Source organism: Mixophyes fleayi, chromosome 2 (genome assembly GCF_038048845.1).
Source record: "Mixophyes fleayi isolate aMixFle1 chromosome 2, aMixFle1.hap1, whole genome shotgun sequence".
Classification (NCBI taxonomy): Eukaryota; Metazoa; Chordata; class Amphibia; order Anura; family Limnodynastidae; genus Mixophyes; species Mixophyes fleayi.
In genome coordinates, this window is record NC_134403.1 from 259,485,501 (window position 1) to 259,629,679 (window position 144,179).

The 144,179-nt window shown below is 41.0% G+C and overlaps 4 protein-coding genes and 1 long non-coding RNA gene across 7 annotated transcripts; 2 read left to right on the forward strand and 3 right to left on the reverse strand.

The window, feature by feature from the left end:
- Nucleotides 1-3,728: 3,728 nt before the first annotated feature.
- On the reverse strand, nucleotides 3,729-45,194 carry USP49 (ubiquitin specific peptidase 49). 3 transcript variants are annotated; one of them, XM_075196008.1, is made up of 8 exons: nucleotides 45,073-45,194; nucleotides 33,653-33,803; nucleotides 24,634-24,777; nucleotides 21,020-22,358; nucleotides 20,629-20,833; nucleotides 20,082-20,190; nucleotides 8,098-8,300; nucleotides 3,729-7,027 (listed from the first exon to the last, which is right to left on the reverse strand). In XM_075196008.1, exons 4-8 carry the CDS (start codon nucleotides 22,340-22,342, stop codon nucleotides 6,807-6,809), a joined length of 2,061 nt encoding a protein of 686 aa, XP_075052109.1. In that variant the 5' UTR covers nucleotides 22,343-22,358; nucleotides 24,634-24,777; nucleotides 33,653-33,803; nucleotides 45,073-45,194; the 3' UTR covers nucleotides 3,729-6,806. The 3 variants fall into 3 exon arrangements, with proteins under 3 accessions (XP_075052109.1, XP_075052108.1, XP_075052110.1); XM_075196007.1 differs by lacking the exon at nucleotides 33,653-33,803; XM_075196009.1 differs by lacking the exons at nucleotides 33,653-33,803; nucleotides 45,073-45,194 and adding an exon at nucleotides 44,833-44,917.
- A 4,063-nt stretch (nucleotides 45,195-49,257) lies between these two features.
- MED20 (mediator complex subunit 20) lies at nucleotides 49,258-55,103 on the reverse strand. The gene is made up of 4 exons (XM_075196018.1): nucleotides 55,020-55,103; nucleotides 53,347-53,501; nucleotides 51,803-52,056; nucleotides 49,258-50,777 (listed from the first exon to the last, which is right to left on the reverse strand). Exons 1-4 carry the CDS (start codon nucleotides 55,079-55,081, stop codon nucleotides 50,559-50,561), a joined length of 690 nt encoding a protein of 229 aa, XP_075052119.1. The 5' UTR covers nucleotides 55,082-55,103; the 3' UTR covers nucleotides 49,258-50,558.
- Nucleotides 55,104-55,323: 220 nt separating this feature from the next.
- BYSL (bystin like) lies at nucleotides 55,324-66,889 on the forward strand. Its single transcript, XM_075196017.1, has 7 exons — nucleotides 55,324-55,642; nucleotides 55,960-56,122; nucleotides 57,959-58,097; nucleotides 58,930-59,063; nucleotides 59,169-59,329; nucleotides 62,220-62,322; nucleotides 66,129-66,889. The coding sequence occupies exons 1-7, from the start codon at nucleotides 55,384-55,386 to the stop codon at nucleotides 66,475-66,477; spliced, it is 1,308 nt and encodes a 435-aa protein (XP_075052118.1). The 5' UTR covers nucleotides 55,324-55,383; the 3' UTR covers nucleotides 66,478-66,889.
- Nucleotides 66,890-69,305: 2,416 nt separating this feature from the next.
- Nucleotides 69,306-77,956, reverse strand: CCND3 (cyclin D3). Its single transcript, XM_075198137.1, has 5 exons — nucleotides 77,652-77,956; nucleotides 76,918-77,133; nucleotides 75,214-75,373; nucleotides 70,147-70,283; nucleotides 69,306-69,394 (listed from the first exon to the last, which is right to left on the reverse strand). The coding sequence occupies exons 1-5, from the start codon at nucleotides 77,853-77,855 to the stop codon at nucleotides 69,338-69,340; spliced, it is 774 nt and encodes a 257-aa protein (XP_075054238.1). The 5' UTR covers nucleotides 77,856-77,956; the 3' UTR covers nucleotides 69,306-69,337.
- A 51,858-nt stretch (nucleotides 77,957-129,814) lies between these two features.
- LOC142140361 (uncharacterized) lies at nucleotides 129,815-132,869 on the forward strand. Its single transcript, XR_012688431.1, has 3 exons — nucleotides 129,815-129,887; nucleotides 131,354-131,481; nucleotides 132,811-132,869. It is a non-coding gene; the product is annotated as an uncharacterized LOC142140361 (long non-coding RNA).
- The last annotated feature ends 11,310 nt before the right edge of the window (nucleotides 132,870-144,179 follow it).

Sequence of the window (144,179 nt, forward strand, 5' to 3'; positions counted from 1 at the left end):
TGATGTAAAGGACATTCACTATTAAACCAATGCAAACTCAACATTAGCTATTGAAATTTAGGAGACGCAGAGCAGAGATGCATTTTAAATTTTACCTATTGGTTTGGAACTTTAAGACCTGTATTTAGTCCAGATACTGGATGGATGTTAGAGATGGGTGAGGCCGTGCTTCCTTATAAGTGTATACACAGCCACGTACTAGAACCTATATAGTAGAAGAGGAGAGTCCCCCACCCTCCAGGGATGATTGTAGAATAGAAAGCGTAGGTTCTGGGCGCATTGATCGAGGTGTAAATGTAACAATTGAAAGAATTGGTGATATTTATTGAGATGTAGTTTTTATAAACAAACGAGTTCTGGCCAGAACAAATATACAACATTAATAAAGCACAATTCATAAACTGGTGGTGGATAGTAATATCAATGGTAAAATGGCTTATAGTAGAGATGGAAGATCATGCATTGCATAAAAACATATAAGAAGCAGCCCAGATATGGTATAGGATCTAATTAAGACAATGTCTAATTATATACACATATATACACACACACACACACACACACACAATAATTGTAATAAATACTGGCGCTCAAACACGAAATAGGTGAGTCAATAATATGAATAACCAATTTTGGTATACACTTTTCTTCATAAGAGAAGGCAGCCTCCCTCTCAATTTTCGCATGGTACTCCGATCAAGGAATAAACAATGTTAACATAGAAAGAGGGAAGATGGCGCCAAATACGGTAGTGTTAGCTGGTGCAAATTGTCCAGACAGTCAATATTACTGTATATAGAGATGCAAGTGCAGAGTGTTCATCATGTCAGGCTGGTGAAAGCAGTATCAACCAATTTTCATAATTTCTGAACATATGCCGAAATACAGACAGAAGGGAGCAGAAAACAACGTTTCACATGTATCCGTGACAATCAGTAGCAGGTGATAGGTGGCAACTTCATACTCCTCCTGATGAAGTCTATTTGACGAAACGCGTTGAGACTGTTTTCCACTAACTACTCCTGGTATGCGTAAGGCTGTACTGTCTACCTGGTCCCTGAAAAGTTACCCCATTGAGAACTTCTGTGCGGAGCCCATTGGTGTCTACTTCCTATATATCCCAGTGATCTACAATGTGTAGCAGTACCCTATGTCCACAGGATTACAGATAAGCTTTTATACCTTTTTTACATTGAGTGTTTTTTTTTATGATACATGCTGAATAAATTATTGTACATAAGTACTACACTATATGGCTTTTTCCTCTCTCAATACACCGAATGAGTGGAGTTTGTGAGCAGTGACTGTGCTGTGGCTGACGATCCAGTTATTATATATCTACATAAGATATCTACACGCCTGTTCCTGACTTCTTAAAGCTGACTGGAGCCTACTTCCAAGCACCTCTGATACAGATAAGCTGTTTATTTATATATTTTTGGTACGTTGCCACCTATCACTTGCTACTGACTGTCACGGATACATCTGAAACGTTGTTTTCTGCTTCCTTCTGTCTGTATTTCGGCATGTGTTTAGAAATTATGAAAATTGGTTGATACTGCTTTCACCAGCCTGACATGATGAACACTCTGCACTTGAATCTCTATATACAGTAATATTGACTGTCTGGACAACTTGCACCAGCTAACACTACCGTATTTGGCGCCATCTTCCGATATAGGATGGAATAGTACGTATTGCTCGCAGGGGTTTCTAAGTCCAGAAAATTGAAAATAGATGGGGTGTGTGTATAAAACTCACGTATTGATGTTTATGCGGCTCAGCCGCTTATGGTGTCGTCCTCCTGTCCAGGTGTTTCTTTCCTCCCCTCGCTGCGGATGGGTTGTTTCATTTGTAGCCCCGTAGTCTGTGTACAGTAACGGAGGTGGCGCATGCACACTCCATTTAAGTAAATGCCGGCTGTTCTGATTTATAAACTTGCGGTTGCTGTAGATAAAGCTGGTACCAGTACAGGTGTATATGGAACCGTGAGGGGTCCAATATGGCTTGAAGGCTTTCAGAAGCAATGAAGATGTATAAATGTTGAGTTATAACCAACGCGTTTCGCCCCTCATGAAGGAGAATGGACTTTCTCAGGGATTTTATGATAAAATCTTCTGAAAGCCTTGATCATAAAATCCCTGAGGAAGTCCATTCTCCTTCATGAGGGGCGAAACGCGTTGGTTATAACTCAACATTTATACATCTTCATTGCTTCTGAAAGCCTTCAAGCCATATTGGACCCCTCACGGTTCCATATACACCTGTACTGGTACCAGCTTTATCTACAGCAACCGCAAGTTTATAAATCAGAACAGCCGGCATTTACTTAAATGGAGTGCGCATGCGCCACCTCCGTTACTGTACACAGACTACGGGGCTACAAATGAAACAACCCATCCGCAGCGAGGGGAGGAAAGAAACACCTGGACAGGAGGATGACACCACAGCCAGCTGAGCCACATAAACATCAATACGTGAGTTTTATACACACCCCCCATCTATTTTCAATTTTCTGGACTTAGAAACCCCTGCGAGCAATACGTACTATTCCATCCTATATCTGCAATTCCACAGTTACAAAGTTCATTTTAGAGGGAACAGACTTTATGTATGGACATCGTCTTAATTAGATCTTATACCGTATCTGGACTGCTTCTTATATATTTTTATGCAATGCATGATCTTCCATCTCTACTTAAAGCCATTTTACCATTGATATTACTATCCACCACCAGTTTATGAATTGTGCTTTATTAATGTTGTATATTTGTTCTGGCCAGAACTCGTTTGTTTTTAAAAACTACATGTCAATAAATATCACCAATTCTTTCAATTGTTACATTTACACCTCGATCAATGCGCCCAGAACCTACACTTTCTATTCTGCATTTGTTTCCTTCACTTTTTTAGGTCTGGCGTTAGACAGAGAGGGAGACAGACAGATATGTTCAGTCTGTGTGTACCTATATTAGGGAATTTAGACTGTAAGCTCCAATGGGGCAGGGACTGATGTGAATGAGTTCTTTGTACAGCGCTGCGGAATTAGTGGCGCTATATAAATAAATGATGATGATGAATAGTAGAAAAAGCTTTTCATATATTCTAACAAACAACAAAAACACCACACAAATAGTGTTCAAACCTGTAGAGACTTTTTTTTACCCCAATTTGCAAAGCAACTGTTGTCACATAGATGATACACCTCCACATTGTTGTGGATATTGGTTCTGCCATCAGTAATTTAGCAGCATTCTGAAAGTACAAACAAAAAAATAAATATCCCAAATATCCACTTTTTAAAGTAGCAGCATAACTAAAAAGGTACCGAGTAAACTATATATTTAAAAAAAAAAAACAAAAAAAAAAAACCATAACCTTTAATATTTTTGTGCCCAACAAAACAGTGACAGATGTTAATCTAAAATACTGTTAGTCTTCCAGAAAAACAACATCTTTGCAATTTACAGACAAGACAAAGCAAGACAGCTATTATTTCTTAGTGTGGCTTGTTGTCTTTCTGGGTCTGGATACCAGTCACTTATTCCATCACTATGTTCTAAAGATCAGCAAAAAAACTGTAGGAAGTGCTGGATAGCGGAACATACACAGCAGAGCAGGGAAACCGAAATCAAGCTGCCCCATTATCAGTATCTGGACAAAGGAAGAAGGAGTTTCACTGAAAATCACTGCATTTAACCTTCATAAAAAAAATCCCCACCCCCAATGTTTGAAAAGTCTTCCCCATAACCTCCTGGAATAGAGGGGAGAGTATGTCTTTTAAATGTACATCTGGGAGTGTAACACTGTCTCCAGCAGCACCATTAGTTCCCATTTACAGTGCACAAAGGAAGGATATACTCTCTCAAATAATTTGTTGGGGCTTCCCAGCTAGCTACATGTTTTTCATAATAGACACAAATTAAACTGGAAATAGCTTGAAAGCACTAAAGGATGTAGTAGTTAAGGCAATGTGAAGCCCGAAAATAGGGCAACCCTTTCTCTCCCCCATCCCAGAAAAAAAATTTTTTTTTTACAAAGCCATCACATTTGCATCATTTCACATATCGTTTTGAACACTTAGGCTAAAACATTTACGGTTAATGTGATGTGTACCGGATTCTAAACAAAATTTAAAAAAAAAATAGATTAAAGGAAAAAAAAAAAAATGAAGGAAGCCATATCCATTGAAGGACCACAACATAAGTCAAGAAAGTTTGCCTATATAGTATTAAGTCACTCTTTTAGCGACAAAAATAATGTTTTGTTTAAAAATATAATAAAAGCTTAACAGCTTTAGGACTTACACAAACAAGCATCAATATTTTTTTTTTCCTTCTCACACAGGTGAGTAGAAACAGATATGCTGGGGCAGTGCACACTGGCATCTTACCCAATCAGATAATAGAAAAGAGATGAGAAAAATAGACAAAACATTGCATGTTCTGCTTTTCGCTTTCACTGCTTTGGCAAGATGGTCATCTCTCCATTTAAAGTGATTATTTCTAAGAGTACTTCCATCTCACCTGTCAAAATGAATGGAGAAGAGACCCACAATGTGCATTTAGCCTTAAAAAAGCCTTTGTTAGCAAATTAAGTTGGAAACAAAAAAAAAAAAATCACACCAGTTGAATAGTCTTAAAAATGCCAAATAATCTGTACCAGACTGAGAAGTTTTTGAAGACGGGTCAATATCATACAAAATAAAAATGAATACAATTTTGTGCCAGCACGTATGGTACCTGGGTTTGGATAGACTCCTGAGTTTGGCAGGTGAGGAGACCAGCAATAAGAACATAAAGCTCCTTTGGAGTACTACTGCTCAAAAAGGGATTTGGTGTTAGAAATAAATCTAAAACACTGTATATTAAACAACATTTTGCCATCAAGAAGCACAGGAAATAAAGGCTTTGAAAAGATGGCTGTTGCCCCTGATTTCAATTGCTTCTCCAGCTCAAGGAGATGTAAAGAAAACCATAAAAAAAAAAACAAAAAACACAAACAAAAAACACCAGATACATACAAAATATACCATTATATTGCTTCCAAAAAAAGCAAATACAGAGACCAGTGTTAGACAAGGAAGATTCAAACTTCTGGCTGCAAATTGCTGTGATGCACAACACTATCTTGCACCAGAGACAGACAAATAACAAACCTACTTGTTCATACAGTCCTTGGGAGAAAGGAGTATGATGTGTGTTTAGCTCAGCGGTCAAGAATCTTAACAAGGCATCTGTCAGTTTTAAATAGGGAGGCAGCCGTTACTAAAAAGAACAAAGGCAACATGCAAACACCCACACTAGTACTCAAAAACCAGTTAAAAAGGTTCTCAATCTAAAATCTGTTCTTCGATATCAAAAGGTTTGTGGAAATGGATCAAAAAGTTTATCAAATGAATATACTAGCTGCCTGACCATTTCTGGCTCCCCAGACTGGATGAATGTTTGTGCTGCTATGCAGAAGTGTGCATTGCAATCCAACTGAGCCTGAAATTGCCAGTATTGAACTTACTTGTTGCAATGTTATTTCTTTTACTCTTCATGTGGTTCAGTGTGGTTATAATACCAACATGCATGCATAAGCCAGAGATCGCATGCTGGACAGTATACTTGAATGATCTGTTTTTCCTGCAGAGCAAGGAAACAGCACCTGTAAATGCAACAGCAACCGGCCACTATTTGCGGTTAGTGGCAAGACCACAATTGCAAAAAGTTGACACTATTTTTTTTGTTACCAAGCAACCCTTTATGTATGTTACAGTTATGGCATCTAAATATCTGGGACCTCTGGGATAGTATCTATTATCTGGGACCTCTGGGTTTTCAAGATAATTTTTTTTACATAATTTAGAACACCATGGCTAAAAATATAGTATACAATTACATATCCTTTATTAAATGGTAGCAAAGCTCCTTGCTGTGATTGCAGGAGACGACACTTTGTGATCATGATTTTATATCCGAGCTGGACAGGCTTTGGAACTTATTTGATACCTAGTATCCAAATAAGAAACCCCATATCTGCAAAATTGTTTATTGGTTAAAAAAAAAAATAAACATTTTTTTTTAAAAAGTGGAGGAGGTAAACCCTTTTAAAATCTACCATGCATATGCTTGCAGAGAAATGCTGGCGTCAGAAAATAGGCACTACTATACAGGCCAGCCATCTGTATAAATGCTTGGAGGCCTCACACCACACTTTCACTCCTATTTGCAGTAAAGTCAAGAGACAGCGAAATGAATGTGTGGGGCCAAACTTAAGCATTTAACAGAATGGGGAGGTGTCCCCTTTGAGAAAATCTAATCCCCTATTACACAGCAGTCACTGATGAGAGAGCACTAGATGCTACTTCACATGATCACTATAGATGCTTACAGAAAAAAAAGAAAAAAAGCCAACACCTTTTGTCTTGATGATTTATAAGAGGCTCCCTTCACTCTTTTGCTCATTCTAGGAATAAAGCAATTTTACATAAGATTTTACATAGATTACCAGATACCCAAGGCTAGATCTTTAAGAGTAAACAACTTGTTAATGGAAATTTGTAGAACAGTGCTTTCCCCACACATTTTCTCCATGTAGACACACGTGAACCCTTTTATGCCCACTTGTCGAGTTCATATTATGAGGGCTGACTCATCACACTGCAAATCTTCTGGTGCTACTCAGACAAGATGATAAAACACAGCTAAGAATCAGTCTACAGATTTAAAAAAAAACGCCCCCACCCCAAAATAAAATAAAAAAAAACAAAAAAAAACAAAACTATAAAATAGACCGGATTTGCACCGGCACTAGTGGTGTCAGGGTATGGATATCCGGCTGCTGTGCTCCTGGGGACTGGATGGAGCCTGAGGTGAGAAGAGAAGGTCAGGGATTCCTGTGTCATTCTGTGTGTTGCTGCTTTGTACGCCACTCTGTGGGTTACTCCGCTGGGTGTAGAAAAGGATGTAGGCCTGTGTCCTGCACACTTCATCAACAGAGCACATGTTCAGTTTGGAATCATTGCAATGAACCCAGAATCCTAAAAATAAAAAATGATATCATGACCTTCCCAGTAACAGTCCGTGTAAACACACCTGTGCAGACAAAGGAAATGGGAATATACAATGTGAATACTACATGAGGGAACCAATATCCATTTCTTGGCAAGTGATCCCCGTGAACTGGTTTTGGATCTGGATTAGCTTTGTGTTTTGGCAAAACCACCCTCGTGTGTTTTAGATTTGTTTTTTTTTTTTTAGAAACAAATACCTAAAATATGCTAAAATCACAATTTTGCTTTTTTTGTTCCTACATTATTATTAACCTCAATAACACTAATTTCAAGTCATTTGCAGGTCACAATATTATTTTCATACACTTTTGGACAAATACTGCAGCAAACCTGGTTGGATGGCAAGCGACAAAGCAATGACACAAACACACATCAATTCCTAACACATCTAAGACACATTGGCACACAGCAGTGGCAGAAAAGAAAAAGGGGGGTCCGCTCTCCCTCCCACCCCTCGCTATGTTGGATCTTAAAAAGGAATTCAAAACTCGCGAGATCCGACGACGTCTTGCCTCGTTTTCAATTCCAAGGACACGCGAGAGTACCGAGCAGACTCCGCTCTGTACTTGGATACCCTAATTTTCGGTGTGTACAGTTCTCGAGGAACAGAGCCTGAGCATCTCTAGTTTAAGGTCTACGGTTAGTGGGTGTCTCACATAAAATAAAGTTGTAGTGTATTATAACGTACGGCTGAACCAGGATAAAAATCATATTAGTAAAATTTGTGTGCATTTCAAATTTCTCAGTTGGATCCTAATTTTATATAATATTTAGTGTCATGAGAATATGGTTGGCTAATACACAAAACATTACCCCCCCCCCCCCCCCCAAAAAAAAACAAAAAAAAAAAAAACATCTACATACACAGTACACATACATTATTTATATCATGTAGCACCACAGTTTGCTAATCCAGATATACACAATGCTATTGAGCATTCCAAAACACATACATATACACATTATACACATAAATAATAAAATTACGGCTGCATATAAGAGTCTGTGCCAGATACACAACAGTGAATTGCACCTACCACCCTCTGTGTTGTAGCAGTATGCCGTGTAGTGTCCGGAACCAAATCCTTTACCATGATGCATCACCACTGCAGAGAGGTCATAAAGAAAGGTCCCGTTGTCTGAGGGAGATAATGCACCTCTACAGTATGGCTCCATGTTCAAAACTTGGTCAAAAAACACATGCACTCCAATTTTCTCACGGTGATTACGTCCAGACCACCTGTACATTTAAACAATACTATTTATTAATATTTCGTATAAAAGGCAAAATATATATTTTTATTTATTTTAGAGACCTTAGCCATTTAGACGGCTCTTGCAAGAACACATTCCCTCCAATAAAATTCATCACTACTGTCCCTTTCCCCTCAATTCTTTCAGTCTACACTAACTCTTGGTCTCTCTTTATGCGTAAAATAATGAAACTGTAGTCACAGGACACATGAATTAGTGAGCAGAGGCGCTCTGGAACAATCCTGCCATGCTTGTTCAAAGCACCCCCCTCCTCACCCCCATTCCATCAGGAGGGAGGGAGGGCTCTACCTCATATGACCCTCTGATGAGTGCTGAAAACCAATGCATTACAGTTGAGTCTTTACACCAGACCTGGACAAGCTGTGGCTTTCCAGGTGTTGCGAAACTATGCAAGTCCCAGCAGAGCCTGTCAGCTATTGGATGGAAAAACCATGCTGGGACAACTTGTAGTTTCACAACAATTGGAGAACCACAGGTTATCCAGTCCTGTTCTACACCAATAGACACCTCCCAACAGAAATATTTTGCAGAGGGAAAACTGAGAAACAGAGTTAAGAGTATATTCTAGAAAAATGGAAAACAAAACAAAAAAAAAAACCCAAACACCACACACAACAAAAACCATACATAAGTGGGATTTCAGCTTTAATGCCCCAACGTATCTGTAGACTGCACATTCTATCTACATTTATCCTAATATATGCAGTTGCTGCTTATTAGACATGAAAATAGAAGTACAAAATAGCAATTAGAAACCCCTATTTTTAAGGCCTTCCTTTGCAGACAAGGTTTTAGTGCATGCGGTTTATTTAATTAACGTAGCCATTTCGTACTACACTAGGTGAGCGCCCAGCTTTTCTTTACCATGTCTTATTATCCAGCAGCTTTGCATAACACTGTACAAACTGTGCATGTGAAAGCAGGGTGGCTAGTGTGAATAATTGGTCAATTTCTGGGCTGTGGTGCTCTTAGAATCCTTCTCAAGGAAGGTTTGCATTGAGGGCCCTGGCAAAATTACAGCGGTTTGTCTCCAAACAAGAAAAATAAAAGGCTGGCATGCAGAAGCCTAAACAGAACAGTTTGCTATTAACGAATATATCACCTGGATGGGTAATGAAATTGACCAAGAAGTGAATTGGCAAGTCACAATTTAGATACATTTGCTGTTGATCACTTGGGTTTTCAAACTTGTAAAAGAAAAAAAAAAAAAAAGAAAAAAATATTTTAAATAATATCTATTCAATCTGCTCTGGAGTCTCTGATGGGTGTAAAAATCGCTCTATTTTGGCGTTTTGACTTGTCACTATCAGATCCATCTGTGGGGCACCAATTTTTCCCACAAACTATTTAAACACCTCGTTGTATAATGGCCACTCTCCTAGGTGGATCAGATACAGAATGAGATAGTTTGCCACTCTTTGTTGTCCTTACCTTCAGCAGGAAGGTAGACCTCAGATTGTTAACCGTCACCATGGCTTTGCTCTTGGTGCCTCCTCGTTTCCAAACACTACTGTCCAGTTATTAGAAAAGATCTTGAGAAGTTTGTAAGAATAAGACGCATATCAGCATTATAAGTCTAACTAAGGAGACTGGACTGCCATCTGATTGGAACAAGCAGAGAGGATCTGAAGGGAGTGATGTACACACTGGGAAACCTTGCCATTAATGGAGGCTAAACAGTGCACTGATAATTTAGAAGTGGCCACTTCAAAGAACTGGATACTATTGGATGCCATACTATTTCTGCCTAACTAACACTAAATGTTTACTGTGCAAATGGGCCTCAATTCAATATCCAAAAGGCTGGGAATATACTGCTCCTAATTACTTGGGCCAGAGTGACTGAATGAGTCTTTCAGTAAACAACTATTCTGACAATGCTACACTTCGTTTACAGGCTTTGCTACTGTATACAAATCTGCTGCTATGGGAATGGTCATATTTGAAGGTCCTTAAAAAAAAAAAAAAACAACCACCACATCTGTGTGCTCTCTTATGGTAATACCTTTGTAATCTGGTTTTGTTTATTTCGAAAAGTTGTTCTAAAAAATATCAATTATTTATCAGCGACGTCTATTATATTTGATCAAATTCAATTGCTAATTCTAGTTTAAATGGTGAATTAATTCTGCCTTTTTTTGACAATACCCTAGCAGTTTTTTTCTGGAGAAGGTTTGTGTTGCAACAGAGGTAGAAAGTGATATATTGCACACCACACTGCCCTTGCTTCCAGAATGTTTGCATTCAGTTTCTTTTCATTTTGAAGCCATGCAGCTTGTACTACTTCTGTGTGCAGGGCCATCTTTCCCATTGGGCACAATGGGCAGGTGCCCGCGGGCCCGTTGGAGGCAGAAAAAAAAAAAAAAACAAAAAAAACCGACAATACTTACCTTGCAATCCGGCTCCCTCCATGGTCTCCTCCTCCGTGCGGCGCTCGCAGTGCATTTCAGGCGTGACGTCATCACGCCCGCCCGACATCCATTGCGGAGCGCGACGGAGGAGACGACCATGAAGGGAGCCGGATCGCCAGCTGTAAGTATTTTTATTTTTTTTCTGCCTCGGACGGGCCCCCCTGGGCCCATATATATATATATATATATATATATATATCATTTTTTATTTATTTTGTATACATAGGGGCCCCGGTGCACTGCTGTGCCCGGGGGCCCAAGATGTTCTTAAGAGGGCCCTGTCTGTGTGCAGTTGTATACCCCAGCCTTTGGCACCTGAATTTTTGTATCGGCTTACTATGGAGTAGGACGCGTGGCTCCTTAGCTCCCACATTATCCTGCTCATTTATCCCTCAGTTAGTGACCCCAAGCTTGCTGGCAGACCAGTCTAATATGTCCTTCATATAATTATCGCCATTTAGTTTACTTTAAGCCTGGGACCGTGTAATACTTGCTTCTGGCCCTGTACGGGGCGTGGAGGTGCTGCCCCAGCCGCCACCATTAAAGTGCCGTGGACGAAGGAGCTGCTCACCATCCCTCTTGCCGGCTTCCTTGGTCTGCTACCCAGCAGCGTGTCTGCTGCTCACCCAGTCCGCTTCAGGGGCTCTTGCAGTGCGCTGGAGAGTGGGTACCATCACGGAACCGCTGAAGGACGCAGACTTATGCTCTGCGTTCGGTGCAAATCAGTGCCGGCTTCCTTGATTTGCACCTGTTCTGCTTCCCTCCCATACAACGGAAGACCACAGTGGTGCTGCGAGGGTGTTTGGAGGGTAAGAGGGACCTGCTCATGTTGGACAGGATTTCTTCTGCAGTCGCCTCTATAACGTTGACTGTCGCAGTGAATACCCCAGTTTGACCTTGATTGAGAGTGGATAAACCAGTGGAGACTTAATTACTAAGTTTGGAACACTTGAACTGCAATATTTCTCCCTTTGTCCCTATTGAGAGGGGTGACTCCCCATTGTTATTGCATTAAGGTAAAACATCTACCTTCACTTTGAAAAGTACTGGACTGCTGGCACTTATCTTTATAAGGTTGAGACTTTGGGATGTAGCAGCTGTGAATCTACAATAGGGGTGCTGACTCAATCTGCAGTATATACCTGTCCTATTGGCACCTTTTTCGTTTGTGGCCCACCAAACCAGCAATTGAGTGCATCTATTGTACAGTGCCACGGGGAGCTATGTCTGTAGACTCATCCTGGGGCCCATCTCTAACTTTGTACTTACAGCACTGGGGTCTAATTTGGGATATCTTCTTGTACACCACAAGAGGGAGCTTGTAATACAGCGGTGGGAAGGTGGTGGAAATCGCTACATTTACCATTTAATATCTGTATCTATGGGCAAGTCAGGACACGCTGCTGCGGCCAAATTGGAGAAGTATGCCTGCCAACCAAGTCTTGGGCATCGCTCCCAGGCCGACACCTCGCAGCCTCTGGATTCCCAGCCCTCTCCTACCCCTGCAAATACAGACCCTCCAGTACAGGCGGACCCGCTCTCTTTGCAACAAGTCCTGTCGGTCATTACGTCCTCTGAGAAGAGGGTGATGGACAAGACTGGGGAGGTGCAGGCCGACCTCTCGCTCATACGCCATGATTTGCAGAAGATGAGGGAGAGGGTGGGTGACGTTGAGCACAGATTCTCCAATCATGAGGACTCCACAGCCCCGCTGTGGGGGGAGATTGCGGGCCTAGCTGCACAGGTTAACCAATGCTGCCTGAAGATGACGGATATGGAAGGCAGGCTTCGTCGGAACAAACTCCAATTTGTCAGGCTGCCCAAGCAGGAGAAAGTCCTGAATTGTTTCTGGAGAAAAGGCAGATAAAAGAATTTGGCAGGGAGGCCTTCTCCCCACAATATGTTATGGAGTGAGCTCATAGATTGCCACCTGAACCACTGCAGCCGGGTGCACCGGCTCGCACTTTTAATCGCCAAGTTGCTACACTTCCTAGATAGAGATGTGGTCCTGCAGATGACCAGACAGCAGGGTACTCTACAATTTAACAATTACACGACCATGGTGTTTCTGGACTTTGCGGTGAAAGTTCAGAAGGCTCGCTCCCAATTGGCTTAGACAAAGAAGCTCCGGGAGCAACAGCTCCCCTATACTATGTTGTTTCCGTCTAGGCTTTGGGTGACGGCGGATGGTAGATCACACTTCAATACCCTGCAGGATGTGGCTGACTGGCTCCAGAGATGACCGATTGCCAGGCGTGGAGATCCTTGAATTATAGTTATCATTAGGTCTAGTGCTGAGGGATAAAGCAAATGGTTTTGTTCTTTCATAATATGTGGAAAAAAAATCTATGCAGAAGAAGTCAGGTACTATAGTCTGGTTTCCTCTTTCTTTTAGGGAAATAGGGTATACCTTAGTTAGAATAGGTGTACAGATTCTTTTTTTCCTCAGGGCCTCGTTTAACCACACCCCTCTGACAGTGCTGGTTATTTACATCCCACCCCTGTATAGTAGTGATGTCCTGCGTAAGGGTGCTGTATTTATGGCCTTAGCTCCAGATACCCCTGTGCTTTACTTGGGAGACTTCTGTAACCTTATTGATGTGGACGTGAATAGGTGGGTGTGAGGACTCGGTGGATGTTCATAGTGGACCAAATACATTTGGCAAACTCAGAGAACCAGGGGTTGATGGATGTCTGGAGATTTAGGAACCCGAGTGTTAGACACTTCTCATGCCACTCCCATTCTCTCTATTCCTTCTCAAGGATAGATTTGGTCTTGGCATGTCACAATCTGGTTCCCTTGGTTTCAGTGGTGGAATACCTTCCCCGCAGCATCTCGGCCCACTACCAAATCCTGGCTGATTTTGATTTCAGGCCTGAAAGGGGCTTGCGGTTCTGGAAATTGAATCCTCACTGGCTGTCTAGGTTTGGCAGGGGAACTGATCTGGCATGTCTTTGGGAGGGGTACTTCAACGATCACTTTGGCGAGATAGCTGTGGCTGTAATTTGGGATTCGTCCAAAGCCTTAATGAGGGGTACCTTGATAGAAGAAATAGCAGGGATAAAGAGGCTTAGTAGAGAAAGGAAGGTGAGCTGGAGTAGAGATCCTGGAACTTAGAGGTGTCATATCAGTTCTCACTGTCACAACAGGCTGGGCTGGCTACAAGCAGTCTGACTGGTCCAATTTTCTGCATCATAACAGTCAGAAGCTTCTCTTCTCCGGACACAATTATTATTTCCAAGGAGACATTGGAGGTAGTTATCTGGCGTGTCTATAGTAAAGGAGGAAGAGCTATCATCTAGATCAATTCCAGTCATTTTAGAGAAGTATAATATTAAACAGTTTACAGGAGCTAAAACTACAGAAGTGCTTCTTGACTATTATAGTGATCTTTGCTCTTCACAAATTCAGTATACACCCACCCAACTCACTGCCTATATGAATTGTGTTAATATTCCACAATTCTCACAGGAGTCGATGGACTTTTTGGACTACCATATCACTGAACAATAAGGCCCCGGGGTTGGATGGTATTCCAATTGAGGTATAAGCAATATAGAAAGTTCCTTACTCACAAATTACTTGAATATTACTCCCAATTTCTGGAGGGTGGTCAGAAGACATTATTATCCTTATACCTAGTGTCACGAGCCACGGCGGTACTCACAGCCGCCGCTGCCCGCCCCGGCCGTCACCATGACGACCGGGACGTCACTTCCCTCCAACTCCGAGGCAACGGCCGGACGCCCTGCAGTGTAGCGCCGCGTCCCGGCAACAGGGGACAGCCGGGCGCCTGCGCAGAGACACCTAATAGCCTGCTGGCTATTAGGCTGTAATTATTTTATTAGTCAGCTCCTGGGAGTAAGTTGCAGAGCTAGGCTCTGATTGGCTCACCTGTACATTTAAGGCAGTGAGGTCTGCAGCCTCACTGCCGGTTATAGCTTCTGCTCTCCAGTCTGCTGACCGGCTTGTTCCCGTTCCTGTCTACTGAACTTCTGCTGATCTCCCGTGTATGACCCTTGGCTTGGAATTGGACTTCGCTTATGTATCCTGTGACCCTGACCTCTGGCCTGTTTACCGTTTCTGCTATTTGCTTGTGACCCCTGACCCCGGCTTGTTAAGTGGAATTGCTACCTGCTGTCGGCCCTTGACCTCTGCGTGGACCTCACTCCGCTTGCCTGGGTTCTCCCCGGCCGGTACACACTTGACGACCCTCTGTCAGTCTGCAGCCCAGTCTGTCCCCACCACCAGGGGCTCCAGTGAACACTTGTCAGGGCTGTCCACCATCACCAGCTCTGTTTGCATTGGTGATCGAACCTTTGGCATGTATGATCCGATCCCACGCCAACATCATAGGTATTGGGATGGGAGAGATCACGGACCACATAGCAACGCATGTGGACGACATGTAATTTAGATTACAGCCTAGGCGGCCGATTATGTAGAACTTAATTTTGACCCGATTACCTTAAAAGTAAATCCCATACTTGGCAGAAACTCCCTCTCATGGTTACTGGTAGGATTAACCTTAGAAATATTTTGGCTGTACAAAACATTTTTATATCCCCTGCAACATTCCCCTATATATTTACCGTTTCATGTGTTTAAATGCTTATTAATTATTTTTTTAATTCGTTGATATAGAGGGTTAAGAGGGCAAGGGAGTCTTAGAATCTATTACCTGGCTTCCAGCTTACACACCTGCTTCTGTGGCTTTATGCATCCCGGGATACTGCTCTTGGGTACCTTCTGGGCGAGCAGATGGACCCTTCCCTTGGACAAATACAGGTTATACTAATTAGGCACGGTCCCGGCCGGGTCACTCCTATAATACGGCAGGCCTCTATGATTTGGTTGGTTGCACATGGTCTACTGGTGGGTGAGGGGCTGGACCCAGATACTCCGCTGTGGCACAATCCTAACATTGGGGCACTGAAGTTGGAGGGTAATGTGATTTGGAAAAGGGCTGTAATACATGCCATTGGTCAATTATATACAGATTGTCATTTACAATCATTCGAACAGTTGAACGCCGTTTTTTCAGTTGTTTAACTCAGCATTCTTCCGTTACTTGCAATTACGTCATGCGCCGAACGCGCAGTTACCATCAAGATTGCACCAACTTTTAGATTATCCTGTTAAAAATGTATTGCGCTCTGTTGGTTCCTGTAGGACAGTATCTGTTCTGTATGCATTGTTGTTACCCCAGGTGTCCCCGGGGGGCCTGGACTTACTAAGAGGTCAATGGGAGGCTGATCTGGGTGTAATCACGGACGAGGAGTGGAGTATGGTAATAAGGGATACCACAGATGCTACTTCCTGTCCCCATTTCCAGCAAATACACTTCTACATGATGCATAGAATATATATGACCCCATCCAGGCTGTGCAGGATGGATCGACACGATAGTCCTGAGAGTCATAAATGCAGGGTCGCCCCTGGCACTTTCTGACATTTGTTATGGACGTGCCCTGTTGTCCAGTCTTTTTGGTTTAAGATATGGGACTGCATCTCTTCCACAATTCCTGTGTCCCTTCCACTTTATCTCAAGGTCTGTCTATTTGACACCACACTCGAAGAGCCTAGGCAACCAGCTGTTTAAATATATATTTATTCTGACTGCTCTTGCAAAGGTGGTTATAGCTATGAGTTGGATGGGTTCGGACCCCCCCAAATATCCTCCATTGGACCAATTTGGTGAAGGAAGTATAGAGACATGAGCAGGTTATGTATGAAAGCCGAAAAGCCATGCATAAATACCACAAGGTTTGGCATCACTGGTACGAGTCACAATATGTTTTTCATCCTCACGAGGATGATCTGTTTGGGTTAAGAAGTCATTAAGGTTACATTTACCTTCCAGACCTGCGTAGCTATATGTGCAGATTTGTTTAAGAGATCTTAATTTGTTGACAACCTGTTGAGCGTTGCAGATTACAATTTGATAAGTTACAATACATTATACTAGCTGTGTACTTTGTTTATCTACTTGCTTATAATAGTTTTCATGATCTTGTCTTGTATGGGCACATTTCATATGATTAGATATTTGGGGTAATTAGTTAGGATGTAGTTACTTGCTTGTTCTGAAAATCTCAATAAAAATACTTTATTAAAAAAAATAATTAAAAGATTGTTTTGAGTTTTGGTTTGGGACAGGGTTACGATTTCTCTGAAATATTGTACTGATAAGCCCAAACTGCAACTCCCTGCTTCCCAAGAGCAGCCATGAGAACCAGGTTCTGGGAGATGTTGAGAGCAATTTGCAGATAGATGCCATAGGCTGAAGAATCTGCAGTGCAATTGGTATGTATAAATAGGCATCCTGTAAATCTATTGATTTAAAGAAATGTCCTTTTTCTATTGCATGGATAATGGTTTACTACCAGAAAAAGTCTGGAGTAGAAGCAGATGCCTCCTGAGAGGTAGGTACTATAGAATTCACCAGTTTCTCTAGCAGAGTCTGCTGGAGAAACTGCTGCATAATGCCATCCTTTTCACAGGGTATGACAGTTTTGGGTGGTAACCAGGAAGAGTACTCTATCTTGTATGCTTTGTTTTATAATATTCTGAACTCAGCAATCTTGCATAGGGCCACCTTGATGCATTTACCATGTACTGTATGGCACACAGTTTGCCAGGAAAATAGGTTTGTGCCCAGATATTTTCTTGAAGAAGCAGAAAACTGTCTTCTACAACCCAGTAGCAAATTATGCAATTTAACTTCTGAGTCATAGCATCCAGTTTGTTGCTAAAACAAAAATCTCTTAACTGTACTTCCCTTTGAAGGTGTTTTTTTGACTGCTGATGCTTCACATAGTCGGTGAGGAATGAGACATCAATTTAACAGTCAGGGCTGGTTGGAGGGTGGCCTAATTATTAAATGTGGGTGCTACTGATTTAATTCTGGGGGTGGATAGAGCTTTCTAAATTTTATGTACATGTCTAAACAAATAGGGCACCAACATTCAAGGGTATAGACAAGCAGAAACTGAGTTTAAGACACCAGCATCTGCAGGTAGTGAAAGCTGCAAGAACCGGTAGGAGAGAGCAGGACATTCTGCTAGCTGTCCTGTATCCTGTAAGGACTGCACATTTCGACTTTGCCCACACCTTAAAGTTTTTAGGCATAGCATTTCAGGAATGATAGGTAAATCGCTCATGCCCCATAGCTAAATTAATCAGGACCACCCAGCTACCTAATCAGGCTGGTTGGGTACTATATAATGACGCTCTAAATGCCGAAAGTACATACCCCAACATGCTTACACTGAAGAGCTCATATCTGACAGAGTGGTAACACAGACTGCTTCAAAGAGTCTTAAAGAAATTGCGACCACTGAAAATTCCGGCACACTGATGACGTCACTAGGTAGACACACCTGGGCCAGATAGTCATGCAACTGAGGCACAGAATAGTCTGCTCTTGAGGTGTACAAATATGAGTAGTAGGCACGGAATACCATAGCAATATATTCAGTCTGAAAGTGGATAGTGTCTGACCAGTCAGTAATGGCAGATTGTGTTCTTTTAATGCAGTCCTGGCTAAATATGCCATAAGGCCACCCCTCTTATTCCCCTGTGCATACATAGCATGCCTGTAGCAGAGAAGCCAGCAGTTAGATTTATCAAATAAATTATCGGCCCATGCCTTCTGCACATGCAACCAAGTCAGCTGATCAGCAGGCAAGCATGATGACAAATAAGCCTTCTCCAAATCCTGACAAAATCTGTTCTAATCTTCATGCCTCCGCCCTGGAAATCAAGGTGTCTCCGCAGCACGAGACAGTTGTACTCATCAAAAGCAGGCGACACTGTGTCAGGAAGGGGCCTCAAAGGGTGAACAGCCGGAGCTCCAAAGCAGCCGCAGGTCTTGTCGCGTAGAAAGCTCCAATACAGGCATCAGCTAGTGCAGTGAAATATATGCAAAGAAAATACAGCGTTTCCAGTGTGCGAGACAGGATTTTGTCAGGAGAGCAAGCACCATGAGTCTTACCCTGTGTCCAGTCAAGCCACTCCCCAAATACAGGATATATTTAATCAGTACATCAACCACTTCTAGATTAAATGTCCTGAGCTCTTCTTTAGTCTCTCCTTCATCAATTAGATAAGCCTTCCCCAAAAAATACATAGATACATCTGAAGAAAGCTTTGCTATACACATATACATCCGAGACCTGGTCCTTTAGCGGCTTGACATGCTTGAAGCGCTTATTTTGATACAAAATATTACATTATCCATTTAATCAATCAGCTATACTGTCCTGGGGGTTGCACTGAATGTTGTCTATAAAGGAACACAGTCCACACATAAAGCCTCTTTATAATCATTAGGTAGGTCCTTATCACATGCTCCAGAAATACAATTATGAGTTTTGTAGCCTTCTTCCCTACTACAGGCTCCGAGAGGGAAAGTTGAATAAGAAACTAAATCTAACCTCTAGGCAAAAAAACAAAACAAGAAAAACCCACCCTTAGCTAGGGGCTAACCTAGAACAGGACAGACATGCAGGCTGCAAGTACCTCCAGATCTACGATTCTACATGCGAGTGCTGATCCAGATGTGGCGTCAGCCACTCATGTCACGCTACCTTATGTGGAGGCTGTGCATGGTTTATTGAATTTCCTGCCCCTATACAGAGTACTGCATTAGCCCACATTTTCAACTGAGTGCTAGTAAAGAGCAGCCCATGAACCACCCTCGTTAAAGTGGGAATAGACTATGGAAGCAACATACTGTAGGTAAATTAAAGTACCTTACTAACTGAGCTTTGAAGAGACAGGGAAAATGACAAAGGAAGGAGGAGTCCCACTATATACCATCATCTTTTTCCTGTCTCTCCTCAGTTCACGAACGGTTAAATCATTAGTTAGGGCTGTCATGGAGTTTGAGAAGGAACTTGGAATATTCCATTTTGCTGGGGAAGAAAGACTGTTCAAAACCGCAATCCACTTATTTCCATTTGAAAGCATAAACATTACTGGGGGAGGGGGGCTTTTTCCACAATAATACAGGCTCTCAATTGATATAAATAAGAGTAATTACATATGGGAGACATACTTGCAGTCTACATATAAGTACTCTAAGTGACTTTGCAATTCACATATAGGATCATAAGAGCATGGTAGGTCATTATTGATTAGATAAAAAACAGAATTAGATACATTGTGTATAAACTCATCTGGTTGCTCAAAATACCTAAATTCAGTGCATCGGAAAAGCACAAATGGCAAGAACACTAATCGGATTGTAATATAATATAGTTTTAGTATTCAAACAAAATCATCAACAAGAACCACCCAACCCCCCCTCCAGAACAGCAATACAATTTACCTGAACCGCTTAAGATGCAGCCGCAGGACCTGAGGTAGTCTGAATATCATAAGCTGCTTCTTAGCCTCACTGAGTACAAGGGGCTTTGGGGACGACTTTCGCCTCCGGCCTTATCAAGAGAGGAAACAGTTTTACTGGTTATCATTAATCCTGTACAGTTAGTCAGAAAACCATGTGTACACTATCCTTAAGCTCTTTTAGATTTTTGTTTTTCCTACAACATTAACTATTTATTCAGAGCAAAAGGTTGTTGCACAGATGGAAAAATGGTCTGCAAGATGAAAGCTAAAGGCATAAAAAAAGAAAGCATTAAGGCACCCCCGAGTCACTCTGCCTTGAACTTTAAAAGGAAGAGATGTCATGCAAATAATAAATCATAAAAAAAAAAAAAAAAAAAAAAAAAGATTATAAAACCAGGGGACTAGAAAATAAATAAATCTAAGACTAGTTTCTGATTGCAAGATTAAATTAAGTCGCAAAATCAGATTTATGCAGAATTCAATCATGGTGCTAGTTACAATCAGGATGAAGGTTAAATGCAACTCACTGTTACATTGGTCACAAGCATATATTCTTCCTTCCAAAGCCTCCGTCTCTGTAAACTTGGCCAACATTTCTGTAAGAGTGCACTCAGTAGTGGTGACCGGAGTAATCCCCTTTTCTAGGCTATGATAACGCTCTGGAAACTCTAGAGACAGGTCCCAGAAAGGTTCCACTGTGTCAGACTTATAACTGCAAGTCAAACATGTAACCTAAGAGAAAACGGAAATATTAACCACAATCAATAGTCTTAGTCGAATATTTCCTTGACAAAGAAAATTTAGGACAGATGAAATAAGCAAGCCACTTTACTAACCTAATCACACCTGTAAACAAAGAGACAGATTGGAAAGAGGTGCGGCTATGCAGCACAATATTGGAGAGTATAAGGTTCTCACCTGGCTGAGAAGTTGTCCATGGAATATCGTATTCACTACCTTCAGCACCTGTTTGGTAAGCTTCCGCTGGGAAATAGGGATAAGGATCCTGTGTTTGTTTCCCTCAGACTCCAGTTCCTGCTGCACCTTGTCCAGCAGTTCACACAGGAACTCCTGGGCATCCTGTTGGTCATAACCTCTAAAGGCTGGTATAAGGTTCCATACAGAGTGCAACATGGCAAAGGGCGAAACCAGCGCCCACTTTCCAGACCACATTACTCGGAAGAGGGTGTGGAGCTCATGGCAGAGAGACAGTTGCTTGGTGCTGGGTTCCTTGGCTTGAATTAGCTCCAGGCTCTTTTTAATTGATGATCCCCCATTTAAACCAAGGCCACCTGATGGGTACCCTGAACCACTGTTATCCATATGGTGCTTGCCATTGGTGCCTGTGTTTGCCAATAATTCCTCTTTCTCACAGGGGTCCAGGGTAAGGAAGCATTCCCTGAACTTCTGCAGGTGACTCAGCACTTGCAGTATGGAGTTCATATAGCAGGTATTTCCAAGGTTGCGAAGCCCTGTCACTCCTGGGGTCACAGTGGGCCTGATGGAGTACAGCTGGTTAAAACGTCTGTGAGCCTCCTTCCTTGAAGATGGGCTGCTGGTTGTCATGTCCCTGAATTTGCGGGGAATAAGGCTGTCCCTGTGCATATGTGACAGTAGACGGGCACTTTTCCTTGGGGGAGTGTTTGCAAGTTCTTCAAGAAGACGCCGTTTTACTTCTTGTCTCCTTAGCCTGGCTTCTTCTTTCCTCCTCTCCAGCTCTGCCTGTTGTTTCCTCTCCTCCAACTTAAGCTGCCCTCTCGAACTTCTTTCAAACCACCGTCTTAGCGCCTTTGCCAGCAAAGTTTGGCGCCGATGACGCAGTGCCGTAAGCATCATTGGTTGACCTTGTGGCGACTTATGGCATCCAGACCCCTCACTTGCTGTGGTTTGTAACCGCAAACTTCTGCGGCTTGACGCTTCCTGTTTTTGACTCCTTACAGCAGAGAGAGCACTCCTCAGAAGCTTTAAGTCACCCTCTGGGTTATCATTTAATACATAGTCCTGGCACAGGTAACAGAATACATAGAGCTCATGCACCTCCATAACCAAGGGGTGTCTACTCTCTTGAAAATGGCGCAAAGAATGCTCTTCAATGTAGCGTCCACAGGCAACATGAGAACACTTAAGACATGCCCACACAGATTCTCTAGTGTCACAGTCCACACAACGCCATTTCTGTGGATTTAGTATAGAGTGGTCTTGTGCCAAGCGCAGGCGTCCAACGTGCTTACATCGATCCATGTCTCACAGGAAGGTCCTATTGAACAATCAAGAGGATAAAAATGAAACAGCAACCTTTATAAATACATTAAAATTAAGTAGTTTCAACTTGGAAAAATAGACATAACTGAAAAATACTGGTGGGTCACTAGCCATAACAATCAAGTTAATCCAATGCAAATTAGATGCCTTTTCAAAGGTGGCCACAAACCAGCCAAACAGGTTTGTTGCATGCAGGGGATACTGTAGGATTATGTATGCACACGTGTGTTTTTTTCCAGATGCATTCCTTTTAGATGTAGGTTTACTGAAATGCACAAACCTGAAAATATTGCAGATTACATTCCTAATAACTGACACTAAACACAACCGTAACTGGCCTGTTTTTTGAGTGCGTGCTCCATGAGCATCCCAAATGCAAAACCGCTATATTAAACTCCCATGAGTAGGACGCCTTTTATTTCTCCTTGGAAAAATGTGCCCCATTAGAACATTAGCTGAACCATAGAAGAACGGTTCATTTTCTTTATTTTCATTCTCTGCACAGTATTGAAGAGGGAGTCATTTCAGTGGACTAACCTCACCAGTTTCCCTTTCTGTTGTTGCACTTTCCTGTTCAATTGTGCCATGTACCCACATCTAACTCTCTAGCTTTTTCCCCCCCGCAGGGTGCACCTATGTTTGAGCAAAGTCCCAAGTTACTTTAGTGGCAGCAGTGCCCCAAGAGTAACCACTGGAAAACATGGTCAGCTTTAGTACTGGTTCTTCATCAAGATACACTTCTGATCAACAAAACTTGCAGAAGAGCCATCAAAAAACACACTATCCACATCAAGTCCCACGAGTACTGTGACTGGATCACTATTAAATAACTTTTGGAAAAAATTTATTTAAAGAAAATAGCTCAGGGCACTTATTTTGATATTGTGAGATAGTAAATAGTTATCTCTGAGACCAGGGTAGAAAAGTTGGTTTTTCTGTTTAACCTTGCTATAGGATATGCCCATTTCTGATGGATATATCAGATACAATGAGCCTGTGTTTACAAAGCCTCTTGTGTATTGTGATGTGAGAAACTAGCTTGTTTGTGGTTTTTGTTGTTCTGTGTGAATATGTATTCCGAACGGCCTGATGAAAGGCCACATGTTAATAAGATCTTTTGAGGTGTGAAGGACCAACATTGAAGGCAGGAACTTTTAATTAAGGCTGGCTCCTGGTTTCTCTGCATTTGAAAACCAGGTGTAGGACAACACAGCGTTTCTAGAATTTCATAGTGTAAAGTGTAAATTTTGTTAGCCTTGAAATGCATGTAAATCTATGTTTTGGGAAGCAGGGTACAGCCGTGGTCAATGTGATAGGCCAGGGGGGATCCATTCACAGCAAACCGGATCCATAGTAAGAGGTCCGGAGTTACCAGCAACGTCAGTGACCCAGAAGGAACGTGGTTCTGAGTGCCATAGAAGGAGCTCAGTGGTGGCAGCAGGCCCCTCCCACTGCGGCAGGAGGGGCATATTCGTAATAACGAAAAGGAACAGTGGCAAAGTAAGCCCAGCCGGTTCCAGCAACAACAGACAGGGTGGCATAGGCGGTCCATCCTGTCACAAGTACCATCTAAGTATTTCACATGTGGGAGGGGTTTCAGCATATGCATCATATGGAGAAACAAAAGGCTGAAGCAACTCCCTGCCGAAGCTGCAGAGCTGTAAAATCTACTCTCCATGCACAATGACTGGGGTTTATGAAAAACCTTATTACCAAGCCCTGTACTTCAGTTTTGCAGTCCCATGGCAGAGTGGGATACACTCTTGCCACCTAGGTACTGTAAACTACATCCCCTCCATTTACTCTATTCCAGATGTCTTCACTTTGTCTTAAATGTCACAAGGGGGTGTGGATTTATTGCTGGTCACTTGGCTAAACAGGGCATGGACATCTTGTGTCCAGTGAATTTAGGCTGGTCCTTATTACAAACAGCGTGTGTTATCATACTAGTCCAATTATTTTAGGCTGCAGTGGGCTGTTTTAACCTCAAATGTCCAGTCAAAAAAATGATCATGTCTGGAGTGGAAACATCTGTTTTTTTCCCAATCTGAACTGTTGCCTGTAATAAGCAGGGATCTCAACCTACATTTTCTGAGCCTTTATTTTAATATAAAATTTATCAAACTGCAGTCAGTAAAAGATGGGCAACAACTATAGTATACATAACCAATGAAGGCTCAGCCTAATCTCTTGAGCCCAGAATGGGTTAAACAACAACCTTTAAAAGTGATAAAACAAACATTTCTACTATAGCATAATGTTTTCGTTACCTGTTCATAATTTCAGGAGAAATTCCTCGCAAGCATGAGAGAAGTGTAATTGTCCCCATGTCAGACAATTACCGTGAAATATCTACAGCCCAATGTGTTGCTTTAGGAGGCGCTTTGCAATTCAGAGGAGAGGACACCACATCACTGAGGAAAGAATTTGGAAACAGACTTTAATGATTAAAAACAAAAAGATTTTTTTTATAAGATATGACACATTTAGATTACCAGTAACTATATATTTCATTAAGAATATTGTAAATTCTTTGCATATATCATATAAACAGGCAAAAAAAACAAAACAAAAAACCAGACATTCACACTTTATGCTGCAGCCTCTTTCTGGTGTGAATTGGCAGGAGCTGTGCAATCAGTGGAATAAAATGTAAAATCACCACACTACATATCATGCCGTCAGTTCACATGCTATGCTGATAATGAATGTACCTGAATCAGTCATACTGCTCGCTTCCAGATTTTGAGCATCAAAGTAGCGATATTTCATGCACAAAAACTGAGCAGGCCCTGCGGGAACACCCTGACTGTCTCATTTACACACCCGAATACTAATCAGATGCCATAGTTAACATCTGCCGTCAGCTATAATACTGGCAATTTAACCCTCCATCTACAAAGACTGATCACTAACAGTTTTTATAGCCTTAATAGAAACATTTTTTCCCCTCTCTCTATTTTGTGGCCCTTAGGGACAACACCCTGCTAAACTCCATGGAATATACCATTCTGTCCAAACACTATACAGATAGGTTAACTGGCTGCTGATTAAAAATAGACCCATGGTGTGTGGCAATTTTGACCGAAAGCTCAAGCTGGATAGGGACTGATGTGAATGACAAATGTTCTCTGTAGAGCACTGCATAATGTTGGTGCAATATAAACCATAATAATATTTTGCACCATATATGCAGAATTGGAAAAACAAGGTTTGCATCATTTTGTTGCACTCTTATGCCCAAGCGCTGGACATAAGTGTCAGTGCTATTATAGACAGAGGTTGCTTTTGATTTCAAACATTTGTCAATAAAAGGGTAAGAAGCGCGTGTAAATTCCACAAATTACTTTTAGAAGTCAAACTCACTGCAGTATAGCTTCTGCTAACTGCCCCCTCAACACCAAAAGGGAGGGGAAGGGGGGGGGGGGGGTGTGGAGGTGGAGGATGCACATATATAAGCAAAACTAGACCACAAAGAGAACATTCAAAAAAAACTGGAGATTGATATATTTCTGGTGGATAAAGCAAAAATATTACAGCATAGTAAATAAAAGTTTATTAAAAGCCCAGCTACACTATAAAACGCCCACATGTAGAGAACAGACATAAACAAAATACTCTACATGACAGACATAACAGAGGCCGATTTGAACTGGACCAGTTTGCAGCCTCTCTTTTCAGGAACTGGCGACATCTCTAATATTCATGAGGCTTGATTTAAGTTTATGAAGTACTGATACCCAAGGAGTTGATAGTCAGGAAAATACAGCCTATTTGTTCAACCCACAAAAATTGAGGCTTCCAATGTGTATAGGGAAAAAGTCTAACTTAAACCAGTCTCCTAAGTTTGCACTACTAATCACATGGCAATAATAACTAAGTATGTACAGGTCTACAAATTAGTGTATTTCATCCAATGTTCTACTCAAGCCTTTACTTTCATCAGAGGCTTGTTGCAATTTAGGTCATGGTTTCGGTATTACACTTGGGCTCAGCTGGTATCGACAGACAAGTATTTAAACCTCCCATCCAGCATGCTAGAGAGGTAAAATGTATCTTAAAACCACATAAAAACAGCATTCCACAGTGTGTCATACCTAGATAGGGATTTTCACCACATAAAAAAAAAAAAAAAAAAAATTTTGGGGAAGGAGGGGCGTTTTCTGGTGCTATTGAAGTACATCTATTAGAGCAATTGTCTTTCACATTTAGCATATCAAAATATTCGGTGAGCTGATTTTACCAGCCATAGTATTCCCTTTATACTCTCTTCTCTGGATTAGGATAGATAGGTTAATTGCCCACTGTTCAATTTATACCTGAACATTTAAAATATTCCATTAGGGCTCATTCATTTGCATATGAAACCATGGTTTGGATGCAAAGTGGTGTCGGCTTACGAGGAGTGCTTCACTGAATCTGCCCCCGCCCCTCCCCAAAACAGACCTGTGTTTTCAGCTTGTATAAAATTACTTTGCTTAATGCAACCACAGCTACCTCACAGCCACAGACCACTGTGAACTGTAGAAGCCCAGCTGTCTCCCAGACAATATTTGTGCACTCTAGGAAAGACCGTCCCACACATAAAAAGGGGGACTTCCCTGTGATGCATCAGCAGACCTCAGGGCAAGGTCTTGTCCCGGTCGTTTCCTGGTAATACTGTACCTGAACGTAGCTCATTTTGCTCTACACCTCTAACAGGTGCAAGGAAAAAAATTCCATGAAGATACATCAGCATGGGGTGCTTTATGACCATTCCAGAAGAACATCACAGGTTAATTGAATTCCCACCATTGTGAGAGATGGCAGCTATTTGTGCCCAAGTCACAGACTGTAAACAATTTGCAGCCTTTGTCCACAAGCTAGGCCTCCGTGTGGCTTCTCCAATGCAGGCATTGCTTACAATTATCAGGCATTGGAAAATTACTTTGAGACTAACCATCCTTCAGACGTTTCAAGCAATTCAATACAAGACAGTAATAAGGTGTCTTTATAGATCAGGCCATCTTACTGAACTAAGATTCTGCTAGGCTCATACCATATTATAAAAACTCTTAGACGACCTGACTCTTTGCTAAAGCAAGTCTCTTAACTGGCGAGTTTGAGACACAGGGAAATTCAGCGTTATCTTTCCACATAATGGGCCAGATTCATTAAGGAACGTAATATATGCTGTATTGTGCGCAAAATCGCTCTGCGCACGCCCAGAACCAGACCATACACCAGTGAACTCAAGAACATCCAATTCATCTTTGAGCACAAAGAACCATTACATCAGAATAAGATTTCAGCGGGGGACTCGAGGGAAATGGGCGCAGTCAATGTACAGTAAGGGCATGTCCGACACAAGCTTTGGGCATCTCGAAAGGTAAGTGTTTTGCTTTCGTATCATTTTCACCAGCCACAGAGCAGGTGTAAGTGCAGAGTGATGACAGTCGCATATACATCCTACAACTTAAAATGCATTTACATGTACAGTAGACACTAGTAACATCCTAATACATGTATTTTAAGAGGGTGGCTCACATAATAAGTCAATGATGTCTCCTCTTTTGAATGGCAAGATGTCCACTGTTTCAGCTATCAAGCAAATCAGAGGCAGGCATTACAAAAATAAAAATATATATAATTTTTTTTTTAAAAAAACAAAACAAAAAAAACTCCCACAAACAACAAAAAAACAAAACAAACCAACCCCACCCCACCCCACACAAACTACCGTTTTTTTTTTTCTGGGCATTTTGAGGACGGTTTAGCAATTTTCAATCCCCCACACATCTGTCATTTAACATACCAGCCTCAAACCTCCCTATTGCAAAGGCGTACATCACAGGCATGTGTGTATTGTATAGACACATGGAGGTATATTATACAAATAAATATTTTAAGGTGTGCACAGGAAATACACTCAATGAACTGTGAGCAACATGTTTATGGTTTGTGTAGTGCGTTCATACAATGAATAAAGGGCTCTCCATCATCACCTTTATCACAAGCACAGTGTAAAAACTACAATAGTGTGTATCTCCACTTTCTTTAGCATATAAATTCACAACTCATGCGAAGAATTTCAGTGTAAAAATATATAGAATATCAAAACAAAAAAAATAAAAAAATAAAAAATGCATATTTTTAAAAACATTAATTGTTTAAGGAATGGTGAATACAGTAAGTCTTTGCCTTTAGCAGAAAAGGCAGGAAACGGTTTGTGGTGGAGAAAAGTATAAAATACCGACCCAGCAGGGGGCCGATTATGACTCATTTCCATGTACCACAGTCAGATATTGGCCCCTCTGGCCCACACACTCAGCCCATTGTTCTGCCTACTACAAAAATATTTTTTTTTACTGCTCATCTGTAACCCGTACTTAAAAAGCAGGGGGGGGGGGGGGGGGGGGGGGTGAAACGCAAAAAAAACAAACCCAAAAAAAAACCCAAACAGCCTCATAATAATATACTTATCTGTTGGCTGAAGGTCAATATATGTACAGTAACAGCAGAAGTTTTTTTCCCTTAAGTGTATCAATTTTAACTGACAGCACTGAACTCACAAACTATAAAAGAAATACAATACAGCTATTTACATGAAAAGAACATAAAAATTCTTCTTCCATGTTGCATTGAGCCGAGATGCACTCAAGGCGTATATGAAAACACTTAAGTTAAGGAATTAGCAATCTAGTGAATGATCTCTGTGCGCATGGGCACTTATTGTGAACGTGGGAAGTTCTTTGGATGCAAGACAACACTGCAAGCAGTGCAGCGAATGCCCTGCACACAGAAAGCCTATTTGCCAAAGGAAATAGTGAACCCTAATCCTTTGTGACTTCACATACATGTTGAACGACATACTCTATGTGCATGAAGCCTTATGGTGGAAAGTCAAGACTTACAAAAATTTAAAGATTCACAACATGAAGAAGAGTAGGACAACTGGAGTTATAATTCAGAGTAATGGTAAGGAAAATATCAGAAGCTATAGGCATTCAATGTAATTCGTTGCATGCCAACAAACTATAGCCAATTTCACACAGAAAGTGACAAATAATACTAAGTACAGTATTATAAAAAGGTAGTGTAAAGAAGGCTGCGCATCCACAATAATCCTAATATTTCTTATTACCAGCTACATAAAATAAAAATATATAGTTCACTAATTGCACCGTCAGTTGTTTAAGTTTGCCTGAAGAATATTAAAGAGTGCCGAATCAGGAAGAGCATGGCTGAGAAGACTCTGCCTTCTGTTACCATGGCAACAATGGCTAGCCCAAAGCTGCATCTGTTCACTTCTCTGCACGTGGTGTAGGAATGTTGTATGCAGTTAAGCTCATAGGACTATCAATTCAACATTACCAGCACAGAACAGGGATACAGCAACATTTTATCAATTACTCCTCTTAAGATCAGAGCTTCCAAAAGATAATTATAACAAACAATAGGCACAAAAAGTTAACCATTTTTTCTTTTGTTAATAAAACAGCATCCAATGCAAGTGAACATTTATTAACAGTTATCAGACTTTTCATTCAAACACGGTTAAGATGGGATCCAGTATCACCTGTGTTCAGCTTCTCTTGCACTGTAAACAGTATGAACATAATGTTAAGAAGAGCTAGAGACAGGTGGGATAAAAGAATTGTTCCATTACCCTTCAGAGGCTTTCCTACCATCAGCATATATCTAGTGTAATCCTAGCAAGGCACATACACTTACGTCTATATTTATAAGGGACACAAACATAATACAAGCAAAAACAATGAAGCATCCATCAGCGTCAAAGCATTCATCATCATCCACTATTGGCTTCTGCCCGTGACTTCACATAAATTCAGCTTTGAGAGGTGTATATGCATCAGTGTCCTGGTCTGCATCTGATACCAATTTTGTGGATATGCGCATACTGTACTCAACCTATGCTAGAACAAATTCCCTCCTTGTCCCGCTTCTCCAGGCACAAACGGAAGTGCCAGAAAATCACGGAAATCCGCATAGGTGCATGCGTGTGCGGACACTTTTCTTGGCAAGATACGCTATACAATTTGGCACAGTAATCACTTTGCAACAGCCCCAATAAACTCCGATGTGAAAACAGTAAAGCGTTTCAAAGTGTTAAAAAATCACACAGCTGAAATGAAGGGAGTGTGGCTAGTGGAGACTGGAACAGTTGTGAGGGTGTACAAGTGTATTACCTGGTGTAAAGGTCTTTTACACTATATAAAAAATAAAAAAAAACCACAGGAATCTTGGTAGCCCAAAAAAAAAACCTCAGACAAAAGAAAAAAAATGTTATGAACACACTGTTCTTTACGCTTTAATTCTAGTCTGGTTAGGTCCACCATGTGATGGACAATGGGCAGAGCAAAGCATACATAAAATAGCACACAGGACAGACAAAATGGGCTTAAGCAGAGTTGACTGTCAGAAAGAAACCATAGGGAGGGGATTGGAAGGATTGTGGAAGTACATATTTCTTCATATGTGGGGTGATTTATTATCTTATCAGTAACCTAGTTATGTCAATTATAATTTAAATGTCATTACTATCGCAATATCGTCGGGTTCAGGCAAATCAAATTACCAAATTTGAGTGCAAAATGTGCAGAGTTTACTAACGAAATAGATTGATTAATGCTTTCTGTAGTCTTTCTGCTTTAATAGAAACAAAGCGAAGTAAAGCAGTTAAAAAAATAGCAGCCATAGAAGAGTACACTGCATTATTTTTAAGGTGGGTCAGAGCGTTCCTATCTCAAACCAGTTATAAAAAAAAATGTGATCAGTGATTTACAGGTGCATGCATAATGCTTTTGATCAAAATGAATAGGTCAAGAACTAAATCAATATTGGTTGGCTGTCATCTCACTAATAATAATCTGGTCAGCCTTTTCTCAGATAGCCATTATTGAGATATAGGTACATCTATATATGCTACAGTGCCGCTTTCTGTTAAAATAAGAAGATTTAGGCTCTGCCTTTTGTCGTATCCACTCCCTATTAAGCCTGGTATAACAAAAAGCTCAGACTTTTAGACCGTCATGAAGGGTGTTATTAGGGTTTTATGGTAGACATCAGATAAATACCCGATATAGTGATTAATCAGTAATTTTGTATTAGTGTGTTTAGGAGGTATTAAGGAAATTGCTATTATATTAGGTATTAAGAATATTTCAAGCTGTTTTATACTTTAAACGCTTACCTCCAAAATAGCAGTTTTTTAGCCTCTTAGCTATTGTTTAGTTTATACCATTTGAATGTATAATTTGAATGTGTAACTTGGTTGGTGGATACGAGTAACCGATTTTACAACTGGGTATAACGCAAAGCAGGCTTTTAAAAGGTTTTGCTTGTCTGGTGACAAAAGCAGTGTGGACAACTCAGCTACAAAGTATAGAGGGGGGGCATTATTGTGCCCCATTATAACTTATTACTTTAAGGAACTTCAAGCAAAGAGGGAATAGCACTAAAAGGGGCACAGGTGTGTGAACAGAGTGCATTGCAAGCATCAGCAGTGGGGAGCAAGGACTCAAAGGATTCCAGGCCCTATCTGGAGTTCAAATAGTGAGGAAAGCACACATTTATCTCCCTTACACAGGAGAAGTAGTGGAATGCATTTTGGGGTTTGTTTATAAGTGTTCAAAATATTCACTGATTAATGCCTTTGAGCAAAGGTGCCTAGGCTTTTGTAACATGGGATCTACCATCTTGTTTATTGGACCTACAGCTTTATTAAATGGGGACTGAGCCCAAGGTCCCTGTACCCCACCAACTTGCATGTTCTCCCAACACACTCTTTCTTATCCAGCATATTGGTTACCTGCCCCACACATTGCATAGGTATAAATAATACGGTAATTGTTATAATATATTGCAGAGAAAGATTTAGATAAACAGAGCTGTAGATTTTAGATCATATGACCTTCATATTTTAAATATTCCACACAACTAGTTGGTCCTAATATTTTGGAATGCCAGCGACTCAATGACCTCCTACATTCCAACTAACATCTCAAACTCTGACACTAGATTCCCATTTTTACCCCCAAGGCTGTGTCTAACAAAAACACCTCTAACCTTAACATCTGTGAAATCGATAAGGATTATGTACCTTCATGCAGCAAATGACTGATCATCAGCCATTTATAAAGCACCACTAATTACTTAGCACTACACAGAGAACTCACATCAGTCTCTGCCCCATTGGAGCTTACAGTCTAAATTCACAAATATACACACCGAGAGAGACTAAGGTCAATTTAATATTAACCTACTAGTAAGTTTTTGGTGTGTAAGAGGAAACCCGGAGTAAACCCACGCAAACATGAGGAGAACATATAGACTCCACACAGATAAGGCCACGTCAGGAATTGAACTCATGACCACAGTGTTGCAAGGCAGAAATGCTAACCACTAAGCCACCGTGCAGATCTTACAGAATATTGATAAAAGTATATTAAATAAAAAAAGTTTGTACAAACCATGGTCATTAATACGGACTTTGCCTCCACCCTCCTTACTTGCTACTGTAACCACTTCTGGGAAGGCTTTCTAATAGATTTTGGAAGACGTCTGCAGGGATACCCATCCATGTAACCACAAGAGCATTAGTGAGGTTGGGCGCCGAGGCCTGGCTTGCAGTCGGCATTTCATTTTAAAATACAAATAAATATTCCAGAATGAGGAAATAGTTGCAAATGCACATCGCATTTAGTATGCCCACATATAAATATGCTTTTCTCTAAATGCAAATGTCATTTATTTAATATCCGTAAAGAAATTACATTTGCTACTGGCAGGAGAATGAAAGCTGACGGTAGTGGTCAGAATATCAATGCTGGTGCTCTAGGAACTCTAGGCAAATAAAATGTGTAACTCTAGAGCCAAAATACACAGGTAGACCAAGTATCCATCTGCCACTATCCCAATATTGGCTTGGAAAGTCATGACACACAGTGGCTGATTTAGGCAAGTACAGTAACTAATTTTGGTATACTCATGTAAGCCAAGATGAAACTCACTTTTTTTTATTTCTTTTTTTTATTTACAAAACAGTCATTAATATCGAAGCTAAAATTAAGTTGAGAGCATGACACCACTTTGGAACAGCATTTCATTATTTTAATAAACCAGGGGTTCTCTTTCAAGCACAGTTCCATACTAGTACAGTAATACTGTGGCTGTGGAAAGATTCAAAGTGGGTACCGCTAAATAGAGGCGCCATCAACAAACAGTGGTGGGGTTTACAGCTATTGACAGGTTTTCAAACATTATTGCCAGCCTGGACTATTTACTTACAGACGGGATACAAGGTATTCTTCAACTTTCTCATTCATAACTTGCAATGGCTTACAAAGAGACCACAAAATGCTGACTGACCGCAAACACCTTTTCATCTGTCCTCAATTTATTACTGCCAGTTGTAGGTATGGTGCTTCCCCACATAACTCTGAAATTCAGACATTAAACAAAGAGTCAATGACAAACATCATAACATGTCTAGGGATGTGCCATTATTGCAATTTTGGCATGTCAAACTTCTGCAGTATATAGTAACTAGGATGTGGGTCTCGGGAGAGAGCTTCTAGTTGCTTCCTAAAACTGAGATTATTATTAACTGGTAGGAACAAATTTGACAGAAGAAAAAAAAAAATGCATAATGAATTCTAAGACACCCTGAAGATTTCTTAACAATTCCCTAGATAAGTTACCTCATGAAGATAGGAAAAATGAGCAAGTAATTCTTGGTCATTTAAAACGTAAAGTGCAAAATACAGACATTTCGTTTTTACTCACCAAAACAGTGAAAACACACCTATTAAACATAAGCAGTAATTTTGACAACATGTTTGCGACAGTCTCAACACTAGTGTTCTTTGAACAGTGACCAACGGAAAGTTATACTTAGCAGATAAACAAGTCTTATTAAATCATAACTACTGTAGGATATCAGTCTACAGATTTTCACATGCAGGTTAGCCGTTGCCATGCTCTAGTGCAAATTTATGACATACTTTTCAAAAGGAAAACAATTGTAATTAAATAAAAGAAATTACTCAGAAAGAAAAGATTTGGGTCAAATAAGTCCTGTATGTTGCATGCAGAATGAGTTGTGCTTCTTAACACAATTACATTACAGCTTTTATACACAGGCTGTGGTAATAAAGTAGAATAGGCTGAGAAGGTGGTGTAGGAATTTCAAAAGCTTGTTTTCAGTGAATGCTTGAAGGCTAGAAAGCAAGTCCAGTTGCTGCATTCAAAATAGACTGTAGTGTTCATGCAGGAGATTATGGGTGCATGAATTAAAGTTTCTGCAATGCTTGTGTGATACATCTTCTGCTTTACCTGAAGTTTCCCTTTGTTGGGACTATACTGGAATAACAAACGCCCACCTCAAAGTTGTATATAACTCCCACAAAAAGGGCTGTAAATGTGAGGGGAGAAAAAATAAATTAATTAAAAAAAAAAATAAAAAAAAATGCATGATGTCATGTTATACTATAACATGACAGATAGGAGTAAATAAATGGAAGTGGCGAATGTATTATAGGAAATGAGGTAAAAAGCAATGGAATATAAAATGTACTCATTTTTGGGCCAAATGACTTCAGGCTCACTTTTAAATGCTACAAGCATCTAGGAGTTTTATTTTTACAGAGAATATGAGAATGAAAATAAAACACACATTTCACAGTGGGAATATAAAAATAAATACGTATTTTAATACAAGATGCTTCTACAATGCAAAGACGTGGGGGGCAATGTGGAAAATGCCTTCAGGTACTTCTGATTATCTATTTTTTAATTGGTGATGGTAAATACCCATCACTGTTAACTAATATTACAAATAACATTGCTTGCAAATCTGCACTAAATTCAAGCAATTCGCTCAAAGAAAAAGTAACCTGCTAAGAGACAACGTAGCAACTAACTAGACACTTGCAATGTTAATAAATAACCTCATTGTGTTGTTGCTGCATTTAGCTCTTGTAAACTGTGCAATACCCATTTTCTTTTTCTAATAAAGTCCACACAACAACTTCGTCCAGGCCACCCAAGACTTAAAAATCACTCTGGGTACATTCCTTTGTTTTAGGCATATGCACTAAAGAGCAGAGGATGGAATCAGCGCTCACCAATAAAGAAAACTGTTACAGCCCAATTCCCTACTAGCACTAGATAGTGATGGGTACACTGCTTTATATAATATCCTGGCATTGGTTGGTACAATTCATTAAGCATACCGCTGTCTAAGTTATGCCATACAATTTTTCTTTAAAGAATAAGCCACAAAATTGTCATTTGGTGAATCAGCCTGTGTTCTTATTCTGTATGTATGTTTAACTGCATCGTGCCACTTCTCTTTAGGCTTCATGTAGTTTGCAGTTGTCCATATATAAACAATACTGAAAATGACCATTTGCCTTTTGTTGTATGCTGGAACACATGATATTAAAGTACTATTTTCTGCAGCCACACAGCTATTTTGCCATTGATACACTGTGCATCCCAATGTATTGTCCTTATTTTTTTCAGCTATCCTAAAGTTTCTGCAGCTCGCATGAAGAGTAAACTTTGGCTGCACTTTTAATGAATATATACAGATTACAAACAAGTGAGCAGTTTCATTATATGCATTACTATAAAAACAGAAATGATCTTCAAAAAGTTTCTTAAACCTCTGGATATAAATATATACATACTAATATATATATATATATACACACACACATACATACACACAGGTTTATATACATATATGGCAGTGATATCACAGCAACACAAATGACTGAATCCTATACTTTTTGGCACTTACACTTCAATGTCAGTAATTGTTCCGTGCGATAGACACACAAGCCATAATTTATTTTTAATAAAAAGACTTTGCATATTTAGAAACTACCGTTGATTTTTTTACAGCCTAAGGCCGGAATGCAGAGTTTCTGGAAACTGGTGCAGTAATGGAAAAAAATTTTTTAATTTATGTACAAAAAATAAAAATGGATAGTTGTAAAGATGAGCTTATCGTAACTTTCCGAATAGCTACAGGTGTCTCGATAATAATGGTACCCCATACAATTAACTTTTCATATTTGCACTTGCAACACTATGATTTTTTTGCTTTCGAATATTAGAGGACTGCATTATTAAAGGTCACAGAGCCAAAAAAGTAGAAGGTGGGGAAGATACAACACCCTACCATATCAAGTAAGGGGCCAATTACCTTTCCAAACTAAACCTGGAATGCAGAGAAGTTTCCAATATTTGTCACAAGGGGATATTTTCATTTATTTACCAAATTAAAACTGAAAAAGGGATTTCATACATTTTTGAAAAGCTGCTGTCTCCCAACAAGAATGGTACTCTTAGAGTAGAGGGGTGCTAGGAGAATAAATATGCAACCAATACTTTTATTTACATAATATATTTTTAGACAATAAAAACACAGGCTGAAATCTGAGCTCCCCTTTATCTACTTCGCAACTTTATTTTTTTCTTTGCCTGCCCTGGAGGCAATAATTAAACAGCACCCTTGTTTGAAAGAAGGGACCTCATTTAAAAGAAACAGCAGGGAGATTAGTTCAATGGTATACAGGTCCCTTACTGAAAAGTATGGGTGTTGGTGAAAGCAAGAACTACCAATACTTAAGTAGATTGCAATATCTATTCTAAAAGCTACTCCACTAGCTATAACTTAGAAGGACAACACTTACCCACTGAAGTGTATAAGCTGTATTGCATGAGAATTACAACAGCAAATTGTATAACAAAATTCAGGGGTTTAGTAACTGCTAGATGAACTATATAAGAATTACAATCATAGCAGTTTCACCACATTAACCCAGGGGTTTAATTATTGCTAGCTGAATTTAGGGAGTATCCTATCAAGCACACTATTAATTGATCAATGGTATTTCCTATTGATTTACATATTATTCAATAAACATAGCAATTTAGCATACACTTCTTAGTGCTTAGCCTGACTGAATTGGACTGGACATACAACTATTGGTAATAGTAGAGTCACATAAGAGGGAACTATATTACATATAAAAACATACTACGCCACTGCCTATATATCAGTTCACTGTCACATTTAACAGGGTTATGTAACATACAGATATATCAAATTAACTATTTTGCTATTAAAATTGGACTTTTTTTTTTTTTTTTTTTTTTTTAAATCAAAGTTAATTTTTTTTATTGGTTTTAAAACATACAAAAAAGAAAGTATACAAAAACAAACTAGACAAAAGAAAAAGAAACCATAACATAAGTTAGCCGTCAATTAAAGTTTGCAATGGGATGGATATCAAGGAAATATCATTTTCTCACATACATAAGAGACATATTGACGCAGATATAAATTATAAGTGTGACTGGATCACTCAAATAACTTATGGTATGAATTTATTTAAGTGAAATAGAGCAGGGCGCATATTTATATAATTGCATAGGCACTTATTTTTTGTATTGTATATATTCTGAGATAGGAAATCGTTATTTCTGAGACCAGGGTAGAAACTGTTTTTTCCTGTTTTCACCTTACGAAAAGGATATGCCTTATTTCTGATGCATATATCTGATACAATAGGCCTTTGTGGATGGAGGTCTTGTGTGTATTGGGATGTATTTTGTATGGAAGTGTCATTGTCTGGGATTTGAAAAGTTGCTAGTGGAAATCTCCAATTAGGCATATGATGAAGTCTCATGCCCGCTCTGGCCAAAGGCCTGCTACCCAGCAGCCCTGGTCAATGTGATGGTCCAGGGGGGATCCATTCACAGCAACCCAGATCCATAGAAAGAGGTCCGGAGTTACCAGCCCAGGTACATCAGCAACGAGACACGCTAGCAGCGTCAGTCACGTAGAAGAAACCTGGTTCTGGATGCCGGTATAGGAGTTCAGTGGTGGCAGCTCTTGTAAGCCCCTCCTACTGCGGCAAGAGGGCTCATTTGGAATAGCGAAAGGGAACGGTGGCAAAGTAAGCCCAGACGGTTCCCCGCAACAGACAGGGTGGCATAAGCGGTCCATCCTGTCACAATAAGTAAACATATAATTACGTACATACATCACCAGTGATCGTAAAACATATGGAAGCAAAATTGGTAACAGATAAGCCAAGCAAAATTCAGGTATTACATTAACTGAAGTCAGAGCCCACCACACCTAATCTATGTCTTGATTCATACCAAAGAGACTAAATTTCGTGGCATTTGTATTCCACCCGTCTCTCAGTGTAAGTATCTCTCATGATTCATAGTGTCATTTACCAGAGCCTTCCATTTAAAGAAGTCTGGTTTTATATTTGCAAGCCAATTACGCGCTATGATAACTTTTGCTAGAATTATTTATGGCTTTACAAAATTTGTAAAGAGGTACACTTAAGTTGTCTTAAAGTGATATACCACATAAACAAGACTTAGGCGCCAAAGGGGAGATCCCCGGGACAACCTCACCAATACACTCCCATATTTTAGTCCAGAAAGCATGTATCCCCTAACATATGCCAAAAATCACATCTTGACAACCCACACTTAGAGCTCAGAGTGCCCTGTCTCCCATCAATTGTAGTCAATGACATAGGAGTATGACATACCCTGGTGCAGAATATAGAAATTAATTTGTTGGAAGCGGACACATGATGTGGCATCTTTTATACTTTTTAGGATGTGGCACCAATCCTCCTCTACAAGTATACCAACATCGGATTCCCACTTAGCTTTAAGAGGTAAAAAGCTATTACTAGCTTAATGGTAATGAAGTTCCATATACACCGATGAAATGACTCTACGTCCTCCCATATTCTTTTGTAATGATATGATTGACAACGTTAACAGTATGGGTGGGTGTATTGCCAAATTGCGGCAAGATAGTATGTCTGATTTGCAAATAGCGAAAGAATGCCCTTTGAGGGAACAAAGTTTCTCTGAAATTGTTCAAAACACTTAAACAGGCAGGCTTCATAGTAGGTGACCAGGCGAGGACACCCCAAGGTGGCGCCAAAAGCCATCCCCACTCAATTCAGGTAGAGCAGTGTTATGCCAGATCGGGGGGTCCGCGTCCAGCCCACTCCCACCAAGGATTTTGTGTGTCATATTCCAGACCCCAATTGCCTGGGCAATGATAGGTGCATCTGACCTAAGAGACCGGCCCATCAAAAGCAACTGCAATGGAGTAAACAGAGGCCCCGCTCGCTCACCAAGAAAACCCGACAGGGCACTATTGCTACAATCACTAAAGTAAATGAAAAAAACAAAACAAAAAAAAAAACACAACTTATCAAACTTTTTATACAATTCCACTGGGATACCATCCGAGCCTGGGGATTTCCGATTGGGAAAGGACTTAATTGCCAACTCCACTTCTTCAATTGTAAGAGGGGCATCCAGCAAGGTAACACTCACTAGTCAAACTAGGGAGTTTAATAGAATCTAAGTACTTGTGGAGTGGTTTGTCCGTGAAGGACACCTTAGAGCCAAAAAGTTCTTTAGAATAACCTAAAAATGAATTCGCAATATCCACCCATGAATAATGTTTCATACCGTTATGATCAAGTATAGCTGTAATCACCTTATTAGCCCCTTCCTCCCTAAACAAACAAGCCAAGTAAATACCACCCATATCAGCTACCAAATACTGCAACTGCCTAGCAAAGTAATAACCACCTCTTGGGCTTATCAAATGAAAAAAAATCTGACCACTTGCGCTGTACAACAAGCCACTGAATTCTATCCTCCATTGTTCAGGATATCAAATAAGTTGACTGCTCCAATTCCACCTCCCCAGAGCGGTTTAATTTTTTGATGTCCGCCACTTTCTTTATAAGTGTTCCCCTCACAAAGGCCTTGAAGGCATCCCATAGAAGGGCTGGATTAGCATAAGAATTATCCTCAAAATAGCCCTCCCAAAGAGCTATAAGATTGGCACCACCTGCCATTGGTTGTAACCAAGCTGGAGGCAGCTTCCAGAAACAAGTTCCCTTATCTATCATAGCGTCCACCTGAACCAGAACAGGAGAATGAATATTTCCCGAGTAGGGGATAAAAGGATGAGGTCTATACGGGAAAGTGTATTATATGTGGTAGAGTGACAGGAAAATTGTCACACATCAGGATAACAAGCTTAGCCAAATATCCACAAGCCCCATCTCCTGAAGACGTTTAGAGAATGCCGTTGGCCGTGAGGGATTTAAGGGAGTTCCAAAAGAAGTCTCTCTTCATTTATCAAGACTGGGATCGAGCACATTATTACAGTTTCCCATACAGATAACAGGGGTATCCGGCGATTGGGATATGAAGGACGCCGCCCTTCCAAGCACCTTGGGGGAAGGAATATAGATTGCTAGAACCATTACTGGAGAGGATTCCATTATTGCCCTTGTAAAAGTGTACCTACCATAAGGGTCTAGCTGCAGCTGTTCTAGTGTAAAGTGCAAGTTTTTCCTTATTAGGAGAGAAACCCCCCTGGAATATGGAGAATGTACAGAGTGGTAGGCCTACCCCACCTATTGTTTTTTAAGTGCCAGTACTTTACCACTGGTGCAAGTGTCTCCCCAAACAGATAATGTCTGGTGCATATTTTTTAAGCTGGGAGAGCACTAAACTGCATTTAACCCTGTCTTTTAGGCCCCTTACATTCCAGATGATCAGGCGGAGCCCCCCCCCCACCCCACCGCACAGCTAACCCCTATCCATAGCACATCAGAGAGTCAGGAACAGGATACAAGATGAGGGGCGAAGGACACATAACCCAAAGGGGCCATTCCCAGAACTACATTTACATATATCTGAGGAAAACGGGACAACAATGGCACAATCACCATACAGTTGAAGCATATTTTCTACATACTGAATATACATCACATTATGCATACAAATACATTTTGAACCTGCCCCACAACAATCCCACGGAGCATATTTGTAAAAGCATAACGGAAATTTACACGGCTGACAATCAAGAAAAAAAAAAGCAAAATACATATATAGAAAATAAACAGATCCAACCATCCCTTCCAACCCCACATACTCAGTGAAACACTAACAGCTAGAGTACACTTAGATCCCTAAACTATTAAAGATTACCCTAAATAACCTAGTTACCTATCTAAAAGTAAATGAGAGGTTAGTAAGCTATTACTGCAGGAGGTCTCCCATATTTAAATCCTCAACCAATTCTGCCACTATAAACACTCCACTGAGGAGCCACTTTGTAATTATAATGAGAACCTAGGCGGTATCAAAAGAACATCAAATATTAAACAGAAAACTTAAGCCATCAGGTGTCCAAGGTCTCAGCCGGCAGTCTGCGGTCAAAACAATCAACAGCATCTTTAGGTGACGTGAAGAAGTGTTGTCTGCAGACACTCGAAGCCTGGCCGGGTATAACATGGCATAGGGCAGTTGTAGATCTCTCAATCTTCTTCTAACTTGTGCGAACTGAGATCTAGACTTTTGCACATCCAAGGCAAAGTCAGGGAATACGGAGACTATGTGATTATTATATTTAAGAGGGCCTTGTTGATGCACCAGTCTAAGAACAGCATCTCCGTCCTTAAAATGAAAGATCTTCGCAATAAATGTACGAGGTGAGGCTCAAGGCGGAGGAGCCCGAGGTGGGAGGCGGTGTGCCTTTTCAACCAAGAAATGAGGGGGAGAAGGCTTTTTTCCCCTGAATTCTTGGATCAGCTAATTCTCTAGAAATGATTCAGGGTTGGAGCCCTCCGACTTTTCTGGAAGACCCACAAATCTCAGTTTACTGCGCCGTAGCCGCCCCTCCATATCTGAGAATTTTTGTTTACATTGGTTTATCGGAGTCGCTAAATCCTCAAGCTGACCCTGTACAGGAGCGCCAGCATCTTCCAGTGAGGAGATTCTATGCTTTGCCTCTCCCACTCGTTCTTGCATTTTTTGAAGGTCATGTCGGATAAGGGAGCGAGTAGCCTGCACCTCTCCTATCCTATCTGTGACCTGCTTTGGCACTGGTGGCAATAGTCTGGAGTATCTGCTGCAAGGATGGAGAGGTCGCAGTAAGCTGTGGACTCAAAGTGGGTGGGTTATCTGATGCTGTAGCTAGATGTCCATCATCTTTAGTAGCAGTTGATGTAGACTGGCGAGCATAACTCTCCAGTTTAGGCGCTGCAGCCGTTGCAGGGTCATGTTTTCCCATATCGCTGCAGCAGTAGCGTATCAGAGTGTACAGCAATAAACACCCAGGGTTTGAATTTCCCCTTCCCCCGAAACAGTAATGTTGAAAAGTCACTGACCCACAGAGAGTATCCCACAGTAATTCTCTTACAAATTGTTAACCTCGAAAGGAGTTTGCCAGCACCAAAGAGATAGCCAATATGATATATGCAGCAGGCTTTTGCAAAGAACAGCAAACGAATAGAAATCCCAGCATTTGCCAGATCGTGGCACAGGAGACACCAGTAAAAAGATACAGATCCACAACCCGCGTGTCTTGGATCCAAGATGGCGAATATCGGCCCCGTAGCGTTCTCCTCACTGCATGCATATCAAGAAGGGCTGTGAGCTCTGAGAAAGGCACAACCCGACGACTGTACTCCCAGCGGTGTCTGGAACACAGCCTGCAATCCCGGAGCCAGATTCAGAACTGGGGGCAAAGGGCAATGCCTGACGGTAGTGCGATCGCGCCAAAAGGTAAGTAGTTGTTCCGCCACAGGAGCTGCACAGCCAGCCGAGAAATTAGCACGCGGCACACAGGAGGGGGGGCATCCACCGGGTCAACAGACTTAGATTCAGCGCACCTGGAAGGTAGGACAGGCCAGAATCCAGCACAGCACCACAATTGCACCCCGCTCCACCAAATCTCCAGAAGTGTCAGCGCCAGTTCGGCAGGGAGTATATGAAGTTCGGCTTCAAGACTGAAGTGCAGCAGCAATCAGTAAGAGGAAGAAACGTATGGAATATAGCGGATTTTGCAGGAGCTTGAAGAACCAACGTCCTACTCCATACTGTACCAGGCCACGCCCCCAATAAATTAAACATTAATATCTTATTTTTGCTACTTTTTAAATAAATACCGATAAAGTTTATATTTTATTAAATTAGCCTTCTGAGAGCCCTCCGAGTGCCCTATTTTGCATATTCCTTCTTTCCCGAACATCACAAATTGCATACATGTTGGCTGAATTTGAGGGACAGGTTTTTTTCGATGTAGTCCTGGAAATATCCTGATCTTTAAACTACTGACCACCAGATAGGTAAATATTACATCTGTGCACTACTACGATCAGGTAGCTGTGGACATAGCAATTATGTCATCCATTAATTCCCTCTCTCCATAAACATACAGATGTGATCTGGACCTCAATCGTGTGTTCAACCTGGAGGCAAGGTAACAAGCATGACATCGCTGAATCAAATTGACATTCTTCCAGCTACTTATCACTTCATGAACTCAGTAAAGCTGGAAGTGTGCACCTGTAAGGCACCAGATGCACTGAGTGGCAACACGGCCACAATTATCTCATGATCAGGCACTATATCTATGATTATAAACGGAAGTAGCCTCCATGAGACCCCGTGGGAGTAGAAGGTTGTGCTACGTGGGATGAAAATGGAAGCCAGATCCTGTCATCCTGGTGACATAGGGAAGCTCACTTAGTTCACCTTCTGGGAGGGAAAGGATGACCGCATCATAATTTGTTCATTTATATAGCGCCTCTTGTCCACTCCCTATGCTGTCAGAGAGCATTGCTGTCTTAAGTCAGTTTATAAGTAGTACTGCATGGACAACAGGGACCATTGTGACAGTAACAAAAAGATAATAATTGGAAGATGAATATACAAACTGCATCTCATTAATGGGTTAGAAACAGTGGTCAAAGTGGGCTGGTATGTCATATCCGCACTTCTCCTACTGCTTGGATTGTAAAACTAACAAGTTCCATTTGCTCACATCTTGCACACCACAACTTCAACCACTGGTTAAAAACAAACACACACAAAACTCAATCATAGTTTACTTTTCCTAATTTTACAATTGGATTTACATGCCTGCAATTTTGGTTGGCTTGAAAGCCTACACATTTTTAAATCAAGACATAGTTTTTATGAACGGTGCACACTTTAATCTTAAGCTTTATTTACTCCAATGATCCCTAACTTCATAACAAAACTATTTCTCAAATCATCTCATAAACAGGCCTAAAACACCACCTTTTATATATTCTATTAAACCTGTTCAGCAAACTCTAGAACAGAGTAATAAATAACAGAAAAGAAAAGATTCACATATAAGGAAAACCATCATATATCAATTGACATGCAATTGAAATTTGCAAACACAATGCATGAAAAGTGTAAAATAATAGATAAACTGCTCAATTGTTTTGAATGTGGAACTGGTAGTGGGTTCTGTAGTTTATGGTCTGTGCATTATACATTCCAATTTAATATAATAATTTAACTAAAAGCAAAAAAACAAATCAGCTTATTTAGAAACTAACCCTCACCTAATATATCCCAATGTGCCACTCTAGCAGCCTAGAATACAGAATAAAGGGACAATGCTCGGGCACGGGGAGATTAGCAGAAATAACTACACAGATGAGAGCCTTTGTATTATTTACATGTGTCTGTATACATACAAGCTGTGTGTGCCTGCCCCCGGTTCCACCTCCTCCGGTTTCTCTCTCTGCTCCTCCCCTCGGCCCCCCTCCAGTACATAGCACCCGCCCCCTATGAACCGGTACCTGTTTCCCCGGTGTCCGCCCCTCCTCCTCCACGGTGTCTCCGCCTCATGTCTCCTCCGCTCCCGCTCTTTATTCCGCCATTCGCAGCACGCTCGACCTGTCACCCGCCGCCACTGCGCAAAGCCCCGCCCCCCCGGCTCTATATACCATTATCCCACTGGCTCCCGCCCGCCGGCGCCTTTGCCTCCGCTCGCTCTCATTGGTGGAGATGGCAGCCACACTCACAAAGCGTTACCGCCTTCTTCCCCCACGTTCAGCACACGCAGGCCGTGCTCGAGGTATTATTTAAGCTCTACGCAAAGTGCGTAATTTCTCTGAAGAAAAGCCGGCCGTAAAGTGTATGTCTGTTCGTGAATGCAGGAGTCTGTGGAAAGTGTGGTTGAGCCGCAAAAGGGTAAATAAGGTTCCTGGAGACAAAGGGCTCTTAAAGGTGCAGTGGCCCCAGAGTGACTTTAAGGCGGGGAATGGACATGAAGTGTAGTCCCGTGTCCTTAAAACTTCATTAGTCTATTATTCATATAGACTAAAATGAATCTCATACTGTGGGAAAAGTGCATGCTAGCACAATCAATACAAGTAAACAACAGTCTCAGTTAAGCAGATAAACAATGTGTTTAGCAAACCATAGGTCTTCCAAATAAAATATTGGAGAAAGTACATTATGTTTCACAATAGTCTACCTTCTTATCCTCCAATGTGACCCCTTCTCATCAGATACAAAATGACAACTTCTCAGCCAAATTTACTGTTTCAATTTCTTGGGATTAATTGATAAGAAAAGTGTTTTATTTTTTTTTTTTTTAAAACATCAAATTAATTAATTCAGGCCTGCAATAGGAAATTAAGTGGGAAGTTTGAGTTCAGAGTATATTACACCAGGTTAAAGGTCATGGTGGAGTGTGTGCAACTTAATGTTTTTGGTACATAGCACTTTTCTTTGGTATAATTACCGGTAAATAATTGCCAGCACGGCTCCTAAATTAAATATCAAAGCAAAAATGCTAATTCAACGCAATGCATGCAAGTAAAAACACTAGTAGGTATGTGGACTGAGAATAATTTCATACATTGCTACAAAACACTAATTTGTTTTATTGGGTAATCACCTTTCCCGCTCTTATGTCTATGAAGAGCTGAAAAATGCTCATGCAAGTGGAACCAAATATTATTAACAGATTAAAATGGGTGTGCAATTATTTTTCTTTGACTATAAAACACTTTCTGTAGCCATTTGTGACATTACCCTACAGAAGATGCATAAAATGAACACTCGGACAGGTATTTTAGTGATGGGCAGCCTGAAATGATTCAAAGGCCGCAATCTCAAAAAGGGTTGCTCATTACCCTTAATTTCAAGAATGCCACTCACACCTCCCACACTTGTATGAAAACACCTGCACAGCTAGAGACCGCAGAGGAAGGAGGGAGAGCAAGTGGTGCTAAATCTCCTCCAATGGGTTGTGCTGTAGTATGTGACATGTTCACTCTCATCCTCTGCTGTATAACAAAACAGAGAAAGAATCAGGGGCACAGAGCTGTGGGCAGCAGTTGAAGGCTCGCCGTCCTAGTTGTGGTCTGCAAGCCCTTGTTGCCCATCACTGATCTGTTTTGTGCTGTGAATAGGCTGCATACTTGTTCAACCTACAAAATAAATTCCTCCACTATACGTAGGTGATAGGTACACTTTAAATTAAATCTGGGTTTAGTGCATTTGTTTTCCTAATCTTGTTCTTCTATACTATTCAAATAAAAACTTAATTATTTCAGTATGTTGCTAAAATACAACCTGTTTTTCAGTGACACCTCATGGGTCTAGGGAGTGGACAGGAACCAACTCATTATATTGTGCTTTGAACACAAGAGCTTAGTGCAGGGAGGTTGCTAGGAAACCCGGCGACATCATACTGTCCTCATAATGATGTCAACAGTATTTCTTTTTGCTGGGAGAGGTCCCTTAGAAGTACAGGGGAGGTCCAGGTCTGATCTCCACTAACGCTAACAATATTAGATCCAGTGTAAAATGGATATAATAACAGTAGATTCTGTGTTAGGTACAGGAAAGATTTATCAGACCATCACCTCATTCTAAAAGAAACGGAAAAAATAGAAAATGCAAAAATAATTACATAATGAAAGAATCCTAAAATAAATCTAGTTCTTTAAAAAATTGAAACAAACAAATGTCTTCTTTCCTACTGGGGCAGCACGGATGTTTAGTGGTTAGCACTTCTGTCTCACAGCACTGGGGTCATGAGTTTGATTTCATGGTCTCATCTGTGTGAAGTTTGTATGTTCTCCACATGTTTGCATGGGTTTCCTCTGGGTACTCCAGTTTCCTCCCACATTCCAAAAACATACTAGTAGGTTAATTGGCAGCTACCAAATTTACCCTAGTCTCTCTCTCTGTCTGTGTATATATTGGAGTATTTAGACTGTAAGCTCCAATGCGGCAGAGACTGATGTGAGTGAGTTCTCTGTACAGCACTGCGAAATTAGTGGCGCTATATAAATAGATGATGATGATGATACTCCTCAGCTCAGTAAATCCATGTAAGTCATTGTCTGTGTGTGTGACAGACATGCTTTCTCTAAAAATGTGTTAATGTCACAGAGTGCAGGTCACTTTTAAACTTGATTAATGGTACTAGCCCTCCCAACATGTCCCCTCCTACACCCAGTTGTACCACCTTACTTTCACCCCAAGGGATAAATTTATCAAGCTGCGGAATAGAAAAAGTGGAGATGCTGCCTATAGCAACCAATCAGATTCTAGCTGTCATTTTGTACAATGTACTAAATAAATGATAACTCAAATCTAATAGGTTGCTATAGGCAGCATCTCCACTTTTTCAAACCCACAGCTTGATAAATTTACCTGAAAATGTATCCGCTATACATTTTCAGGTAAATATCCTGGGTTTTATTTATTCCTTAAATGTAATTAGAGGAATAATTGTGGAGATGTTTTCCCTATATAATGTACACACGAATATATCATTATTCCACTACTAAATATAAAATGTACTTGTGTAATCTAAGAAATGATCCACTATGAAAAAGGCACATTGCCAAAACTTGACAATTTGTCTGGTCATGAATGGCAGACAGTCATCCAAGTCAATTAGATAGTTGAATGCCTTTTATTCCTTTGCTTCAGTATTCAGCAACAATACCACACTGCAATTTACTTTTTAACTCTGACCTTGGTGTGTGACGAATCACTGTAGAAGGCATTTGTGAGAAAAAGAAAATGCACTAGCCATAATTTATCAGTATCCACACTTATGCAGGAGATTCACTTAACTTTCAAGGGAATCTTAGATGACAATTCATATTTCTGATAGATAACCTGCTGTATCTTGGGGGCCTAAAGTGAAGTTCTGACCTGAACCTGTATATATGCCAACAGTAACGGTAATGCAGTTTAATAAGTGACCAGTAAATAATAATGCCCAGTAATATGTCAGCAGTAGTAACAGTGCCCAGTAATATGCCAGCAACATTAATGCACAGTAATATATATAATCAGTAGTTGTGCTCAGTCCTATGCCACCAGTAACATTAGATTCACTATTAATCATAGTGCACAATAGCATGTCAGCAGTAATAATAAGCTAGTAATGTTCAGTGCACAATTATATGTCCGCATCAGTAATAGTGTCTTGTAATATGTCAGCAGTAGCAGGAATGCCTGGTATGGATCCTCCAACTATAACAATTTTTGTGCCTTCCCAAAGTGAAGAGATTGCTGCAATGGAACATTCTATGGCCCAGTCCTCCAATGTAATAACATTTAAAAATCTCAATGCAGTAAATATAAGTCCTGGGATATTCAAATGTTATTACTTTGGCAGACAGATAGTGAGATAACACAGTAAGGGGTGGTGCTGACACTATACTCTGCATCCCCCTCTATGAGGACCCCAATACTCAAATACATGGGTGGGCCGTTAAGAGCAAAATTAGACTTACAGCACCAACAAGTTTTTCAGAAACTAACTTAGCCCACTGCATGGTTCTTTTCTCTACATGTGCTCCTGGATAGAAATGGGTAGCTTGATTGGCTCGCCTAGTGTCAGGGGCTTGATCTTGGAAGCTGACCCTTTGTGAGTAAATACAGTAGATTAGCTGAGTTGATGGTCTTAAAGATTTAATTTTTCACTCAGACTACAAAAATAAGCCTCATTTTGTAATTATGGCTGTTTATTTCTGTGTTTACACATGGCTATATATTTCACTATGGTTCAACAATACATCATGCTTTATTTCCCCCCTCAATCTTTCAACTTAGCTACGGCAGAGACAGGTAAAAACATCTACAATAGACCCAGAGGGGGGTGACCATAGCATGGATAATGACAATCACTGCACCTGGTGTTGCTCTACCACCCCACAGCTCTCATTAAGAAAAGAACAAAACAAAAACATAAGCAGAGAAGCATAACGAAACACAATTTAATGAAACCATAATAATAATACTGAAATTGTCAGTGTTAACTATGTCAGAATCTCTTATTGTGTACAAGGAATACACAATTATCGCAACACAACTTTCAAATATATTCATATTAGAATCACCTCAAAAGTTTCATGATCTAGGTTACATTGTTATTACAGGTCAAAATGGTCTGTTTGGTTGGGGGAGTATGTACACCTTTATTTACCTAATTTATTTGTCTATTATATTAAAATGGCACTGCATGGGTTTATGAGCAGGGGGACCAATGATAAACACAATCTCATCCGAAGTTATATTCATGAGATTACGGTTTCTGTTTGGTCCACCAGCAGTGTCCTACAGCCCCGGTTTTCAAAGAACAGCAGCTTGGGATGTTGCTACATGCATCCGTTTTTTCACCAGTACTCTGGCTAGAGAAATCAACAGGTTAGTAAAATTTAGGAGGTAGTTGGTTGTGCAGCTTTGAACAAAGACAATGTTTTAATTTCAACAACTTCTTTACTTCAAGAATGAAATAATGTTGCAACACAATGATTTAAACATCAAATAAACTTTTGTAAAGAATATCTTTAATACAGTTTCTTCTGATGTCACCACTTACAATCAGTGAGTTCTCTTAATACTCATTAGGAACGCCAATTTATAATATAAAATAACATTACCCCTAATGGAGACTATAAGGATATTATAAATAGTCTTGAGTCCTGTGTTCTGTACATCACAGTTTATATGCATTGTTAACATTTATTTTCTTCAGTATTAAGAAGTTTTTCAAGCTACTCTTCCTATTGGTAAACAACCATTCAGACATCAAATGCTGCAGCTCTTAAAAACATTGCCAATTCGGGCATCCTATAAACACGCCGACTTTAATCTTCCTTCTGATATAGACATCCACCATGTCCTAGATGGGTTCCTTAGCTTTCAACCAGCAGAACATATATATCCTTGTAGGTTTGGCAAGAGGATGAAGAAGAGAACAATTTTGTGTGTTTACCAGTGAACAAGGTAGATGGATGGGATCCTCTCATAACCTCATCCCAGCCACTGTGCCCTGCTGCTGCTTGCGGATCTTGTTAAGTAGCTCCATGTACTGCACCATGGTGTCTGCGGGTGTGTACAGTGCATCGTGTTTGGAGCTGAAAACAGGTGGAACTGATGGTGCATGATTACCCATAAAGCTCTGCATAAACTCCACCATCAGATTCCAGCAGTCACCCGGCACAGCACAAGGGCAGTAATCCACCTGAGGAAGACAAATCATGACAATGACTTTTACCACAATATTAACTTTGTCTAATGTCAATGAGCATGTTATTTCTTTGCTGATATTTTGGGTCACACATCTGATAAACCAGCGATGATAATTATTTGTATTTAACCATAAGAATTCTGTATTGAGTGAATTACACACTGCATGAGAGAGCCCTAACAGTGAAGGTTTTCTAGGTCACAAGTGAAATAATTGGTACTACATATGGATCTTTTACAGTGTCAGTCAGTAATGAATATGCCTGTGCTCCAGCAAGGGGATAAGGGGGCCATAAGGACTGGGTTTGAGAAACCCTGTTCGACACCAAAGCTGTGAAAGCCACAGTCATTAGCCTTTACACACATTCACCTCCAGCTTACACTATTATTCAACACACAAATAAAAATACTGCAATCACTCAATTTGATATAAGGGTGCAACCAGTAACCTCATACAGTCATGTCCAACAAATGCTAAATGGGAGCACCACCGAACAGGGGTAGAAAAAAGGTTTTCTCATGTTTATGAAATAAACAGCAGATTCTTTACATAGCACCATTTCAGAGGGAAGCACTCTTCCATTTATCCTTTGTTTGGACATGTTGCTACTTGTGCCAATTTTGTTTGCAGATTTTGCATTGCAGAGAATTACAGGGCTGTCTCCGTTAATTTACACTAAAGCACACGTTATGACTTTTCATGGGCCCACTTTCTGTGACACTATGGGGCTATGGGAAGAATTCAATTAGCTGCGAGATGTCTCCAGAAAGTCCATGAGACACCTTACGGGGGAGATTTAACAGAAATTTCCGTTAATTTTTCCTTGCACCCCATATAGGTGAAATGAGCGGAGATTTCTACCGTGATTGGCAGCAATGTGCGCAGCGCAATATCAGCGCGCCGCATCGCTGCCAATTGATTCTCCCCCTATATGAAGTGTTCTACATCTGACCTCAAGATGTCATATTTCTGCTTTAGACTGAAATTAAGGAATTTAAGCAAATGTGTTTGTGAAGTACCTCCACAGATATTCCTCGACCACTTTGTCCCATAGTGACTGTACCAATCTTCACAAGGAAGTCACAATACTGGTAGCGTGTGCCCCGTGTCTCCATCTTGTTAGCTTTGGCATTTTGGAAGAATCCTTTTAACTTAATCATCAGCACATCCAGGTTTTGGTCAGCAACTAAGCAGGGGCCGTTCTCAAACAGAGCAAATGTACTGAGTGGATGTTCAGAAGTGTGCATGATATAAAGGAGCTTCCCAGACTGACCTAATTGACATAAATAAAAGAAAAAGAGTACATGATGTCATTCAGTCACAGTGTCAGAATATCTGCTGTCTGAGCAGTGGCAAAAACAGCAAAACAAAAAGTGGTTCCTTTTATATGTCTTACTTTATTATAATATCTCAACTTTTTAGTTTTTTCTATTAATGACTAAATATTTTCCTGCATAGCATTACTCACAACCCCATGTCACAAGATGGTACAACCAAACATATTTTCAGACCAAAGTCAACCCACTTCTTAATACAAGTCATATTTTGTAGATTTGATGTAAACCGTCTACTTTCAAATTTCAGGCTATAAACCTGGTGCTTCAGACTCAGACACCAGCAGGGTCGACTTTCTTAAGAATTCCAGGGGTCCTGAGCATGGAAAATCAGTTTTGCTAGTTGAGGTCAAAATATAGGAAATTATAATGAAATAATTTGAGGTCCGATTGTATATGTATTTATACTTTGGTTTCTAAAAAAAATAATTATAGTTTTGAAAACATGTTCTCCAAATCCAAAATTCAATTACATTTTCAGTTACATTTTTTACAAGTATATTTTAAAGGAATGACATAAAATCAAATTTTAATAATAATATTGAAAAAGAAAACTTCTTTGGTCCATATGTAGGAGTTGCACAAACAAAATAATTTACCTCACCCTTTTGTCCTGTATCTGAGAGAACTTCGACCAGAAAATTATGCCAGTACAAGGGGGCACATCTCCACATCCTGCCATGTAACAGTGGATACACCAGAGGCAGAAAGTTTTTACATCCTTGGGCTTAATTGCTTTTTGGGGGGGGGTCTTCCTTGGCAGGAATGCCTCCAAAATTATCCATAGCTCCTACAGAGAAGCCTGTTCCCCTCTCTCTGAATTAAGACAGGATATAAATTTGTACACACTTGGTACCTAAAACCCCCTTTCCCCCGTGTAATACATAGGCTGGTCTTTCAGTCCCAGACCTCCTTCAGCAAGCATAGCACCAACACAGATATATTGTTATACCATTGTTCATGTTACAGCTAAGCAACTAAATACTTCGTTTTAGATGGTTGTTAATATTTAAGATATTTGACAAAAAATGAAAGTCAGCCAAGTCACTAATAATGGATTTTTAATATTATTATTGATCAATGGGCATTTATCTATTGTCAACATTTTTGCAGACTGGTGAGTACTGATTTAGATTCCCAATCAGGATTTTATAGTTTGATTTTATCCCTAAAACAAGTAAACAAAAAACAAATACAATTGCGTAGCATTATGACATTAATGCTAGTACCTGTGTTTCCCACACTGGCCCCTGCAGTGTGATATGTCTCACAGTCCACATAGAATGTCCCTTGTTTCTCTGCTCCCAGCTGCTCAAGCTTACGAGTAAGAAGTTCGACAGTCTGCTGCACGCTCTTCCCTTCTGCTAACGGAACCTGTGTTACACTTTTCAGAAACACATGACAAATACATTCTTTTTAGTATGAGTTTTTATTGACCTGTATTTTTAACATTGTGGGCCTGCTTTAGAAGGGAATGTCAATCCTGTTACGTGCTGTACTTTGCGTAAAAAATTGCTCTGCACATTATCAGAAATGGGCTGTACGGCAGTGTACGCAAGTGCATGCATACATTAAGGGTGTGCCAAGGCCGTGCTCACGCACATTCATCTGGCATCTCTCAGGTACGAGATTTTTAGCAGTATCACTTGCACCAGCAACAATGCAGGTGTAAGTGTCAAGTGATAGTGATGACGGTCGCATATGTATGCCTGAACATGTTTTTGCAAATAAGAGAGGGTGTTAATGTATTTAATAATTTTTATTTTATATGTGCGTTCTGATGGGATTTTTTATTTACATATGCATTGTGCGTATCCTGCAGTGCAGTTTCTGTCTACATACAGCAAGTGCCATATAGGCAGAGCAGACTTATATCCGTATTCAACTAAAAATGTTTCTTTAGATCCGCTTGTAACTGAATATGGGTGTACCTGCATACAATTTCCATCCAATTTTAACAAAAACCTCAAATTGCGTTCCTCGATGAATCAGGCCCTGTATGTTCAAAGTGTGATTATACAGCACTGATGTAGCTATATAAAACAAAAACAAATAATGTTGTTGTTCCAAGTGGACTAAGTTGATATGCAATAAATTTAAGGGGGGAATTCAATTCCCCCTAGATTAGCGCTGCGATAACTCTATTACCGTTATTACGGTAAAATCAACCCGGCTTTCTGCTCGTGACTCAGGGAGCTGCAAGCAAATAGCCGGCGTTGAAATTACCGTAATAACGGTATTTAAGTAATAGTCGCGAGCCACGTTACTTTTTATTGTAACGCATCCAATTGAATTCCCCCCTAAGTTGCATACATGTGCAGTACAATTATTAATATTATTTATGAACCCCGATGAATCATGTAATGTGAAATCACTTTTCAAGCTCACCTATCCTACCACCCCCTGACCATTATCATCACGGTCTATTTACTTAGCGCCACTAGCCATCTTACACATCACCTCCTCTTCCTTCACCCACCATCTCCATTTTATCCCAGTTGGTCCTACTGTCACTCACCACCCCTCCCTCTATACTGTAAACGCTTACAGGCAGGGTCCTCTTTACTTATTGTCTCATGCTGGTCTAATGTCTGAGTCCCTTATATGTCCTGTCCTGTCTTTTGCTACTCTTTGTCCGAGTCCCCATAACATTACTCACACTCATCTGTTCTTCTTATGTGTAACCTCATCTATCTGCTTACTGTATCCGATGCCATGGAATCTGTGGGATCTTATAAATTAACAAATTATAATACATAATAATGAATATTACTAAACAAATATGTTTAGCTAATGATGGTGTTCCGATGTCCCTGGGGCAGGGACTGATGTGCGTTCTCTGTACAGCGCAGCGGAATTAGTGGCGCTATATAAATAAATGGTGATGATGATTATTACTCACCATGTAACCCCCATGTTGATCTCCCTCCGGGCGCTTGAAAATGACGTAAAAAGCGTATACATATGACGTATTGTGGGTACAGTTGTAATTCCAAGACCGAAAAAAAATGATGCACAATGTCTGCAGTATCGCGCAGAAGTTATACATTGGCAGCCATTTTTCCTAAGACTTAAAATGAAGGAAACAAGTACAAATGTGTCTACATTAAAATGACGTCGATGGAGTCATGTACATAGTACCTATGCCTAAAAAGACGTTCGGATGCTCCTGGAGTATCTATTTGCGTTCCACCACGATATGACGTTCAACTGAGGTCTGACACGGCGCATGCGCGGTGGTGGCTCTTCTGCACGTGTGTTCTAGTATGCCGAAGCAGCGAAGTTCCCGGGGCTCAGCTCCGCGTCAGGCGTCGCTGGCAGAACAGATTCTGCAGGACGGGGCTGTCAGATCCACCAACCGGGGAAAGCGGCGGGCACAGGTCACCGAAGAGTCTCACGATGATGAGTATGTGGATGAGAAGTTGTCGCGCAGGATCCTGGAGCAGGCCCGACTTCAGCAGGAAGAGCTGGAGGCCGAGCACGGGCCCGGGAGTCTGGCCACCAAGCAGAAGACAACAGTCTTAGGTGACAGAGTGCCTGGCAGGGATACCTGATCTAAATATGAGGGGTTCACTGTGCTTATACATTCTATTTTCCCACTGTGTAACCTCCTCTATCTTTATATCACATCCTTATGAATAGGCCTCCCAGACTATTTATAGAGACCAGACCATAATAATACATTGATCGCTATTTTGCTTTAGATCTAATATTGATACCTTTATTGTAGAAAAACTGTGCAGCTAAAAGTGTATTTCTCTTACAGCAAAGTTTGGTTCGCTCTAATATCACGTTGATTATTAAATAGATATATAAAAACTATTCTTTCTTCTCGTATATAGGTTATAAGGGCAAAGCTGGTGATTCAGACTCTGAAGATGAAGAGTGGCCATCGCTGGAGAAGGCTGCTTCAATGGCTGCAGGGGTCTACAGCGAGGAAGTGGAGGTGAATCCTGATGATGAGAAAGCCATCTCAATGTTCATGAATAAAAACCCACCCTTGAGGTGAGAACATTTTAAACATGGTAACTCTAATGTTTAAAGTCCTACATTTTTCCAAACCATGGACAGCGAAAGACTGTTTTTTGTTATCCCCATTGCCCACACTGTTCACTTTGTTCGATATGTTATGGACTTCATGAATGCGGAAAGTGTTAACAATCGACTTGTAAAATATTTACCATTTCAATACATGTCAGTCTGTATTTTAAGTATACTGTAGCTATAAAGGTATTCTCTACCTTTAGACTTTTCCACATTTTAATGTGCTACAACATGGATCCATAATAGATTTATTTGAACTAATCAACACAAAGTAAATGTGTCCAATAAAAATGTAATCCAAACATTTGTACAAATTAATTATGATGAAAAAAAACTGGACAAAAGTGATTGCATTAGTATATAGCCCCACCTTTGGCAGCTATTGTAGCTCTGAGTCTATTTCGGTAAGGGTATTTCATTTATACATCCAGACATTATTTTTTGCAAAATTGCTCAACTCCTTCAGGTTAGAAGGTGATCATTGGTAGAAGGTAATTTTTAAATTTTGCCACATGTACTCAGTTTGATTGGGGGTCTGGGCTTTGACTAGACTGATTTAGGGCATGTGGCTTTTGCGACTTTTGCTTTGGGTCATAGTCATGTTTGAAGAGAGATGCTTCTAATTCCAAGAACTCTTGTAGGTTGCAGCAGGTTTTCTCTGTTCTTTTGCTCTGTCCATTTTCGCCATTCTTATGAACTTTCCAGTCCGCACTGCAGAGAAGCATCCCCATAACTTGATAATACCACCACTATGCTTCATTGTACAGATGGTGTTTTTAATGTGATGTGCAGTGTTAGGTTGGTGCCAAGCATAGTGCTTGGCATTAGGGCTGAAAAATTCAATTTTGGTCTCATCAGATCATAGATTCTTCCTCCACATGGTCATGTGTTCCACATGTCTTTGGGCAAACTGAATCCAGGTCTTGATGTGAGTTTGTTTCAATAAGGGCTTTCGTTTTGCCTCTCCTACATACAACTCAGATTTATGAATTGTGTGCTATGGTTGTCCTATGCACATTTACTTCCATCTCTATCATGGAAGACTGTATTGGCCTTACTTTACTTCATCTCTTCTTGCCCAGACACTCAATTTTTGAAGGACGGTCTGTTCTAGGCAGATTCACAGTTGTTCCATATATTCTTCATTTTTATGTGATGGCCATAACTGTGCTTGAGGATATTTTCAATGCACTGGAAATATTCTTGGACACTTTTCCTGATTGGTACTTCTCAATGACTTTGTCACAGATCTGCTTGGAAAGTTCTTTTGTCTCCATTTTCTAGTGTTTGCATGGAAAAGCACTGTAAGCTCATTTGCAATACTGTAACTGAACCAGGTGGACTTCAATGAATATTATTAATGTGACTTGTAAAGAAAGTTGGTTGCTTCAGAGGAAATCTTATATGGCTATGGTTAGGTGGCAAATACTCAAGTTTTTTGTTCATAATAAATTTGGACTAATGGATAAATTTTATTTTTATTTTTTTGTCGTCACTTTGAGTACTTAAAATAAATCCATCCTGGTTCTATATTGTAAAACAGTGAAATGTGAAAAAGTCCAAGGGGAGTGAATATATTTTATAACCCCTGTATATATTTCAGTCTGAGACATTACGCAGTAATATAAAGGATAAAAATGATCATGTAATAGGGAAAATTGAATCACTGTAATGCATTATACACCTCTTCTAAGCACAAAAAGCAAGAAGCACCTTATTGTCAACTAATACAAGGTTATGTGACCGTTATATGTTTTCATTATATTGATATGTATAGCCTTGTGTTTATGTTTTTAGGAGGACTCTTGCTGATATAATCATGGAAAAAATCACAGAAAAGCAGACAGAAGTAGAAACCGTGATGTCTGAGGTTTCTGGAAGACCTATGCCACAGCTAGACTCCAGAGTGCTAGAAGTATATAAAGGAGTAAAAGAGGTGAGATGAATTTTGAGTAAATTGAGTTATTATTATGACACGTTTTTCAACAGGTTTATATAACTGTAATGTTGTTCTTTGTTAACCTAAACATAAAATGCAATGACAAGCAAAACATCTGTGAATAATAACTCAGAAAGGAACTACTTTAGGTTATACTAGCTTCAGTAACAGACCGCCAATTCCTAAATGCACTCTTAATAAATTTGTATCTTGTTATTAAATGGTATTTTCACCTTCAAAATAAATTATTGGCTTGTACATCTGCTCCTGTAAGTTTAACCTAATATTTTTCTCTCTTTCTGGCTTCTGTTTTTGCTTTTTAGATATGTGTGTGATATCCTTAGGCAGATATGTATATTATTATTGCCCTTGGATATGACACAGTTCAACTGTGCTCTCCACATGTAATTGTATTTCAAGAGCAGTTATGTGTTGTCCTATGGCAGCAGAAATAAACAATTCTGTCAGTTTGTATGAAGACATGGCTGTAAAAAAAAAAAACCCAAATTAAAACAAGTATTTAGGAGAAGTTGCAGTAGGAAATGTACATGCAGTAGGAAATGTACAAGATGATACTTTAGGCATCTGAAGGTGGAAAAGACGTTTAAAGGCCTGGTTCCCTGTCAGTTGGAGACTGCAGCTCCTGATTGGGTAAGAGCTAGATATTATTCTGGCTGCTTTACAGATTGTCTCCACCAGTGGCAACATTTATTTAGGTCTGTCCAGCATGCTTTTTGTTCCATGTCCTTTAAGATGATAATTCTAAACAGATGATTACTTGACTTGCTCACTAGGCTATGGTAAGCCTTTTATTATTCTCTCTTTTCAGGTTTTGTCCACATACCGTAGTGGTAAGTTGCCCAAAGCCTTCAAGATTGTCCCAGCTCTAGCAAACTGGGAGCAGATCCTGTACATTACCGAGCCTGAGACTTGGACTGCTGCAGCGATGTATCAGGCTACACGGTAAGTGTTTATGTAATAACACTGGTGCCCACCTTTTCTCTTTACTACTGTATTATGTCTGATTTTTATTGTTGTTTTATCCCCCCCCCCCTCCCACATTGCCAGGATCTTTTCTTCTAACCTGCCTGAACGTATGGCACAACGCTACTATAACCTAGTTCTGCTCCCGCGTGTGAGAGATGACATTGCAGAGTACAAACGCCTGAACTTCCACCTTTATATGGCACTTAAAAAGGCATTATTCAAACCTGGTGCCTGGTTCAAAGGTATGCTGTTGTTGGTAGATGTGTTGTTGGTATGTTGAGCAAAATCTTTTTCACCCTGTAGAAAATATTTATTACCCAAAACTTACATAACCATAAATTTAACTACGGTCATGTGAAAAAAGATATACAGCCTTTTTTCAAATGTATGTTTTTACATATCTGGACATAATTAAAAATAATCCAGTTCTCACCAAAGTCTAACATTTTATTAAATGTAATCTTATGGGACTAATAATACATAGCTGATTTACTTAATCAATATTTATGTTACAAAAAATTAGCATGAAGAAAAGTTACACATATTAGGTACACTTACTGCTTCCATATCAATAAAGAAGGTATTTTCGGTTAGATGCTGTTAATTATCATCATCATTTATTTATATAGCGCCACTAATTCCGCAACGCTGTACAGAGAACTCATTCACATCAGTCCCTTCCCCATTGGAGCTTACAGTCTAAATTCCCTAATATAGACACACACTCACACACAGACACAGACTGACAGACTAGGGTCAATTTTGATAGCAGACAATTAACCTACCAGTATGTTTTTGGAGTGTGGGAGAAAACCCACGCAAGCACAGGGGGAACATACAAACTTCACACAGATAAGGCTATGGTCGGGAATCGAACTCATGACCCCAGTGCTGTGAGGCAGAAGTGCTAGCCACTAGGCCAATGTGTACGTCTTCACTTTGCCATGAAGTGTCGCCACCTCAATATAAAAGCACTGCCTTTGGCTGTTCAGTTGGGGACATTCAGATTTTGATTAATACCAAGTAGCAAAGCCTCTTGCAGTTATCTCAGAGAAGCAATTGTTGCTACTCATCAGTCTGGAAAGGGTTACAAGACAATTTCCAAATAATTTGAAGTGCATCATTCTGCAGTGCAAAAGATTATATATAAATGGAGAACACTGACAGTCTTCCCATGACTGGGCGTCCCAGCAAATACACCCAAAGATCAGACTGTATGATGCTCTGAGAAATCACAAAGAACCCAAAGGCTACATCCAGGCATCTACTGACTTGACTCCACCATCAGAAATACACTGAACAAGTATTGCATTCATGGAAGGACAGCCAGGAAAAAGACCCTTGTCTCGGAAAAAGAAAATTTCAGTATGGCTTATGTTTGTACAGTTGCTCTTGGATGAAAACCAAGATGTCTAGACCGATATCGCCAAAGTTGATTTGTTAGTCTTAATGCACAACAGTGTATCACCAGAAGGACCTCATAGCAACAACAAGCATGGTGGTGGTTTTGCTTCTTGACTTGAACAGTTTGTATACATTGTGTCCACCATGAACCTGTTTATACCATAGTATTCTAGAGGAGAGTGGGACACCATCTGTCTGACAGCTGAAGCTTGTTTGAAATTGAATCATGCAACGGAACACAAATTTTATGGAAAGCAGCAAATCTACAATTGAATGGCTGAAAAAAAAATCCAGGTTTTGCAATGGCTAAATGAAAGTCCAGGCCTTAATGTCATTGAGTTGCACTATGACCTTAACAAAAAAATGGTTGCACAAACTAATGCCTCAAACATCAATGAAGTGAAGCAGTGTTGTGTGGAGAAGTGGTCAACATTTCACATATGCAATATAAGAAGAGACTGTTAAACTTGGATAGTGAACGAGTACTTCAAGTGCTTGTTGCTAAAGATTTTTCTACAAGCTTGTGAATCATGGGATTGACCTTTTTCATAAATGGCTTATTCATATTGCTTTATTTTTTTGTTAAATAATAATGCACAATTTGCTGTGGTTTATTTACCATCTAAATTTTGATGATAACATTTTAGTGAGGACTGGATTATTAATTATGTCCCCCTATGTAAAAGCAGGGTGTACTTTCTTTTTCACATGACTATATGCTCATTCACCATTTTAATTAAATGAAGTATATTTTAGATTCACATTTTATATGCGTACAATTTTTATTCATTTGGTGCAATGTTTATTGGTTTGTAAACACTGATTAAAATAAAAATGTTTAGTTACAGAGAAACTGATTAGACTTGTTCACACACATACACTCTAAGGGGGGGTATTCAATTGTCCGCGGGTTCGAGTGCGGAAAAACTAATACCGTTAATATGGTAATCTCTCGCTGGATTTCAGCTCGCAGCTCAGGGAGCTTACCGTATTAACGTTTTTTCCACGCAGGATTACCGTTATTACGGCAATCCCGCGGACAATTGAATATGCCCCTAAGGGTGACTACAAAACAGAATTGTGAAATTTAGTTCTTTTGTGACACGAATCACCTACTTGGCAACATTCCTTCTCAAGTAGGTTTTTGTCGTGTTTACAGGGGTGTCCTTGGTTTTCCATATACCGTGTTGCCATTTTCTCCCTGCAAAATGACTTGATTTTCAGGATTCATCCTTATTTTTATAATTTGATGAACTTTACACCTTCCAGTTGTACATTTGTGGGAAACCATTTCTAAGCCAATGTAATAAGCCTTTCCAGCACAGAACAGTGGCAAATAGTAATGGTTCAATGTCCCTTCACTCTCCTAATATTAATTTAGGACATACTTAAGCTAAACTGAGTTTTAGGATTAAAAAACGAGTTTCAGTTAATGAAAAATGGTGCTAAAGTGCAAGTAGGTCCCACCAAGTACTTTGTCCATATTACCTGAAACTCTGAATGTTGGTAGCTTTCCATGAGCAGTTCCAGGGACTATGAAGTGGGTGTGCACCTTTAAATATGCTAAATGTGTGCACATTAAGCAGCATTGTGTGCTCTGCATTTCTTGAGGGTCATAAACATCTTCTATAAAAAATAAATTACACCAGCAAAAATTTATGGACACTGGTGCCAACAACTTCTGTGTGCTTATCGCAGTCACTTACGGATCTGAATCTTCCTTTCTAGGTATCCTCATTCCACTGTGTGAGTCTGGGACCTGCACCCTTAGAGAAGCTGTTATTATTGGAAGTGTCCTGACTAAGTGCTCTATCCCTGTTCTTCACTCCAGGTACCAGCCTGATTTATTAACTAGAAGCGTTCTAACACAGTATATATGCAGGATGAAGCAGGTTCCAATACATGTTACATTTTATTTTACACTTATTTTCTATTTGTAACAGAGCAGAGAAATAACATTTGAACTTTTTTTGTGTCCTATATCGCATAAAAAACATTTACGCCTAAGTAACAGTATTAGAAGTTGTAAAAATAAAGTACATATCTCAGGTCCAGCCTCTGGAGTTTGGGGAGCAAAAGATATAAGCAAAATTAAAAACAGACCTTAGGCAGCAGTGTGTCCATACAGTACGAATAACATGTTGAAAGACTGCTGAGATTTTTTTCGTGGTGGGAGTGTGACTCTAAAGCCATGGAAAATGGCACTAGGCAAGTGAGCACACTGGTGGGTTAGGAGGTGGACGAAGGATGGGATGGGATGGAAGGATGGTAGTTATTGCAACTATGTGAGGTTAGAAGATAGATTGCACATAGGAGTCAGGTGCAATGCTTCCAGTGGGCTACATTGTAGATACTTTGCATCTCTTTTTACATTTTTATTTTTTTGAGGCAATATCTTAAGAGTCTACCAATATTATTTTTCTAGTAGCTACTTTTCAGAACAGCTTTACTATTGACCTAGCCCTAATATGGTGTGTGGGTGGGGCTATACAATATAATATTTGGTGCTAAGAAGGGAAGTAGTGGGAGGAGGAGGACGGAAGAAAAAGGCATGTCTTCTGTGGTTTGACATAAAATAAAGGGAAACTACTATTTCTAATGTAAAGGTTCTTTGATAGACTAGACGAAGCTCTGAGGAGCAGTGAGCCTCCTTACCCTCTGTGTCTGTTATGAACCACCTTCAATCTCATAAGTACTTCTGTTTTATGTATGATTTGTTGTTTCAACTGTCTGCCGCTGCAGAGTTTTGTGGTGGTATACAACTGATGATCTATCTAGTGGTTAAATCAATTGAGCTAATTAACCATATTCTGTCTTTGATGGCCAAATAAGACTGTGTATTCTGCTTCCACTTCTTGGCTATGCTATAACTAGCTGTATTAATTATACGATTACTTTATCTACATGTTTACCTAAGGAATCTTCACGCTTGTATAAATATGTGGTTGTGCCTAAAGGTAGAACTATCTTACTGATGTTTTCTATGGCGGTAGTTATTATATATCGCACGGTGGCTTAGTGGTTAGCACTTCTGCCTCACAGTGCTGGGGTCATGAGTTCAATTCCCGACCATAGCCTTATCTGTTTGGAGTTTGTATGTTCTCCCCGTGTTTGTATGGGTTTCCTCCGGGTGTTACGCTTTCCCCCCACACTCCAAAAACATACTGGTAGGTTAATTGTCTACTACTGAATTGCCCTTAGTCTCTTGCGATCTCTGTGTGTGTATGTTAGAGATTTAAATTGTAAGCTCCAATGGGGCAGGGACAGATGTGAATGATTTCTCTGTGCTGCCGGAATTAGTGGCCCTTTGTAAATATATAGATGATGATTTGTTCCCAGAAAGTTTTGAACATTGGACAATCCCACTATAGATGCAGAAACTTTCCCAAATGTCCACATTCTGTCTAACAATTCAGAAACACTAATGTTTACTTTTTTTCCTGTTTGACTTCTGCAAGCCAGAAGTCATATGCATTCTTTTTTCTATGGTTACCCACGGCATATGTAAGAGTATGCCCTGCTACTGTTTGGTTGAGCTGGGCAGCTGTAAAGCTTTTGTAAAAGCTAGGAATCCCTAAACCTCCTATATTTGTTGGATATCCTTAATGTCCAAATTGAGTCTAATATTGACTCTATAAATGATGCAAAAAAACAGGGGGGGCTCAGATGACCACTCAGCTTAACAATGGTAGATGGGTTATAGCGTTTTCGAAGCTGTGACATCTCTGTGGAGTGGATAGCCTGGAACCTAAAGGACAATGACATTTGGGCTTTTTCGCAACTAGTACCAACACTAGAGTTTGGGTTAGCGGTGAATATGGTGTAGTACATTCATTGTGCCTCTAGTGTTATCTAATCCTTGTGTTTTTGGAATAAACCATAACTTTTAATAGGAGGGGATTTGACTTTTTAGCTAGTAAGTTACTAAAAAGCTTCAAGTCGGTGTTTGAGGGAAATTGGGCAATAATATGAACATGTAGATCCTTGCCCAGTTTAGGAATGACTGTTACTTTTGTTTCCAGATGGAAGCTGAAGCTTTCCTTTTCTATCGGGGAGTTAAACCACTTGGTCAAGTGCAGAAGTAGTATCTTCCCAAATTGCTTTAAGAATATGGCGTTGACCAGGTTTTATTGTAAGAAGCTTATATGTTTAGGAACTTCTATAGGGCAAAAAAAGGACAAGGGCGCCACATAGTGTATTACCGCAATACAATATTATACAGAAAGTATGAACAGTGTGATAAAGTGAAGTGTCACTGGGAACAAAGTATATTGTGAACAGAGATAAAAGAGCATAACCAGTGTAATGATTGGAATAGACACTCATGTGCAACACTGCCAAGGCTGTGTAACGTCCCCGAGCAGAGGCGGCTGTGAGCACCGGTACACGGAGACACCAGCAGGTTCCAGCTGTCTATTATGGATCCCCCATCTATGAAGAGTACTTTTGATTGAAGATTTCATTGTTGAAGATACCATCATCTGCGTGAATATATATTTTTTGATATTATATCTGGTACGCAGAATTATCACTCTCAGTGGTGTTTATATCTGGGATCATAGGCAGTGTTGCACATGAGTGTCTATTCCAATCATTACACTGGTTATGCTCTTTTATCTCTGTTCACAATATACTTTGTTCCCAGTGTGACTTCACTTTATCACACTGTTCATACTTTCTGTATAATATTGTATTGCGGTAATACACTATGTGGCGCCCTTGTCCTTTTTTTGCCCTATAGATATTCCGGACTCACCCTCTGTTTTTAAGGATTGGCTGCCGTCTGCAAATTGGAGTTTTTGTGTATACTAAAACATTTTTCTACTTTGTTTATTGTACACAGAAGTAGGTTGAGCGCCCCATTTTTTGGTATCTGTTGTGTGTATGTTTAGGAACTTGTTCATTTTTGAATAAGGTTGGTTTGCATAGGGGAAGAACCTTGCAGACTATATCATTTTTTGACTTAATCTATGTAAGAGATGTATATTCCTTGCCCTTTTTGATTAACAATTTGCCAAAAATGTATGTTTTAGTCGCAATATTTATGGACTTGACTATATATATATAATTTTTTTTTTTATATAAAATGTGTGTGTGTGGACTTGTGTTCTTTTTAAGTGACCTTCTTCAGAATGCTACAGATAGAGTGATTGATTTGTATCTGTTTTTTAGATCTTCATTCTTTTACACACACTGTTTCTGTATATAAAAATGTGTTCGGCCTTTTGTATCCCACGCAATGAAAATAAACTATCGCCTCATGCTGTAAAGACAGACTTGAAAATAACAGGAGGAAGCTAGTAGGAAATAAATTGTTACCTTTCAATACATTACAAGAAATTTTGTTTTCTAACTTTGTTTCCTGTAATTTTGAATTTTATATATTTTTTCCCAAAGTATAAAAGGTAGGAAATTGTTAGTGGGGCAGGAATGAGTGAGGATTGGAAAACTCTTAAATAGGTTTAGTTTACTGCAGCATAGAATATATGTTGCATAACTATGTATAGCTACTTTCTAAAACATTTCTCAAAAACAATAAATGTGATCATACATCATTAGAAGTGGTTTATTTGTTTTTTTGTTTTTTTTTAACTTTCACATTTTATCTTGTTTTGCCTCCACCTTTCCTTATATTAGTGCCGCTATGCTGAAGATAGCAGAGATGGAATATAATGGAGCCAATAGTATTTTCCTCAGGCTGCTAATAGATAAGAAGTATGCTCTTCCCTTCAGAGTGCTTGATGCTCTTATCTTCCACTTCCTGGCGTTCCGATCAGACCGTAGAGAGCTCCCAGTGCTTTGGCATCAAAGTCTTCTTACACTCTGCCAGCGCTATAAGGAAGATATGTCATCAGAGCAGAAAGAAGCGTTACTGGAGCTGTTGCGAATTCACACTCACCCACAAATAACTAATGAGATTCGTCGTGAACTGGCAAACTCCAAATCCAGAGATGTAGAGTTTGCAACACCAATGGGTATGGACTGATTCTCGCAGCGTTCAGCAAGTGTGAATGTTCATGAAGTAGCTCTGCTATGACCTTCTGATGTTGTTCTAAAGCACCAGCCTTACGCGCATTTGTTCTGTTTACAGGCTAAAGCAGTGAAGTGATTCATTATATGGACAAGTACAGAATATCTGTAAAGTGTACAAATTTGTTCCAATTAATTATTTAAGGAAGTACACTTAAACCAATGGTTCTAAAATTATTTCTATAACAAGACATAGATCTCTAATGTGAACATATTGTTTTTGGAGTGTTGATATTCGTACAGATAATTTAGAACATTGTTCACTTATATTATTGAACTTGGCTGATGAATTAACCAACTTAAAAATTGTTATCTACAATCTCCAGGAACTCATGTGAATGCAATACAATTTTATTTTGGTATTCAAATGACTATTCTTTTTGATTTTTTTTGTTGTTGTTGCTTTTACCGGTCCACTTGTTGGATTTTGGTGTGGTGGGCAATGCAAGTTCCAAAAGCAAATGTAATAAAGTTCAGTATAGTTTAATAACCATGTATAAAAAGCAGGACACGTAGCGTAGAGATCATTTATCTAGTAGCATGCAGAGAAAATTGCTGCTTTCAGTGAAGATACTTTGCTATTCTCAATACTGCTCACACACGTTGCAAACAAACAGGATGTGTTAACAATTTGGCCAAACTACATAGAGCCAGTTGTATGGTAAGGGTCCCACTGTAATAAACATTTGCTGCACAGGTCTTCCCACTTTTTAGGACTTCACTGATGAGCTCACATTGGCCAACAGTGGCCAGAAAAGAAAAAAATGGACTTTTCATACTGCCACAATAAATATAACTGGATTGTAATAGCTTATGGGGCCCACATCTCCATCAGTTGTATTAGCCAGCCAAATCTACATATGCCTAAAGGTGTCTGTATGACACATCTGGCTAAATGACCTGAGCAGCAAGAGCCTAACCAGTCTGGCTACAGATACATGAGGTTGAGGCAGAGAGATTGTGGTGGAAGGACAATGAACATGACAAGAGAGGGGCCTTATCTCAGCAGTATTTTCTGCAGTCCCCATACACTACAAGACAAATGTTGACACCGTGTTGTGTGGAATTATTGTTATGGATATTATTCTCATCAATAAATGAAAACCAGTTGCTATAAACAAAGTTCACATTTTATTTACAATAAATTATTTCGATATTCCTTATGTACAGAAAGGCAAAATAATTCAGACAAAAACAATGAACTTTTAAACAAACAATAGTAAATGTTGTGTAAGTACAAACATGACAAACAAGTACCAACCACATAGCTAACTAGCATAAACAAGACTGAAGATGGGGAAAAAATTTGAACCTACAGGGTAACATCCTGTGAAGTATATGAAAATGCTGACATTGTATCCTAAATGGTAAGTTATAAGGAAATATAGTAATCAGAGATTAGTACAATCATTCTATTTACCAATAGGATTTGTTGGGATGTTTAGAAGAATGAAGGATTACTAAACTAAGCATGCCCATAAAATATGGAGAGATATACAATACTCTGAACAGTAGGGCTTTTATGCCAATGGAAAAAGTGGCAAATTTTAAAGGGGCCCTTAACACAAAAAAAACTTTATAAGTAGTGTGGGGCCACAGTGATTCCAGCTCTGAAGTACTTTGTTTTTTCTTTCTTTAAATAACCCTCTTGAGTTGTTGTCAAATTGCTTTGTGTTGTTTTTTTGTGAAGGTAAAACTTAGATAATACCTCAGTACTGAAGAGGTAACAGTGAATGTATCCTATACAATCATTTGTAGGGTAGCTGATCACACTGTAGCGATGTTGCTCACAACACACTCAAAGAGCACCTGCTAACACAAACTACAACCTCTAATAATAACGTTTATTAAATTTGAGTTGGTGAAGCTCTAACATAGTCTAAGAAAACACCAGGTTCGTAGGACCCTTTTAAATGAACACTCCACCCAAAACGTAGTTCCATAAAATTGGATGAAGCAGATAATGGAAGTAAATCAACTCCGGGGGGGGTAAATGTATCATACCCTGGTTTTGTCAACTCCCGCAAGTTCGGTGTCTTCGCAGCTTAAATTTAAAGCGGCGCTGCCTTGTAAAGGGAAGTTTCTCTTTACAAGGCAGCGCTGCTTTAAATTTAAGCTGCTTAGATGCCGAACTCATGGGAGTTGACAAAACCGGGGTATGATACATTTACCCCCATATGGCAGAAGGTTGTTTTTAGTCTGCTTCCTCTACTTTTTATAGAATCCCCCACCCCCTTATAGTATGACATTCTGACATTGCAGCCTCCTTTTTGCTTCAGCAGGCCCAGATGCCTCTAATAGGCCAAAGGTGCTCACTTCTAAGCTATTAAGAGCTGGCCAGTTTTAAACATGCAGTGGTCTTGTTGGTGCACTGCTTCCTATGAATTTCCCATGGATGACTGGGACTTTCACGGGAGCGGCATAGACAAAACCAGACTCAAGCAGACAAGCTGTAGTAGAAAGAAGGCAATACACAGACTGTTACAGGTATCGGGATCAGCTACATTGGAAGAAAGACATATAATACACTGTTATCTTCATATTCTCCAATCCATCAAAATCAAATTTTGAAGATCTTTACATTTCAAAGTGTGGCCTTCCCTGTAGTCAGAGCCCCAATGGCTACTACATGCAGCCGTTCCTGGGACTCCTCCATTCCAACCAAAAACCAATGTGGGTGATGAGCGGGAGGACTAATTACCAGCAACCATCAAGCAGGGCTCCAACTAGGGCAAGGGGGACATTGGTAAAAATGTTTTCCGTAGGTGGTCTGTGTGTCATTAAGTGGGCGTCTCAAAATTGCTGAGTAATGGTCTTTACATATCTTCATGCAGCGTATTTTCGATAACAAGTCGACAATTCTGCAACTCAGCCTGTGGAAAGTGAAACATTAGTGATTGATCCCTGTATGGTATTCATATTAATACCCCTTTTAAGGTGTGTTTAACTAGGTTTAGAGCAGCATATTACAGTCATTTGTCACCACACCCTTTATATTCAAGTAATTGGAATGAAGCAGCACAGGATGGGATATTTATGAAAACTCTTCACAGGAAACTAGAAAAGGTTGGTGTTGTCCATTTCAACAAATCCGTTATTAACTTTTATTTTCCAAACTTCTAGAAAAATTACTTTTTTTTTTTACACTATGGTGACACCACTATATCAAAATAGGTAACTGTACATCAGTCTTCATAAATGTTTCCTAGAGTATTTTAGAGTTCTAATCTTGTGTTCTGATGTAATTAAGAAAATGGAGGTAAATGGGAGGCCACGTACCGAAACATAGTTTAACGAGCAGAGTCCCCAATAGTGCGGTACAGTGATATCGGCATGTCGTACTAATGCAGAGTCCCCAATAGTGCGGTACAGTGATATCGGCATGTCGTACTAATGCAAAGTCCCCAATAGTGCGGTACAGTGATATCGGCATGTGTAACTAAGGCCGAGTCCCCAATAGTGCGGTATAGGGATATCGGCATGTCGTACTAATGCAGAGTCCCCAATAGTGTGGTACAGTGATATCGGCATGTCGTACTAATGCACGACGATTGTGGCTTCAAACGCATTTCTAAATTAAATGAAGTACCTACATCCAACTTGTTTATAAAATACTGTTACTCACGCTATTTGCCTGAATCATTGCAGCCAAATACATAATCATCTCCTCTGCAGGGTGGTGAAGCATACCCAGACTGAACATTGTATTTGCTACACAGGCTGCAGCGATCATGGAAGGTGCAAAAATGGAGAAATTACAATCTGTGGCAAAAAAGAAAGTACAATGGTTTGTTACAATGGATGCAAATACATACGGTCAAATATACTAAGACAATATTGTTTACAGGTTAGTGTGCAGAAGCAGGGCCGTATCTAGGGTGGTGGTGCAGGTGGTACTGCCCAGAGCGTAAGGCTGAGGAGCGTCATGATTAAAAGGCGTCTTGGCCGTCTTGCCCGCTCGTTCATCTGCACGGTAACTGAAGAGTTAAGTGACTTTGGCCGTATACGCTGCCTGTTGCAATGAGACACAGCACATAGCCATTTAGCTGGCATGGGCACAGGCATTTGCTGTATGCAAGGGTGGCTCTCACCTGCCCCTCCTCTCTAACTTCCCTCTAGTGTCACAAGACAGTGTCTCCTCCTCTATTTATCAATAAGAGTCTAATTCCTACCTACCAGGTCCTAGTTCTCTGCAATGAATATCTTACATTATCATTGTATTGAAGCAGAGATCTTTCTCTGACTACTAGTTAGTGCGGAAAAGCACTGACAAAATACAGATTTAATTCAGTTATATACTGTATAACCCATGGAAGTACAACAGGAGAAGATAAATGTCTTTGAAGTACATATTAACCCCTTCTCTTCCTCAATGAATTTTGAATAATCTAGAACCAGAACAAATGTCATGCTATTGCTCTAAGATACAAGTATGTAATAAATGTTACTCTCTGTGAGCTAGCATAAAGTCAAGATCCACATCTAGCCTTTGGAACATCTGCTGAAGATTATCTAATAAAAGGATTAAAATAGACAATAAACCTTACACACTGAAAAAAATAATTATCTTGCTTTAATATGAACTAGACCTCTGATGTGCCTAAACAACTAGAAATACATCAACCAGTATGTCTTGTTATATATTTAAAAATATTTAACATCATATTTTTTTTTTAGATATTTAGCTTTTTAATATATGATTTTAATGAAATTAATTAAAGCTTAAAGTTTTAGAGCCTGCGTCATTAAGGCACACATACGGAGCGCATTGTGCTTTTTTTTTTTAACTGCACGTAAAGCAGCTCTGCATACTCCCGAAGTCCATAAAGAACGGTTTTAAAGATATGTGTGGTGTACTTTGCTCTACCAGGACAGACACTGCTGCATACGTACAATACCAATATGTAATATAAAATCTCAAAAATCTCAAAGAAATGCGCAGAAAAAAATATTTAGTTATTAATGTTACCTGTCAATTTAAAAAAAGTTTTATTTTTTTCTTTAAAAAAAATAATAATTCTGCACTAGTATTGCGATTCTTAAACTAGCAACTCAGCTGGAGCAAAGCCAGCATAGTTCTGTGTGCGCAGGAGTTTGAACACCCGTACTGTATATTGCCTACGTATATCTGCCCATTCCCCACCCCATTCACTCCCCTTAATTGTAGGCTGTAGTGTCGTTTGTTTGAAGCTGACTTGGACGCGGCTGCGTTCTGTTGCGTGTCGCCGGTTCTGAGCATGCGCAGCGTCATTTTTGCAAACGATACGCACAAAACCAGCAGATACGTTCCTTAATGACTCAGACCACTAATCTTAATTTCATTTATTTGAAGAATCCATTACAACCATATTTACCATCTGTCCCTAACCTTGAAAACAAGCTAAAAGTAATAATTTGATATATTAAATAATATCCCTTAGGATTGTCCTTACTTTATGCTAAACCTGTTTTTTTTATTTTGTTTAGTATTATAATTATCTGGGGAGCACTCAAGGTTTTAAAAGCTGAGTCATGATAATTCTCTGACTATATGAATAAAATTATTGTGAGCAATATTATTTAAAACTAAATGTCACTATAATATCTACTGGCACAGAAAGCTCCCCCCTCTATCTCTTCTGCTCCCCTCTTCCTGTCTCTCCCCTCACCCCTTGCACTTAGAAGACAAAGAAAGTGAGCTGGTGTGGGAAATGCTTGTCCACAGGTAAGGAACAAATTTGTGGCTTAGCAGCACAGGTAAGTAACACACATGGCCCATAGCAGCACGGGTTAGGAGCACACATGGGACATAGCAACACAGGCTAGGAGCATACGTGGGACATAGCAACACAGGTTAGGAGGATACGTGGGACATAGCAACACAGGTTAGGAGCACACACGGGACATAGCATAACATGTTAGAAGCATACATTGGACATAGCATAAAAGGTTAGAAGCACACACGGGAAATAGCATAACAGGTTAGGAGCACACATGGGACATAGCATAACAGGTTAGAAGCACACGTGGGACATAGCATAACAGGTTAGAAGCACACGTGGGACATAGCATAACAGGTTAGAAGCACACGTGGGACATAGCATAACAGGTTAGAAGCACACACGGGACATAGCATAACAGGTTAGGAGCACACATGGGACATAGCATAACAGGTTAGGAGCACACATGAGACATAGCATAACAGGTTAGGAGCACACACTGGACATAGCATAACAGGTTAGGAGCACACATGGGACATAGCATAACAGGTTAGGAGCACACACGGGACATAGCATAACAGGTTAGGTGCACACATGGGACATAGCATAACAGGTTAGGTGCACACATGAGACATAGCATAACAGGTTAGGAGCACACACTGGACATAGCATAACAGGTTAGGAGCACACATGAGACATAGCATAACAGGTTAGGAGCACACACTGGACATAGCATAACAGGTTAGGAGCACACATGAGACATAGCATAACAGGTTAGGAGCACACACGGGACATAGCATAACAGGTTAGGAGCACACACGGGACATAGCATAACAGGTTAGGAGCACACACGGGACATAGCATAACAGGTTAGGAGCACACATGGGACATAGCATAACAGGTTAGGAGCACACATGAGACATAGCATAACAGGTTAGGAGCACACACTGGACATAGCATAACAGGTTAGGAGCACACATGGGACATAGCATAACAGGTTAGGAGCACACACGGGACATAGCATAACAGGTTAGGAGCACACATGAGACATAGCATAACAGGTTAGAAGCACACATGGGACATAGCATAACAGGTTAGGAGCACACATGAGACATAGCATAACAGGTTAGGAGCACACACGGGACATAGCATAACAGGTTAGGAGCACACACGGGACATAGCATAACAGGTTAGGAGCACACACGGGACATAGCATAACAGGTTAGGAGCACACATGGGACATAGCATAACAGGTTAGGAGCACACATGAGACATAGCATAACAGGTTAGGAGCACACACTGGACATAGCATAACAGGTTAGGAGCACACATGGGACATAGCATAACAGGTTAGGAGCACACACGGGACATAGCATAACAGGTTAGGAGCACACATGAGACATAGCATAACAGGTTAGGAGCACACATGGGACATAGCATAACAGGTTAGGAGCACACACTGGACATAGAATAACAGGTTAGGAGCACACATGAGACATAGCATAACAGGTAAGGAGCACACATGGGACATAGCATAACAGGTTAGGAGCACACATGGGACATAGCATAACAGGTTAGGAGCACACATGAGACATAGCATAACAGATTAGGAGCACACATGGGACATAGCATAACAGGTTAGGAGCACACATGAGACATAGCATAACAGGTTAAGAGCACACATAGGACATAGCATAACAGGTTAGGAGCACACATGGGACATAGCATAACAGGTTAAGAGCACACATAGGACATAGCATAACAGGTTAGGAGCACACATGAGACATAGCATAACAGGTTAGGAGCACACATGGGACATAGCATAACAGGTTAGGAGCACACATGGGACATAGCATAACAGGTTAGGAGCACACACGGGACATAGCATAACAGGTTAGGAGCACACATGAGACATAGCATAACAGGTTAGGAGCACACATGGGACATAGCAGAACAGGTTAGGAGCACACATGAGACATAGCATAACAGGTTAGGAGCACACACTGGACATAGCATAACAGGTTAGGAGCACACATGGGACATAGCATAACAGGTTAGGAGCACACATGAGACATAGCATAACAGGTTAGGAGCACACATGGGACATAGCATAACAGGTTAGGAGCACACACTGGACATAGCATAACAGGTTAGGAGCACACACGGGACATAGCAGAACTGTTAAGGAACACAGGGAAGATAGCAGCACTGGTTAGGAACACACGAGACATAGCAGCACATGTCTTTATTGCATATACATACTGTATACATGTTAATATTTTGGAATCTTTCCAACTGTCACAAGATTTAAAATGAGATCTTTTATGGGTGCGTAGTTTCTGCACCCGTAAAAGATTTCATATTAAAATAATGTGTGCAGAAAGGACAAAATGGAGGACATGAGGTACAACAATACACAAAATTATTTCGTTTAATTTCAGGGCTGGTGGTAGTGGGGGGATAGGTCTGTTTATTAAACGGGAACGCAAATAAATTAATGTTGGGGCTGGTTGGGGGAAAGTAGTAGTAGTTAGTAGTATTTATTAATGTGAAAGCTATAAATATAATTTTGATATTTGATTAGGGAAACGAGGACTAATTATTAAACAATAAATGCTACTGTAATGTAGGGCTGGGGAGTGAGGCCTAGATTGTTCATTCACTGCTCTGCTTTCCAGGAGGTGATTAGTAATTATCTCTTTTCCAAACAGTACTCCAACATTGCAGGATCCGGTCGCAACTTATCTTAATACACCAGCAGTATCAGGCTGCCAAAGCTGCAAGACCAAGAAAGAGCAGCACAGGGTCGGAGGGGCTTCTAGTGTTTGTAAAGGGCTAGGACCCCCCACCCGAGTAGTCACCCCCCCCTCCCTCCCTGCCAGTGTTCTCTCTCCCAGGGCACTAAAGTGTCTAGGTACAGCTCTGTGCAGAATTAAAGGCCCAAATACACAGAGTGATAGTGGTAGATACACTGTAGGTAAATAAATACATACCAAGTGAGCAACGTGTGACAAATATCTGAGAACATTCCCGTAGTAAAGCACGCCTCTCATACGACAATGATAATCGTTCCAAAATGTGGTCAAGGAAGTCATGTGGTATTATTATTTGTAAGTTCCAGCGCAACTGATCAATAGCGAATATTTCCCCTTCCTGAGGTACAAAGAGAAACAACTGTTACAGTAAATACACAACCATACTAGAAAATTTACATTGTTCAAAAATGTATAATAAACATTTGGAAAAACTTTTCTATAGTGCACCAAGACTTACAGGCAACATAATTCCCACAATATGAAGAGAAGGTGTAGTAGAAATCAAATTCTGGATAAATATTTTTAAAAAGAACTACAATCTGTCTACCTAAGAGTACATGCTTAGTATTTCGATGAAGAGGAGCTACCATCATTTTAATGGTACATGCACACAGCACTTTATCAGTCAGTTGGTATTGGAAAAATCGAGCCCTATGGAAATAATTCCGCAATGCACACAGCTTTTATAGTGAACACTGGATGCACTTTGAAGTCTTATTCGCTGTATTTCGTTGCGTTTAGGAACCCTCACCAGTGTTCACTATAAATGCCGTAACTGCTGTGGTTCAATCATCCCAATTCCAAACGACATGGATGCTGCATCCACCATGTGGTGGCATGCAGCTCAGAAACCGATCGAGGACACCTAAATAATGCTGTATTGTATGATGGCTTCATTTTCATATCTGTTATAACTAGGTGTTTTATATTTTAAATATTTTCTTTAGCATGTGTCACGAAAGAAGCAACACAAAGCAAACTTCATATTTTAAGGAAGGTGGAAATTTAAAGCATTCTGTTTTCTTACAAAACGCTTTTTGTATAAAAACACATTTGGCATATTTTTGGAATATAAATTCTATTCATAATGATATGTATATATAGAAAGTAGTTATAGTATCCGGTAGCGTAATACACTACGGGCCTATTTAAGACGCATCGGCAAATATGATAGTTTTCAATCCTCCTCGCATTGCTAAGGATTGAAATAACTTTCATATTTATTAAAAAAACCTTCACATGAACAGCAGTTCCGAAAAATTGCTGTTCCTGTGAAGTGCAACACTCACCTTTCACTTGTCTCTTCTCCTCCCATGCGATGCCGACTGCAATGTTTCCTCCTTGTAATCTCTGTGCACATGCACCGACGGAAAACCTCGGGCATGCGCAGAGATCCTGGACTGCAAGAAGGTGAGTAATGTGACAGGGAGAGATCATATGATCCCTCACACATGCGCTGTGCAGCTCTGCTCTTCGGAGCAGAGAAGTTTTCAGTTATATTAATGTACACCAGCTTGAACTGGCTTACATTAACATGATTGAAAACTTAGTTTTGTTCATTGGTACATAGCTTTACTGAGCACTCCCCATATACTGTTATGGGGAGTGCTCAGAAAAATGATAAGAGATGCAAAGCAGCAGATATCTAAGATATCTGATGCGATGCTGCAATGATACATAGCTATTTAGTAGTTACTCCCCGGAGGTTTAACAAGGGGGAGACCTTTGATAAATAGGCCCCTAGAATTGTTGTTTATCTGCTTTTTGGTTGTTTTTGTTGTTGCTGCACTGGTTATGTGACTGCAAATAATTGTCAGTTATTTTACTGCATGAATAGGATAAAAGAATAACAAAATAAACCTATAACAAAAGAAATAATACCAGTATTTGATGACAGGAGACAGAGAAAGCTGTGTAGTATGCCAGCATATCAACAGTCAATGGCACCACATCCCTCATCTTAGATGCCAACAGAACACACGCTGTGCCTAGTTGCTGTAACAATGTTTTTTCCACTGGAAACAAGGACAGGCATTTTCGTATGTAGCTCATAGCCAGAGGGAAGACCCCCTCTTCACAATGCTCGTGATCGCACACCTTGGATTAAGAAAGGATAAAAGAAAACATAAATAAGGTTTTAATAACCTAGATTCAATTAGGAAACTGTCAAGGTATATAAGGTCCAAAGAACTTAAGACTTATAATTTTGCTAGTTAATATGAGCCTTATGCAATTTTATGAGATCATATTGTAGTTTTGGTTGAACCAGATGTGGTCATATGCAAGACCTAGCATTCACCCAATCTGACCAGGCATAAAACTCTCAACGTTGTCTGGCTACTCAATGACAACTTTCATCATTATTAGTTTAGCTATGGTCCATGTTTTCACTATATTGGTTCCCCAGTCCCATATAGTTATTGGATGGATTCATATTTTATGGTCATAATTAAATATTTATAAACAAAAAATCTGGGTGCTGCTGTAGCCCTCCCATGCAATCGTTTAATAACGACTGTTTTCCTGCAGGAAACACAGAGCACGTGTATGCTCGAAGACTGTGTAATCGGATGTATGAACACTGATCACTGCTTTTTGATTCGCTTTGACTATACCTCTGACAGCCAGTCAGCCAACAGTCTCCGCATCTCTAGCGTTATTTCTTCTTGAAGGTAATGATGGCTCGCACTTTCCTCTATTTGACGCCGTTCGTGAGCCAAAAGATTCCACAGAACTCGGGGGTCTCTGAGTAACTGGGGATCTAGTACTGCCCGGGTGGCCTGAGACGTGTTCCTATCCTGATTCGCCATAGCAAACATATACTGCGCGCTCTCTCTCACTAACTGCGAAGAGCCGAAGAGGAGCTGTTCTTATATGGCCGACTCTACTGTTCTTATATGGCCGACTCTACTGTTCTTATATGGCCGACACTACTTGTGGGCGTGATAGAGAGGAAACGACTGGAATGTATTTTTTTTACGGAAGGTAACATTTTTATATGTGCTCTTATGCATATGTTAGGAATGCAATTATTATATACTGGAACTGCCTAAATGAGTTGCACCTCAGATTGTGCACTAAGTTTGCAATAGAAATGTTATAATATAGCTAAACAGAAAAGCTAGTATTTTATTGAGTCTATTCTAAGATCACTATTTAAAGTGTGTTTGAGTAGAAGGATTTGGGGTTTATTTTACAAGCGGTAAAAAGCCAAATAAGCGCAAACACCTGCAAAAGGCGCTGTCACCACTTTTTTTTATTATTTAACAACGGAATAATGATGGATAAATCATATATTACTCTGGCATTAACTTAATTATCAACATTTATCACCGTCACCATAGACTTCTATGCAGTGGTTGGTGGTGGGGAGGTGTTGGGTTGGTGAGAGGTGGGGAGTAATGGAAGAAGTCAGAGCCATTACTTCAAATTTTAGCATCTGGGGCAAGAAAGAAAACTGCCACCCCCAGCCCTCAATTTTAACCAAGTTAACCTATAATTTTCATAATCTTGCGCCCCTCCTTCAGCTCTGCGCCCTGGCTGTTGCCCCTCTCACACAGCCCTAGAACAGCGCCAAGACGGCTGCCTGAAATTTCACTTGGCAGCCCAGGGACAGCAGCATTTTAGGTAATTTATTAGCACTTTCTCCAAAAAAAAAGTCTTTGTGAAGGAGGGAGGTCTTCGCTGGGGCTCCCAGAGCAGCATGGTAAAAAAACTCAAAACTCAATATAAAAAATATATTCCTTCTGGATTGTAATTATTAAACCACAAAATTGAATAATTGGAGTACACAGAACACATAATGTTAAAAGCAGAGGGACAATGATAAACCTGATAATAATAATAATTTTGATATGTGCAGCATATTTTCTTAATTGTGTTCATCGGTATCTTTGATATCTTTAGGTGGTGCTTCAGATACCTCCCCTTGGTGTTTGTAGAGATTTGACAGATATCATGTTTCAGGTCTCTTTAAGAGAACATCAATTTCCTTTGTAAGGGGTTTTACAAATAAAAGAGCAAGTTCTAGTAGGATTTGAAATAGTTTTAAAGCTCAAGCAATGTTATGGTTAGGCTGTAATTATGCGTTGGGATTATGTTAAGTCTAGGGGGTATATTTACTAAAGTGCAGGTTTGAAAACGTGGAGATTTTGCCTATAGCAACCAATCAGACTCTATTTGTCATTTATTTAGTACATTCTACAAAATGACAGATAAAATCTGATTGGTTGGTAAAGGCAACATCACGTTTTCAAAGCTGCAGTTTAGTAAATATACCCCTAAAACTTTATATAAATTCAAATTGAATACATTGGTTAATGTTAGGGCTATGTAAGAGATATGATTAAGATTATAGGGTTCCTTTTTTACATTTTATTTCAAAGTGAAGATGCTGCTTCTAAAAAATAGGTCTGTTGTCTTCCCATGACACCAGGGAGTTGAACATACTTGCCAACTTTTCCTCGTTGGTTTTAGGGAGATCCTGGGGAAGGTGGGCCTGCGGGTGCGGGGTTTGACGAATCGCATAATTTTAGTCACGCCCCCTGAATGATGACATTTTGGCCAATTACAGCAGGGAGCGGGGCTAAGATGACACAATATTTGTGTCATTAAGCCCCCACAACCACCACCACATATCTATTGCGAGGGCGAGAACCGGGAGGTTGCCCTGCTCTCCCGGGAGCCCTGGAGGTCTCCTAGAAATGCGGAAGCCCCGGACATTCCGAGAGAGTAGGCAACTATGCGTTAAAGAAAAAGCAGCTAATGAATCTTTAGAGAATCTCTAGTTTCTTTTACATTTCTGTCTCCATTACTGAAGTCATGTTGTGTTACCTGACAGTCTTTGATTAAATCTTGGTCTCCATGTAAATGGACACCACCATAGGCATCGATACATGGACATAGGACACAATTTCTGAACTGTGTCATCATGTCATAGATGCCGAAGCCATCACGTCTTGTACTGGCTCAGCATCAGGGAGAATGCCAGTCTCCCTGACATTCAGGGAGAGTTAGCAAGTATACAGTTGAATCATAAGCTCTTTCAGGCATTTACAGTCCAAACTCTTACTACAAAGTCGGATAGCTGGCTCCTCATTATTTCTTTTCTGCTCCTTTATTAAAATGATACTTACCAGCAGTTGAAATAAATTTTCTACTTAGGTATATATGAACACACTACACATAAAGAAGTTTAGATGAATGTTGCAATGCCTGGGCCCACTTCCCCCTCTAAGCACTATTAACCCTAGTGCTGCCAGACTACTGGTTGCGCAACAAAAATTACATAGGGTCCCCCCATTTTCAGGCATCCAGCATAAGGCAAACCAGCTGGGGTAGGTGGCACTATAGCAGAGGGACACGCTGCAGGGTGTCCCCCTGCCATAATGACAACCAACTTCAGGTTGTTCAGAGCTGGGCTGGATTCCCAAGGGAGTGGGGTCCGCAAAAAAAAAATGTCCGGGTTCCCCCTCTAGGAACACCCAGCCCATTGCTAAAAGGGATCTTCCTACACATCTGGGCGGTGGGTGTAGGGTATTAATGCAGAAGTATTGTGAAAAAAATAAACAAGATGCCATTTTGTTTGTGGAACTACAAGTCCCAGCCAGGCCTGGTTGCCATAAACAGTCTGGGCATGCTGGTGCTGGTAAAACTACAAGCACCAGCATACCCATGGCAGTCAAGGCATGCTGGCACTTGGAGAACCAACATGCCCTAACACCCATGGCTTGCTGCGGCCTGTAGTTCCACAAAGAAAAATGTTAAATAATCCACAACACTCATTCAAACAACATAATATTAATAAAAATAATAAACCCCAAAAAATACACAAAACGCCCTTTTTATTATCACATATATTTATTAAAAAAAATAAAAACCCAAATAATCACTAATCAGATTTCTTCATCTGTTGTTAGTAGCTTTTAATCTGAAATGGCTTGTAACCCATGTCCAAAATATTTTGTATTTCCAATAAAGGTCCATGAAGATGTACAAATAAATTGTAGATCCAAATAGTCCATGCTTGAAAATGTCTTCTTATCTTCGGGTCATATAGACCCCTATTTTGTAATTCCACATGGCTTGTAATCTTCTTCTTTTCTTCTGGTCACAAGGACCCTATTTTTGTTTTGCTTGATCAATAGAACAAACCCAGTATACACACACCGTTTACTAAGCTTGTACATCATACAAGCAACCCGTCACAAATGAAAATAACAGAGACGAAAGCTCTATTTATAGTCTAAGGCAGTGGTTCCCAAACTTTCTCAGCTCGAGGCACCCTTAGGGTCACCATCATTTTTCCAAGGCACGCCTAAGCAAAAATAATTACCGGGTAGTCCCGTTTTTTAAGTAGTTGGGTCAAAATGACGTAAGATGTATTTAGACGCCTTCACCATCACATTGTGCCCCTTTATCATATCACTGCGCCCCTTCACCATATCACTCTGTATCCCCTTCACCATCTCACACTGTGTCCCTCTCTTCATCAGCTCACACCCTGTGTCCCCCTCTTTGGCATCTCACACCCTGTGTCCCCCTCTTCGCCATCTCACACCCTGTGTCCCCCTCTTTGCCATCTCACACCCTGTGTCCCCCTTTTCGCCATCTCACACCCTGTATCCCCCTTTTCACCATCTCACACTCTGTGTCCCTCTTCATCAGCTAACACTCTGACCCCCTTCAGCATCTCTCTCTGTCCCCCCACCTTCAGCATCTCTCTGTCCCCCTCCTTCAGTGTCTCTCTATCCCCCTCCTTTAGTGTCTCTCTCTGCCCTCCTGCTTCAGTGTCTTTCTGTCCCCCCTCCTTCAGCATCTCTCTCTGTCCCCCTCCTTAAGCCTGTACCCCTGTGTCCCCCTCCTTCAGCCTGTCTCTCTGTGTCCCCCTCCTTCACCCTGTCTCTCTGTGTCCCCCTTCAGCCTGTCTCTCTGTGTCCCCCTCCTTTTAGCCTGTCTCTCTGTGTCCCCCTCCTTCACCCTGTCTCTCTGTGTCCCCCTCCTTCAGCCTGTCTCTCTGTGTCCCCCTCCTTTAGCCTGTCTCTCTGTGTCCCCCTTCAGCCTGTCTCTCTGTGTCCCCTTTCAGTCTGTCTCTCTGTGTCTCCCTTCAGCCTGTCTCTCTGTGTCCCCCTTCAGTGTCTCTCTGTGTCCCCCTTCAGCATGTCTCTTTGTGCCCCCCTTCAGTGTTTCTCTCTGTGCCCCCCTTCACTCCCCTTTACTTACCTTCTTTCCTGACGTCCTCTCTGCTGCAGCTCCTCACTTAGGCTGACGGACGTGATGACTTCACGCCCGGCAGTCAGTGAGGAGGAGGATCCGGCGCTGGATGATGGGTACGTTTTTTGTTTTGTTTTTTTCGGGTTTTTTCCCGTTTTTTCTTTATTTTACTATGGCGATCGCGGCACCCCTGTGATAGCGCCGCGGCACCCCAGGGAGCCGCGGTGCACAGTTTGGGAACCGCCAATCTAAGGGGTTTCCCATGGGAAAACCCTTAGACTATAAATAGAGCTTTCGCCAAAACACGGGTGAATTTGCTAAACAGGGGTAAATCGCCGCAACTCACGAGAGATGAACAGTGATTTTGGAGAACAGACTAAAAATCGCTACCTTATACATATAGCGACTTGGGGGCTCAAATCGCTTTTTATCTCCCGTGATATGCAGCGATTTAAAATCACTGAAAAAATCGGGCCTAGATACATATCCCTCTTGGTGTCCTTTCAGTCATAAGTGAACAGACACACCAGACACTAAGCTTGTAACCCTGCAAGTGTAAGGTTGCGTTTTATTTGCGTTTATTTGCTAGGATTGTTAGAATGATAGATTCTGTGTGGGTAACCAGGACAATATTCCAGACCATATGCCTATCAGTGGGCCAACTTTTGTAACGATCCTTGATGAAAACAAATATTCAAGTTTCCTGGACTTCATATTTTGGTTCTCCTGTACTAGAATGGGAATAATCTTGGGTGGTTTTTGAAGAGGAGGGGAATTGCAATTGTACAATGACTGAATTAATAATTTCAGTGGACTTAGAAGGTGCAAATAATTTGGGTCCTAATTTTGCATAATGTATTTAAAGCTTAATGTTCTTAGTTGAGAGCCACACTCTATCCTAAATTTGATGTCAGGAGACGTGGATTGTTATTGTTTTAGGATATTGCTTTTTTTTTTTACCTATTTCTACATTTTAGTCAATTCAATTTTATTAGAGTGTTCTTTGATTACATTAGATGTAAAAGAAAAATAAATTCATTTTGGGTGCCTGCCATTAAAACAAAAGAATGGTGAAGTTCGAATAGTTAATTGTGAACTGACATTCGAAGCAAACTTGGCCTATGGCAAGACATTTGAGTCTGAATCATGTTCTGACACTGCTTTAGTACCTTATTCACGCTTTATGTGTGCCTTTTGTTTTTGATAGGCTGTCAAGAAGTATAAGATTGTGTGTGGGTTATTACAGAATATTTTTAAAAATGTGGAAATTAACTGTGAATCCCAGTTAGACAGTATGGGCTTTATTTAGAGACAAACGTTCAAGTTAATGCGTAAGATACAATTTACACATACTTAATGGGTCCCTGATACCACATGTTAGCCCAGTGTTGGCTAACCTGTGACACTCCAGGTGTTGTGAAACTACAAGTCCCAGCATGCTTTGTCAATATATAGCGGCTTATTGCTGGAAGGGTATACTGGAACTTGTAGTTCCACAACACCTGGAGTGCCACAGGTTAGCCAACACTGATCTAGCCTTTGGTGATATTGCAAAACTCTTACCTGTACTTGAACCAAGAGACATCTAAATATTTGTACTCAATCGTCTTGTTGAAACTGGCATCTGTCTCCTTTGGTTGTGCTCCCTCAGTTGAGTCATTCTCATATACTACCACAAGATGGTACCAGAGACTTAATCAATCATAGCTCTACTAAAGACACATGCAGCCTGTTATATCATTACATTACAACTTCCACTGGGCATATTTTCTAAACAGCGATTACAACAAACATTTTTTAAAATGGCAATTTTTTTCAAGACAAAGCCCATCTGTTAATAGTCAGAGGCCCAGTTCAAAGATATCGCGAACTATGGATCATGAACAGACTGTTTGTGTTAATATGTAATTTTTTTTTATTTGTGCTTATCACAGCGATAAAATCCCTATTCATCAAAATTGATCCAAAAAATATCTCTGGGGCAGCTCAGCAATACTCAGCAGCCCCAGTGATATTGACTTGAAGCTGTAAGGGTTAACTTACCGCTTGAGTCTTCTTATGGAATTTGGGCTAAATTGGAAGAAAAAAAATAATAAAAGTGTAAAAATAAGTGAAATTTATTTAAAAACCTTTACACATTAAAATGATTTATTAAGGCATAAAGCTTTTTTAAATAATTAGAATCTGTTACAAGAATAGGTATTGTGGAGGCAATTTGCATGGGGAATTCGGTCAAGGTTAGATATGCCACAGTTATTGCAGGACCAGAGCAAAAGTGGGTTGTGAGGGGCACAGGGAAACAAGTGGGAGACATTTCAATAAAGTGAGAAACAGGGGGAGGAGCAGAGGTGCTCAGGAGCCAAGCATCAGGTGGAGGAGGTGCACAGGTCAGCCATGAGGAGCAGAGGTCAGGTGGCGTGCATGTGCACTCTGCACATGATGAGGATGCGCCCCCTATGTAAACTGTGCCACTGCTGCTTCTACAGGAATAGAGGAAATTCCTGTGAGCAATAGAGAAAACGGTGAGAGGGGGGATCACGCTGTTGCTTCTTGTATCCTGAATATGGAAATGACGCAGTTGCGTCATTTCTGCGCCGTCCAGACACGCTTTAATAGTAAAAAAAAAGATACAGGGGAACACCAGTCACAGTCTGCTCTTGACTGTGCCGACCCCTTTCTTTTACACATAGCCTGATTTATGATTTGGCTACCCTCACCCATATATCGGATCAGTCTTCTACTTCCAGGTCCTCACCAAAATTTATTTCCCAGTTCTTCTTGTGAGGAAATTTCTGGGATTCGCTAAAAGTCAACATTGAATGATACAGACAAGATGTGGGGGCCAACTACAGCGCGGGGACCACAGGATTGCTGATGTCACCAACGCCAGTGTTCGGGGGATTTAAACCTCTTTACAGGTTAAATAAATAAATAGGCCCATATGTATTTTTGCCATTCTTGGATATCCCCAATGAGCCCTGACTTTCCACCTGCAAGAGTATCATTCCTTATATTTTTATACCAGACAGGCATTTTACCAACATTGAAGCGACACTATCCCCCCTTTTGCATGATAAATAATATAAGTTTATGATAGGGATAATATACTGATGCACATAACAATTATATTATAAAGCCTAGATGTTCAGCCTATTGTATAACTACATTTTATATGGTCAAAAATTAAATGTCCAGCATGTAATATGGCTCCAATGTTATAATAGCACTGATGTCAAGCATAATCATCACCCAGTACACTTCCTTGTGGTGGTTCACCTAAATTGTGTGGCGGAGGAGGATGACAGAATCTTGCCACACTGCCATATATTCCAAAAGGTGGATCTTTGTAGGATGCATGGGAGAAAATGCATCTTATTTTAATCTACAAATTCTCTAATCAAAACATTAATAAAAGACAAATGATGATATACATTGCTATACATACAAATTGACAACCGTAAGATGACTTTTTTGGGTTACATAGTCAATGGTTCCGGCCTACAAATGGACCCAGACAAAGTCAGAGCTATTTTGGATTGGCCCCTTCCATATGGCCTTAAAGCAATCTACCGCTTCCTTGGCGTCGCCAATTACTATAGACAGTTTATCTGAACCTATTCAACACTAGTGGCTCCCATTGTGGCACTCCCATGGAAAGAAGTAGATACCAGAACTTGGCCTCCTAAAGTGCTTGCAGCATTTAATATTCTCAAAAAAGTCTTTTCCTCAGCTCCTGCTCCTGACTCCTCACTATCTTTTTTCGTTGAGGTCGATGCATCGGCCTTCGGTGTAGCAACGGTGGTTTCCCAGTTTTCTTCTCTGGGAGAGAAATCTCACCCCTGCGCCTTTTTTTCACGTAAATTCCTGCTGGCAGAGAAGAATTATGCAATTAGAGACAAGCAGATCTAGCTAGGAAACTAGCAGTTTCAGAATGGAGATACCTTCTGGAGGAATGATCGTTTCCTATTATATTATCACTGACCACAAATAATTACTCTACTCAAGTTGGCTCAGTGTTTAAACCCTCAACATGCACGTTGGGCCCTTTTTTTCTCCCGTTTCAGCCTGCACATCACTTTTAGACCAGGCCCGAAAAGCAAGAAAGCATTCGCCCTTTCTCAAGCATTTCTCCACGTACCAGAATATTCCAAGCACTCCTACTGACCTATTCTGGACCCTAAATCTCTACTGGCAACTTCTGTATTGACCTCTCCTACGCCTCCTCCTGGCAAAACATTTGTCCCTTCCACCCAAAGAAGGAAGCTATTCCACTGATGTCATGCCTCACGCTTTGCTGGTCACGCTGGTGTACAGAAGACTATCGAGCTTGTCTCCAGGACCTATTGGTGGCCTCCCCTTCATGCTGATTTCAAACACTTCATCGCTGCTTGCAATATCTGTGCCCGGCGTAAGACTCCTTGTCTAAGCCCGGCAAGTCCACTTGTTCCACTACCTCTTCCGAACAAGCCTTGGTTTTACATCTCCATGGATTTTATTACTGACCTCTCTCCCAGTAAAGGGTTTGACAACATTTGATTCATCGTGGCCCGTTTCTCAAAAATGGTCCACTTTGTGCCTCTCACAGGCTTGCCGTCTGCTGCCCGTCTTGCCCAGCTATTTGTTCAAAAGATATTCCGGCTTCATGGTTGCCCCATAGAGATTGTCTCGGACCGTGGGGTTCAATTTACTTTAAGATTTTGGAGATCTCTTTGTAAACTTTTCGGCATCCAACTCAATTTCTCCTCCGATTATCGCTCAAAATCTAATAGGCAGACAGAGAGAGTGAATGAGGACTTAGAGTGGGGAATTCAATTGGCCTCGGTACTGGTAACAGTAACGCGGCCTGCACATTATTACCATTATTATGGTAATAATGCTCATAATTACCGTTATTACAGTAGTTTCAATGCCAGCTTTCTACTCGCAGCTCAGGGAGCTGCGAGCAGATAGCTGGATTAAAATTACCGGAATAATGGTAATACATTTAACGCCACGCTAAATCTGAGAGAATAGAATTCCCCCGAGAGACTTTTATCCGCATGTATTCATCAACCTCTCAAGACAACTGGTCCGACCTCCTGCCTTGGGTGGAATTCGCCAACAATAACCTTTATCATGAGTCCACCTCCTCTACTCTATTATCCATTGTCTATGATCATCATCAGACAGCCACATCCGTGGACTCAAGATACTTTCCAACAACTGGAAACTACATGTTCCACGAGCCAAAGCGGTTAAGACTGATTTGAATGGACAGGTAAAAAGCCACATGGAGAGGTCAACTTCTTTCTCTGACTGCACCAGGAAAGTGAAAGGACAGCAGGAGTGTCAGTCCTCGGTCCCGCTGATACCTGCCAGCTCCCTCCACTGTCACCTCCTCCGTTGCTATGACTGTTGCCACAGCGCTTCTATCAGTCAGTGCTAATGCAGACCGTTTTTTGCTCATAATAAATTTGGACAAATGGATTAATTTATTTTTATTTTTTGTTGTCACTTTGAGTACTTAAAATAAATCCTAAAATACAGATAGAAATGGCAGCGCTGATGTATAAAAATCAATGCAATTTATTAAAACATATAAAAATAATGATGACAATAAACATATATAAAATGTATGAGAATATCTGTGGAACAAGCTGGATACTATGTCACCTTATAGTTACACAAACCTACTATAAGTAAGTATATTATTCCGTGGATACAAACATATGTTGAAACCACTATGCAGCAATGAACGAATAGTCTCTTATTGGAAAAAGTATGGAATATCTCCAAATATCTCTCATTGAAATGGTATAGGGTATCTCCAAATATCCTAGCTATGGGAGCTGTTCATCCAGAGGATGAGGATATAATCAGAGAGCCTGCCGTGGAATGGGAGTTCCAACCGGTGGAGCTATCTTGCTCCTAGCACATAGTGTGCAACTGAAGGCATACACACATCCACATGTAATCGATATGATACCTCACTGGAACTGCAGTGCCCTCGGGACTCTCTCGGGACTCTCTCGTATCCAGTGCTCTTGAATTCCTGATGGTAGATAGGAGGTTCCAATGAGATATAATCACTCCTTTGCAGCATGTAAAAAAGATGTGTAGGAAAAGTCGCATAAATAAATAAATAAATCCATCCTGGTTCTATATTGTAAAATGGGAAAAACTCCAAAGGGAGTGAATATTTTTTATAACCCCTGTATATATTTCAATCTGAGACATTATGCAGTAATATAAAGGATAAAAATGATCATGTAATAGGGAAAATTGAGTGACTGTAATGCATTATACACCTCTTCTAAGCGCAGAAAACAAGGTTATGTGACTGTTATATGTTTCCATTATATAGATATGTATAGCCTTGTTTCTATGTTTTAGGAGGACTCTTGCTGATATAATCATGGAAAAAATCACAGAAAAGCAGACAGAAGTAGAAACCGTGATGTCGGAGGTTTCTGGAAGACCTATGCCACAGCTAGACTCCAGAGTGCTAGAAGTATATAAAGGAGTAAAAGGTGAGATGAATTTTGAGTAAATTGAGTTATTATTGTGACACATTTTTTCTTTATCTCAACAAGTTTATAACTTATAACTTATAATGAGTCTTTTTATTACAAATGTTGTTTTATGTTAACCTAAACATACAATGCAATAACAAGCAAAACATCTGTGAACAATAACTCAGAAAGGAACAACTTTAGGTTATACTAGCTTCAGTCACAGACCACCAATTCCTAAATGTACTCTAATAAATTTGTATCTTGTTATTAAATGGTATTTTCACCTTCAAAATAAATTATTGGCTTGTACATCCTCTCCTGTAAGTTTAACCTAATATTTTTCTCTCTTTCTGGCTTCTGTTTTTGCTTTTTAGATATGTGTGTTATATCCTTAGGCAGATATGTATATTTTTATTGCCCTTGGATATGACACAGTTCAACTGTGCTCTCCACATGTAATTGTATTTCAAGAGCAGTTATGTGTTGTCCTATGGCAGCAGAAGTAAACAATTCTGTCAGTTTGTATGAAGACATGGCTGTAAAAAAATAAATAAAAAGTATTTAGGAAAAGTTGCAGTAGGAAATGTACAAGATGATACTTTAGACATCTGATGGAGGAAAAGAGGTTTAAAGGCCTGGTTCCCTGTCAGTTGGAGACTGCAGCTCCTGATTGGGTAAGAGCTAGATATTATTCTGGCTGCTTTACAGATTGTCTCCACCAGTGGCAACGTTTATTTAGGTCTGTCCAGCATGCTTTTTGTTCCATGTCCTTTAAGATGATAATTCTAAACAGATGATTTCTTGACTTGCTCACTAGGCTATGGTAAGAGTTTTATTATTCTCTCTTTTCAGGTTTTGTCCACATACCGTAGTGGTAAGTTGCCCAAAGCCTTCAAGATTGTCCCAGCTCTAGCAAACTGGGAGCAGATCCTGTACATTACCGAGCCTGAGACTTGGACTGCTGCAGCGATGTATCAGGCTACACGGTAAGTGTTTATGTAATAACACTGATGCCCAATCCTTCTCTATAATACTGTATTATGTCTGATTTTTATTGTTGTTTCATTCCCCCCCTCCCCCCCCGACACTGCCAGGATCTTTTCCTTTAACCTGCCTGAACATATGGCACAACGCTATTATAACCTAGTTCTGCTCCCGCGTGTGAGAGATGACATTGCAGGGTTCAAACGCCTGAACTTCCACCTTTATATGGTGCTTAAAAAGGCATTATTCAAACCTGGTGCCTGGTTCAAAGGTATGCTGTTGATGGTAGATGTGTTGTTGGTATGTTGAGTAAAATCCTTTTCACCCTGAAGAAAATATTTATTACCCAAAACTTACATAACCATAAATTTAACTGCGGTCACGTGAAAAAAGATATACAGCCTTTTTTCACATGTATGTTTTTTACATATCTGGACATAATTAAAAATCATCCAGTTCTCACCAAGGTCTAACATTTTATTAAATCTAATCTTATGGGACAAATATTATATAGCTGATTTACTTTATCATTATTTATGTTAAAAACAATTAGCATGAAGAAGAAAAGTTAGACATATTAGGTATACTATTACTACTTCCATATCAATAAAGAAGGTATTTTCGGTTAGATGCTGTTAATTATCATCATCATCGTCATTTATTTTATAGCGCCACTAATTCCGCAGCGCTGTACAGAGAACTCATTTACATCAGTCCCTTCCCCATTGGAGCTTACATTCTAAATTCCCTAATATAGACACACACACACACACACAGACACAGACTGACAGACTAGGGTCAATTTTGATAGCAGCCAATTAACCTACCAGTATGTTTTTGGAGTGTGGGAGGAAACCCACGCAAGCGCAGGGAGAACATACAAACTTCACACAGATAAGGCTATGGTCAGGAATCGAACTCATGACCCCAGTGCTGTGAGGCAGAAGTGCTAGCCACTAGGCCACAGTGTACGTCTTCACTTTGCCATGAAGTGTTGCCACCTCAATATAAAAGCACTGCCTTTGGCTGTTCAGTTGGGGGCATTCAGATTTGGATTAATAACATACCAAGTAGCAAAGACTCTTCCAGTTATCTCAGAAAAACAATTGTTGCTACTCATCAGTCTGGAAAGGGTTACAAGACAATTTCCAAATAATTTGAAGTGCATCATTCTGCAGTGCAAAAGGTTATATATAAATGGAGAACACTGACAGTCTTCCCATGACTGGGCATCCTGCCAAATACACCCAAAGATCAGACTGTATGATGCTCTGAGAAATCACAAAGAACCCAAAGGCTACATCCAGGCATCTACTGACTTGACTCCACCATCAGAAATACACTGAACAAGTATTGCATTCATGGAAGGACAGCCAGGAAAAAGATCCTTGTCTCGGAAAAAGAAAATTTCAGTATGGCCTAGACTGATATCGCCAAAGTTGATTTGTTAGTCTTAATGCACAACAGTGTATCACCAGAAGGACCACATAGCAACAACAAGCATGGTGGTGGTTTTGCTGCTTGACTTGAACATTTTGTATACATTGTGTCCACCATGAACCTGTTTATACCAGAGTATTCTAGAGGAGGGTGGGACACCATCTGTCTGACAGCTGAAGCTTGTTTGAAATTAAATCATGCAACAGAACAAAAATTTTATGCAAAGCAGCAAATCTACAATTGAATGGCTGAAGAAAAGAAAAAATCCAGGTTTTGGAATGGCTAAATGAAAGTCCAGGCCTTAATGTCTTGAGTTGCACAATGACCTTAACAAAAATATGGTTGCACAAACTAATGCCTCAAACATGAAGTGAAGCAGTGTTGTGTGGAGAAGTGGTCAACATTTCCCATATGCAATATAAGAGACTGTTAAACTTGGATAGTAAACACAAGCTTCACCTTCTTGTTGCTAAAGGTTTTTCTATAAGCTTGTGAATCACGGGGTTTACTTTTTCATAGATGGCTTATTCATATTGCCTCAATTTTTTGTTAAATAAATAATAATGCACACTTTGCTATGGTTTATTTACCATCTAAATTTCGATGATTACATTTGAGTGAGGACTGGATTATTAATTATGTCCTCCTATGTAAAAGCAGGGTGTATTATTTTTTTTACACGACTATATGCTCATCCACCATTTTAACTAAAGGAAGTATATTTTAGATTCACATTTTATATGCTTACAATTTTTATTCATATGGTGCAATGTTTATTGTTTTGTGAATACTGGTTAAAATAAAAATGTTTGGTTACAGAGAATCTGATTAGACTTGTTCACACACATACACTCTAAGGGTGACTACAAAACAGAGAATTGTGAAATTGCAGGAATTTTTATTTTTTTGTGACACCGCACACCTACTTGGCAGCGTTTCTTGCTAAGTAGGTTTTTGTCATGTTTATAGGGGTGTCCTTGGTTTTCCATATACCGTGTTGCCTTTTTCTCCATGCAAAAGGACTTGATTTTCAGGATTCATCCCTATTTCTATAATTTGATGAATTTTACACCTTCCAGTTGTACATTTGAGGGAAACCATTTCTAAGCCAATGTAATAAGCCTTTCCGGCACAAAACAGTGGCAAATAGTAATGCTTCAATGTCCCTTCACTCTCCTAATATTTTATAAATATAATTTAGGACAACTGTAAATGTAGCTTTCCATGAGCAGTTCCAGGAACTATGAAGTGGGTGTGCACCTTCCAATATGCTAAGTTTGTGCACATAAAGAAGCATTGTGTGCTCTGCATTTCTTGAGGGTCATAAACACCTTCTATAAAAAATAAATTACACCTGCATACTGTATCCAATTGCAAAAATGTATGGACACTGGTGCCAACAACTTCTGTGTGCTTATCACAGCCACTTACGGATCTGAATCTTCCTTTCTAGGTATCCTCATTCCACTGTGTGAGTCTGGGACCTGGACCCTTAGAGAAGCTGTTATTATTGGAAGTGTCCTGACTAAGTGCTCTATCCCTGTTCTTCACTCCAGGTACCGGCCTGATTTATTAACTAGAAGCGTTCTAACACAGTAAATATAAAGGATGAAGCAGGCTCCAATACATACGTTACATTTATTTTACACTTTTGTTCTATTTGTAACAAAGCAGAGAACTAACATTTAACTTGTTTTGTGTCCTATATCGCATAAAAAAACATTACGCCTAAAGAACAGTATTAGAAGTTGCAAAAATAAAGTACATATCATCCCAGGTCCAGCCTCTGGAGTTTTGGAAGCAAAAAATATAAACAAAATTAAAAACAGACCTTAGGCAGCAGTGTGTCCATACAGTACGGATAACATGTTGAAAGACTGCTGAGATTTTTTTGTCGGGGTGGGGTAATGGTGGGAGGGGGGAGTGTGACTCTAAAGCCAGGGAAAATGGCACTAGGCAAGTGAGCACACTGGTGGTTTAGGAGGTGGAAGAAGGATGTGATGGAAGGGAGGAAGGATGGTAGTTATTGCAACTATGTGAGGTTAATCATCATCATAATTTATTTATATAGCGCCATTAATTCCGCAGCGCTGTACAGAGAATTCATTAACATCAGTCCCTGCCCTATTGGAGCTTACAGTCTAAAAAAATCTGTTTGGAGTTTGTATGTTCTCCCCGTGTTTGCGTGGGTTTCTTCCGGGTGCTCCGGTGTCCTCCCACACTGCAAAAACATACTGGTAGGTTAATTGGCTGCTACTAAAGTGCCCTTAGTCTCTTGCGATCTGTGTGTGTGTATGTTAGGGAATTTAGATTGTAAGCTCCAATGGGGCAGGGACTGAAGTGAATGAGTTCTCTGTACAGCACTGCGGAATTAGTGACACTATATAAATATATAGATGATGATTTGTTCCCAGAAAGTTTTGAGCATTGGACAATCCCACTATATATGCAGAAATGTTCCCAAATGTCCACATTCTGTCTAACAATTCAGAGACACTAATGTTTACTTTGTTTCTGTTTGACTTCTGCAAGCCCTGTAATGTGAGAGATATGTTTTTATGCTTTCTTTGTTCTATGGTTACCCGGCATATGTGAGAGTATGCCCTGCTACTGTTTGGCTGAGCTGGGCAGCTGTAAAGCTTTTGTAAAAGTTAGAAAGCCCTAAAACCTCCTATATTTGTTGGATATCCTTAATGTCCACTTTGAGTCTAATATTGGCTCTATAAATAACGCAAAAAACAAGGGGGCGCAGATGACCACTCAGCTTCACAATGGTAGATGGGTTATAGCATTTTCGCAGCTGTGACATCTCTGTGGAGTGGATAGCCTGCAACCTAAAGGACAATGACATTTGGGCTTTTTCGCAACTAGTACCAACACTAGAGTTTGGGTATGGGGTGAATATAGTGTAGTACATTCATTGTGCCTCTAGTGTTATCTAATCCTTGTGTCTTTGGGATAAAACTTTAACTTTTAATATGAGGGAATTTGACCTTTTAGCTAGTAAGTTACTAAAAAGCTTCAAGTCGGTGTTTGAGGGAAATTGGGCAATAATATGGACATGTAGATAGATCCTTGCCCAGTTTAGGAATGACGGTTACTTTTGTTTCCAGATGAAAGCTTTCCTGTTCCATCGGGGAGTTAAACCACTTGGTCAAGTGCAGAAGTAGTATCTTTCCAAATTGCTTGTAATACTGTTGGGTTAGAAGCCTTAGCGGGTTTGGAGAATGGTTTGTTAAGAATATGGCGTTGACCAGGTTTTAATGTAGGAAGCGTACATGTTTAGGAACTTGTTCATTTTTGAATAAGGTTGGTTTCCATAGGGGACAACCCTGCAGACTACATCATTTTTTGGTGTTTTGATATTCTAACTTAATCTATGTAAGAGTTGTATATTCCTTGCCATTTTTGATTAACAATTTGCCAACAATGTATGTTTTATTCCCATTGTCATATATTTATTTGTGTCAGTGTATTTTACTTTCTTTACCAGAATTGAGTTATCCTCCTAATTTAGCTACTTGTTCCTCTCTTTCAATCCCAATATTAAAAGGTAGGAAATTGTTAGTGGAGCAAGAATGAGTGAGGATAGTAACTCTTAAATAGGTACTGCAGCATAGAATGTATGTTGCATAACTATGTATAGCTACTTTCTAAAACATTTCTCAAAAATAATAAATGTAATCATACAGCATTAGAAGTGTTTTTTTTTTTGCTTTTAAACTTGTTTACTATATTTGTTAAACTTTCACATTTTATCTTGTTTTGCCTCCACCTTTCCTTATATTAGTGCCGCTATGCTGAAGATTGCAGAGATGGAATATAATGGAGCCAATAGTATTTTCCTCAGGCTGCTAATAGATAAGAAGTATGCTCTTCCCTTCAGAGTGCTTGATGCTCTTATCTTTCACTTCCTGGCGTTCCGATCAGACCGTAGAGAGCTCCCAGTGCTTTGGCATCAAAGTCTTCTTACACTCTGCCAGCGCTATAAGGAAGATATGTCATCAGAGCAGAAAGAAGCGTTACTGGAGCTGTTGCGAATCCACACTCACCCACAAATAACTAATGAGATTCGTCGTGAACTGGCAAACTCCAAATCCAGAGATGTAGAGTTTGCAACACCAATGGGTATGGACTGATTCTCGCAGCGTTCAGCAAGTGTGAATGTTCATGAAGTAGCTCTGCTATGACCTTCTGATGTTGTTCTAAAGCACAAGCCTTACACACATTTGTTCTGTTTACAGGCTAAAGCAGTGAAGTGGTTCATTATATAGACAAGTACAGAATATCTGTAAAGTGTACAAATTTGTTCCAATGACTTTAATTATTTAAGGAAGTACACTTAAACCAATGGTTCTAAAATTATTTCTGTAACAAGATATAAGATCTCTAATGTGAACATATTGTTTTTGGAGTGTTATTTGTACAGATAATTTAGAACATTGTTCACATTAACCAACTTAAAAATTGTCATCTACAATCTCCAGGAACTCATGTGAATGCAATACAATTTTATTTTGGTATTCAAATGACTTTTCTTTTGATTTGTTTTGTTGTTGTTGCTTTTACCGGTCCACTTGTTGGATTTTGGTGTGGTGGGCAATGCACATTCCAACAGCAAATGTAATAAAGTTCAGTATAGTTTAATAACCATGTATAAAAAGCAGGACACGTAGTGTAGAGAAGATCATTTATCTAGTAGCATGCAGAGAAAATTGCTGCTTTCAGTGAAGATACTTTGCTATTCTCAATACTGCTCACACACGTTGCAAACAAACAGGATGTGTTAACAATTTGGCCAAACTACATAGAGCCAGTTGTATGGTAAGGGTCCCACTGCAATAAACATTTGCTGCACAGGTCTTCCCGCTTTTTAGGACTTCACTGATGAGCTCACATTGGCCAACAGTGGCCAGAAAAGAAAAAAAATGGACTTTTCATACTGCCACAATAAATATAACTGGATTGTAATAGCTTATGGGGCCCACATCTCCATCAGTTGTATTAGCCAGACAAATCTACATATGCATAAAGGTGTCTGTATGACACAACTGGCTAAATGACCTGAGCAGCAAGAGCCTATCCAATCTGGCTACAGATACATGAGGTTGAGGCAGAGAGATTGTGGTGGAAGGACAATGAACGTGACAAGAGAGGGGCCTTATCTCAGCAGTATTTTCTGCAGTCCCCATACACTACAAGACAAATGACACTGTGTTGTGTGGAATTATTGTTATGGATATTATTCTCATCAATAAATGAAAACCAGTTGCTATAAACAAAGTTCACATTTTATTTACAATAAATTATTTTGACATTCCTTACATACACAAGGGCAAAATAATTCAGACAAAAACAATGAACTTTTAAAAAAACAATAGTAAATGTTGTGTAAGTACAAACATGACAAACAAGTACCAACCACATAGCTGACTAGCATAAACAAGACTGAAGATGGGGAAAAAATTTGAACCTACAGGGTATCATCCCGTGAAGTATATGAAAATGCTGACATTGTATCCTAAATGGTAAGTTATAAGGAAATATAGTAGTCAGAGATTAGTACAATCATTCTATTTACCAATAGGATTTGTTTGGATGTTTAAAAGAATGAAGGATTACTAAACTAAGCATGCCCATAAAATATGGAGAGAAATACAATACTCTGAACAGTAGGGCTTTTATGCCAATGGAAAAAATTGTCAATTTTTAAACTGGGCCTTAACGTAAAAAACTTTTATAAGTAGTGTGGGACCACAGTGATTCCAGCTCTGAAGTACTTTTTTTTTTTCTTTTTAAATAACCCTAGTAAGCTTTGACATCCTTAGGGATTCGAATAGGTGTGGACGTCTCAAAATTGCTGAGTAATGGTCTTCACATATCTTCAGGCAGCACATTTTCGATAACAAGTCGACAATTCTGCAACTCAGCCTGTGGAAAGTGAAACATTAGTGATTGATCCCGTATGGTATTCATATTAATACCCCTTTTAAGGTGTGTTTGACTAGGTTTAGAGCAGCATATTACAGTCATTTGTCACCACACCCTTTAGATTCAAGTAATTGGAATGAAGCAGCACAGGATGGGACATTTAAGAAAACTCTTCACAGGAAACTAGAAAAGGTTGGTGTTGTCCATTTCAACAAATCCGTTAATAACTTTTATTTTCCAAACTTCTAGAAAAATTACTTTTTTTTTTTTTACACTATGGTGACACCACTATATCAAAATAGGTAACTGTACATCAGTCTTCATAAATGTTTCCTAGAGTATTTTAGAGTTCTAATCTTGTGTTCTGATGTAATTAAGAAAATGGAGGTAAATGGGAGGCCACGTACCGAAACATAGTTTAACGAGCAGAGTCCCCAATAGTGCGGTACAGTGATATCGGCATGTCGTACTAATGCAGAGTCCCCAATAGTGCTGTACAGGGATATCGGCATGTCGTACTAATGCAGAGTCCCCAATAGTGCGGTACAGTGATATCGGCATGTCGTACTAATGCAGAGTCCCCAATAGTGCGGTATAGTGAAATCGGCATGTCGTACTAATGCAGAGTCCCCAATAGTGCGGTATAGTGAAATCGGCATGTCGTACTAATGCAGAGTCCCCAATAGTGCGGTATAGTGATATCAGCATGTACTAATGCAGAGTCCCCAATAGTGCTGTACAGTGATATCGGCATGTCGTACTAATGCAGAGTCCCCAATAGTGCGGTACAGTGATATCGGCATGTCATACTAATGCAGAGTCCCCAATAGTGCGGTACAGTGATATCGGCATGTCGTCCTAATGCAGAGTCCCCAATAGTGCGGTACAGTGATATCGACATGTCGTCCTAATGCAGAGTCCCCAATAGTGCGGTACAGTGATATCGACATGTCATACTAATGCAGAGTCCCCAATAGTGCGGTATAGTGAAATCGGCATGTACTAATGCAGAGTCCCCAATAGTGCGGTACAGTGATATCGGCATGTCGTACTAATGCAGAGTCCCCAATAGTGCTGTACAGTGATATCGGCATGTCGTACTAATGCAGAGTCCCCAATAGTGCGGTATAGTGATATCGGCATGTCGTACTAATGCAGAGTCCCCAATAGTGCGCTACAGTGATATCGGCATGTCATACTAATGCAGAGTCCCCAATAGTGCGCTACAGTGATATCGGCATGTAGTACTAATGCAGAGTCCCCAATAGTGCGCTACAGTGATATCGGCATGTCGTACTAATGCAGAGTCCCCAATAGTGCGGTATAGTGATATCGGCATGTTGTACTAATGCAGAGTCCCCAATAGTGCGCTACAGTGATATCGGCATGTCGTACTAATGCAAAGTCCCCAATAGTGCGGTATAGTGATATCGGCATGTCGTACTAATGCAGAGTCCCCAATAGTGCGGTACAGTGATATCGGCATGTCGTACCAATGCAGAGTCTCCAATAGTGCGGTACAGTGATATCGGCATGTCGTACTAATGCACGACGATTGTGGCTTCAAACGCATTTCTAAATTAAATGAAGTACCTACATCCAACTTGTTTATAAAATACTGTTACTCACGCTATTTGCCTGAATCATTGCAGCCAAATACATAATCATCTCCTCTGCAGGGTGGTGAAGCATACCCAGACTGAACATTGTATTTGCTACACAGGCTGCAGCGATCATGGAAGGTGCATAAATGGAGAAATTACAATCTGGCAAAAAAGAAAGTACAATGGTTTGTTACAATGGATGCAAATACATACGGTCAAATATACTAAGACAAAATTGTTTACAGGTTTGTGTGCAGAAGCAGGGCCGTATCTAGGGTGGTGGTGCAGGTGGTACTGCCCAGAGCGTAAGGCTGAGGAGCGTCATGATTAAAAGGCGTCTTGCCCACTCGTTCACCTGCACGGTAACTGAAGAGTTAAGTGACTTTGGCCCTATACGCTGCCTGTTGCAATGAGACACAGCACATAGCCATTTAGCTGGCATGGGCACAGGCATTTGCTGTATGCAAGGGTGGCTCTCACCTGCCCCTCCTCTCTAACTTCCCTCTAGTGTCACAAGACAGTGTCCCCTCCTCTATTTATCAATAAGAGTCTAATTCCTACCTACCAGGTCCTAGTTCTCTGCAATGAATAACTTACATTATCATTGTATTGAAGCAGAGATCTTTCTCTGACTGCTAGTTAGTGCGGAAAAGCACTGACAAAATACAGATTTAATTCAGTTATATACTGTATAAACATTAAAAGTACAACAGGAGAAGATAAATGTCTGTGAAGTACATATTAACCCCTTCTCTTCCTCAATGAATTCTGAATAATCTAGAACCAGAACAAATGTCATGCTATTGCTCTAAGATACAAGTTTGTAATAAATGTTACTCTCTGTGAGCATAAAGTCAAGATCCACATCTAGCCTTTGGAACATCTGCTGAAGATTATCTAATAAAATGATTAAAATAGACAATAAACCTTACACACTGAAAAAAATAATTATCTTGCTTTAATATGAACTAGACCTCTGATGTGCCTAAACAACTAAAAATACATCAACCAGTATGTCTTGTTATATATTTAAAAATATTTAACATCATATTTTTTTTAGATATTTAGCTTTTTAATATATGATTTTAATGAAATTAATTAAAGCTTAAAGTTTTAGAGCCTGCGTCATTAAGGCACACATACGGAGCGCATTGTGCTTTTTTTTTTAAATGCACGTAAAGCAGCTCTGCATACTCCCGAAGTCCACAAAGATCGGCTTTAAAGATATGTGTGGTGTTTACTACAGGTGTAGGTGTACTCTGCTCTACCAGGACAGACACTGCAGTATACGTACAATACCAATATGGAATATAAACTCTCAAAATTCTCAAACAAATGCGCAGAAAAAAAGTTATTAATTTTACCTGTCAATTTAAATTTTTTTTAAAAAAAAAAAAATATGTTTTTTTCTGCACTAGTATTGGGATTCTTAAACTAGCAACTCAGCTGGAGCAAAACCCGCATAGTTCTGTGTGCGCAGGAGTTTGAACGCCCTTACTGTATATTGCCTATGTGAATCTGCCCATTCGCACCCCGTTCACTCCCTTAATCGTAGGCTGTAGTGTCATTTGTTTGAAGCTGACTTGGACGCGGCTGCGTTCTGTTGCGTGTCGCCGGTTCTGAGCATGCGCAGCATCATTTTTGCAAACGATACGCACAAAACCAGCAGATACGTTCCTTAATGACTCAGACCACTAATCTTTATTTCATTTATTTGAAGAATCCATTACAACCATATTTACCATCTGTCCCTAACTTTGAAAACAAGCTGAAAGTAATAATTTGATATATTATATAATATCCCTTAGGATTGTCCTTACTTTATGCTAAACCTGTTTTTTTTTATTTTGTTTAGTATTATAATTATCTGGGGAGCACTCTATGTTTTAAAAGCTGAGTCATGATAATTCTCTGACTATATGAATAAAATTATTGTGAGTAATATTATTAAAACATGGGCTAAAACTAAATGTCACTATAATATCTACTGGCACAGAAAGCTCCCCCCTCTATCTCCTCTGCTTCCCTCTTCCTGTCTCTCCCCCACCCCTTGCACTTAGAAGACAAAGAAAGTGAGCTGGTGTGGGAAATGCTTGACCACAGGTAAGGTACAAATTTGTGGCTTAGCAGCACAGATAAGTAACACACATGGCCCATAGCAGCACGAGTTAAGAGCACACATGGGACATAGCATAACAGGTTAGGAGCAAACGTGGGAAATAGCAACACAGGTCAGGAGCATACGTGGGACATAGCAACACAGGTTAGGACTAGGCCCATATGTATTTTTAGCATTCTTGGATATCCCCAATGAGCCCTGACTTTCCACCTGCAAGAGTATCATTCCTTATATTTTTATACCAGACAGGCATTTTACAAACATTGAAGCGACAATATCCCTCCTTTTGCATGATAAATAATATAAGTGTATGATAGAAATAATATATTGATGCCCATAACAATTATATTTTAAAGCCTAGATGTTCAGCCTATTCTATAACTACATTTTATATTTTTCAAAATTAAATGTCCAGCATGTAATATGGCTCCAATGTTATAATAGCACTGATGTCAAGCATAATCATCACCCAGTGCACTTCCTTGTGGAGGTTCACCTAAATTGTGTGGCGGAGGAGGATGACAGAATCTTGCCACACTGCCATATATTCCAAAAGGTGGATCTTTGTAGGATGTATGGGAGAAAATGCATCTTATTTTAATCTACAAATTCTCTTATCAGAACATCAATGAAAGACAAATGATGATATATATCGCTATACATACAAATTGAGACCTGTCAGACAACTTTTCGGGTAACATAGTCTCTGGTTCCGACCCGACAAATGGACCCAGACAAAGTTCGAGCTATTTTGGATTGGCCCCTTCCGTCTGGCCTTAAAACAGTCTAATGCTTCCTTGGCGTCGCCAATTACTACAGACAGTTTATCTGAAGCGATTCAACACTAGTGGCTCCCATTGTGGCACTCACGCGGAAATAAGTGGATACCAGAACTTGGTCTCCTAAAGCTCTTCAAGCATTTAATATTCTCAAGAAAGCCTTTTCCTCTGCTCCTGACTCCTCACTACCTTTTTTTGTTGAGGTTGATGCATCGGCCTTCGGTGTAGCAACGGTGGTCTCCCAGTTTTCTTCTTCGGGAGAGAAATCTCACCCCTGCGCCTTTTTTTCACGTAAATTCCTGCCGGCAGAGAAGAATTATGCAATTGGAGACAAGGAGATCTAGCTATGAAACTAGCACTTTCAGAATGGAGATACCTTCAGGAGGAATGACCGTTTCCCATTATATTATCACTGACCACAAATATTTACTCTACTCCAGTTGGCTCCGTGTTTAAACCCTCAACATGTATGTTGGTGTCACGAGCCGCGGCGGTACTCACAGCCCCGTGGCTCGCTTTCTGCGTCACCTTGACGACCGGGACGTCACTTCCGGATCCTGGCCGACTGTTGCCAAGGCAACGGTCGTAAGCTTGGTGTTCTGCGCTGCGTCGCGGCAATGGAGGAAGCCGGGCGTGCATGCGCAGCAGTTAAATAACCTGCGGCTTGATTAAACAAGCCTTGCTCTAGCCTGTGGGCTGATTAATGATTGAGCACATTAATTATGCAGGGGGCTGTGTCTGATTCAGAGTTAGGCTCTGATTGGTGGCCACTGGTATTTAAGGGAGTGCCTTGTTCCTGTCTGTTGGAAATTCTACTGATTACCTGTGTATGACCCCTTGCCTGGATTTGGACCCTGCCTGTGTTTCTCGTGACCTTGACCTCTGGCTTGTATACCGACCTCCCTGTCTGCTCGTGACCCCTGACCTCAGCTTGTTTATCGGATCTGCTATCTGCTGCCGGCCCTTGACCTCTGCTTGGACTCCACTCCGCTTGCCTGGGTTCTCCCCAGCCGGTACACACTTCACGACCCTCTGTCAGTCTGCAGCCCAGCCTGTCCCCACCATCAGGGGCTCCAGTGAACACCTGACTGGCAGAGTAGATCCCGGGTTGTGTTGTGCCGGCTGGAGGAGTTCCTAACAGTTGGGCCCTTTTTTTTCCCGCTTCAACCTGCACATCACTTTTAGACAAGGCTCAAGAAATAAGAAAGCATTCACCCTTTCTCAAGCATTTCTCAACGTACCAGAATATTCCAAGCACTCCTACTGACCTATTCTGGACCCTAAATCTCTACTGGCAACTTCTGTATTGACCTCTCCTACGCCTCCTCCTGGCAAAACATTTGTCCCTTCCACCCAAAGAAGGAAGCTACTCCACTGATGTCATGCCTCACGCTTTGCTGGTCACGCTGGTGTACAGAAGACTATCGAGCTTGTCTCCAGGACTTATTGGTGGCCTACCCTTCACACTGATTTCAAACAGTTCATCGCTGCTTGCAATATCTGTGCCCGGCATAAGACTCCTCGTCTAAGCCCGTCAAGTCCACTTGTTCCACTACCTCTTCCGAATAAGCCTTGGTTTTACATCTCCATGGCTTTTATTACTGACCTCTCTCCCAGTAAAGGGTTTGACACCATTTGGGTCATCGTGGACCATTTCTCAAAAATGGTCCACTTTGTGCCTCTCACAGGCTTACTGTCCGATGCCCGTCTTGCCCAGCTATTTGTTAAAAAGATATTCTGGCTTCATGGTTGCCTCATAGAGATTGTCTCGGACCGTGGGGTTCAATTTACTGTCAGATTTTGGAGATCTCTTTGTAAACTTCTCAGCATCCAACTCAATTTCTCCTCCGATTATTGCTCACAATCTCCCCCGAGAGACTTTTATCCGCATGTATTCATTAGCATATCAAGACAACTGATCCAACCTCCTGCCTTGGGTGGAATTCTCCAACAATAACCCTTATCATGAGTCCACCTCCTTTACTCTATTATCCATTGTCTATGATCATCATCAGTCATGCACATATGTGGGCTCAAGATACTTTCCAACAACTGGAAACTACATGTTCCACTAGCCCAAGCGGTTAAGACTGATTTGAATGGACAGGTAAAAAGCCACATGGAGAGGTCAACTTCTTTCTCTGACTGCATCAGGAAAGTGAAAGGACAGCAGGAGTGTCCGTCCTTGGTCCCGCTGATAGCTGCCAGCTCCCTCCACTGTCACTTACCTCCTCCGTTGCTCCTATCAGTCAGTGCTAATGCAGACCTTCCCAAGGCGCAAGGCAGGATGGAATTTGCTGTCGGAGATTCACAGGTCGCGGCCCTTAGGTTAGTCCACTGACGTGATAGGTGATAGATAGTATGTAAGAGATCAGGCAGGATAGAGGAGAATAGACTCTGTAGAGGTACTTTAGTATGGCACAGTAGAGCTGGATCGATTAGCTGAAGAAGCACAGCACACTCAGAAGGATCCAAGCCACATCCAGTGGAACTCTGGGTTGGATACACTGAGGATACACCACACTCATGAGAGTCGCCTGGTCGGATACTCTGGTACTCAGACAGTGGATAGGTCAGAAAGGATAGCAGATACACAGGAGAACAGGCAGAACATAGTCAATGAAGATAGCTGTGTTGAATACACAGGTACACAGAGAGCAGCGGGGTCAATAAGGATAGCCAAGTTGGATACACAGGAAGACAGACAGTATGTAATCAATGAGGATAGCTGGGTCGGATACACAGGTACACAGGCAGCAGCGTGGTCAAAAGGATAGCTGGGTCGGATACACAGGCAGCAGCGGATCCAGAAGCAGAGGTCTACTAAGCCAAAGGTCATACACAGGGAAAACACCAGGAGCAGCACCAGGACACACAGGGAGAGCCAGACGCCAAGTGGCAACTTGTTGCTCTGACACAGGCAGTGTGCCAGAGTGCGCTAGATATAGGGAAGGAAATTCAAATTCCCCGCCCCTGAGTCACATGACCGTAGCAGCGCCGCTCGTCCAGAAGCATAGAGTGGCAGCTGAGATTGGGAAACAGAAACTCGGAGAGGTAAGTTTCTTACAAAGGGGGACAGACAGAGAAGTCCGTCCTACCTTTTACACCTGAGTGGTGCAGGTAGCCACTCAGGGAAAGAAGAGGGGGAGACAGGAGTTAAGACAAGGTGGGGGTATTTAAAGGAGTGGGGGCCATTTTATTTGTGTAATCTTGGTAAATGGTTCACTCACAATGAATAAAAAATAGTACCAAAACAACCTTGTAGAGCAACTTCTACCAACCATCCAAGAACAGTTTGGTGAGGAACAATGCCTTTTCCAGCATGATGGAGCACCTTGCCATAAGGCAAAAGTCATAACTAAGTGGCTCAGGGATGAAAACATCAAAATTTTGGGTCCATGGCCAGGAAACTCCCCAGACCTTAATCCCATTGAGGACTTGTGGTCAGTCTTCAAAAGGCGGGTGGACAAACAAAAACCCACAAATTCTGATAAACTCCAAGCAGTTATTAGGCAAGAATTGGCGGCCATCAGTCAGTATGTGGCCCAGAAGTTGATTGACAGCATGCCAGGGCAAATTGCAAAGGTCTTCAAAAAGAACACTTCAAATATTGACTCTTTGCATAAACTTAATGTAATTGTCAATAAATGCCTTTGACACTTGTAAAATGCTTGTAATTTTACTTCAGTATACCATAGCAACATCTGAAAAAAAGGTCTAAAAACACTGAAGCAGCAAACTTTGTGAAAACCAATACTTGTGTCATTCTCAAAACTTTTGGCCATGACTGTGAAAACCCTTTATTGTAGACATATAAATGCCTAAGTGTTTCATCTCTACTTGATGAAGGAAGCAAAGGGTGTTCTAACATAGGCCAAGTACAGTAGGGACGTGTTCTAGTAAATTGCATACAGATTCATGTCTCCCGTTTAGAATAATTGTGTTTGGTTTAAGCTGTATCATTTGGATCAGCTACAGGGCTGCTGTAAGTACAAGATGATAATGACAGAGCTACCATTATCCCCATGGCGCAAATTGGCAAATCACCTGCTCAGATGTCAGTACTGCAATAATCAGGTACAACTATATGGGAACACCCACTGGTTGTGCCATTTCATTACTCTTATAAGCACTACTCTGCTATACAGGAGCTGTGTCAAGATGTTTTTCTTTGTACACATGTGTCTCATTGAATCACCGTCCAAATTAAGGGTGTGCACCGGGCACTTTTAGTGTTTTGGGTTTTGGGTTCTGATTAGCTTGAGGTTTTGGGTTCTGATTTGTTTTGCCAAAACACCTGACGAAAGGTTTTGGTTCTGATTTAGGGTTTTGGGTTCTGATTTATTTTTAAAAAAGCATAAAAAGTGCTAAAATCTAGTTTTTTTGTTTGTTTTTCACTCCTACGCTATTATTAACCTCAATAACATTCAATAACAATCATTTCCACTAATTTCCAGTGTATTTGGAACACCTCACACCTCACAATACTGTTTTTAGTCCAAAACATTGGACCGAGGTAGCTTTCTGGACTGCGTAGTGGAGTGGGCCCGGTACCCAATTTGGTACCGGGGCCACAATATATCACCTCAACTGGTCTGAAATCCACTGCACAGCTGCCTGCTCCTACATCCTCTGCAGCATATACAGGGTGTAGTTCTAACGCGTCAATACCTCTTGTTTTTGACGATGACAGGTCATTTTAATTAATTTTGGATTTGGCCCCAACATTGAATGTAGTTTAATATCTGATACGCATCTATCTGGACTGCGTAGTGGAGTGGCCCCGGTACCCAATTTGGTACCGGGGCCACAATAAAAAAACTTTAATTGGTCTCAATTACACTGCACAGCTATCTGGACTGCGTAGTGTAGTGGCCCCGGTACCAAAGCCACAATAAAAAAACCTTAACTGGTCTCAATTCCACTGCACAGCTATCTGGACTGCGTAGTGTAATGGCCCCGGTACCCAATTTGGTACCAGGACCACAATAAAAAAACCTTAATTGGTCTCAATTACACTGCACAGCTATCTGGAATGCGTAGTGTTGTGGCCCCGGTACCAAAGCCACAATAAAAAAACCTTAACTGGTCTCAATTACACTGCACAGCTATCTGGACTGCGTAGTGTAGTGGCCCCGGTACCCAATTTGGGCCGGGGCCACAATATAAAACCCTCAACTGGTCTCAATACCACTGCACACATGGCGGACACCGGATGCACGTCTAATACCAACATAGCAGTTAAGGCCGCAGTTATTTTTTTTTGGAACTATAAAAAATAAAAAATTAGCAATAGAAATGACAGTTCCTCTTTTTTGGAAATACAGAAAGAAAGAAAGAAAGTAGTAATAGAAATGGCAGTTCCTCTCTTTTGGAACTACACAAACAATGAACTTAGTAATAGAAGTGGCAGTTCCTTTTTTTGGAACTACACAATCAATGAACATAGTAATAGAAGTGGCAGTTCCTCTTTTTGGGAACTACATAAAGAATGAAAATATTAATAGAAATGGCAGTTCCTCTTTTTTTGAACTACACAAACAATGAACGTAGTAATAGAATTGGCAGTTCCTCTTTTTGGGAACTGCATAAAGAATGAAAGTATTAATAGAAATGGCAGTTCCTCTTTTTGGGAACTTAACAAGAATTAGAGCATTTTTTTTATTCAGAAATTATGAGTCTCTCTATTAGAGTGTAATGCCCCTTAAAACTCCTTTAAATAAAATAGTACGTATTCTAGGAGACCCTGTTTATATATTTAAATTGGTTCTGCAAATATATGCATGATGGTCACTGGACAGAGATCTGTAATGGAGCAGCGATTAAAGTGGCCTGATTAAAGGTCATGTAAGATCTTAAAGCACTCACAATTAAATAGATACTGTATTCTCGTTAAAGACGCTGCCTAACGTGTATATAAGTTGGCATTTATATAGCGCTTGCTTCACTGGGTGATGTGAGCAAGCGGAGTGTGTTAATATGGAGAGACCCTATCTAAACATTAATATGATAGAACAAATAGCAGCGCTGTATACGCTGTGTGTAGGTAAGGTAGGGATCTATGACACTCTGTTTAGCCTAATCCCTGACAATGTAATATCACGGAAAGCCTATTTGATTATCAAGGCCAATGGCTAGCTTCTGCTAAATCAGACAGAGTATGCAGCGCACGTCTAACACCAACATAGCTGTGCCGGTGACATGGCCTGCAGGAATATCTCTGATGGAGATAGAACTAGGCCCCAAAGAGCACATAATGCCAAAAAAAGAGTTGCAAGATGGTATTGTCCTTGGGCCCTCCCACCCACCCTGATGTTGTTGAAATAGGACATGCACACTTTAACAAACCAATCATTTCAGCGACAGGGCCTACCAAACTACTGTGGCTGAAATGATTGGTTTGTTTGGGCCCCCACACAAAAAAAGCTATTCATCTCTCCCTGTACAAACTAAACTGGCTCTACTGAGGCAAGATGTCGTCCTCATCCTCTGATTCCTGGCCCCCTTCAGTGTGTACTTCCTCATCCTCACACATTATCAATTCGTCCCCGCTGGACTCCACAACCACAGGTCCCTCTGTATTATCTGGAGGGCAGTGCTGTACTTGATTGAGGAATTGATAATTCATTTTTATGAACATAATTTTTTCAACGTTCTGAGGAAGCAACCTCCTTCGCCGCTCACTGACCAGGTTCCCCGCTGCACTAAAAACTCTTTCCGAGTACACACTGGAGGGGGGACAACTTGTACAGGGGCTTCCAAACTGCCTTTTTTTCCTGCCAGTAACAATATGGACTGTCTGACATGTCTATTTGGATGGTGTCAGAAAAATAATCCTCCACCATTTTTCCTATTGTGACAGCATCCAATGCAGCGACAGTAGACATGTCTGCAATGGTTGGCAGGTCCTTCAGTCCGGACCAGATGTTCTCAGCATCCCCGTCAGCGGGTCTTTGAGGAAAACTGAGCTTTTTCCTCGCAGCCACAGGTGTGTAAGAAAATGAAGGAGGAGCTGGTGGCATGTCACGGTCCTCTTCAGAGGACAATCTCCTGACCAGCAGGTCTTTGCACCGCTGTAGACTTGTGTCCGCCGGAAACAGAGACACAACATACGCTTTAAACCGAGGATCCAGCACGGTGGTCAGAATGTATTCCTCTGACTTTAAAAGACTGACCACCCTCGGATCCTGGCAAAGCGTACGAAGGGCTTCATCCACAAGAGCTACATGCTTGGTGGAATCGCAATGGTTTACCAGCTTCTCCCTCACTTTCTCCAGCTGCTTCTGCAACAGCCTGATCAGGGGAATCACCTGACTCAAGCTGGCAGTGTCGGTACTGACTTCTCGTGTGGCAAGTTCAAACGGCTGCAGAACCTTGCACAACACGGAAATCAGTCTCCAGTGCGCTTGACTCAGGCGCATCCCCACTCCTTTTCCTATGTCGTAGGTGGCTGTGTAGGCTTGAATGGCCTTTTGCTGCTCCTCCACCCTCTGCAGCATATAGAGGGTGGAGTTCCAGCGCGTCACAACCTCTTGTTTGAGGTGATGGCAGGGCAGGTTCAGACTTTTTTGATGTTGCTCGAGTCTGCGGTAGGCACTGGCAGAATGCCTAAAGTGTCCAGCAATTTTGCGGGCCACTGCAAGCATCTCCTGCACACCCCTGTCACTCTTCAGGTACTGCTGCACCACCAAATTAATGGTGTGGGCAAAATATGGGACGTGCTGGAAATTGCCCATATGTAATGCCTGCACAATGTTACTGGCGTTGTCTGACACCCCAAATCCCCTGGAGAGTCTAAGTGGGGTAAGCCACTCCGAGATTATTTCCCTCAGTTTTTCTAAGAGGTTGTGAGCGTTGTGCCTCTTACTAAAACCTGTGATACACAACGTTGCCTGCCTTGGCACGAGCAGCCGTTGTGGAGATGCTGCTACTGATGCAGCTGCTGCTGTTGCTGCGGAAGGCGATGCATCTACCCAGTGGGCTGTCACAGTCATATAGTCCTTAGTTTGCCCTGAACCACTTGTCCACATGTCCGTGGTTAAGTGGACAGTGGGTACAACCGCATTTTCCAGAGCACTGAGGACACTTGTTCTTACTTCTCTGTACATCTTTGGTATCGCCTGCCTAGTGAAGTGGAATCTTGACGGGATTTGGTACTGGGGACACAATACCTCCATCAACCGTCTAAATCCCACTCCACTGATGGCGGACACCGGACGCACATCTGACACCAACATTGCTGTTATTGACGCAGTTAGCCGCTTTGCCATAGGATGACTAGTGTCGTACTTGGTGCTCATGGCAAATGACTGTTGGATGGTCAATTGTTTGGTGAAAGACGTAGCGGTCTTACGACTTCCCCTCTGGGAAGATGACCGACTACCAGCAGCAACAGCAGCAGTGGCAGTAGTAGGCGTACCGTTGCAGGATTCCTCGGATGAATCCCGTATTGAAGAGGACTCAGTCTGGCTGGTGACATGGCCTGCAGGACTAAACCTGATGGAGATCGTGGAGGAAGTTGACGAGGAGGGTGTTGGTGGTGTGTATCCAACAGGACCAAGGGATTTAGGTGTCCCTGGACTGATGACGGTCCTAGCCCCAGTTCCTGAACTAACCACTGAACTATGAAGGTTATTCAGGTGACGTATAAGGGAGTATGTCCCTAGGTGGCCAAGATCCTTACCCCTGCTTATTTGAGCTTTACATAAGCTACATATGGCCATACATTTGTTGTCAGGATTTGGATAAAAATAACTCCAGACCGAAGAGGTGCATTTTTTTGTCTTCTGACCAGGCATGATGATGGGCTTTTTTATCCCATGGACAACAGCTGTTTCCCCCCCTGGTGCCTCATTTACAATATCCACATCAGCATATTCATCATCAAGTTCCTCCACAGCGCCAGCTACATCAATAGCCTACTCCAGGTGTACAACATTGACACCTTGATTATCCAAATCTGGATCTACACTGTGGGTAATCCTTCCAGCATATGCAGAGGGTGTGCTGCAAATGGTGGATGGAGTCACCTCTTCCCGTACAGTGATGGGAAGGTCAGGCTTATCAACCACCAACACCCTTGGACTCGCCTTGGGGATTTGTGATGTCATCTGTTTAGAAGACAGAGTTGTTTGCTGTTTTGTTGTTGTTGCTGACAGCATAACTCTCTTTAATTTTTTTGAGAGGGGGGGAGGAGGAGGGCTTAGATCCTTGGGTGAAGCTGAACCACTAGTTCTGAACACGGGCCAGGGCCTAAGCCGTTCCTTGCCACTCCGTGTCGTAAATGGCATATTGGCAAGTTTCGTTTCTCCTCAGATGTTTTTAATTTTCTTTTTTTGGAAATTTTAGTCAACTTTGGGTTTTTGGATTTTACATGCCCTGTACTAGGAGATTGGGCATCGGCCTTGGCAGACGACGTTGATGGTATTTCATCGTCTATGTCATGACTAGTGGCAGCAGCTTCAGCATTAGGAGGAAGTGGTTCTTGATCTTTCCCTACTTTATCCTCCAAATTTTGGTACTCCATTATATGCAGCACAAGAGAGCGTACCCCTAAACCACACACACTGGGCAAAGCCTTTACAAATTATCTGCAGCACAGGAGAGTACCACTGGACTGTAGTTTTACAGCAGTACCTATTTTTAGTGACAGCTGCAAGAGTGAACGTAGTGTGAATTTGAATTGAAATAGTACTACCTAATTTTTGTGACAGCTGGAAGAATGAACGTAATGTGACTTTGAATTGAAATAGTACTACCTATTTTTTGTGACAGCTGCAAGAGTGAACGTAGTGTGAATTTGAATTGAAATAGTACTACCTAATTTTTGTGACAGCTGGAAGAATGAACGTAATGTGACTTTGAATTGAAATAGTACTACCTATTTTTTGTGACAGCTGCAAGAGTGAACGTAGTGTGACTTTGAATTGAAATAGTACTACCTATTTTTTTCAACCTAATTTTTTTTTTTTCGTATAATTTTTTTAGAATTTTTTTATTTTTTTTATATTTATTTTTTTATAACTTTTTAATACATTTTTTATAACTTTGGAATAATTTAGAAATAACAATGCCCTTAGCAGAACAGAGCACAGGACACAGCACCACTGGACTCAGCAGGACAGAGCACAGGACACAGCACCACTGGACTGGACTGAGCAGAACACAGCACAGCACAGCACAGCACAGCACGAGAAATCACAGGACAGAGGACCACCTAACACACCCTCCCTCTTCCCTGATCAATGCCCGAGTGAAGATGGCGGCAGCAAGCAGGGAATTTAAAGGATCCGGGTATCGCGAGATCTGACAGCGGGATTATGAGTCAGAGCCTCATTTTAAGTTTCGGAATCGGCGGGAATACCCGGACATCGCTCGGAATCACACTGTACGGGTGGGCTCGGATTCCAGACATCCGAGCCCACTCATCCTTAGTCCAAATGCATGGAACCTTACAATCAGGGCCTTATTATCCAATAGGCTGACTAGGTTGTAGCTCTATGGAGACGGAGGGGTGTACAAAATTTTGGTGGTGCAAAATTGTGACCGGGAGAGGTATAAACTGAAATATATTTTAAACTATAAGTGAATAGTTCTTCAAAGTAAAAATAAAACATGAAAGAAATATGTAGCAAAGTTTTAGTCTTGACCTTAAGGCTGAAGACAATGAGTTATTCTCGGGCGGGAGTATAAGGATGAGGATAAGCTAGCAGGAGAGGCAAGGATGGTGACAGACGCAGGCATGACAGCCCCCTTTACCATCATATTTTCGCCCTCAGTAGTGCCTGTTCATGTATATGTTCTGCTGTATGGTTCCAATTTCAATGAAAAATAGATGTGTGAAAAATATTGCCATGACTCTTTTAAAAAGCCAAGTGGAGCTTTGAAAGCACGGGAACATAAACATTGACAGGGGAGGCGGATTTTAAATTAAAGATGGGTTCGCTTTTACCTACAGCATATTAGAGTGGTGTAAAAGGCGAGGGTACGCTCGGAACATATTAGCCTAGGCGGCCTGAACCCTTAATCATGCCCTGCTTACAATAATCAAACTGCAAGATTTCTATACATTTTATATGTGTGAACCTTGTAGTGTTTGCAAAGAACAGTAAGAATTTTACAAATTAGAAGGGACGACCTTGGCAGGGGGGCACATGCCCCCGGGCTGGACAAGAAACATAATTATTTTGGGCCGCCAGGTCCTACTCCCTATAGTTTGTACTTGGCGGCTGGCCCCTCCCCCGGGACCAGCCGCGGCGGGCCTCTGTTTGTGTCACACGAGACGCGCACCATGTGACAGGTGCCATCCCATGTGTGAAGAAACTGACAGTGCGCGCAGATTGAGCCAGGTAAGTGCCGGACGGGGGGGGTATATTAATATAATGTGTGTGTGTGTGTTAATATGCTAAATTAATGTGAGTGTTAGTATGCTAAATTAATGTCTGTGAGAGAGGGGCCAGTATATGAATGTATTGTGTGTGTGTGAGAGGGGGCCAGTATATGAATATATTGTGTGTGTGTGAGAGGGGGTCAGTATATTAATGTATTGTGTGTGTGTGAGAGGGGCTAGTATAGGAGTATAGGAATGTATTGTGTGTGTGTGGGGGGGGGCAGTATATGAATGTATTGTGTGTGTGGGGGGGCGAGTATATGAATGTATTGGGGGGGCCAGTGTATGAATGTATTGTGTGTGTGTGTGTGGATGCAGTATATGAATGTATTGTGTGTGTGTGTGAGAGGGGGCCAGTATATTAATGTAATGTGTGTGTGTGTGTGAGAAGGGGCTAGTATATGAATGTATTGTGTGTGAGTGTGGGGGGGGGCAGTATATGAATGTATTGTGTGTATGTGTGCGTGTGGGGGGGCCAGTATATGAATGTATTGTGTGTGTGTGGGGGCCAGTATATGAATGTACTGTGTGTGTGTGTGAGAGGGGGCCAGTATATGAGAGGGGGCAGTATATGAATGTATTGTGTGTGTGTGTGCGCGCGTGGGGGCCAGTATATGAATGTATTGGGGGGGGCAGTATATCAATGTATTGTGTGTGTGGAGCCAGTATATGAATGTATTGTGTATGTGTGTATGTATGGGGGGGCCTGTATATGAATGTATTGGGGGACGGACGGACAGTATATGAATGTATTGTGTGTGTGTGGGGGCCAGTGTATGAATGTATTTTGTGTGTGTGTGTGTGTGAAGGGGGGGGCAGTATATGAATGTATTGTGTGTGTGTGAGAGGGGGCCAGTATATGAATGTATTGTGTGTGTGTATGGGGGGGGCTGGTATATGAATGTATTATGTGTGTGGGGGGGCAGTATATGAATGTATTGTGGGGGCCAGTATATGAATGTATTGTGCGTGTGTGTGTGGGGGCCAGTATATGAAAGTATTGGGGGGGGGGCAGTATATGAATGCATTGTGTGTGTGTGTGTAGGGAACAGTATATGATTATATTGTGTGTGTGTGTGTGGGGGGGGGGCATTATATCAATGTATTGTGTGTGTGTGTGTGGGGGGGTAGTATATGAATGTATTGTGTGTGTGTGTGTGTGTGTGAGAGGGACCAGTATAGGAGTGTAGTATGTGAGGGAAGGGCCAGTATAGGAGTGTAGTGTGTGTGGGAAAGGCCAGTATATGGGTGTAGTGTGTGTGTGAGGGAGGGGGGTCTTAATTTAATGTGGGAAGTTGGCTAGGTAGTGCAGGTGGGGGCTAATTATTGGGTGCTATTTTATTTGTGGGGTGATGGTGGGGCAATTTAATTTAATAGTGGGTCCTATGAATTTAAGATGGAGTAATTGGACCTTTAATTTAATGCTGGGGCAGTGAGCTAGTAATTGATTGTGTGGCTGTTTGCGGAGAATGAGGTTTATTTATTAAATGTGATTATGACTTATTTAATGCCTGGGATTGTTGTGGGAAATGGTAATATTTGTTAAATTTAAATGCTATTTAAATAATTGCTTGGGCTGTTTGGAGGGAGCGAATAGGTTTATATATTAGATGTGTTTGCTAGGGTTGGTTGGAGGGAAAGAGATCTATTTAGCAAATGTGAATATTATTATTTTAATGTTGTGGCTGGATGGAGGCCTACTTATAAAACGTGGGTGCTATTGATTTAACACTGGGACTGGTTGAAGTTTTATAAATTTCATTTACCCATTTTTTTTTCCAAATAGGGTCTCCAATATTCCAGGATCCAGACAACCAGCAAATGAGCTAAAGTAACCAGCAGCCACAAATGGTGACAGTGACAAGAACAGGTAGGAGAGAGCAGGACAGTCTGCCAACTGTCCTGAATCTGGTGGGACAGTACTGAATTTGGGTGACTGTTTCGCTCAGGACAGTTGGGAGGTATTTCCCGCTTCACCGTGTACTGCTCTTGAAGGCAGAACTGTGTGCACCTAACAGTAGTGAACACAGTATTGCCTGTGTATATGATAACCATGCTACATCATAGGGGGTTACCCTGTCTAAACTGCCCAGGCCCCCCAGAGCTTTAATCCAACTCTGGGTCTGGGCAAAAAAAAAAAATATATGGATTAAGCAACACTAAAATAGCCTCTTTTTATATAGATAAATATATGTTGTACCACAAACCACCCTTTAAGGATGAGCCGCTACTTATGGGTCAGTGCTTGCCCCCAGGCTAAAGTCTGCCAGCCCTCCCCTGCAAATTAGCAGTTTATTCAAAAAATAAAAGCTGAAATGTTTGCTTAGTTCTATGTTATTTTGAAAAACGCTCCAAGGGACAATATACCAATTGTACATATTTGTTAAATTGAAAAAAAAACAACCTCTAAAGTAACTTATTTAAAAACATCAGCAAAGTAACAGTATAGCAAATGGATACATATGTTTAACTATATCACAGACGCTAATAAAATTGTGGCTTATGCACATGTCTTATGTTTGTTGATTTTTAATTTATTTTTTTCTTCTCCATCAAAATCACAATTTAAGTTTTTCGTATTATATTTGTCACAGTCGTCTGTTTTTCTTAATCCGATTCTGGACCCTTGGGTCTTGCTGAAGCAGGAGTGTAATAGAAACTGAAGACCTTGATAAACCCTCTGCTCATCTGGAGTACATTGAGTAGCACTAGAAGAATATAAGTCTAGGCCCGAAGTCTGGAATCTGCCATAGCAGCACTCTGGAACTGTTCATGAGAACTCAAACTCAGCACCTTTAACCAGACACATTGAATTTGAACCCACTATTGGGAACTCAATATTTGTAACACACAAAAACTCAGAACAGAATGAGCTAGAACTGGAGACAGGAGCTCAGAACTCAGATCCGTGACTGGAATGAGACACTCAGGACTGTGAGACAACCTCAGACCAGGAACTCACACACAGATTCACAGAACTGGAAATGAGCCCTAGAGACTCAGAAACAGCCCCAGCTACAGAACTGGTGATACTGGCAAAACCCCAGGCACTGCAGAGTAAGCACTACATAATGCAAAGTTCTTGCTGAGGTAAGCACTCTTGATGAATGCAGAATTCTTGCGGAAGGATGAGCAGATTGGAAATGCAGGGTACTTGCAGAAAGATGATCACTTGGTAATGCAGGGTATTTGCAGAGATATGCACTGTGTAAATGCAGGATACTTGCAGAGAGATAGTCACTTGGAAATGCAGGGTATTCAGGAGCAGTGCTGGAAACAACTAGAGCCAAGAACTATGCTCAGTGAGAAAGAGTGTCTTTATTGTGGCACAAAAGGCCATTTCTCCCGTTCCTGCCGAAATAAGCCGGGAAAAGAGCATGCCTAGGGAACAAGGGGAAAGTTCACCTAGGTCTGCAGATTGTCTCCCCGAAAAATGCCGTATTGATCCCTGCACAGCTCACGTTCAATACCCGTTCCATGGACCTGGCAGCCTTCATTGACAGTGGAGCTGCGGGCAACTTCCTTGACATCGGGTTCGCCCATGCTGCTGAAATTCCAATGGTAAGACTCAAGTCTGCTGTTACTGTCTGTGGTTTAGATGGAGCTCCGTTACCCGGTGGCAAGATTTCCTGGGAGACCCCGCCACTACAGTTGAATATCTGAGCCCTCCATTCAGAATCAATAACCTTCCTCCTTATTGATTGCTCATCGGTGCCCTTGATCCTGGGTCACCCATGGCTTTCCCGGCATAACCCTGTAGTGGACTGGATAAAAGGAGAAATTGTCCACTGGAGTTCTTATTGTGAACAGTCCTGTTTGTTACTACCGCTGTGGGTGATCCAGTCTATTCCGGAGCAACTTCCCTCACAATACCACGACTTCTAAGACATGTTTTCCAAGAGAGCGGCGGATACCCTACCACCTCACCGTGACTTCGACTGCACTATCGAGCTCATACCTGGTTCCAAGTTGCCTAAGGGACGCCTGTATTCCCTCTCAGCTCCCGAGACCAAGTCCATGCAGGAGTATATTGAGGAGAATTTGGAAAAGGGCTTCATCAGGCCGTCCAAATCTCCAGTAGGAGCTGATTGTTTTTTTTGTATCTAAAAAAGACGGAGGGCTAAGACCCTGTATTGACTACAGAGGATTAAACCTCATCACAGTTAAAAACACCTATCCACTTCCTCTCATCTCTGTATTGTTCGATCAACTAAGAGGTGCAACAGTCTTCACCAAAATTGATCTCCGGGGTGCATATAACCTCATACGTATTAGAGCAGGTGATGAGTGGAAGACGGCATTCAATACGCTCTCTGGCCACTATGAATATTTGGTCATGCCGTTTGGTCTGAGTAACGCCCCTGCAGTATTTCAGGATCTAATTAATGAAGTGCTACGTGAGTTTCTGGGACATTTCGTTGTGGTTTACTTGGACGACATCCTCATATATTCGGACTTGTTGTCAGTACACCAGGGTCATGTCAGACAAGTTTTACAAAAGTTGAGAAAACATCATCTCTATGCTAAACTCGAAAAATGTGAGTTTGAGGTTCAGAAGGTATCCTTTCTTGGTTATATAATCTCCTCGGAAGGATTCTCTATGGACCCAACCAAGGTCCAAGCAATCCTAGACTGGGTACAACCGAATAACCTCAAGGCGGTCCAGAGGCTCCTGGGATTCGCCAATTATTACAGGAGGTTTATTGGCGGCTTTGCGGATATCGTGGCTCCTATCGTCACCTTGACCCGTAAAGGAGGTGATCCAGCTGTTTGGTCACAACAGGCAATAACTGCATTCGAAACCCTGAAGAAAGCTTTTGTGTCTGCTCAGGTCCTCAGACACCCGGATCCTAAGGTACCGTTTATTCTTGAGGTAGATGCCTCTGACGTCGGTGCTGGGGCCATCTTGTCACAAAAAGATCCCCAGACACACCGCTTACATCCATGTGCCTTTTTTTCCTGTCAGTTTTCCTCAGCAGAAACCAACTATGACGCGGGAAACCGAGAATTGCTGGCAATTAAATGGGCCTTTGAAGAATGGCGACACTGGTTGGAAGGCGCTGCACACCAGATCTCCATTATAACGGATCATAAGAATCTGCAATATATACAGTCAGCCAAACGTCTGAACCCCCGACAGGCTCGTTGGTCGCTGTTCTTCACTCGGTTTAACTTTATTATCACCTATCGTCCTGGTTCTAAAAATATTCAAGCGGACGCTCTGTCCAGAAGTTTCCTGGCACATCATGCTCCGGTCACTAGCCCAGAACCTATTGTTCCTGTGTCTATAATCCATGCCGGATTAACTCAAGATTTGAGCTGTACCTTACAAAGGTTCCAGAGGTTGGCTCCTGACAATACTCCGGTAGGATGCCTGTTTGTTCCTGTTCATTTAAGAAAGACAGTCCTTGCCGAAGCACACAATAGTCAGTCTGCAGGACACCCTGGAGTCTTCAAAACATTGGAAATCCTTTCCCGTACTGTATGGTGGCCATCACTGTCTGCCGACGTCAAGAGTCACGTCTTGTCTTGTGAAGTTTGTGCCAGGAACAAAGTTCCCAGGACTCGCCCAGTAGGTCAGTTGGTTCCGTTGACCGCACCTGCAAAACCTTGGACACATTTGTCTATGGACTTTATTGTTAATTTACCACCTTCTGCGGGACACAATACCATTTGGGTCGTGGTAGACCGCTTCAGCAAAATGGAATATTTCATTCCACTAACCCAGCTTCCTACTGCTCGAGATCTAGCCATTCTCTTCATACAACATATTTTCCGTCTCCATGGACTTCCTTCTGATATCGTTTCCGATCGTGGATCACAATTCATTGCACAATTCTGGAGATCCTTCTGTACCCTACTCGGAATTAAAGTCAGCTTGTCATCCGCATACCACCCTCAGTCTAACGGGCAAACCGAAAGGGTTAACCAGACCCTAGAGCAATTTTTAAGATGCTACACATCAGAATTCCATGATAACTGGTCCTCGTTGCCCTGGGCGGAATTTGCCTGTAACAACTCCTGTCACTCATCTACCAAAATTTCTAAATTTTTTTGTAATTACGGTTTTCACCCCAGATCTAACTCCTTGTATTCACTTCAGTCCGTTGGTATCCAGGAGATCCGCTCCACTGCCAGGGATTTCAGAGTTATCTGGAGAAAAGCACACTCATCATTGAGACAAGCCTCACTTGTTGCAAAAAAAAATTCGGACCGACACCGTACCATCTGCTCCCTTAAGGTTGGCCAGAAAGTGTGGCTGTCTACAAAAAATATCAGGCTCAAACAGCCTTGTAAGAAGTTGGGTCCTAAGTTCATCGGGCCGTTTCTTATCATCAAGCAGGTGAATCCCGTCGCATTTAGGTTAAAAATTCCGGGCTCGTTGAGGATTCCCAACACGTTTCACTGTTCGCTGTTGAAGCCGGTATTATACCCTGGTCAAGCCCAGTCTTCTAGTATGCCTGGGAGAGGTTCCAGCGGGCCACAAAGGTTCATGGTTCAAAGAATCCTTGATTCTAAAAAAGTGCAAGGACAGGTGCACTTCCTAGTACAGTGGAGGAACGGCGGGTTAGAAGAACGGTCTTGGGTTCCGCGGAGACAACTCCATGCTCCCAAACAACTGAAGGAGTTCTTCAGGAAATTTCCAAGGAAACCTGGATGTCGGGGTTCCTTAACCCCTCCTCAAGGGGGGGGGTACTGTCACGAGCCGCAGCGGTACTCACAGCCGCCGCAGCTCGCTTCCTATGCCTCCCGGAGTCCCGGCCGTCACTTCCACCCAACTGCCGACCGTTGCCAAGGCAACGGTCGGACGCCTCTGCAGCGCGGTGGCCAGGCAGCCGGGTGCGCACGCGCATATGGGGCAAACAATCAGATTCAGCCTGTGGCTGAATTAGCAGGCATTAGCCTGCAAGTGTGGATGCCAGGGCTAGCCCTGATTGGCGCATAGTATAGCAGGCAATTAGCCTGCAAGTGTGTTCTATCTGGGGGCAGGCTCTGATTGGTCCATCTGGATATTTAAGGCAATGAGGTCTGCTGCCTCATTGCCGGTTATAGCTTCTGTGCTCCAGTCTGCTGACCTGCTTGTTCCTGTTCCTGTATTTTGATACCGCTACTGATTTCCCGTGTATGACCCTTGGGTTTGAATTGGACTTCGCTTGTGTTTCCTGTGACCCTGATCTCTGGCCTGTTTACCGTTTCTGCTATCCGTCTGTGACCCTTGACCTCAGCTTGCTTACCGATACTGTTGTCTGCTGCCAGCCCTTGACCTCTGCGTGGACCTCACTCCGCTTGCCTGGGTTCTCCCCAGCCGGTACACACTTCACGACCCTCTGTCAGTCTGCGGCCCAGTCTGTCCCCACCATCAGGGGCTCCAGTGAACACCTGATTGGCAGAGTAGATTCCGGGTTGTGTTGTGCCGGCTGGAGGGGTTCCTAACAGTATACTACCCTTTATTACACAAAATTCCACTTAAAAACAAAATGGATACACCAGATACACAATTCGTATTTTTTTTTATAAAATAGCACTTCACATTGGGGAATAGTAATTAAGCCTACCAGATTCCCGGAGGTAAACAGTATGTAACATAAATCTTGCAGGAACAAAAGGTACTGCTCCTACTTATGATGGTAGAAGAGGAACCAGTGGGATTATTGTTTCTTCCATAATGTTACCCGGCCAATGCGTTGGAACCAGCCACTAGAACACATGTGCCACACACAGCCATACGGGGGGGAAAAGAAGAAGAAGGATGCCACATGGGGGGGGGGGGGGTGGGGAGAAGAGAAAGGATGTCACACGGGCAGGGAGAAGAGAAAGGATGCCATATGGGGGGGAAGGGGGGAGAGAAAGGATTGGGTTACTCCTTATGCCCGGGATTTCCACGCGACGGGGCATGGCATATGAGAGTTCCCTGTTTCGCGCTGCCTTTGTAATATTGTACTGCGGGTTTCAGGTGAGCAAAGTGATTGCTCCCAGGTCCGCTGTACAGTTAGGAGGTTCAAATCAGACCAGCTGGGTAGGGGACGCTGCATCACGTTAGCGCTCAGGGTTGGTTTTTCTGTATAAGCGGTTGCAATTGTCTGTGAATTTGAATCCGTGGTCCCATGGCGTGGTAGTGGTGATGGTTCTCCCCTCACCAGGTACCTGTTCTTTGTGGGGTTTATTCAAGCAGATATGGGTTGCACTGGGCTTGGATAGTTGCTCAATTCGGCACCCATTCCTTCCAGACTATGTCTGCAGAGGTTGCTGGCTCTTCTGTCTGGTATGTTAAGGCGCTAAGCAGATGTAAAACTAATATTTACAAGCGTTATGTGCAGCTGTCACTTACTACTTGACTTCTCTCCTTGCCTTACTCTTGCTGCTGCGATAACACAGGGTTATGGTTGCTTGTTGCATTTGGAGGCAGGGTGCAAAGATATTTGTCCATTTTTTCCGCTGAAATATGGGCCTGATTGGCACTTGGCACAACGAGGTTTTATGATTTTACCTTCGCTTGTGTCTTCCGCTCCCCCTTTTGTTTCCTCTTTTGCCTCGTGAGTGTGTACACCTCTGGTATGGTGAGCTGCTGTGCTGCTGGGTGTGTGAGTTTCTCCACTGGTTTCTCTATTCTTTCTTTCTTTTTCTATTTCCTTTTCCACTCCGTCTGTTTTGAATTTGCCGCTGCTTATATATGCTAACATTGTGGTTTCTTTCCTGTCTTACAGACTACCGGACCCCACTGTAGATTTGGGTGATGGACATCTTTCCGCTTCCGGGGTCAGTAGTGGTCTAGGTTAAAGGGGTTTACGATGGCCCAGGATTATAGTGCTATATAATATAGCTATTATATAGTGTATGCCATACCTGCCAACCTTTTGTAACTCCTTTCCGGGAGATCCCAGGCAGGGGGATGGGGTTGGAGGGCAGGAAGGGCAGGGCGCGGTGAATTGCGCCTTTTGGCCCCGCCCCCCATGACAAAATGTCATTTTTGTCACGGGGAGCGGGGCCAAAATGACACAATTCACAGCGAATCGCGTCATTTTGACATAAAGATGCGGGATATTTGCCTGTTCTCCCGGGAGTCCGGGAGACCTACCCGAATTTCGGGAGTCTCCCAGACATTCCGGGAGAGTTGGCAAGTATGGTATATGCAGGTGCATTCCCCTGTATTTTCTAACAGTTGTGTTCCCCTGTGATTGCCTGTGTATGATTGGCTAGGCGTTGACCCGCCTTAGTGGCCTGAATATGGTTGATGAACAGGAATAACTGACAGGTGAGGCAGACATCTTACAAACGCTATTGAAGGAATCCGCGAGTGATGTACTTAGCGCATCCGTGTACTGAGAACCAATCAGTGTGCGGAATGTTGAAGAGTCATTCACTTGCAAACATGAGGACTGCCACGTTCGCTTGTGCAGAGCTCAGAATATTGACCGCAGCAAAGAATGACTTGTACAGGCCTAGAGGCTGGTACATTACAAATGGGGCGACGGCGGAGCCCAGCGTGGAGGCCGAGTAGGAGCAGATGGCTGAGGAGGAGCAGAAGGCCGAGCAGCCCATTGATTTGAAGGTGGGTGAGCAGGGCCAGGAGGAGCAGGACGCTGCAGTTATCAGAATGTTTGATTTCACACATGTCATTTGCACCAGAGCTTGGCAACGTTTTCCATTCCTCAGGTATCTGACATGATGTGTCTAATAAGTGTTTGTTGTCAATCAACTCTCCCCTCCCCTCGGCCACCCCACAAATATATATATCTGCATGTGCCTCCAACAAGTATTAGTACTGTGACTACTACAGTGTTTAGCATAACATGAACTATTGAGAAGATTCAAGTTATGTAACACTTCAGACCTCATGTTGTCAACATGAAATAAGCTTGCTAATCTATTTATTTCCCTATTTTTAACAGCTCAAGAAGACAGGCATATTGGCAAACCCCCTCACCTGGTTTCCCACCCCCCCCCCCTCACTTGGATCCCCTCCTGCTCAGTTGAAAATCCCTCATTACTCCCTTTTCTTTAAAAATAGAAAACAATGGCAGGAAATTCTACTGCATGACAACCAACCCAGTGTAGTCATTACTGGGCTGCATTCCCTAAGGAGATGTGGCTCTTCAACTTACTCCCCCCCCCTAAGGGTACCAATTACTGTGCTTAAAACACTATGGCTCTTCCCACACCCTGGGTGGTGTGTGTGAGATAATATTAATAGTATAATGCATCAAAGTATTCTGTCTCTGGAGCACTACAGGTTGTAGGATGACCATGCTGCCATTAAGTGTCTGGATATGCTGGTGCATGTAGTACTACAAGTACAAGCATACTCCATAGCTGCAAGCCCATGCTGGGACCTGTAGTGTCCCAAAGAAATATGTAAATAAAACATACACAAGTGTAAATATCATTTTAAATGCCACAAATACGCCCCTACACAACCATTGACCATGTTTATTTGTCAGCTACATGAGAGGGTCTTTCATCTATAATACATTGTGAGATTCAAATAAACCCAAAACCCGGTAGATGATGCAAATTCAGCTTCTAAGAGCTCCCCTGTAAAGTAAGCTCAAGCACCCTATTTATAGCAAGCAGGCATTTCAAATGCCTAGTGTACTCAATCGTACAGGTGCCGTGTATTCGGTAGAAGAACACTTCCGCAGTCAGACGCAGTGGTACGCCACGCCAGTTATTACTTTACGCAAATGGCTTTGCTACCGAGTGCATCTAGCAATGCGTCATGAGATCCTTGATGAATTCAGAGGTACAGAAAGCCTAAATACATCTGTATAATACTGAACGGGGGTTATGCCTTGATGAATCAGGCCTCCTGTTATTTGTCTGCTTACTAAAGATGCCACTGATACTGCCCCTCACAAAATTGAATTCAGATTGAAACACTTGGAATGTTAAAAGCAAGAAATATATTCTTGTTGGAAGGTGTTGCTCTGAGTCAAAGAACACCCTGCTTTTTGGCCGCTTACTAAAGAGGTCACAGATAGTGCCCCTCATACAGTTGCTTTCAGGCTGAAACACTTGGAATTTTAAAAGCAAGGAATATATTTACTTATTGGGGTGTGTTGTTCATAGTCATACAGCACTGTTTTTCTCCACTAGTTCAGATGTCTATTCCTAACACATACTTTTCACTGTTTTAAGAGTTTGTCCATCACAAGAAGGACACAGAACTAGCTGTTGCAGCGATGATGGGATCAGTGAGCATAAGGGTGCTGTGTAAATCTAGTAGGTGCTAACTATGCACTCCATGGCCATACACACTCCTATAGGACGGCTTTTCTGTCAATAAAAACTTTTTAGTTCCGAGAAGTCTCTCCCTGGACTTTTTAGCATTTTACACCACTATGGGCACCTCTCAGGGTACAAGATCAATATTACAAAATTGGAAGCTCTCCTCCTTAATATTCCCTCCCCAGAAGGACTGGTACTCACCTCCCGCTTTAACTTTCTGTGGCAGAGAAAGAAAATTTAAATACTTAGGTATCTTCATTACCGACTCCTATGACTCCCTCTACCGGGAGAACTACCCGGCCCTCTTTGCCAAGATCAAGTCTGAATTGCTTTCCTGGCGCTCACTGATCATTTCGTGGCTGGGCAGGGTCATCTCTGTCAAAATGAACCTCCTTCCTAAGCTCCTCTACTATTTCCAGACCCTCCCTGTCCGAGTCCCCCTTTCGGATCTGACATCTATCCAAAAATGTTTCTCTAAGTTTATCTGGAACGGCCGGTCTCCCAGGATTAAGCTGGCTCTCTTAAAGAGACCCACCAGAGATGGTGGTAGGGGATTCCCGGATTTGAAAATTTATTATTGGGCGGCTCATCTGAGCCAGATCGTAGCCTCCTTTGCCCCCCCCCCCGCGGCACTGTCGTGGGTTGACATTGAATCCGCTTATCTTAATTTTCCAATCTTGTCCTGTATATGGGGTCTCTCAAAACAAACTAGATCTCCCCTCACCTCCCAATGCCCTACCCTTCTATTCTCAGCTGCAATATGGGAGACCTGCCGACCCCATCTTAAGATACCGGTGTCCTCTCTTACTGTCCTACCTCTTTGGGGTAACCCTGCTTTCTCTCCTGGGCTCTCCTCTGCCTTCTATAGTCCCTGGCTCACTGCGGGAATTCGATTTGTCGGAGACCTACTATTTCAGGGGGCCTTTATCTCCTGGGATGCCCTACGCTCTAAATATACAAGGCTCCATCCTAAATTCTATGAGTATTTCCAATTACGACACTTTGTGGGCCCTCTCCTCGGGAGGGGGGGGGGGCTCCTCTCCCCCCTCTTAGGTCTCCCTTTGATTCCCTATGTCTCTCCTCACCCTTGGGTAGGGGCATGATTTCCTCTATCTACAGCTTAATTTTCAATGTACTTGTACCTCCGGGCGGTAGGCATGAGAGGGAGTGGGAGAGGGATCTGGGGCTCCCCCCAGAAGAGGACTATTGGGAAACCATAAGGGATCAAATTGCCTCCAGCTCTATCTCCACTTTGGTGAAGGAGAACACATATAAAGTATATTATAGGTGGTACTATACACCTGACAAACTCACTAAAATGTTCCCCTCGAGTTCTCCATTATGTTGGCGGGGCTGTGGCCAGATGGGTTCCTTTCTCCATATCTGGTGGTCCTGCCCTAAATATCCTCCTTTTGGAATCGAGTTAGGGCCCTCCTCTCCTCCCTCCTTCCATTCCCTGTCCGGAAAGACCCATGGTCTTTTCTTCTTTGTTACTCTTTGATTGAGAATGATAGACAGTCTGCGAAATTGGCCTCCCATGTCCTGGCTGCTGCGCGATGCCTAGTAGTCTTGGAAACAAACTGAACCCCCCACTATGGCGGCCCTGCGATCCTATATCTGGTTTATTGCCCGGATGGAACAGATTACATACCACCTGCATGATAAAGATGATAAATTTCACCAGGTTTGGGCCCCTTGGCTTTACTTATAACACCTTACCTCCTGTACCATCTCCTTCCTCCTAAAAAGACTCCCTAGGTTCATAGGTGGCCTGACTCTTGACTCTCGATGCTGTTTCCCTTCCCAGAGAATCTAAGTAGTAACCTCCTCTGAACCTTTATTGCCCCTCTTCTATTTATTTGTTTCTCCTTTTAAAAAGGAAAGATATGGTTAGGGAACTGTGTGGATAATTGGGAAGAATGTTCTCTTTTTCTTTCAGTCTCGGTGGCGACCAGTTCCCTCGACCCCCCCTCCACCTCCCCCTCCCACATTATATTGTTATAAAATGTTATAGTTTCTTGAGTATTCTGGATAACAATTGTATACTTACCTGTCTGTTTATTGACAACCTCTGGCTATTTTACATATTTGCTACTCAAACACTGTCAGCTTCTTTGACTTATGCCCATCATATGTACCGTTCTCTGTTTTTGTCTTTTGCCCTGCAAATGTACTAATTGTTGATTCTTATCTGTACATGATTGCTATTTTTCAAAATAAATAGTTAAAAAAACCAAAAAAAACTTTTTAGTTTCAAGTCCATGTGACCCTTAATCTGGCCCTGCCCATAGCAGCCATGCCGTCTGCTGTGACTTTAGTTCCTCCACCACTGATTCCATTTATGAATGATGCGAAAGTGCCCATGGTCAGGGACATAAAATAGATTAACTGTTAATTAAAGTTGATTAGATAACTGTAGATAAGCTGCAGTAACTTTCAATAGTCCTAAACACAAAAAGACTGGTATTTATATAACAAAGTCAACAACCATAGTCACTGCCTCATGTCAAATTTGTGATAGGTTCATAATATAGAGTTGAAAGATATTTACAGGGCCTGATCAACCACTAGGCTGACCAGGCTGCAGCCTGGGGCGCTGGGTCCCGGGGGGGCGCGGCCCTGTGGGTATTTTTTCTTTCTTCGTTCATTTTTTTTTTCGGAGTGGGGGAGGGGGGGTCGCCGCGGGGGGGGAGGGGTTGGAGGGCTCGACGATCAAAAGCATTGGTGGTCAGTAGTTAGCAACACACAGCCAATCGCCAGGCTGCCTGTTGCTGTGCAGCAGACAGGAAGCAGGATGTCTTCACTTCCTATCTGCTGATCTGAGGAGAGGAGCGCCACTGGCACAACTACAGGTAAGTGAAGGGGGGAACTGCCCTGCATATCTATAGGGAGGGGGGGGGGAACTGCCCTGCATATCTATAGGGAGGGGGGGAACTGCCCTGCATATCTATAGGGAGGGGGGGAACTGCCCTGCATATCTATAGGGAGGGGGGGGGAACTGCCCTGCAAATCTATAGGGAGGGGGGGGGAACTGCCCTGCATATCTATAGGGAGGGGGGGAACTGCCCTGCATATCTATAGGGAGGGGGGGAACTGCCCTGCATATCTATAGGGAGGGGGGGGGGAACTGCCCTGCATATCTATAGGGAGGGGGGGGACTGCCCTGCATATCTATAGGGAGGGGGGGAACTGCCCTGCATATCTATAGGGAGGGGGGGAACTGCCCTGCATATCTATAGGGAGGGGGGAACTGCCCTGCATATCTATAGGGAGGGGGGGAACTGCCCTGCATATCTATAGGGAGGGGGGGAACTTCCCTGCATATCTATAGGGAGGGGGGGAACTGCCCTGCATATCTATAGGGAGGGGGGGGACTGCCCTGCATATCTATAGGGAGGGGGGGAACTGCCCTGCATATCTATAGGGAGGGGGGGAACTGTCCTGCATATCTATAGGGAGGGGGGGAACTGCCCTGCATATCTATAGGGAGGGGGGGAACTGCCCTGCATATCTATAAGGAGGAGGGGAACTGCCCTGCATATCTATAGGGAAGGGGAGAACTGCCCTGCATATCTATAGGGAGGGGGGGGTAACTGCCCTGCATATCTATAGGGAGGGGGAGAACTGCCCTGCATATCTATAGGGAGGGGGAACTGCCCTGCATATCTATAGGAAGGGGGGGGAACTACCCTGCATATCTATAGGGAGGGGGGAACTGCCCTGCATATCTATAGGGAGGGGGGGAACTGCCCTGCATATCTATAGGGAGGGGGGGAACTGCCCTGCATATCTATAGGGGGGGGGGAACTGCCCTGCATATCTATAGGGAGGGGGGGAACTGCCCTGCATATCTATAGGGAGGGGAGGGGACTGCCCTGCATATCTATAGGGAGGGGGGGAACTGCCCTGCATATCTATAGGGAGGGGGGGAACTGTCCTGCATATCTATAGGGAGGGGGGGAACTGCCCTGCATATCTATAGGGAGGGGGGGAACTGCCCTGCATATCTATAAGGAGGAGGGGAACTGCCCTGCATATCTATAGGGAAGGGGAGAACTGCCCTGCATATCTATAGGGAGGGGGGTAACTGCCCTGCATATCTATAGGGAGGGGGAGAACTGCCCTGCATATCTATAGGGAGGGGGAACTACCCTGCATATCTATAGGAAGGGGGGGGGAACTACCCTGCATATTTATAGGGAGGGGGGGAACTACCCTGCATATCTTTAGGGAGGGGGGGGAACTACACTGCATATCTATAGAGAGGGGGGGAACTACCCTGCATATCTATAGGGAGGGGGGGACTACCCTGCATATCTATAGGGAGGGAGAGGGGGGACTGTCATGCATATGTATAGGGAGGGAGAGGGGGACTGTCATGCAAATCTATAGGGTGGGAGGGGGGGGGCTGCCATGAAAATCTATAGGGAGGGAGAGAGGTTGATATGTATGAAGGAGGGCAGAGGAGGGGGGCTGATATATGTGACTGGGGGAGTTTTGATGTGACGGGGGGGATAGCTAGCTAGCATAGTGGAGGTAAGGAAAATAGCTGCAAGGGGGATGGATGCAGGGTGGGAGGTAAAGAAAATGGCTGCAGCAGGGGTTAAGGAAAATGGCTGTGGGGGGGGGTTGTGGTTAAGGAAAATGGCTGCAGGGGGTATTTAAAAAATAGAGCAGCTTTGGGGGGCAGAATCTCATGATTATGTGGTGGTCACATGGGTGGTCTCAGCAATCACTAGAATACTAAATATTAGTGAGATGGGGCTGGTATTCAAATATTCAGATATTGCTTATATATGCCTGTCCAATGGGGTACTTTTAGCTGGCCATAATGGAGTGTTTTGTTTTAACTAAAGGGCCTAATCATTCAGGGTTTGCATTATAATACATTTTTGCATTTACAAAACAGGACGCCAACTTTCCAGAAGCCAGCGAGAGGATAACAAAGTTGCAAGAGAGAAGAGCAAGAACAGGTAAGAGACAATGGCACAATCTGTCTAAATTTGAATGCTGGAGAATACACCTGAACATTCATATTCAGGAGTGTTCCTATACACCTATATATTTGGAGGAGGGGGGGGGGCGCTGCGGCCGTATTAGCCTAGGGCGGCCAGAACCCTTAATCAGGCCCTGGATATGTATGTGTAAATGTTACTATTAGCTCCTTTATAAAATGCAACATTTTAGCTCTAGTGGCCCTAGACGCCATGGCAACAGCATTAGAACCTCAGTCATCATCACTACATGGCAGGTGGTCAAGGTGTCGTCAGTTGTATATATTCAAACTGGCCGTGAGCTCTGGTGGCAGACAGCTCACACATCACTGTGACTGGCGAACCTTGCGATTCATTGCTATACTGATCGATTTATTATCTGCGTATTGTATACTACATAACTTATTTTATACATACATTTATATATATCTTTATTTAGATTTTATTACATAGTATTTGTATTTAGATCAGTTATCTGTAGTATAACATTTATAAGAAATATTGTAGTTTAATTTACTTTAGTTGTTAAGTCTTTAGTCTTGTATAGTATTATGTACCTTCCTGATTTGCCCTTAATTTCTCAGTTAGTAACCCATTTTAAACCACACGTTTTTTTTAAAAAATGTCTTTTACTTCGTTCTTCCCTGGGTGTAACGGAGTTGTTGAGAATGGAGAGGAGGTAAGTGCAATGAACCAATCACTACAAATTGTAGGTTATGGGAGGAGTAGTATAAGGGGTCACGCTGGTAAGAGGCTAAAAACATTGTGATGTTAGCTGTGAGTATAATTATGTCAAATATTATGCAGACACACAATATCACTAACTGAGTGTATAGATGTGTAATTAAGTGTGGTATAGACAGTTATAGATCAAATATTCTTCATAAAAATGTAAGTAAATATAAATCATCCATCCATGCACTCAGTGTGCCTATATGACCCTCAAAAAACGTCCATATGCAAAAATTTGCTTTCACTTTGTGGGATAAAATATTTAAATAAGAGTGAAAGGAAGAAGCATACACATTTATGGGGGAATTACCTGACATGCGGGTGGCTGCAGAGTTTCTTTCCACCTGCAAAACTATTGGGTATTTATGGGTGCTCAGGAGGTGGCAGTAATTGGGAGTTGCTGCTATACTTTCACTGGGGCGACTTTATAACTATCCAGGTGCATTAGATCTTGGTATGTGCATTATATGCCCCAATACCCATGTGAGATAAATACATAGTTGCCAACTCTCCCGGAACTTTCGGGAGACTGACAAATTTCATTGAGTCCTCCCAGAAGAGCAGGACTGCCTCCTGGTCACTAAATGCCTTTATTTTAAAGTAGCAGGGGTGGAGCTTATAATGCGATTTGCGTGTCAATGTGGCCCACCCCCTCCTGTATTTGGACAGAATCTGTGACGGACATTTAGGGGGCGGGGACAAATGTATTGACCTCCCCGAGCCCCGCCCCCACCAATCCCACCCTCCCCTGATTTCCTGGAGTACCTTTTGCCAAAGTTGGCAAGTATGTATAAATATTCACACACAAAAATAACACATAAAATAGTGACAGTCTGGTGCCCTCTTACTCTCATTATACATTTACAACATAAATGAGGCTGGAACAAGTAGTACTTTGGGAGGAAATGTTTAAATGTAAAGAAAGAGGAGGTTTTAAAATTTTAGTAGCAGAATTTTGAAGTGAAATTTTTACTCTTTCTTCCCATGCACATTTCCCAGCAGACCTACAATCCTGCAAAAGTAGCTGCATAACCATATTTAATAAATAATTTAAAACATAAATGAGGATGGAACATGTAGTACTTTGGGAGAACAATTGAAAAGTTAAAATTAAAAGAGAAGGCTCTAAAATGTTAGTAGCAGGATTTTGAAGTGACATTTTTATTCTTCTCACCATGTGTATTTCCATGGTGCAATCCTCCAATGTAGCTCCATGTCCAATTTAATTCTAAGGTTCCCCAAAGCAGCATGTGGCCCTCATGTGCTGGGTTAGGAGATAGGTGCAATTCTGCATAAAAAAATTGAATTACAGGGTGCATTTATAGATGCTAAATCATTTCACTTATATTTAATTTGAAAATAAGTATTCATTCATTATTACTCTATGTAAAAGAGAAGGATTTATCATAACAGGACAACAGAAGACAACCTGAACTCTACAAAGAGAAGAAAACTACAGGGAGACCAGCGCCAACCTTGCACTGCTGACCATTTTCCTAGCCTGGGACAAGTGGAGAAAGCGGCATTTTACAAATTGCTGGGTACGACTTATTGTCTTAGCATGTAATTAACAACATTTTTTAAGAACACAAACATTTACTAGGAGCATAATAGACACTTGGCAAACTATAAGTTTGGTTATGCAAAATACATCCACACAGATGCTATGGAACATGGGAAATCTGGCAGAAAAATGTAAGCAGTAGGACAAGCTCCGATATTTGTGTTTTAATTTGCAAAAACAAATTATTTTAAAGTGGGAAGTACAACGTGTACAACTATCAGCTTATCATACAATATCACCTTAGGCATTGACAGACGCTTTTTAAAAAAAAACAAATATGTCTCTAATGAGAATGTCCCATATCCAAGTTGCAGTACACAAGTCCATCGATAAACCATGGTGTCCATCATCTGTATGCGCCACTCAAGGGATTTCAATGGGAAAATTCTGAGAATGCTTCTATATCTAATAAGTTGCCTGTGGCAAATTGAGATTTTAGCTTCCAAATTATATTGTTTCATAATGAAATGTACTGATTGAAAGCCAAATTCAAGAGAATGGAGTCCACTAAGCTTCTTGTTTGAAAGATTTTTTTTTAACTAATATTTATATTTTGGTATAATGGTGAACATGGAGAAAGGATACAAAGAGCCACAACACATGTAGAGGGAAACAACAAAAGTAAATAGCAGAAATATCAACATAATGATGAAATATAAAATCAACAGCTATATCGTCAAATAATATCACCCTCTCCAAAAATAAATACCAGAAAAAATGATTTGTTGGGTTGGTCCCCCTCCCCACATATAATGAGGGAAACAATTTAACTGTATATTAGGCGCATTAAGTACTTGTAAGTAAAAATAATTATAATTATCTACCTCTAGATCTAAACTTACTAAAGCCAACATTGCCTAGGAGTGGGTCCTAGACCTTAAGGACAATCCTTGGGTGGGGTATCTAGTGTTAATATTTACATTCGTGCCACTCAGAGTAGGGAGTGATAACTAACATCTGACAACCAGCAAAACCCTATAAAACAAGGTGGCACAATAAACTCATTGTATCACGATGTGATTTCAACTTTAGTATGACAAAATTACTTTGAAAGGTTTTATCTAATATGCTACATTACTATACTCATAATATATTGAATGCTATTTTATAGGTAACTGTGTAGAAAAGCAGGTGTCCATATGAATGAGATGCTGTCATTCTCTAGTAGTTAATATATGAAAGGAAATGTCTAAATGGCAGCTATGGGCAACACCAACTTTTCTTCACAGTTACCTGCAGAAAACTTGCTATAAATATTCACCACTATATCATATAACATCTGAACATTTCATGCTTTTCATTGCAGAGGAACCCACCATCTACATCTTTCTGACAATGGATTCATGCCTGAGAATGTCGGACAAGGTATTTATTTCAATGCTACTTAAGCATTACTATTTTCTTATATGTCTAGTCTACAGTGTGTACTATATAGTGATCAGTCTGGTATTACCTTTCACCAAATTAGTGCAAACTGAAATAGTGAAATTTAATATCTGTTTGTTTGGATTTGGTTACCAAAGACTGTCTCTTCCAACAAGAGGTTGTGTGGTGTCTAACAAGTAGACAATAGGACTGCTGGAGAATGTACACATGCATGTCTCCATTCTGACTATGTAACTGGTATTTCTATTACAGTACTTACTGGCAATGGTGTTGGTGTACTTCCAGAGAGCCGGCCTATCTGAGAGGGAATACACCTGTGTCAATTTTTACTCCGCACTGTAAGTATTAACCCTTGTTGACTAGTCAAATATAACAGGAATACAACATGAAATATGTCCCAGAAGAATGCATTAGACAGGGTCATGGTTCATATAGTCACCAAGCAAATCATTTACTACAACTCCAGACAATAAAGGAAATTGTGTTTATACTAAACTAAAGAGCCCAAATGACACAGGAACTATGGGTGTGATATCAGGGTACAGCAATGTACATGCTATTCAAAACATAATGAGAAAGATTTCCCCTCAATCTACCTAGTTTGCTGGGAAAGAAAAGTAGTAATGTAATTAGCTTTCAGCCCTACTGGGCAACACTTTGGTGTATATTTAATATTGAAAGACTTATTATGGCTATAAGTCTAATTTTGTATATCAGTTATTGTGGCAATATACATTTACTTATCTTAGTGCTTCAACTTTAATTCATCACCGTGGCAATGTGGATAGAGACACATATCCAGAGTGGTAAAAGATACTTATCATAGATACCCCTGTTCTCCTCTGAGCATGTGTGGGGGGCCCAGCACACGCGTGTGACTAGGAAGCATGTTTATAAAAAAAAACAACTTACCACATACCATCCAGGAAAGCAAAAAAAAATATCTACTGCCAATAAAGCAAACACCCGGCTTGAGCCCCTTCCCCTCTGTCCTATCCAATCTTCCACCCCCTTGCTAAACAACCCCCTCCTCTTCTTCTTTATATCCCCCTACCCTTCTTACTCCACTCATGCAGTCATACATTACAACAAGCACACAAACAATTGTATGCTTAACTTAATGTATTTTGAGTTGGATCCATATGTTTGTAATATCCACTAGTGAGCTACTTAGTGAGGATAATTCACTAGGATTTCGGTATATATAGTGTTTGGTTCTGACCCTGCATATGTTCAATTGTTTGGTTTGTTGTCATCTTCCTGTTATTTTTGTACTTAATGTTGTTAGAATAACAATAAAAATGTTAATAAAGAGATGAAAACATACATTCTAGATATTAAATATGCTATATTATATCTACTCCTCCCCCATAAAATACTACGTATTTCTGTACCAGAACAATGGTCCCATTCTTAGGAAAATCTATTTGGTAATTATGTTTTTCAATGTATTCTTTCTGTTAATGCCATCCTGAGTTGTCGCTAACAGAAAAGGAATCGTGTTGGATACTTGGATACATCATAAATTAGATTATCACTGGAGTGGTTATTGTTGGTGGAAATCTCATTAACACATTATGTAGAGTAAAAAGATTTCTTTAGAGCATTTTCACCAGAAAAGGGCTCTACCTCTATGATAAATACACCCTCTGTCTCTTCCACACCACAGTCTATTCATAGCCTACACTTAATAGAAAAGGAACTGTGATATATATGGCTGCTCTTCTATAATGATGGCACTTAAGACATGTTTTGTAAACCTGGTGGCTATATGACAAAAACGTATCTACTCTTTATGGTCTTCTGTTTCTGTAGGTTGCTTGCAAATAAAATGGAGGAGGAAGAGCTATGGTACCACACAATCTATTCCTATGCTGCACGACTTATACCATTGAAGATGTTCCTGGAAAATACTGAAGTCTTGTGGAACAGAATGCAGCTCCAAACACTTGTAACTCTGGAGCAATGTGAAGAGGTGTGTAAAATATTAGGAGAAGTAGGTGAAATTAATGGACCGCTATGGGGTTCAGTGGAAAAACACCAATTATAAGCATTGTACAGTGTAATGTATGTGAAAAAAACATGTTGCTCCAATTGAACAAAAATAACTTACAAAGCAATTTGAAATAGTAAGAAGTATTGTGCTTTACACAGGGATGCTGTTTAAGTATATTCACACAGTGGCATTACTAGACTGTGCCCCAGGGCTCCAGGCTCATTGTCATGGGTCTACTTTCTGCCCCGATTTTAAACTTCCTATCACAGCTCAGTGAGCACATAGCTGTCAGCACTGTACCGCCAATGACTGGGTACAACAGAATACATGCAATTGACTCCCAGATAGTAGCAAGGATGAGGGGATGTGCTTCCTAACGACACCATGTGACATTCTTCAAGCCAACCTCACATCCCATGTCAATGGAGTCGTCATACAGCATGGGAGAAGAATGTAGCACCACATGTAGACAAGTAAGGACTGCAGCTGAGAGTAGCATATTGTCCACCCACAGCCTCCATTGCCTACCACCTTCTCTATACACACAGCCAGAATTAGTGGGTCTCCTGGGGGACAATTGGCTCAGTGATGTCACTTGATGGGATTCCTTATAGACTGATGTAATGTGGGTGGGGATCGGTGCACATAATTTTCACATTGGGTTCTCCTGACATAGTTATTGCATATGGGAAACTCTGGCTTAGTGATGGATTAATTGTAATACCTACCTGGTAGTGCTTACTGTCATGTCAACATAAGAGTGAGTTCTCTCACTTTCTAAATTGTTATTGAGCTTGCTCAATTAGAATGCCATGAAGAGCACACATTATGTGACACAGACAGCTGTGCAGGAAGTGTTTTTTAAGAAAAGACTGGGACACAGCAGAGAACCAGGAGGTAGCAGTAATGTGACTATACTGTACTGTTACATATAATTACTGATGAACATTTGACAGTTAAATAACTAATGATGGGGAATTTCAGCTGTAAATAACTACTGATGGGCCTTTCGGTGGTAAATAATAAAGTTTTGGTTATTTGAGGTAAAAACAACTACATATGGGCATGAAGCCCAGTGGGATACTGGTCTTTCTAGTGGATTCTGTGAAAACAGTAAACTACCCAACATTAAGGAACATTAAACAAAATGAAATTGTCCCTCTGTAGTATTTCCTAGTATCATGCTCTGAATATCTAAAGGGTAAAGCATTGACTCACAGGGCTGTGCATATTGTCACTTGGAAAAACGTCAAACATTTTTCAGTGAGGTGAAAATAAAAAGGAAACACTTTTCTCATTGTGCATGGAAAGCTTTTTGCAACATTTTTCCATTGTCAATATGAACTTAAAGCACTATATTCCAGAGCAATGGTTGTCAACAAAAATGTAGTTCCCAATAGCATGTTTTGCATATTTGACAGGTATTGGACACCACAAGATGTGCAGACTGTGAGCCAAATGTGACCTTTAAAATAAATTGTGTGGCTCTCAGGCTCTGTAAGTTGAATCACAGTTTTCTTTGGTTTGTTTCTTATTAGGTGATGAGAGCCGAAGACCACTGGGCTTGGCAAAGGAAACGTCAAGACCATCATGGCGGAGCCATAAGGAGATATGCCAGAAAACCTTGTCATCTCTGTAACCCGCCTCAGCCCTTCAATTTCCCTTTTGCCTACTCAAGAGGAACAAAAACATTACAAAATATTTCAGGAATCGCAAAATATAAAATAACCAAAATAAATTAATCTTAGAAATAGAGTATAAAGCTAAACATGTAGACACAGACACAACATTAGAACATTAGAAGATTAAATACATCTTAGAAATACTGAGAGAACTGTGATAAAATGAAATAGTCATACACAATGCCCAACGGTGATTACAAGCACTTTTTCTAGATTTCTGCAGATGTATTTTTGACCAAACGATTAAACTAAATGACTCTTATTTCAAAAATACTCAGATATAATAAGATCATATATGATAGAAACAATGTAAAGCCATTATATAGGGTAGATAATATATTCTAATAAAATATGGCATGCGGTAAACTAGAAATAAGATGATAAAAACAGCAAGCAGCAACTGAAGTAGAATATATTCATATCTTTAATAAACTGATGGAAACACATTTATATATAGATGTAATGGTAGTATATGCTAGGATACAACAGAGAAATTTAAATAGATTGAACTAAACAGAATAAAATATATTAGATTATTAAAACAGCCAATAATATTGTATTGCATAGGACACTGATAATATGTGGCTGACTAGCAAGATGTAAGAGTACTGAACAGATTAAAATAAGGTAAGATATAATAATGCTTTAGCAGAAACTATGATAAAATTTAGCACAGATTGAATAAAAAATAGACTATTAGAAGATAAAGAATAATGTTAGGTAGGATAGGTTAGGGTCCTGCTGCAAGAGTCTACCTTGACGTGGTAGCAGGCTTAATAATCTTTTGGTCAAAAATATGCAATTATGTGGTAATGGTGCATCTCTTCAGCTCTTTTCGTCATGTCAAATAGAAGCAACATATGGATCACATCAATATAAATATGGCAAAAAACAACTAGCACCAGCATAGTACATATCTTCAGAAACACTTGCTCGCATTCTTATGCATTCCTGGGTCACCTGCCCACCCTTCATCACTGAATGCTACAGTTGGCTTATTTTTTCTTAAGCTAAGCCTGTTTACTAAGTATACCTTTTAAATGTGTAATTACATGTCCTCATAATGTAAATTATTTTGCTTGAAAAAAATCATAGAAAAAATAAATTATTTCCATTTTCTCATACTTGCTTCTTTATGCCTTTCAGGATTAATTTTAGAGATGTGTGCAGATCCCCATGTTTTGGTTTTGGTTCTAAAAGCATCTTCATGTTTTTATTTTTGTTTTGGATTGAATAAACAGATAGATATTTTAACAATCAACTAATGGAAATTTGGCCAACAGTGGTCATCTTCCTCAATGGTGACAATGTCATCACCCTCATTATCGTCCTCATCACTAATATTTAGATCAATTAAACTCTCATTTTTTTGAAAAGAGAATAAACAAAGTAGTGAATGGGGGTGCGAAAGGGGCGGACACTGAGAAGAAATGCGTCTGCACATACCTGTGAGTTTGTCAAGTTCATTTCATTGCAACCAATAAACATTGTCCAATGCAATTATTGTGGTTTCAACTCACAAAGAGATTTAATTGCAAAATATAGCTGGATTTACAGCGAGCCATTATGACGCATAAAAAGGTATAACAATAACACAGGAAAGTATAAAAACCGAATACATTACATTTCGCTAGCGCTTCACCTGGGCCCAGGTCCACGTAGTCTGCAGTCAAGAAGTTAGAGAACAATGGCCCAGAGAAACTTGCTTATATGCAGTTTCAGCTTACAAAAAACACTGATGATGTCACTATGTACACACATAACACTCAGAGAGGTCTTCATTGGTCCAGGGTTCAGGTCAGTCCACTATAATGCAAATCATAGGTCAGTTTAAAGGATTCCTCTGATAAGGTGTGGCCAGCTCACTCCAACAGCTGAGCACATGTGGGGCCTAAGAGAACTGACCTAATCCCAATACTCAAGTTTCTTTGTACGTGAAACAGTGATGGGCCTGCAAATATCGGGAGACTTCAAACTAAGGGACCTAGCTGTATTACCTTCCCTCTACTGGCCTCCCATGCCATAATTAGTGTACCTAATATTTAGTGAAAAAACAACTAGTCCTACTTAATATAATCCCTGAGGCACGTGAGTGCATATACCTTCTTTACCCAGATGAGTCAGACCATGTGCTGCCTCAGCTAGACCTGGAACATACACTATAGGAGCAACAGGCCTACCTCATACATCTCTCCAGAGTCCAGAGGACTCCTGACCACATCCCTTCAACACAAACCTCACTTTTTTTTTTTTAAACTTTTTATTTATGACAGCAGGTAAAAACATTACAGGTCAATAATTGTTGATAAATATCCGGGATTTGAGTTGCAAAACACATGAATAAGTATATCTTACATAGACCGACATGTAACAAGCATAAGCTAACATTTGATGAATTAGCATACATAGATACAAGTGGAAGACAAACCAGCACCATAAAGAGACCATGTAAGTACAGGGATATAAAAAGAATGGAACAGACTGCTGAATTATTTTATTTATTTTTTGTTATGGGGAAAAGGACTGGAAAGGGGTGAAGAGGGGGAGGGAAAGACTCTCTATATTCGTTGTACTCTTACCCATGTAAAATGAGGAAGAGAGAAGTGGGGGGGAGGGGGTATAGAGAGAGCAGAGAAAGAGGAGAGTCTTCTTGACATAAAGAAAATAAACTCAAAACCAAGTAAGAGACAGAAGGTACAATCAGAAAAAGAAAAGAGAACATGGAAGGCTTACAGATAGTCTGGTACATTGCTATTATTAAAACTATACCAAGGACCCCACACCTTGTGAAAAGCGTTATCTGTATCATAAAGGATACTTGTCACATATTCCATAGAAGCAGTATGCCAGATTCTATTTATAACAGCCTCTCTAGAGGGCTGTAGAGCTTTCTTCCAGTCACTAGCTATCTGTCGCTTAGCTGCATTATATATGTGTCGAACAAGTTTGTCCGATGCCTTAGAGATCCCTTTGTTAGGCTGGTACAGGAGCACAGATTCCTTAGGCATAATAATAGAAGTAATCTGTTTAACCAGTAACAATACATCATCCCAAAATCGTGATATTAGGGGGCAATCCCACCATATGTAGAATAAAGTACCCACTGAACCACAATTACGCCAACATAAGTCGGAGGTGTGAGGGTAGATAGAATGCAATTTCACAGGGACCATGTACCATCTAGTATAAATGTTGTAAGTATTTTCTCGAATGGCTGTATTAATGGAAGATCCTGAGATCCTTTGTCGTATGAGCGACCATCCCTCCTCATCCAAAGTTACTCCAAGATCCTGTTCCCAAGCCAACTCAAATGGTTCTGTAGAAGAGGATGAGGAGGAAACGAAAGAACTGTATAGGATTGATATGTAGCCACAACGACCCGGGCTATAAATGCAATAATATTCAAAAGGCGTTGGTGGACAGAGCTTAGATGATTGTGACTGAGCTTGTATAAAACTTTTTGTTTGCATATAATGAAAATATAGATTGTTCGGAAGATCATATCTCTCACTTAAGTCCGTGAAGGAACGTGGTGCATGCTCACCCAACAGGTGAAAAAAAACGGTCAAGACCAGCTTTCCTCCAGGGGTAAGCAAAAGCCTTAATGCACCCCTGTGAGAAATGAGGATGTCTCCACAGCGGAGTGAGTGGTGATGGATAAGGGGCCAGGTCGTATTGTTTGTTCAATTTATCCCAGACTTCCAACGTGAAACGAATGGAGGGGATAGCAAAGGCTGAGGCTGGTTTGATACCCCTAGGAATCCAGGGCAAAAAACACACTCTCATATCAGGGGACAACAATTCCTCGATGTCCACCGATTTTTTAAGTCCTACAGGCAAGAGCCAAGAGATAAGGTGAGTCAATTGTGTGGCTTGGTAATATTTATCAAATAAAGGAAGTCCCAGACCCCCATTACATTTGGATTTGGCTAAACAAAGCCTACTACGTCTGGGTCTTTTACCCTGACACACAAATTTGCACAGAGAGATTGAATAGAGCTCAGGCAGGAATCTGGAATTTTGACAAGAAGGGTCTGAAATAGATATAAAAACCTAGGTATGACATTCATTTTAATAGTGTTAATTCTCCGAACCACAAGATATAAAGGGAAATCCTGGTGAGCAAATCTTGTTCAATCATATTTAGTAGAATGGGATAGTTAGCTTGAAACAAAGTTTCATAGGAAGTTGTGAGGAAAACACCCAGGTAACGAATAGCACAAGGGCGCCACTGGAAATCAAAGTTAAGTTCCAATAACTTCTTCGTATTAGGTGTAAATTGTAATGCGAGGGCCTCCGATTTAGAATTATTCACTTTATAACCGGAGGAGAGAGAACCAAAATTCTGCAACTCCACAAATAGATTAGGGAGGGAGGTCTGAGGTGAGGATAGAGTGAGTAGGACTTCATCTGCAAATAGGGAAATCTTATATTGACTACTACTAACCTGGATTCCCTTCACATCCGGGTTCAATCGAATCCGAGCAGCCAATGGTTCAATACATAGCGCATAGATGAGAGGGGAGAGAGGGCATCCCTGTCTCGTCCCATTACTAATGCCAAACATGGATGAACTCAAGCCATTTGTCGAGACCGAGGAGGACGGGTTATGGTATAAAGCTTGAATGCCCTGAAGAAAATTACCAAAGAATCCAAAGGTTTTAAGAGTTTGAAAAATAAATGGCCAAGAGAGCCTATCGAAGGCTTTCTCCGCATCTAATGCTAAAACTACTGAAGGAAGTTTGGATTTATTTATTAAGGAAATCAAATATTTTTTCCTCCTTGTATTATGCAGGGCTTGCCTGTTAGGAATAAACCCAACTTGATCTGGGTCTATAAGTTGTGACAGATAGTTGTTCAACCTGTTGGCCAGGATCTTAGCAAAAAGCTTGATGTGAAGGGGAGCGACGGGCGGTACGTGCGCGCGTGCAACGGGCGTGCAAGTCGCTCGAGTCGCGCATGCACAGTTGCATATTAGAATCCCTACTGTGTGTTGCGACTCAAATCGACACATACACAGTGGGGAGAATCGCCAGGGGTGATGACATCTCACCCCTGGACGCACAGGGAGCTCCACGTGTGTGGTGAATTACCACACACATGTGACTGCTGGGCAGGCTGGGAGTTTTCCTAGTCTGGACTATAAAAGTCCAGACTCAGACTCCCCTGGCTCTCTCTGGATGCCTGCTGCCCATTGACAACGAGCTCTACACTACACTGCAGAAAATACACTAGGAACATTACACTAGGGATACACTACACTAGGGATACACTACACTGCAGAAAATACACTAGGAACAATACACTAGGGATACACTACACTGCAGAAAATATCTATAGGATTACAACACACTACTATATATATATATATATTACACTAAGCTACAAGAAAGGATTCTATCACTAGGGATACACTACACTGCAGAAAATACAATAGGAACAGTATACAAATAGGGATACACTACACTGCAGAAAAGAACTATAGGATTACAACACACTACTATATCTATATTACACTAAGCTACAAGAAAGCATTCTCTATGCTACAGGAACGTTCCCTACACTGCAGATAAGAATCGGACCGAGGATACAAGGACTTGATAAGTATCATTAATATATATATATATATATATATATATATATATATATATATATATATATATATATATATATCTATCTATCTCCATAGAGCTATATGTGTATTTGTAATGTGGATGTAACTATTTATATACATGTAATTGAGTAGCTATTATCTGATATCTGTGATAGTTAAATCAATATTATAAATACTGATCCTTATCAAGGATACATATGTAAAGCTAGGATAGTGTAAGGAATAACGGTGGTGAACCTAGGGTTAATGTTATATTTATATACTATGTTATGTTGAACAACGTTATGATATATATGTGAACTGTGAATACAAGCTTTTCTGTGTTAACAGTAAAATATTTTGATTTAAATACATACATATGTTGTGAGTATTGGTTATTTATAACGAATATATACTGTGAAGTGCTGCTGAGATACAGTGGTTATTGGATAAATAGTTCTGTAAAACTTGTGTTATTTAGTGTGGTCAAAAGACTGAATAATGCAACACTGTGTACGGAAAAGTGCATAAAAGTGTGAGTTTTATAGCGAGTATATCTAAGAACAGAATAAGAGGATAGCGTGCGCATGTAAGGCGCTACCACAGATCCTTTAACACTTGATATCCGCGTTTAGCAAAGAAATAGGCCAATAATTAGCGCAAATTGTGGGATCTTTATTGGGCTTGGGTATAACTATAATAGTGGAACGTGTATTGTGTTTATGAAATGTCCCACCATGAAGAACTGAATTAAAAGTAGAAAGTAAATGTGGGGTCAAAATGTGTGCAAAAGTCTTGTAGTATGAGATAGTAAGTCCATCAGGACCAGGAGCCTTGGATTCTTTTTGGGACTTAAGAGCTATTTTAATCTCATCCCCAGTGATATCCTCATCCAATTTGGAAGCTAAGGTTTTGTCTAGTTTTGGTAAATTACAAGTCTTTAAAAATTGCTGTATAATGGTCGGTGAGGAAAGTGAAGGGGCCCCCTCACTATTAAGATTGTATAGGGATTTGTAGAATCTATGAAAAGAATCGTTGATAACTGTTGGATCATAGTTCAACGTACCCTTTTTATCTCTTATTGCCATGATTGCCTGTGCTGCTCGTTTAGCTTTCAATTTATTTGCTAACATAGTGTCAGACTTATTGCTTTTCTCATAGAATCTTTGATTAAGCCAACGAAGGGCTTGTTCCGCTAGCAGTGATTGAATTTCACCTCTAACAGAAAGAATTTGCTTATAAACTGAATTTGAGATATTTTGTTCATGGGGGAGTTTGAGCTGCTGAAATTGGGCATTAAGAGTATTTAATTTTAAAGATTGTTGCTTTTTGCAGCAAATTTAATAATAACCGCTCTAATGACTGATTTGTGTGCTTCCCAAATGGTAGAAAGAGAGGAATCAGAGGTCAGGTTAAGGTCAAAGTATTCTTGAAGGTGAGAGCCTATCAGTTCTTTAAACAAGGGAAGCTTAAGCAGAGATTCATTCAGCTACTTTTAGAATTATTCAGGAGATCAAACGAAGCTGTGACTACCGAATGGTTCGACCAAGAGTTGGGGAGTATATCAGTACGAGTAAGAAGTTGGATAACTTTATTACAGCCTATTATCATGTCAATTCTAGAGTAGGATTTATGTGGAGGTGAGTAGAAAGTGTAATCTTGAGCTGAAGGATTAAGGGCCCTCCAGGAGTCAAACAGACCAGCCCCAGCCATATGTTTGATTAACGCTTTCAAATTTTTTTGAATGAGTAGTAGGTGTGGGGCTATGCCGCGTTCCGGACCTATCCAGTTCCTCTGACAAAATTGTGTTAATGTCCCAACCGATGAAAAGAATACCCTTCTGTATTTTATGTAATTCTAAAAAAAAATTGTAAAAGAAGCTAGATTGCCCTGTATTGGGAGTGTACACCAGTATAATGAAGCGGCCCTCACGGTCTAGACTTGAAGCTGTAAGCTGAAAAGGCACGGAATTCCTGATCATGACGGCCACTCCACATTTCTTGGTGGACAGGGAAGCA

What these genes read in the sequence shown, in the direction of transcription:
- MED20 (XM_075196018.1), bottom strand. Translation starts at nt 55,081, where the DNA reads ATGTATACGCTTTTTACGTCATTTTCAAGCGCCCGGAGGGAGATCAAC. An exon ending in ATCAACATGGGGGTTACATG is followed by an intron (nt 53,502 to 55,019) that starts GTGAGTAATAAT and finishes GTTTCTGAAAAG; the next exon opens with TGTAACACAGGTTCCGTTAG. An exon ending in GTCGAGGAATATCTGTGGAG is followed by an intron (nt 50,778 to 51,802) that starts GTACTTCACAAA and finishes TGTCTTCCTCAG; the next exon opens with GTGGATTACTGCCCTTGTGC.
- BYSL (XM_075196017.1), top strand. Translation starts at nt 55,384, where the DNA reads ATGCCGAAGCAGCGAAGTTCCCGGGGCTCAGCTCCGCGTCAGGCGTCG. An exon ending in GCAGAAGACAACAGTCTTAG is followed by an intron (nt 55,643 to 55,959) that starts GTGACAGAGTGC and finishes TCTCGTATATAG; the next exon opens with GTTATAAGGGCAAAGCTGGT. An exon ending in AATAAAAACCCACCCTTGAG is followed by an intron (nt 56,123 to 57,958) that starts GTGAGAACATTT and finishes TTATGTTTTTAG; the next exon opens with GAGGACTCTTGCTGATATAA.
- CCND3 (XM_075198137.1), bottom strand. Translation starts at nt 77,855, where the DNA reads ATGTTTGCTATGGCGAATCAGGATAGGAACACGTCTCAGGCCACCCGG. An exon ending in TGGCTGACTGGCTGTCAGAG is followed by an intron (nt 77,134 to 77,651) that starts GTATAGTCAAAG and finishes TCTTAATCCAAG; the next exon opens with GTGTGCGATCACGAGCATTG. An exon ending in CAATGATTCAGGCAAATAGC is followed by an intron (nt 69,395 to 70,146) that starts GTGAGTAACAGT and finishes CACTTTCCACAG; the next exon opens with GCTGAGTTGCAGAATTGTCG.
- USP49 (XM_075196007.1), bottom strand. Translation starts at nt 22,342, where the DNA reads ATGGATCGATGTAAGCACGTTGGACGCCTGCGCTTGGCACAAGACCAC. An exon ending in ATGGACAACTTCTCAGCCAG is followed by an intron (nt 20,834 to 21,019) that starts GTGAGAACCTTA and finishes GTTTTCTCTTAG; the next exon opens with GTTACATGTTTGACTTGCAG. An exon ending in CTGCATCTTAAGCGGTTCAG is followed by an intron (nt 8,301 to 20,081) that starts GTAAATTGTATT and finishes TTAAATGTACAG; the next exon opens with GTGGTCTGGACGTAATCACC.